The 141,517-nt window shown below is 38.5% G+C and overlaps 3 protein-coding genes across 3 annotated transcripts; all 3 read right to left on the reverse strand.

Moving 5' to 3' along the window:
• Positions 1 to 1,315: 1,315 nt before the first annotated feature.
• On the reverse strand, positions 1,316 to 38,895 carry LOC100485006 (mucin-4). The gene is made up of 31 exons (XM_031902848.1): positions 37,559 to 38,895; positions 33,949 to 34,082; positions 33,564 to 33,728; positions 30,706 to 30,867; positions 30,491 to 30,618; positions 29,619 to 29,704; positions 28,541 to 28,723; positions 24,473 to 24,613; positions 23,415 to 23,534; positions 20,982 to 21,187; positions 20,761 to 20,839; positions 19,347 to 19,520; positions 19,093 to 19,194; positions 17,371 to 17,619; positions 16,816 to 16,953; positions 16,134 to 16,312; positions 15,847 to 16,006; positions 15,408 to 15,506; positions 14,128 to 14,244; positions 13,839 to 13,955; positions 12,722 to 12,838; positions 12,483 to 12,599; positions 11,372 to 11,545; positions 10,586 to 10,659; positions 9,101 to 9,165; positions 8,534 to 8,709; positions 7,311 to 7,470; positions 5,795 to 5,974; positions 5,479 to 5,522; positions 5,065 to 5,177; positions 1,316 to 2,055 (listed from the first exon to the last, which is right to left on the reverse strand). The coding sequence occupies exons 1-31, from the start codon at positions 38,754 to 38,756 to the stop codon at positions 2,020 to 2,022; spliced, it is 5,193 nt and encodes a 1,730-aa protein (XP_031758708.1). The 5' UTR covers positions 38,757 to 38,895; the 3' UTR covers positions 1,316 to 2,019.
• Positions 38,848 to 55,261, reverse strand: LOC116410980 (mucin-like protein). The gene is made up of 16 exons (XM_031902730.1): positions 55,252 to 55,261; positions 54,707 to 54,922; positions 54,219 to 54,335; positions 53,926 to 54,134; positions 52,151 to 52,223; positions 51,586 to 51,753; positions 50,894 to 51,007; positions 50,389 to 50,652; positions 48,535 to 48,681; positions 47,672 to 47,850; positions 46,631 to 46,811; positions 45,468 to 45,593; positions 42,918 to 43,046; positions 42,689 to 42,802; positions 41,512 to 41,752; positions 38,848 to 38,908 (listed from the first exon to the last, which is right to left on the reverse strand). Exons 1-16 carry the CDS (start codon positions 55,259 to 55,261, stop codon positions 38,848 to 38,850), a joined length of 2,349 nt encoding a protein of 782 aa, XP_031758590.1.
• Positions 55,262 to 55,618: 357 nt separating this feature from the next.
• Positions 55,619 to 73,669, reverse strand: LOC116410981 (mucin-4-like). Its single transcript, XM_031902731.1, has 11 exons — positions 69,619 to 73,669; positions 67,261 to 67,374; positions 63,760 to 63,873; positions 62,775 to 62,888; positions 62,559 to 62,681; positions 62,276 to 62,400; positions 61,301 to 61,465; positions 59,737 to 59,901; positions 57,684 to 57,817; positions 56,017 to 56,108; positions 55,619 to 55,863 (listed from the first exon to the last, which is right to left on the reverse strand). Exons 1-11 carry the CDS (start codon positions 73,667 to 73,669, stop codon positions 55,619 to 55,621), a joined length of 5,442 nt encoding a protein of 1,813 aa, XP_031758591.1.
• Between the last annotated feature and the right edge of the window lie 67,848 nt (positions 73,670 to 141,517).

Here is a 141,517-nt window from a genome sequence, read left to right on the forward strand (position 1 = left end):
GTACCTTTACATCCATTCATATTTTAGTGCCACACGTGTGTCTGAACCTCCTAAAGATGTCTGCACCTTAACAACCTGAACAACCTTCTGACATATAGGTCAATGGGAGAAATTTGGGGATTTTTTCCTACCTCCCAAGTTTCTAAAAGTCACTGGAGTCTAAACGCCCTTAAAGTGAGTCTGCTCATATTACTCATACTTTAGTATTGAGCACAGCACCTATTACAGTCTTAATGCATGCCTTGAATTTGTAAGCAGTTATCTCTTTTACAGAGCATTCTGTTATCTCAAGCACAAAATTCTTTGACTTTGAAGTCAGATTATAACCGTAGTAATTAAATGAGATTTATGTTATGGTTATTATGACTGGCTGCCTTTATTGTACTTAGGGTAGTGAAACAGTCTATGATAAATGATCAGCCTTGCATGATGCCTCACATTGTACGCTAGTGCCACCTTGCCTTTGAAAGCCTGCTGCTGATACCATCATGATGCTTTCTATTGTATATCCTAAGAGCATGGTATATTGCCTCTGACATAATGTAGTACATTGCATGATGGAAAACTCCTGCTCTCTGGTTGCCACTTTCACTGTTAAGCAAAATTGTTTATAATTGTTTAGTTAATGTTTAGTTGTGTGTCGGCAAAAGGTAGGAGTAAAAGCAATAACATAGACTGAGATAAACTGATTGAAACTGTGGAAACTGATTTCATTTACATTTATTGGAATATGATAAATATGATTACAAAATGATTTGAACAATCACAAATATATCTCAGTTGCATTGCATAATAATTGCACTTGATAAATTAATACACTATTAATGGTAAAATAGCTCTCCAAAATCATTTACTGTCAGACACAGATATAAAAATATATTATTAATAATTAAAAATAGAAAAAGAGAGCATGAGTCTATAGTACACTACGCATACAAGCGTGTTAGCAAGGATATGTAAACCACCCACAAAAATAATTAGTGAACAGCTTCTTTTAAATCTTTAAATACCTATGCCTGTTGTTTGTTGTTGACTCTTGGCTAACTGAGCATACTCAGTTCTTCTCAACTCAGGTTACTCAACGCAGCCCTCCAGTCTAGCAGCCAATGATAAGATGGCACTGCTGGTTTCCATAGAAATGTGTTTTTTTCCTAATCTTCTTTCCTGAGCTCAGCTTAACCATTACAGTGCTCAATCCAACCACAACTTTTTATCAAAATAAGTTCTGCCTGTGTAAGCCTGCATTCTTCGTTGACCTTTACAGCACACATTTCAGTAAATGTCACTGAAGATGTGTGAGAGATAAAATGGCTGCTGGGTGAAAGCTGTTATTTGTTTTAGGAAAATGTGATGGTACTTGCAAAAGGAGGGGATATATGCAATATAAATGGTATGGTTTGGGTAGGGAAGATGTGGCCAATTTATATACATGGTAGGAAAATGTAGGGTTTACATGTCCTTTAAGTTGCACTGCATCTGTTCTTCAATGTAAACTTGCAAACAGCAAATGAAAAGAAATAGTGATAATGAGACACAAATGAGATCATGCCCAGGACCAGCAGCCCATTGCATTTACTGTCCACCTGGTTAAAAGCAAACATTTTATTGGTTGCTATAGGTTACTGCTCCTGGGCAAACTTAGAGCCTTTTATTACATATGGGGAAGTGCACAATCTGACATGCTATATCAGTGCTGCTTACATTAAGTACTGTTTAGTTTAAGTAATTTTGCATTCTTTTAAAGAAACAGATTCAGGCTGTACAGGCCCAGTGGTCATCATATAAACACCAGCAAACCAAGAAACACCTAAGGAAACTAGGATTCATCTCACAATGGGCAAATGACAACAGCTATTAAACAGTTCTTGTTTATCCATTTTTCATAAGAAGATCGCTCACTTATCATGCAAAAGACATTAAACTGAACCAGTGGAAAATCTGCATGAAGTCACATGGCATCTCAGTTTTAGAAAACCAGCTAAAACATCATTGAAAAAACCAGTTCTTTCCTTTATCGTTCTATTCAGGTTTCGGTTCTGGTCTTTTTAATGTCACCTGCAAAATAAAACAAATAGGAGAGTTCTTTCCTATTGTCAAAACACAGAACTATTGTAATGGGTACAGACTAATAATTCCCCTTGCTAGCAATTCCCGTGGCTTTATAGTGGCAGTAAAATACTGAGTTAAAGGAGAAGGAAAGTCATTTTGGCATTTTACTGCCAATAGATTTACCACATTAGTGCCACCTAGAACATTATATTTATTCTGCTAACAGCATTACCATACCTGAGTAAAGAGCCCTAGAAGCTTTCTCTGTTTGCTTAAAGGAGAAAGAAAGACAAAGTCACTTGGGGGTGCTAAAATGTTAGACACCCCCAAGTGACTTTAATCGCTTACCCCGTACCCCAGGCTGGTGCCCCTGTATGGAGATAACAGCAGTGCTTCCTCCTTCCGGGTTCGCGCAGTAGAGTGAAAAGCTGAACTTAAACATAAAAGTTGTCTTTTTTCTCTACTGCGCATGCGCCGAACATTGGCATTTTCGGAAAGGAAGCAGAAAAGAGGAAGCGCTGCACTCCAGGTACCCCGGGCTGTTTTCTCCGTACAGGGGCACCAGCCCGGGTACGAGGTAAGCAATTAAAGTCACTTGGGGGCACCAAGAGAACTGTGCAGGCTCTGGCCCCATGAATGAAGGATTTTTCTGAGAGAGGAAGTCAGATACCCTAAGAACATATTTACAAAAAAGGAGACAAGAAATCCTGTGTTTCTTTTGATAAAGGCATTACTGTGAGTGCTTATGGCTGTATTTACAGTACAGTGGTACACTGTCAGACCTTTCTGATAAAGCTTTCTTAGTTTCTACCTTTCCTTCTCCTTTAAGTGACTTACAATATAAAGAAATACTTTCTATATAGTGTAGGTCAGTGATGACACTTGCTTTAGAATGTGATGCTAATTTGGGTTCGATCTTCTCAGCCTCACTAAAGTGCTCACTGTAGGGTCCAACCAGTTTATTGTGACTTACAACCAACAATCTCACATGCCACACTGAAATATGCAGAAATTAGTAGCTAAGCTGCTTTTATGACCAACAAGCATTACATACCTGCCCTAAAGCACAGCACCTGTGTCCTCCTACATATACTTTATGCTGGCTGATTAACCAAGGGCATATAAACTTGTTTCTAAATACTGCTGGAAGAGCTCTCCCTTAACTTGAATCAGGAGCATTAGGTATGTGTTTAAGACCTCTTCTGGTATCACTATCTGTCTATTAATCACTTTACTATCTATTAATCAGTAAAGTGCATCTGTTCTCATCCCTACCAAGAACAGCAATTTGTAGTTACATAATAGGGTTTATTCACTAAAGTGCGATAACGCTTATCGCATGCTTTTTTGCATTAAAATTGATGCAAAAATACGTGCGATTCACTAAAGTGTTATCGCATATCGCAAGTCACATATCGCGTGCATTAAATAGCGCGCAACTGAATGTACCGCATTGCGTTAATTCTCGTGCAGAAATAATACTAACGCAAGATTCATTGGTTAATTTTTGATTTGCAAAAATTAACCAATTTTTTTGTGAAACAAAAATTCGCAGAATGTGGGAAAAGTTGCAGTCTCATCAAAAAAAAGTTGCAGTCCCATTAAAAAAAGTTGCAATCACATCAAATGAAAAAAATCATCATGTGGTAGCCGCAATTTATTAATTTTTTGCGGGCCGCGAATTTTTTAAGCAGTTAAAGAAATTTTTCAACAAAGCGTGACAGATTTGCTTATCACTACCCAAATCTCCTTGAGGATATGCAAGTCTCATTTAAGAGTATTCCTCACCATTTATGTCCTTCATTCCTCCTTCTGCCCAGCCCTGTGTTTTATAATTCAAGAGCTCAGAGAATGTGTGTGATGGATTTAAGCATTTGCTAAAACACCCTGTTAAATATCACACTCCAGAAAAATTAGCCTGAGAATGTACTTTGGGCTGAAAGACTGAATGCCTTCCATATCTTACATAGTTACAGTAAGTTGCATAGTTAAAGGCTAAAGTCCATCAAGTTCAACCTCTCCAACCAAACCCCAGTGCACACACATTATATATTATTATATTATTGCTGTATGAGTTCTCATCATGATGTTTTCTTACTTGCAAGGAATTCTTGGCATGCTGGGGAGTTGCTCTCTATGCACCCCATGCCACACTCATTTGTATATGCTAAGAAAAACATCTCCAAGGGCAGGCAAAGACTTTCCATGAGTACAATGCCTACTCCACCAGCTTTGTACATTTTATGCTTTGGCAGCCAAAACAAATTGGGGCAACTGCAGGTTCTTCTCACTGTAAAAGTAAGCTACCAAGTTCTGTCTGGTTTGGCTGAGGTGTATGCTGTTTTAATATGTATATTTAGATTATAAATTGTTACTCCTTATGGGTTCATTACCAGATTCTGAAGGGAAAAGATGAGATTTTTTGGGTACTTTCAGTATAAATTATATCTATAGATGTAGACGATAATTTTAGGCTTTTGACATGATTTTTCCCTTCAGGGTTGAGAAGGGCCCATGTCTGTTTAGCATACTTTCTGTTTATGAGTGCTAAGGTGTTCCTTCTTTGCATATTGCCACAACATGGGAAGCTTCACCTGGTTACCAGGCAGCCAGATTATCCCAACCCCTACACTGCATGAAAAAAGTCTGCCCTTCTGCTTTGAGTCTTTAATTGAGTGTGGTTAATAAAATTGTGTTTGCTTTTTGTGAATGAATTTGTGAAGGCATTTTAGTGCTGATGTAATGTTCTGTAATAAGGGGAAAATAGACAGAGACGTTATTGTGACAATGGTAAATAAGTGGGAGTATGTATATTTTGTTCTTCTTTTTGAGTCTGCTGATGGTTTTTCCAAGACTGATCACTAGAAATGGTTTCATAATAGTTTATACTATGGTTTCCTAGACCAATGGGGGTGGGCAAGGGTTGAATAGAAATATGGTGCTGCATTTTGCAAAGCATATTGTTTTGTTTTGTTTCTAATATTCCTGTCTTGATTTTTCTCAAATCAGTTATACCTCATACAAGTTGTCAATTTTGTTTGGATATGCTTTCCAGCTGACAAGGTGTGGTTCATTTCCGTTTTTTGAGGCTGTTGTTGGTAATGTGGATTCTTTAATAGTAGTAAAGCCTGTGAAAAAAGAAATGTGGAGCTTTATTTATGAGACGCAAATGCTGAATTCATGCTGTATATAGTAAGAATCCATTAAAAATTAAATAATAAAAAACTGAAATTTTTCAGTGCCTTATAATATGTATAATAAATAGAAATATAAATATGAACATACCTTTAGTTATAACAGATTTGACATGAACCTAAGCTATACAAGTGATCTGGGGTGTTCCCAATCTATTACTGCATGACATGATATAAAAATGGTACTTAAAATAAGGCTACTAAATGTGAAAAGAGAGGATGTGCCACTACTTACTGGACAGCGGGGATTTTTTCACTGTTATCTTAGTTGGGAAAATCCTGTAGTGAGAAATATAAGTTCAAAGTAAAATAGACATTTCAGAAATGTTCACTTTTTCCAAATCAAAATCAAATGAGTAGATATATAAAAGCATGAGGCCAATTTACTCTCTTTAATTCTTTAAATGGCATGAGATGGCAAATAATTGTCTGAATTGCTTCTCCTGGCATGCAGGAGGTATCTGAGAGTCAGAATTGGGGCTGGACGGACTTCTTTTTTACCAAATGTTTGGTGACCATGGGGTTATTAAACACAGTATCAAATAACTTACCTTTCAGTGTCATCATAATCTTCTTTCCTACGACAGAAGTAGATAGCCAGTCCAATGCCCAGCATTAAAAGGAAGAGAAATGCCAGAGCTCCAAATAATATACCAAAAAAAGCATTCAGGTTCATAGAGAGATGCTCACACTGACTCCCAGAGACGGTGTATATGCTATATGATGTACAGCTGTAGAAATCAAAAGTAAGATACATATAAAGTCACAAAATCTGTTACATACTCATAGACAATAAGACACACACTTATTCATCCTTACTAACATACACGCACACATATGTCCTTATAGACTCCGGCTCAGATACATGTGATGCACAGCCACACATACACACTAAGGGGGAGATTTACTAATCCACGAACGGTCCAAAGGCGGCTGAATGTGTTTTTTTCGTAATTATTGGTATTTTTGCGACTTTTTTGTATGTTTCGAAAATACGAAAAAAACGCGACGGCGACTAAAAAGTCGCAAAATTTTCGTTTCCAATACGATTTTTTCCCTTTCAGGATTCGGATTCGTGAATTAGTAAATCTCCCCCTTAGACACAAACACTCATATGACTACAGTTTAGAGCTTATTTACTAACATGGGTGCTACCTTGCATAAGTGGTTTGCTTTCATTTTGTAACATGTACAAGACTACACTAATAGCCACATAAGGTTGGCTGAAGAACATGCCTGCTTTCCTGACTTGATCATCCCGATTGCTGTCATTCTTCATGGGGAGCAGGACAATATTTAAACTGCAAATTGTGTTATGACATGTGCACTATACAAGGGAAGCAGCAGCCAAGCAAAATTGTGTGGAAGCCGTGTACTTTTTGCATTAGTAAATAAGGGTGGAATGCAATGATAGTCATTAACAGAATATACATGTGCAATGCAGAAAATAATTCCTTTGTTTAAGCAATCTTTACTTTGAGCAAATTTATAGCTTTTGTGAACCTGGGAAGTATGTAGTGACCCTGTTATTGCAAATGTTATAGTTTGCACCATTGTGCAATGTATGCAATAAAACTTCTTGTGCATGTGGTAATAAAGAATGTTACATTGCAAAATGCAAATTTTTATTTCGATATATGGAGTTGCTGAATGCAGAGAAGCAATGGAAACACTTCTTTCAACATTCTCACCTGGAAAAATAATGGCTAGTGATGAGTGAAATTTTTTGTCAGGCATGGATTTGCAGCGGGAAAAATTTGCTGCTCAAGAAAAAAGAATTGTTGCGTGTGTCAAAAAAATGCGGTCGTCAAAAAAATTGTCATTTTTTTTGACACGCACAACAATTTTTATTTTTTATGCACGTCATTTTTCGTGCTTCGCACATTTGTTTGCACATTTTTTCTAGATTCTGCTAACCTGCAAAAGTAATGAATGGAAGTACCTATTTAACAGTCATACAATGCAAATTTGGAGCCTCTTTTTCTCGCTGTACTGATTATAATACAGTCTGATTGTTTGCATATAATTTTCCTAAAATGATATTAATCCCACTGGATAACTCCTTACCTGCAGATGGTTTGATTAGGCAGCAGTGTACACACGCCATCATTCTGGCAATAACCCACACACTTTGACACACAGCCAAAGCTGCTATTTAACTGGTAGGAATCAGCACTGTATCCGGCAACATTACAGCTGGCATATTTCAGTAGCTGGTCCACAGTCACTGAAAATAGAGGTAGCAATTTTAATTATCAGTTTAACAGTTTACTTTTCCAAAAACACAGTTTTGTGCAGGTAGAACAAACATAGTGCAGGTGTCACTGGTAATTTTAGTGTTTGTTAGTCGGGCTACCATATTTGTAGACAGTATTTAAGATACACTATTTGGCCAGAAATATTTGGGCAGCCCTTCTAAAATCATTTGTTACTAGGTGGAATACTTAAAGGAATACTGTCATGGGAAAACATGTCAAAACACATCAGTTAATAGAGCTTCTCCAGCAGAATCCTGCATTGAAATATGCAAGTTGTGCTGCAAGTTGGAGTCACCCCTCCCAGCAGCCCATCAGCAAAACAATAGGAAGCAAGATAGCAGCTCCCAGTAGTAAGAAATCCAAGTCCGGCTTGGGACTCCTGCAGTTACATGGAAGTAGGAGAAACAATAGATTATCTGAAAGCAGTTCTAATGTGTAGCGCTGGCTCCTTCTGAAAGCTCAGACTCAGGCACAATGGCTGCCTACACACTAATATTACAACTAAAAAAAATTTGAATAACATTTTAAGTAGTAGAGTGAATTATTTGTTATGTAAATAGTGTAATTTAGAAATAAAAAATACACCGTAAAAATCATGACAGAAACCCTTTAAAGCATTGATTAAAAGTATATCATCTTTGTTGCATCTAAAACTGAAGAGGAAAAATGACACCATTATGCAGTGTAAGTAAATCTTCTTATTAAAATGTGTATGTAGTAACTGTATAATGAAGAATGTTACATTGCAAAATGCAAATTTTTATTTATCAGTTTATTCGACATATTAAGTGGCTGAATGCAGAGGAGCAACTGGAACACTTCTCTCCTTTAAAAAATAATGTCCTCCCTCTCTCCCTGTTTTCTTTCTTCTCTATAAATAAAACCGCCAAGATGTATAGATGTATACTATATAGCCAGAAGTATTTGGGCAGCCCTTCTAAAATCATTTGTTATTGGGTGGAATACTTAAAGCATTGATTAAAAGTATATCAGCTTTGTTGCATCTAAAACTAAAGAGGAAAAATTACTTACAGGTTGCACCACTTTGGACGTCCTGATATGTGTAGACTGTACTAGACCGACTAATCCCTTTATTAATGCTAAGTGTAATCTTAACATTATTCACCAAGTCATTATTTAGTTGGTTAATTATTGTTGTGTTTGCAGCATAATCAAACTCAGCTGTGAGCTTTGCCAGAGAATTGTTTCTGTAAAAAATATAAAGTGATTTTAAAATTAGGCAAATACAAGTTAACATGCATAAGCGTGTAAGAAAACACTTTTGAAAAGTGCAGTTGTAGCAAATGAATGGCACTTTGTGCAGCAGCAAGTGAGAATGTTTTTAATGCCTACCTCTATGTAAGATACAACAGAAATCAAGTACAAGTGAAGTGCAAGCCCATACAGGAAAAAAAGAGAAAATTCAATCAAGTATAAGCATTGCTGATTCTCTTTTTATATAGGCCAATGCAAAGCACAGTTTGTTCATTAGTTTCATGTTCCCTGCTAATTCTTAAAGAAACTACAGAGAAACTACAGAAACTACAGAGAAACTACAGAAACTACAGAGAACACAGCAGTGAAAAAGATGATACTCACATGAAAGTGAAATTGGAAAAGCGGCTGAACTGTGCAAAAGAGTCTGTATTTATCAAAATGGCAACCTAAAGGAATGAAAAAGAAAACTTGTGTTAAAGGGGTCCTTCACCCTAAAATGAATCTTTAGCAGGATGTAGACAGCACTATTCTAAGTTAGTGGGTTTTTTTTTTAACGCCCTCTCCTTAAATATTTCCATTTTTCTTCTTCAGCTCAGGCTTGCAATTTCCACTTAATTACCCTAGCAACCAGGTAGCAATTGGGAGGTTAGAATGGGGAAAGAATAGAACAGGGCTTGAAAAGGAACTTGTATTAAACCAATAATATAAAACAATAAAATTGAACTTTTTAGCTGACCGTGAATGCTCCGATAACATTGTACAAAGCAAAGTTCTGTCCAACTTTTAGCATGTGTATAATGGCCCCCTGATCCTGATCGATATATATGTACTATGGTCATTGGTCTGTTTTAGAATTAGGCATGTTGGAAAATGTCATCTGCCAATGTAAGATGTCGGCAAGGTGCCTCATCTGATGAGTAAAGGAGAAAAGGAGCCACAGATCCTCTTCACTTTCTGCTGTTCAAGCCGTTTATGTTGCACAAACAATCAACACAATAGAAATGCGGCCAAACCTTGTGTGGCTACTCATATGTTCTCTGTCGGCCGGAGAGCACTCCAGACCAGCCTGTGCATGACTGCATTTACACTCTATCTGATTTTTGATTGCTGGGGTCAGTAACCCCAACAATCATGTAGTATTTTCAGTTTTAGACTGAAAATGGGCAGACTAAGAACACTACGATGCTAATTTATTCATGTGCAAGCCCTAAAATATGTAAGGTATTAGCTTAAATTCATCTGATTTAAGAAAGGTTACCAGATCTTATAAAAAATCATAAACACATTTATAAAAAATACAAGTTGCTGGGCTGCATATATAGAGAATGAGTGTATTTTTATTAAATGCAATCAGTGTAGCCCTTATAGCTGAATTTTTCTGGGTCCCTGATTATTTACATGACTTAGTAACCTTAGATTTTTATTCCATGTCATATAGCAAACAACAGCTACCCTTAGCTGACAGGGAAACAGTGCATTAATAACTGTATGAATACACAGGATATACCTTTAAAGGGGTAGTCAACCTTAACATTTGGTGTGATGTATACAGTAGAATTCTAAGACAGCAACAAGTCTTTCTTATTTTTTATGGTTTGGGAATATTTGGTTTTGCATTTAGGCTTGGAGTTGTAACGGCTACCTGTATCTGGTCTCTTAATTAGCCTAGTAATCAGGAACAGTTTCAAAGAATGGAAGATGAACAGGAGTGCTGCCAAGCATTACAAATGCAAATTTAAAGTAGAATGAACAAAAAAACTTCCAGGTAAATTAAATACTTTCAGAAACACTTGATTTTCTATTTGGACTACAGTATTTTAAATTGAGTATATGCACAAGGTATTAATTATTAATACAAATACATACCACAGAAAAAGCTATGGACTCATTGGTGGGTCCTCCAGGGTTAAAGGATATATAAATAGTTCTCTTTGGCACACCTGCATGCAGAACATAGCTTATGTATCATTATTCATTCTTACAGATACAAAATATGTTTATCATGTTTATTTTAATAAAATACAGTACCAAAATCTTTAGAATGTTACCACATAATTAGTCTATGCAGCATTGCAGCCTTGCAGATTTAGGTAGACCAGAAGATGAGCACTTACCTTTAATAAAATCACATTATTGCCACTTGTGAAACCGTTGTGTAAGTGCAGTCATTTGTATTGTCCTAACATTATGATTGTGCTATTATGCTATTATGCGTTTGTTCCATTGTAGCACAATCGTTTAGGTTGTGTGTCTTTCTATGCATTCTTATAAAAATGTATAGATGAACATTTGCTGTTTGTGGACTACTGAAATGTTTGTGTAACACACCTGTTATCCCATGTGTTTGTATTGTTTATTTTCTGATTTACACTTATGTCTGTTTTTTCTTTGAAATGAAGTACATATCTTATCCTGGTCCACAAATAATTGTAGCAATATACATGTGTCTCCCCTATCCCTCCAAACGGCATAAATAAAAGTCTGTAAAACCTTTAGCATATGAGTGATACTTGGGCATTTGGTCTGCTGCATTTTTAAATGCTTAAAAACCTCTGAAATTCGCCCCTACTACCTCCCGCCACTGGCAATCTGATAGATGTAATTATGGCAGCACATATAAACAATGTTATCAAAATAAAATATTTCACTTACTTGAGCTTAGCAGTGCAGAAAACGTGTTTTTAGCGTTTTGGCATCTGTCTCCACTAAATGATGGTGTGCAGGTGCAAGTCTGGGCACAGTTACTTCCTACCCATGTGCAGGTTCCAAAATTGTAGCAGTAATCTGATGCACAAGAACCACACGAGCTACACTTTGTGCCATTTCCTAAAAGAATCAACAAATACATTTGTTGCATGTTTATCTCTTTTTTTAACAGTTTTGCACTTGGGAAATCATATTTATTAAGTACAGTCATGGGAACTGTTATCCAGAATGCTTGGGGCCTGGGGTTTTCCACATAAGGGGTCTTTCCATAGTTTGGAATTAAAAATATGACAAAACGTGGCCAGGGCTTTTATTTGTAATGGGCAATATGAACCCTAACCTTCACACTAGATTTATGCTTGAGGTACATTTGTTAGGGTCTCCTTGTAGCTTGAATCACTCTGAGGCAGCCAATGAAGTTTTAGGTATTAAGGGTTTTAATTCATTCAGTATTGCTTTTCATGGCATCTCTTAGATCAGTTTTCCAGGAGTCAACTCCACTTAGCTTTAGTTTTGTGCAATAATTGCAACAGTTTCAACAAAGATCATAGACAAAAACTTCTCATACAGCCACACTTAAGCTAGTCACTCCTAGGCAGAGCATGTTATTAAATGATGGACTGCATGTGCATGGCAATTAAAAAAGTCCCTTGAAGGTCAAAATACTGCCTTCCTGCCTGAATGACTATTCATACAGTATTTAGGTACACATCCTTGGGTATTGTTGCACACAGCATTAGTATCACATGGAGAAGTATTACACTCATTGATATCAGTACAGGAGGCTCCAATGCCTAATTACAATCATTCATGTTAACATGTCATGACATAAGTTTTCCCATGGCGACAACCCACTTTGAACTACCTATGTATTTTGGGCTGAATATTTTGTGTGTGTGTGCACTGACAGGTGGATGCAATTCTTGCCAGTACTGATTGCTACAGGGTTTGCTTAGAGTGCATTGAAGTTTTGTTTTTCCACTGAAAAACCTAAAAAAACAGTCACCTAATGCTAGTTTGTAGTTTGTAGTGTGAATATGTCTTTCATATCACTTACCTGTATATCCACTATTACAAGTGCATGTGTAGCTTCCTGGTGTGTTGGCACACACAGCATTAGTATCACATGGAGAAGTATTACACTCATTGATATCGGTACAGGAAATTCCATTGCCTAATTACAAACATACATGATGATGATGATGATGTCATTACATAAAATTTCTTTAGAATTAAGCATCTACATCAGTTAAATACAACCTAACCGGGAAATAGTGATGCTTTAATATCACTTACCCATAAATCCACTTTTACATGTGCATGTGTAACTTCCTTGGGTATTGTTGCACACAGCATTAGTATCACATGGAGAAGTATTACACTCGTTGATATCGGTACAGGAGATTCCATTGCCTAATTACAATCAAACATGGCATTGGATTAGACATTAAAAATAAACTAAGCTGATGGCATGTCATGACTTCCATTTTTTTTAGAATTCCATCTACATCAGTAAAATAAAACCTAATCTAGAATTTAGCATCTACATCAGTTTAACCCCCAAAAATTTTGGTCTCTATAAAAATATATTGCATAAACAAGCTCATATGTAAAACCCTGCTTTATCTAAATCAGGGATCCCCTAACCTTTTTTACTTGTTAGCCACACTCAGATGTAAAAAGTGTTGGTGAGCCACACATGCATGAAAAATGTTCTTTGGGGGTGCCAAATATGGGCTGTGATTGGCTATTTGGTAGCCCTGTGTTGACTACTAGCTTGCAGGACGCTCTGCTTGAAGGAAAACTGTGTCTATGTGCTTACAAAACTTGCCTTCAAGCCAAGAATGTAAAAATGGCCACCAACTTTGAAGCCACTGGGAGCAACATCAAAAGGTTGGGGGGGTGAGCAACATGTTGCTCATGAGCCACAGGTTGGGGATCACTGCTCTAAATAAACCATTTCCATGAAATATAATTGTTTTGGTAGTATGTGCTATTGGGTACTCCTAAATAGAAAATTGCCATTTTAAGAATTAAGAGCTGCCTCCTGGGATCATAGAATTCATAGTGCACACAAACAAACCAAGGCACACATACATGCTAGGCCCCATCAGCCAATTAATGGACAGAGTTCTGCCTTTAACTTCCACACTTCTTCCTGTTACAGTTAGAGCTGCATTATTTCTGGTCATGTGATCTCTGAGGGAACACACAGCCCATCACTAAATGGTGGATCAAGGGAAAAGATGTAAAAGGGCAGTATTCACTGATATATATAATCCAGTTTTGTGAGATTCTTTAATAGGTCACTTAACATTATATAATCTATATGTTCCTTTAATACAACCTTACTGGGATATAGTCATGCTAGTTTGTTAGTTAGTGGTCAGAAGTCTTCTTTCATATAACTTACCTGTATATCCACTCTTACAGGTGCATGTGTAACTTCCTTGGGTATTGTTGCACACAGCATTAGGATCACATGGAGAATTATTACACTCATTGATATCATTACAGGAGGTTCCATTGCCTAATTACAATCAAACATTGCAATAGATAAGACATTTAAAATAAGCCAATGACATTGTATCATGGCATACATTAATTTTAAAGCCTGAACCTAAAGAACCAGTAATCTAACCAGAATACAACCATGCTAGTTTTTTAGTTTATAGTCAGGATATATCTTCCATATCTCTTACCTGTATATCCACTCTTACATGTGCATGTGTAACTTCCTGGGGTATTGTTGCACACAGCATTAGGATCACATGGAGAAGTATTACACTCGTTGATATCGGTACAGGAGGATCCATTGCCTAATTACAATCATACATAATAATAAAAATAAATTTGTGGGGAAATGGATCATGCATTAAACATACATTTTTCATTTTACCACCTATCAAATTGAAATCCTAATATTAAAAAATCAGAAACAACAATAATGAAAATTACTGCTCCCACACTGGTTTTTATTATACAACTAAATCTTCTTTGAAGCAGAACTTATGGGTTTTATTGTACAGGTATAACATCTGTTATTTAGGAACCCGTTATGCAGAAAGCTCAGAATTACACAAAGGCCATCTCTCATAAATTCCATTTTAATGAAATAATTCAAATTTTAAAAAGTGAATTCCTTTTTCTCTGTTATAATAAAACAGTAGCCTGTGCTTGATCCCAACTAAGATATAAATAATCCTCATTGGGTTTATTTAATGTTTACATTTTTTGTAGGCTTGAGGTATAAAGATCCAAAATATGGACATCTCTTATCCAAAAAAAACAGGTCCTGAGCATTCTTGATAAAAGGTCCCATACTTGTAGTGCATTTGCAGTCATCTGTGTTCAGTCATCTTTTGTTTTCTAAACAAAGCTCCACCTTGGATAAATTATTTGTATACAGGAACTGCACAAAAGCCCTATTAAGGTGGCCATACATGTGGCGATCTGACGATGTTTCGTGCGACCATCGGTTGCACGAAACATCGTCAGATGTGCCACACACCATTCAGGGCTGAATTGGCAGGTAAGGAGGTAGAAACAATAGGATTTCTACCTCCTTCTGCCGATTCAGCTCTGAAGGGAGATTTTGATCAGGCGCCTTCTATGGCGCCCGATCAAAATTTTCCAACTGGTCCGATCGGCGAGTCGGCCGATATCAGCAGGTTCCTGCGATATCGGTCGACTCGCCGACATACCATACACGCACCGAATATCGTACGAAACGAGGTTTCGTACGATATTATCGGTGCGTGTATGGCCACCTTAAGTCTAACAAAAATCAGGCATAGCATCTGCCTGTCAATGCTCACAAAGGGCAAATTTCAGTCCAAAATCATGCAAAACAAATTCTGTCCCATGTGAGCACTGACAGCTAATAAGTTGTTAAACTACAATACATTCTAGTGAAAATCCTAGGATTAGTAGGCCATAGTGTTAAAAAAAATATAAGCCTGCTGTGGAGATGAACACTTACCATAAAAGCCAGTTTTACAGGTACAGTTATAGCCCGGTACAATGTTTGTACATATTGCATTAACAGAGCAGGTGCCATTTTGCAAGCATTCATCTATATCTGATGAAGTAGATAATATACAGGTTAGCAAAATATCATTTGCATCTCCAATTTTGAACAAATGCACAATCATAATAAGGAACTGAGTAGAATTGGAGAAATTACGAACTCTGGCTTGGTTTATGCACTGTTTGACAGAATATATAGATCACCTTTGGTGAGCCACTAACCCAATAGGGACATTAACTACTAAGCCAGAAAGGAAGGAAAGTTATGCACAAGGGCTGAATGTATTCACCAGCTGTTAGGCTAAACAACAATATAGTTCAGCATCAAAATAATTGTTTGTATCCATTTATGTGCATGGGCACTTTTCTTTATGCCTTGTTTAGTTCTTTACCATTGCAGTGTAATCCATCACCAGTAAATCCAGCTGGACAAGATCCACAGCCAGTTGTGTTGCTACATGACACCCCAGGGTAACAACCCTGAACACAGGGGTTGGGTGGAGTTGAGCAGAAAGAGCCAGTGTAATTGGTGGTGCATGTGCAACTTGCTATCTGTTTGTAAAAGAAAACAATGACTCAAAAAAATAAATTTTTTAAAATTAAACATTACATTAAAGAAGTTAATTTGCATTTTTTATTTTGCTCTACATTGTTATAGCTACTAAGTCATCCTACTCACAGAAAGGGATGTGGCATTAACTGTAGTTGACTGAGTGTAGTTGCATTCGCTGGCCAAAAGGCAACTACAAACAACAAACTTGAGATCCAAAGCAGAGGAGTAGTTCTTTGAATCAGTAGCTGTAAGTTGTAAGGTGAATCCTTGGGTGCTTGTTGGAGTCCAGATCAGAAGTCCATTAGCTAAATAAAAAGAAATAGCTATAAATATGACAATAGGAACAGGCAGAGAAATGCAATATATCATCATAGCACTCATCACTGCCATCCATTCGGCCTGCAAAACTCATGCATTCTCACATACAGTAACTTCTATAATTATCTGTTGTGTATTTGTACAGGTATGGAAACCATTATCCAGAATGCTTGGGACCTGGAGTTTTCCGGATATGGGATCTTTCCGTAATGTGGATCTCCATAATTAAGTCTTAAGTCTACTAAAAGATTATTTAAACATTAAATAAACCCAATAGGCTTGTTTTGCTTCCTATAAGGATGAATTTTATCTTAATTAGGATCAAGTACAAGGTACTGTTTTATTATTACAGAGAAAAAGGAAATCATTTTTAAAAATTAGAATTATTTGCTTATAATGGAGTCAATGGGAGATGGCCTTCCCGTAATTTGGAACTTTCTGGATAACGGGTTTCTAGATAACAGATCCTATACCTGCACCAGAGACTTACAGCTTATGTTCACATCCTGATATGGGACAGCTGCAGCAAAAGTGACTCCTGTACCATTGGAAGTGTATTGTACAGTGACTGCTTGTTTCATGAAAGCCTGGATGGTATCGTTTCCAAATATAAAAGGTGGTACGGCACCTGAAATACACAAGAAATGGAAGTCACGCATGAAAGGTGAATCATATGAAATACTGTTCAGTGGTCACCAAGGCTCACAAACTAACAGTGGGTAAATTTGTACTAGTGCATTTACCATAGGCTTGTGTAAAAGTCATTATAGTGTTAATTCTAATACATCATTGGGCTGTGCTAATTTTGCCTAAATGATGTATTTGATCTAATGGTCTTTCAAAAAAATGACTCGTAAACTAGACAGATTCCTAAAGGGGGTATTCTATTTCAGAAGCAGTAAAAAACATGTTATTAATCAGATTAAGAAAGTTAATCTACTGTTTTTTTATTCTAACCATCACCTTGTTGCTACACAGTAAGATATTGTATTCAGTAATTCATAATTTTGGTACTGCTTATGGATTGTACTGTAACAGCACTCACTCAAGATAGTCTTGGTGTCCTGGAACTGAACAGAGGCTTGCTGCGCTGATAAAGCTAAATTCGTATCATTGGTAGTCAGCCCATCATAGATACATTCTGTATTGCCTGCGCACAGACTTGTTAGTTTAACATAGTTGCTGGAATACTGTTTTATTAGGTCACTCAAGAAGACAGGTTCAAATGTGCTTGCACTTCTTTGAATTGCTCTTGATTGGAAGAGGGAGAATAGGTTCATTCCACTGACTGTCCCTTTTATAAAAGGAAAAAAAAAAACAACAAATAAGAGGGGAAAAGAAATAATATATGTAGGAGTAAGAAGTTGAAACATATTGACTAAATAATGAATGAAGAGAATATGATTTGCTGTGGCACAGAAAACATTAAACAAAAAATAAAAACAAAAGTTAAAGAAACACAGTCATCCTGTAATACTATTTAAAATTAAATAGTATTTAATTAAATCTAATTTACTTTTTTAGTGATGTTTTATGTAACTTAAAGGGGTTGTTAACCTTTGAATTAACTTTGTACAGAGTGCTATTCTGAAACAATCTGTAATTGGTCTTCATTTTTTATTATTTGTGTTTTTTAATTTTTAGCTTTATCTTTAGCAATTCTCCTGTTTATAATTTTAGCAGCTATATAATTGCTAGGGTACAATTTACCCTGGCAAGCAGGCAGCGGTTTAAATGAGAAACTATAATATGAATGGGAGTGGGTCTGAATAGAAAGATAAGTAATAAAAAGTAACTATAACAAATTGTAGCGTCAAAGAACAATTGTTGTTTGACTGCCGCAGTCAGTGACCAACTCTGAAAGTTGGAAAGAGTCAGAAGAGGAAAGCAAATAATTAAAAACTGATAAAAAAACAAAATGAAGACCAATTGAAATGTTTTTAAGAACTGGCCATTCTATAACATACTAAATGTAAATGAAATGGTACTATGGCACATGTAGCATTTAAATTGCTGCTACTTTGTAGGTAGTGGTTGCATAAGGTAACTCTTCCATGATGGCCATTGAAATTGCCAAGAAATCTTTGGTCCCCGGCTGGTATGTGCAATGATCTGCTCGCTTCTTTACTACTTCCTGTTTCCATAAGTGTAAGCTATCTATGGCATTTCCTGTAGCTAACAAAAAATAATTTGCAACTGGTTTTCATTTTTTGTGGCTTTTCAGTTCAGCATTTTCAGCATCAGTTTCAGCATTTTGTTTCTCAGCATTCCATTTTGGAATTTTAGCAGCTATATGTTAGCTCGGACCTTGTTTACCTTAGCAACCAAGCAGTGGCTTGAATGAGAGATTGAAATATAAATAGGTGAGGGCCTGAATAGAAAGATAAGGAGTAAAACAGCCTAACAGAGCAGTAGTGTTTTTGCTGCCGGGATCAGTGACCCCCATTTGAAAGTTGGAAAGGTGTAGAAGAAAAAGGCAAATAATCAAAACTATAACAAATAAATAATAGAGACCAATTGCAAAGTTGCTAGGAATATGACATTCTATAACATACTAAAAGTTAAGTTAAAGGTGAACCAACTCTTTAAGCTAATGTTGACTCTACATACCTAACATGACAATGTTTTCAACTACAAACACAAATTATAATGAATTTAGCATATTACTATATGGTAATTAAGCAGTATAATGTTGTATTATATGATGGAATACATTTTTGCTCTTCAAAGTTTTCCACTGTATCGATTCATATGATGTTAAACCTACATGTCAGTCCATAGTTATAGATGTCTTGTTCAGAGCTGTTTGTGCTGATCACGGTTCCATTTGGCATTTGCAAATCATCAGCCGTATCTGAGTTCCAGACTCCTGTAAGGAGAGATGACAAAAGGGGCCAGTGTGCATAACACATTAAAGAGGTTTCCAAACAAATCCGAACATTTATTCAGGGTTAAGAAATACAAATGGGAAATATTTTAAGAAATGAAGCTGATGTAGTATCTTGTGATTTAGTTACCCACCCAATAAGCCTTGGGATTTCCCAAAGAATTGTGTTGGAAGGTTGGTAATAGCATTCATGATTCCAGAGTAGGCTGACACTGACACAGAAATCAGACCTCCAAAGGTTGCTGTAATAGAATTATTCTTCACCAAGAAAACATCTGAGTTGGAATTATTGATTAATGCTTCCATATCTAAGATTCAAATATGAAAAAATAAATAAAACAATAGACAAAAACAGAGGACTTTGACGCTCAAACAAGGTCATGGCACAAAGCAAATTGGAGTGTACAACCCTCTGCTAATCTCTTACCTACTGTATAACCAAATGGTGATAGTGAGGCCAGTACTTCTAAAAAATAAACCAGTGCTGCCTCCCCAAGATATTAAAGACCATATTTTAAATTAGGAAACTTTGTGGTGATACACTAATCAAGCTAAATTGCATGCTGTTTGAGATTAAAATAAAGGGCCAGATTAAATTCATTGAGAAAAAGCTGTGGTTAAAAGATATATTTTTCTCATTGATTTGAATTTAAGTTAAAGTGTTAACTGTCTATTCATAACAGCAGATATTAAAGGGGATCTAAACCCAAAATATGAACTTAAGTAAATGGACTGAGTGGCCCTTTGAGCACTTTTGCAATTTACATAGGTTTTATATCTTTAATAGTTTTTTTGATAGTAGTAATTTTACAGGGTAATGCATAATAATATACAGTCTTACATTTTCCCACATCTAGTAACAAATCAACAACAATCAGATGTCTTTTTCAAACAGCTGAAATGCTACCTTCTGATTGGTAGCTATGGATTACTAGACAAGTAGCAAATGTAAGATCACTTGTTACATTACCCCCAAATAGACTGCTAATTCCAAACTTGTCACTATTAAAAAGAGCTGTTGAGAAAAACACCTGGTATTACCAGTCTAAAACTGCTAACATATTAGAAACCCCTACAAATAGACAATTACAATTTGCAAAAGCCATTTGAGAAGTGTTATAAATATGTTACATTTATTCTTTTTTTAACATTGATCCCCTTCAACTAGGCAAACTTTGCCTAGCCTTTAAAAGGGATGTAAAACCAAAAACAACATTTTACCTATTGAAAGACTCTATAATTCAGAGATAGTTTCCAGTACAAATGTTAATTTAAATAAAAAATATTCAGTTATTTTACCAAACTAAAAGTTATTTCAGATGCAATTGAAAGTAGTGTTTGTCTCTTTACTTTCTCCTGGTTCCTGCACTGTTGGATTTGCAAACCCCCCCACTGCATACTTTCCCCCCAAATGCAGGAGCATGTCTACTATGTATTGCATTTTAATTGTCACTGTTAGTGCAGCCCTTTTATCTAGAGTTTCTACATGCACCCTTAAATTTTCATTTAGCCCTAATACAATTTAATTCTGTCACTGTAGACACATACCATCAGAAAAGCTGAATAAGACAAGTTGATTGTTCACGTAAGTTGTGATGTTACCATCAGTTTCAAGATACCACTGAGCCTGCACAACAGTCAGAGAATATCAGTTAATATTACAGATTAATCTATTATGTGTAGTCACTCTCACATTTTAGTACCGTTATTATTATTATTATTATTATTAATATAATGGTGCAATGCTTTAATAATGAGTCACCACTTACTGTAACAGTGGTAGTACCAGATGTGTATTGTACAGCAAATGCTTTAAAGTTAGTGGCCATGGCACTGCCAGTCTGCTCTGTTCGTCCTTGGAGAATAAAGGAGGTGTCGGTGTCTGTAGCATTTAGCAGGATGAAATCTCCCAGTCCATTGAAGGTGTAGCTGAATCCATCGAGAGTTGATATATGTGGATCTCCAAACATCCAAGCTATTGAATAAAAAAAACTGTTCTTAGCTATGTTCTTATGTTCTTAGCTATGTTCTTATAATATCAAACTCATATCACATCATATCACTCTACAACTGTATATATTGAGAGTTGTGGGTATATAAACTATGTAGACATTACACTCTTGGCACATTGAACTTTATTTTCGGATGATTTATTTAAATGAACAAAGGGGTCTAAGCAGTTATTATTTATTATTTTTTTATACATTATATTTAGTTTTTTACTATTTGTATAAATTATTGATTCTAAAGTAGACTGGCTAGTCACTAATTAATTATGTATGTTTATAATATGAAGTAAAAGGTGTCTGAATTTCACATAGTTGTTTATTTGGATACTGTTCCCCTGAGAGAATATATATTTTGTTGGTTTGAGTCACCAGCAAGTGGAATTCAGCTTGATATAATACTGTAAGTTGGTATTCTTTTAGTATACTTATAATACCAGGGACAGCTCTTCAGGTTTTTGCAATTTCAAATACAAATGTCACTTAAAATAAAAACATTTTGGGTGATTTTTTAAGGGAGTGAAGATAACATAAACTTAAAAAAATAATATTAACACCAAACATTTATGCACATTTTGGCTCCCAAAATGTACAGACTGTATTGCAGAGGTCAGTGCAATCTTATTACCGTATATACGCGAGTATAAGCCGAGTTTTTCAGCCCCAAAAATGTGCTGAAAGAGTGACCCTCGGCTTATTCTCGAGTATATGGATATGATTGTGTGGCATCCGTTGCGCCGTTGCATGTGCTTGGCCACACCCGCATTGAGGAGACGGTGCAGATCGGCAGTCACACGCACCCCCTCCCGTGGACGGACTTACATACGAACGCGCGATGTGTGGCATCCGTTGCATGTGCTTGGCAAACCCGCATGCTTTTTCATGGTACAGGATACAGGGAGGAGAAGGTTCAGATCGGCAGTCACGAGAAGGTGCAGATTGGCAGTCATGAGAAGGTGCAGATCGGCAGTCGCGCGCACCCCCCCACCCCCTTTGGATGGACTTACATACACGTATACAAACGTGGAAGGCTGTCCACGGGGGGGGGTACGCGCGACTGCCGATCTGCACCTTCCCGTGACTTCCGATCTGCACCTTCTCGCGACTGCCAATCTGAACCTTCTCCTGTACCAGGAAAAAGCATGCGGGTTTGCCAAGCACATGCAACGGATGCCACACATCGCGCGTTCGTATGCGGGGGGGGGTAGGTTGGCACACAAAGGATGTCAGAGAATACATATGCTCAGTCGCGCTACTTGAGTACATATGCTGACAGGGGACACAGAGAAAAATGATTCCTGTATTGGGGTTTAGTTAGTCATCTTTGCTAAATGCAGGTAGTTGCCGGCAATTTCTAAGGTAGTTATCAAGTACAGATTACAGCAAAGTTTCTTAAAATACTGTATGGGGCCAGATCCAAAAATGAGTCCAATGCTGTTGGATCAAAAATACTTTCAATGCAGCCAAATTTCCTTCTACAATTATACTAAAATGAAGGAAACATATTTTAAAGGAATCATGTCATTTTACATCTAGAGTCGCTGAGCGGACTTCTAAAATGACTCTAGATATGAACTAAATTACAGATTTTGCCCTGACTGAAAATGAAATGTATTTCAACATGGTATCAGCAAATGTGGAAGTCAGAGGGTTCACAGCTACTTTTCATCTGCTAAGATTTGCTTGACTGTCATCTGACTAAATATGCATTGATGATCTTTATCATCCATGTAAATTATGAAATTAGACTATATCTGACCAGATGATTGACTGGATAACAGACAAGTCCGCTTTTGCATGACCCTCTTAATTCTGATGTCTGAGGAGATTGATTTAAGAGCGAGTGGAATTTGGACAGGAATGTTCTGACACTGAATCCCTAGGGATACATTTAGGCCTTATCTTACTTAACCCTTCTGGTGAAAGTTTACAGCCAGTACAAAGTCATAGAAATGATTCTCAGAACATATATAAGCATTTTAAATGCTTGAACTGTAATTGTGAAGGTTGCCTTCTCAAACTTGCCTGAAAAAAAAAACACAACTTAGCAGTAGCAGCTGCATTTCCCACCCTAGGCTTATACTTGAGTCAATACATTTTTCCAGTTTTCTTAGGTAAAATTAGGTACCTCGGCTTATATTCAGATCGGCTTATACTCGAGTATATACGGTAATAACAATTTAAATGATAACTCACCAGGGAATAGAGGCCTGTAGCTCCTGCAACTGATAAGTGGTCTCTTCTGCATATACATTAAACAGAACTGCGGGTCATCCACCTGATTGCAGCAAGTGTCATAAGCCCAGAGCTCAGGGTCTATAAAACATTTATGATTAATGTTGCATGAATCCTGTGTTAAAAAGTGAACAAAAAGTGTTTCTGTATTTCAACAGTACTTTAAGTTGAAAAAATACCCACTATCAATATTGTTTATGAAGGTAATGTTAACATTGCCCTACTTTAAAGAAAGGTATGGAAGGTTGAAAGCAGGCTGATACTGCTGGAGAGCCTGAGGAATGAAGCCTTGGTGAAGGAGAAGGCAAGTATATGAGGTATGAAGAACACCATAGTGGAAGTTATGGAAAGATACCCCATAAGAGCTTATTGATATTGATAGGATAGCACCTGTTATGGTATGCCTTATGTTAGATGGTAAGGTGTGTGAGATTAATAGTGTGGTTAGTGTGAGAAGTCCTGAGCTCCACCAAGAAGGGATATTGCGTATATAGTTCCCCAGACATTTAAATACATGTTTACTAAAATCAGTGCCTTGTAGTTATCAACTTGATGTTGTGTTTTTTTAATGCCCTTTAGAATTCCTGATGTCCTGGTTTCTACAAGTTCTGTGAGGCACATACACTAACAATGGGTCCATTTCCCTAGTACAGTAGGGCATAGCAAGATTTCCTTTCACAACTCTACCTGTAGTCCATTTATATTCACTCATTTTTTAATTTTTGCTATTGGTTACTGTACTGGGAGAAATTTGCCAAATGTTAGTAAATTAATCTCACAGTGCTGCCACTATTATTACATTCTAAAGTACTGGAAAAACTGTTGAGGATAGATACAGTATCTATAGAATGCTGATCCCTTTATTGGATAAGCTGAAAAGTATTGCATAGAGTTAATAGCAGATATTTATATATTCTATCAAAATGGAAATTTCTGTGGCAAAAAAATGCATTTTACTAGCATGTTATAAGTAACAGTGTTGAGTACTCCTAAGGGGTACCAAGAATCTTATGCCTTACCTGTCCCCACGGAACTGAAAATCCACTTCTTTTCTTGGAAACCTTCTATAAACTGATTTTTCCTGTAGTATAAACACCTTATACCAGCATTAGATGAACTGGGAAAAGAAGTACGAAGCATTGTGATGCTACCAGACTGACCTGTAAAAGACAAACCAGAAACACAGTTACTTTATTCGGTACATTTCTATACCAAGATAGATTAATACATAAAGGAAATTTCTGAATGCAGAATTTCATAGTGAATCCAAGCCTGGCAAAAACAATTTGCACATCACTATACACAAGTCATTGTGCTGGTCTCTATGTACACTGTAGCCTTAGCCACTCAAGGTGCTGGTGAAGTCTAATATCCAGCATCCACAGCCAAGGGCTTTTCCCTAGACTCACTCCATGTCAGTACTTACCAGGATAGCCCCACCTACCTGCTCCCATCAAAAGGACCCTCCCCAAATCTTTAAAAGGCCAACCCCACTGACCTACTGGCAGGTATTTGTCCCTCTGCTTTTGCTCCAACTGGAAGCAAAATTAGTTTTTAACATTAGGAAAGCATTGGAGCTGCCCATAAGGCATTCAAGGGACAAAGATTTCTGGTCCATGGGAGTTTTTTGTTCCCCAGCACATTACCTCATAACTTGGAGTGTTCTGGGTTCCAGCTCCTGGATCAGGTAGGTCACTGCTGTGCAAAGTTTGGTAGCCATGTCTGCCTGTGTTTCAGTGGCATTCCTGCATTGCCAATGTAGCATTTGGTGGCAAGTGCTTGTCCCCCCATCCATGTACCATCCTGGCATGCCCAAAAGGTGTCTAGTGGCAATGGTATATGTGACCCCTACATCTTTTTATTTTTATGGCTGGACGAGGGAGGTGGCAGTTAGCTTACAGATGGACAGTAAGAAGGTATAATCAGTTAGGGGCTTGAACTTTACTGTCTCCTGTTACTTTTTCTTTGTTCCCAATGCAGGGAATATATGGTTCTTTCATTGGAGGAAAGGTTTATGGATAGCTGCCTCCCTCAAAAGACTTTCCTAAGGCTGAGTTATTATAAAAAGTTTTTTCTAAAAGCCTTTCAACTAGAAATGGCTGCAGACTTGGGCCCTTGCAGGAGGCATTTACACCAATTATCCAATTTGCCTCAGCAGTTGCTTTTGGCTACTTGTCTGTACAGACACCAGGTAATTCTACTGGCTGTGCTGGAGGTGGTTCTGCCCACTCTCTAACTAAGCAGCCCAGAATGCTGTTCCAGGAGCCTCAGGAAAGTGCTGCTGTTAATATTGAGCTTCTGAGGCCTGTCTTCCTGGCATATGAACCTAGTGTCCTAGTTTCAAGGGCTGGATTACGACCTGATTTTAGACCTGAGCTGTGAACCTTTCACTGCTGGGGATCAGGGGGGCAAGTGTTAGCATACTGGCTAATTTTTTCCTGGTGCCCAGAGATGACATCACATATGTATGCACACTTTAGGAAGTGACGTCACATATGTATGCACACTTTAGGAAGTGACGTCACATACACAAAATCACAAAATCACAGCCAAAGCTGAAAAATTCTACCTTCAAATTATGTCAGCAAATGCTTACTGCGCATGCACGCCCAAAATTTGCAGCAGGACTTGCAGGAAAATGCTGCTGGGGGACTGGAGACTGGGGTAGAGCCACCAAAATCTGGTAACTCCTGAACAAATAGGGGAGGGTTGACAGCTCTGTAATAAGCAGCAGATAAGATATGTGTTCCTATTCAGTTCTGCTGAGCTCTAGCTAATTGTTTGCTCACCTAAAACGAGTAGAACTAATGGATATAGAAAAACTAATGGCTATAGGTAACTGAACTTGCAGGCAATGTGTTCTATGCTGCCCTGTAGCATGTTGGGCTCTAGCTAATTGTTTGCTCACCTGAATCCAATAGCCCTAATGTGTATAGGTGAGTGGACTTACAGGCAACATCTTCCTATTCTGACTTGCCGTGTGCTGAGTTTTGGTTAATTGCTTTTTGAATCTGGTAGCCTCAATGGTTATAAGTAACTGGGCTTGCATGTAGTGATGAGCGAATCTGTCCCGTTTTGTCCCGTGCAAAATTTACAAAACGGCGAAAAATTTGCGAAATGTGGCTACATTTTTTACACAACCTTGACTTTTTGCGCACTCTGCAATTTTTTTGTTGCGGTGAATGTTTGCGGCAGTTTTGTGGAAATTCCCCAATGCCAAAATGCAGAATGCCATGCCCATCACTACTTGTAGGCAATGTGTTCCTATTCTATTCTTCAGTCTTCTGTGCTCTGGCTATTTGCACTCCTGGAACCAACAGTCCTAATCAAGGTAGGTCACTGGGCTGGAAGGATGTGAGGCACTGATATATGCTTGCTGTAAGCAGAAATTAATCTCAGCTATTTATTGCATATTGTGTGATTTTGGGGCTGGGCTGTATTTACTTCTAATAAAACTAGGCATCACTAGGCAGCTGTGTCTACTTTTTGCAGGTATTTATTGTTCATGCCTCATGTGTATCTCATAGTGCCCTGTATGCCTTGTGGAAATACCCAAAGGGTCATAACTATACAAGGCCTGTTTTAGGGTTTATAGGTGCCTTGTGATCTGCACTGACACTAGGCATACAGGTGATGTATGCCTCCTGGTGAGTAAGTATTTCACACTTTCCAGGGTGTCACATTTAACAATATACAGCTAAATGTTTTCCTCATTCTGTGGCTTGCTATTACCTTTCTCATTCTGCAGAATAGAGTTTATACTGTAGGATTATTCTTATCCTTGTCCTATTCTGGAACTTCCACCTGGAGTCGTTTTTGTTATGTTCACTTATAGAAATTGCATGTTTGTGGGCTCTCTCCTTGGAATCAGAGCATTTCTTACTACAGGTTTCTAAAAGAGCCTATTACTCTCCCATTGGTAAAGAGAAGCTTTGCTACATCCTGGTGATTACTGACATGGAATGAGTCTAGGGAAAGGAAACATTGTTTAATACTTACATTTTAGGAATGTGGAATGGTGAGTTAATAAGTTTACTGCATGTAGACAAAAGTGCAAGTTGCATGTGCAAATCTTTTCAAAGCAGCAAAGACTTGGAGGCAAATTCACTAAAACTCTAGCATTTCTCATGTTTTTCTTTTAAAAAATTTGAATAAACCCACTTTCATGAATGTCTGATATTTACATAAAAGTCTGCAGAAAAGTCCCAAAAACTGTGACTTTCAAATTGCAGCACAAAAGCCAGTGTCAAAAATCCAAAATCCTCTAAAGTTTTAAAGAAAGAATGATCTTCCAGGGAAGAGAAGGGACTTCTGCCATGGACTTATTGACTCTACGTGATCTTGGCAGGTTTTATCTGTGAATTGTTGGATTCAGATTTTTAGCCATTTTGACGCATAGTAAATCTCGAACAATTAAAGACTTTTTTTTCTGCAACTAAAAATCTCCTTAGAGGCCTATTTATCAAAATTTTAATTTGTGAATATACTCCTGGAATATGCTTAAGAACCACAAACAGTCTGTATTTATTAAAGAAAAAGCCAAGAAGTCACCAGAAAAAACTGGGCAAGTAAAAGCTGGCGAGGTTCAATAGATGTCAATGAATTGTCTCTAACAACTTTATTAAAGCATTTTTTTAGCCCCATTGAAAATGAATCGAACAATGTTATTCTAGCCAGCGTGAGACTATTTTTCGTAGACAAATTGCACACTTATATATAATATTCAGTTGTGTTTTTTCTTAAATAAGCTAGTATTGGAGAAGAAAATCACACAAGTTTTTTTTCCACAATCTCGAATTTTGATAAATTTGCCCCTAATCTTAAAACAGCAAACATTAAATTGGGTAACAAGTGCAATGCAGGCAGAAAAACATGGTGTTTTGCTCCAGTGGAGAGAGCGAGATAGAAGAGACGTAATGAATTAGCTTGGGTGAGTTGTTTTTTGGAAAATAAATAAAATGTCAAGCAGTGAGGGGCTTGTTACAATTGCTAAGTACTTTGTTTCGTTGTGACTTACCCTTGATACTTAATTCACTTTGGCTGTGATTATTAACTGTGGAAGAGAAGTTTAAAGAGCAGTTTCCTACCTGCTTTTGTTGGTCTGAATCTAAAATCAGAGAGTCCCTGTTGGTATAAACAGGGACAGGATAGTAAGTTAGAATTCCACTGTGAGGGATCAGGCTCAGAAGTGACCCAGTTTAGGCACGTCATGCGATTGTTATCCACAGCATTACTGTTCAGGGTGTATATCCAGAGACCTCGAACATCCGCTAAAAGGAATACAGAACACTTATTCACTAAATAAACAGAGTCTAAAAACAGGAAAGGCACAAACATTAAATATGAACAGATAGGGCACAAAACTAAAAGAGGATAGGAATATTGCCTTTTAGTAGCAGGTGTCAAACTGTCTCTATATGACCCCCTAGATATTATGAGCCACTTTGATAGAAAAATATGATATCCTGCAAAGTAATAACCAATACCAACCAATATGTATCTGTTGTTTAAAAGCAGACATCTGATTGATCTTCCAGTCTCAAACTCTGAGCCTTTTGCGTGAACATAAAACCCAGCTATGGCCACAGTTTGGTCAGGATGCTCATGCTGAGGTGCGGGTACCTGTTTGTACCTGTTACCTGAAATATTTTCTCTTGATCCAAGATTTCTCTCAGTAATAGTAATAGATCTAAGACTAACAGGTTGCAATGCCTTAACATTTTCCTTCTGAATTGTGCTGTTATACCAGAATTGTATGACATGCACAAACTATAAGAACATAAATTACATTAATGCACCTAATGTTAATATTATAAAAGAATGAATAACTTGCTGGCCCGGCCCAGCCCAGCTAGCTATTCCTACACTGACACCACACTGACACAATTCCATGCCTTCTGAACTGCTCAGCATGGCTAGCATTAGTAAGCGTATTATAACACCCATGAAGACTTAGAAAGACTCCTCATTCAAGTCTAAATGAGTATATTTTGACCACTGCCACACTCTTTTTTACCATTTCCTTAGATCTGGAAGGTGAGCTTCAGTAGATACAAACAAAACACTTTTACTCACAACTGTCAATTTCCATTAGATAAACAGAAATAAAGAAAGGAATTGATTACAGGTAGTGAATGTAGTAATCCTTTGGGCAGTACACTGTACCTGCATTATATCCTTGAAACATATTTGGTCGGTACTTCTTAGAAGGCGGGCGGTTCATCTGGTCATCATTTTTAAAGAAATTTCCACTAAATGGAGGGGGAAAATGAGAAATGTTTTTTTTTTACCTGCATTAGAATTCTCTGTGAATTTGCCACTATTATATGTATGTATAAGAAGTAAAAACTAGTTGGGTTCCATGACTGCAACCTTACACAAAGCTCATTTTTTGTGCAAGCCTGTACATTTTAGGACTAGTATTGAACTTTATTGCACATTCATAGCCACAGCTGCAACTAATGACCTCAACTGATGGCATATTGCTACAGTGGTCTCAAATATGTACAGGTATGAACTTGTTATCCAGAATGCTCAGGACCTGGGGTTTTCTGGATAAGGGGTCTGTAATTTGGATCTCAATACTTTAAGTCTAATAAAAAATCATTTAAACATTAAATATACGCAATAAAATATTGCCTCCAATAAAGCTTTAATATATCTTAGTTTGGATTAAGCACAATGTACTGTTTAATAATTACAGAGAAAATGGAATTGTGTTTTACAATTTTGAATCATTTGATTAAAATGGAGTCTATGAAAGATGCCCTTCCCTAAATTTGGAGATTTCTGGGTAATGGGTTTCCAGATAATGGATCCCACACCCTGTAGATGCAACAGAAGTTATGATGCTGTGGCATTCAGAAGTATATAAGAGAGTTCCTGGTCTTGACAGAGCTATTAACCCTTTTTAATTATTAATTTGCATTTTCTTTCTTTATATATACATGCTGTTCCAATAAATCATTAGAACTGATTTGGATAGTTAGCAGATGAGATATATAATTAAAAAAAGAGAGAAATGCTGCATAGGTTACCTGGAATATCCAATGACAAGGTTGGATGCACGATTGGTTACATCCCAGTTCATTTCACCATCTTTGTATAGCATTAGGACGTATGATACATAACCATCTGTTGTGAGTACAGCTTGGTATGTATTTGTCTATATAAAATAGAAAAACGTATGAGTACTGTTACCCACAAACAGTCACATTCACTCTGCTGGTAAACTGGAACTGATACTGCTTACCTGAGTATCATCTGATTTTGCTGGGTATGCAGGGGCTTTTTCCCATGTAATCTTCATGGTCCACTCAGCGGCATATGTGCTGTTTACATATTTTTTAACCATATTTTCCACATCTTGGAATACATTGTTGCTGTTAGTGCTGGTACTGCTCTTTGTATATACCTATTGATTTAATATGATAAAACCAGCACAAAACCAATTAGTAGAGATGTCAATCAGAAGTAAATGGGCTCTACTACTGCTAGACTGATTTCATTGCCATTGCCATCAGGTGCTTTACCATTCTTAAAGGCCCCCATACACTGGCAGATCCGCTCGCTTGGCGATGTCACCAAGCGAGCGGATCTTCTCCTGATATCCCCCACCTACAGGTGGGTGATATTGGGAGAATCCAGGGTATTTTGTTCCTTTGGCCCTGGGACCAAACGATCGAATTATAATGACGGGCATAGGTAAAGTTGGTCCAGGGACCGCATAAACGAGCCGGTGCGGCCCCCGATCCGACTAGATTTTCTAACCTGCCCAATTCAGGCCAGATATCGGTCGGGCAGGCCCTTTGGAAGGCTGATTAGCTGCTGAATCGGTCCAAGAGACCAATATCGGCAGCTACTATCGGCCGTGTATGGGGACCTTTACACATAACTTGCTATCTTTCATGGAATCATCAAGCACATTTACAAATATAGCTCCATTGTATGTGGGTTTTCTTGAAATATAAGCTATGCCGTCTTATAATGACCAAACTAAACACACCAGTGTGCAGTACATATATAACCTATTCAGAATTATATCCTATTTTCTGCTTCCTTATGATTGACGAGCCTTAAAGGAGAAGGAAAGGTAAAAACTAAGTAAGCTTTATCAGAAAGGTCTATGTAAATACAGCCATAAGCACTCACAGAAACGCTGCACTGACTTTTCTGAAAAAAGATTAGTTGTGTCTGTAATTCCTGTGCCAGAGACATGCAGCTATCTGTTCTCTGCTCTTTCCTGCTCCCCCCTCCATCAAGAATGCTAAGAAATCGCTCCCCCCCTCAGGAATGTGGATCTGAGCCAATCAGCAGGAAGCTGACTCATAGGGGCACATTTACTAACCCACGAATCCAAATTGGAAAAATTCCGATTGGAAAACGAACATTTTGCGACTTTTTCGTATTTTTTGCGATTTTTTCGGCGCCTTTACGACTTTTCGGAAATTGTCGCGACTTTTTCGTTACCAATACGATTTGCACGAAAAAACGCGAGTTTTTCTTAGCCATTCCGAAAGTTGCGCAAAATCTGCCGATTTTTTTCGTAGCGTTAAAACTTAAAAGGCGCGACTTTTCACGCAAGTTTTAACGCTACGAAAAAATCGCAACATTTTGCGCAACTTTCGGAATGGCTACGAAAAAGGCGCGACTTTTCGCGCAAGTTTTAACGCTACGAAATAATCACCAGATTTTGCGCAACTTTCGGAATGGCAACGAAAAAGTTGCAACAATTTTCTGAAAAAATCGCAAAATACCGATCATTACGAAAAAAACGCAATCGGACGCATTCGGCCCGTTCGTGGGTTAGTAAATGTGCCCCATAGTCTTACTAACTGAGCATGTTCAGTTTGGTCTGCAAGTCTGTGCAGGAGTGAGGCATTATGGGAACTTTCTTTACACAGCTCAGCGGTTTTTCTTCCTGTTTGGCTTCAGATCTTCTGAACAGGTGAAATATGGGGAGACTTAAGGGCACTATTGAGACAACTGAAGGTATGCCTGCAGCTTGAGATTAACTCTTTACTAGCTTTTCCTTCTCCTTTAAAGGAATTGTTCAGTGAACAAATGAAACTAGGTAAATAGATAGGCTGTGCAAAATAAAAAAATGTTTTTAATATGGTTAGATAGCTAAAAATGTCATCTATAAAGGCTGGAGTGAATGGATGTCTAACATAATAGCCAAAGCTCTACTTCCTTCTTCGCAGCTCTCTAACTGAAGTCAGTAACCAATCAGTGATATGAAGGGGGGGGGGGCATATGGGACAATTTTTTTCTTTTGAATCTGACCTGCATGCTTAGGCTCAAAAGTAAACAGTTATCTCCTATGTGCCCCCCCAAGTTCCTCACTAAGAGCTGCAAAAAAGGAAGTAGTGTTATGGCTATTACATCCGCCCACTACAGTCTTTATAGATTATATTTTTGGTTAACTAGAAACATTTTTAATTTCCTACACCCTATCTATTTAATAGTTTTATTTTTACACTGAACTGTTCCTTTAAACAGTGTGCTTTGTGCAAAGTGCAGATCTATATGAATGAGATGCAAAGAAGGGGCAAACTAAGTGTATGACTATGTCCTGACAGTGAAAGGCACAAAAGATTTGGGGGCCAGGTTCTTTGCACTTATACCTTGCTCCAATGATATATCCCTCTCATATCTATGCCAAGCAGCATATTCCATGGGAGTTGTTAATGGCAATTTTACTATTTTTCTTTCCAGTTGGATCATTGCCCAATACTTTCCTATTTTAGTAACCTCTGTTTGCGTGGACATTAGGGCATTCCTATTATTTTGCCACGTGTCTTATCATTCATTATCCTGTTCCTGTTTCATACTTCCTGTCTCAGCTGAGAGCAAGTATGGAGCAGGCCAGTCTTACCGGCCAGGTTATAAAATATGTACCAGTCTCACTGGTTCATCTGTACTAACACAGCAGAATATTTAAACCACTGCTATCCAAGCAGTTTATCACACCTATAATATTGTAATATTCTATACATTTGATTTTCCATACTATTTATGTGCATAATGCATATTTTGAAATTAAACAGCAAAGAGTAAAAGAACAGAGTAAAACAGACAAGAGTAATAAGCCACTCCACAGAATACAACCTGATAATATGTTGTTCCAACATTTTTTGAAAAATCGGCATCATCCCAAAACACAGCAATCATGGCTACTGGATAGTTGGAAGTAAATCCACCAACTGGTGGGTTAGTGTAATTAAAGATGTCATTTTGCGATGCTGGGAAGATGATCTGACCATTGTCTGTGTACTACAAGAAAAAAAATTAGCACTGAAGATCGTTTAAGCAAGGATAGACATGTATAGCTATATTATATATGTATACAGTATACACTTATATATATACTTATATATACTTAGTAAACAAAATATGAATCGCATCGATCAGGACTTATAACAAAATTGTAGTTTATTAAGTGTAGAAACAGAGAACTAATACTATATATATATATATATATATATATACTTACATATAAAGAATCATGCAGCATGCCGCCAAAGGGAAAGCCCATTTGTGGCTGAATCAGCGGGGAGGTAAAATCGGTGCTTCTGACAACAAATGGTGTGTCACCATATATTGTACTATAGTTAAAGAGGGTAACAGCTGAAACACAAATAAGGAAATGCTGTGAGACAAATATTTACATTTTGACAGCAAAATGGGGGAAATGTAATAAAAGTTGTTAATAGAAAAAATAAGCGCAGGGGAGCAATGTTACCTCTGTGAGAGCTACTTTTCCTTTGCATATACAGGTATAGCAACCAGTTTCAAAAAACCTGAAATAGCCAAATTATGGGAAGACCATCTCTCATGCGAGCAGATTCATCAAAGTGTGAAATTAGAGCTCACCACAGCAAAATTCCACAGCTCTCTATTCATTTCTATGGGTTTTTAGAGGCGCAATTATCAAATGACAAATCCTCTATCCCATAGAAATGAATAGAGAGCAGTGGAATTTTGCTATGTTGAGCTCTAATTTCACACTTTGATAAAGCTGCCCCATAAATTACATTTACAAATTACTTCTGTTTTCTCTGTAATAATAAAACAGTACCCTGTACTTGATAGTAACGAAGTTGCATGAATCCATATTGCAGGCAAAACAATTCTATTGGGTCTATTTAATCTCTAAATGTATTTTATTAGACTTAAAGGGGAACTTCGGCTTTCAAACCAAAATTTGCTAAAGAGCCTAACACAACACAGAAATGCCCAATAAACCTATTATTGTAATCTGTTCCTTCAAAAAGTATAAATAAAAACCCTTTTTATATGCTAAAATCCAGCAAAAAAACAGTTCTTCTCTTTCTGCATCATTTTAAATCCTGGCACGGTAGGAGGGACTAAAATATTGATGTTAGAAATTGTAACAACTTCTCCACAGCGTACAGACAACATGTATGAACTACATAACCCACAATGCATTGCACTGCGATCTTCCTTTCCTTATTGAATTGTGGGATTTAGAGGCTGCAGACTAAAGGCTGAGAATAGTCGACTACTCTTACATTTTTTTTGAGTCTCAAAGTAGGCAGATCAGCAGGAGAACAGGGGGCATTAAAAATAATGAAAAATATATTTTTTTTAATTGATGTATATTGCAAATTTGCTTGAAATTATGTTTAATTTTCAAAAAGCTTAAAGATGTGTTTGGGTGAAGTTAATCTTTAAGATATGGTGATTCAAATTATTGGAAAACCCTGACTCCAGAAAACCCCAGGTCCCAAGCTTTCCAGATAATAGATCCCTTACCTTTTTATATACATAAATAGGGGTCATAAATGACCCCTATAGTGCTGCTGGGAAATACTGGCTTAAAAAAGAGCATATTAGGAAGAAAATGTTATGTTTTTGCCACTATTCTGCTTCTGCTGTATATTTTCTAGTACATAAATGCTACAATATGCCAGTAATATGATTCTAACTTAGTTTCATTTGAACAAGAGTCCAAAAGTTAGCAGAAAAATAGCTCATTGCAAGAAAGCCTAATACCTGCCATATACTGTAAGGGGCACATTTACTAACCCACAAATCCGAATCCGAATTGGAAAAATTCAGATTGGAAAACGAACATTTTGCGACTTTTTCGTATTTTTTGCGATTTTTTCGGCGCCTTTACGACTTTTCGGAAATTGTCGCGACTTTTTCGTTACCAATACGATTTGCGCAAAAAAACGCGAGTTTTTCGTAGCCATTACGACTTGCGTGAAAAAACGCAAAATCTGGCGATTTTTTTGTAGCGTTAAAACTTGCGCGAAAAGTCGCGCCTTTTTTCGTAGCCATTCCGAAAGTTGCGCAAAATCTGGCGATTTTTTTCGTAGCGTTAAAACTTAAAAGGCGCGACTTTTCGCGCAAGTTTTAACGCTACGAAAAAATCGCAACATTTTGCGCAACTTTCGGAATGGCTACGAAAAAGGCGAAACTTTTCGCGCAAGTTTTAACGCTACGAAAAAATCGCCAGATTTTGCGCAACATTCGGAATGGCAACGAAAAAGTCGCGACAATTTTCCGAAAAATCGCAAAATACCGATCATTACGAAAAAAACGCAATCGGACGCATTCGGCCCGTTCGTGGATTAGTAAATGTGCCCCTAAGTGATACACCTGAGGGATTCATTGCATGACTATGACCCAACCACATGCTTGCCTTAAAGGAATAGTAAAAAAAAACAATGAAAATGCCTTAAAGTAATAAAAATATAATGCTCTATTGCCCTTCACTGTTTACTTCAGAAATACCACTATAGTTTAAATCAGTGATCACCAACCAGTGGCTTGTGAGCAACATGTTGCTCCCCAACTCCTTGGATGTTGCTCCCAGTGGCCTCCAAACAGGTTCTTATTTTTGAATTCTTGGAGGAAAGTTTTGATTGCATAAAACCAGGTGTGCTGCCAAACTAAACCTCCTGTAGGCTGCCAGTTCTCTTAGCGGCTACCAAATGGCCAATCCCAGTCCTTATTTGGCAAGCCCCAGAAACTTTTTTGCTCCCCGAATCTTTTTGCATTTTAATGTGGCTCATGGGGAAAAAAAAGGTTGGGGATCTCTGGTTTAGATAAATCAGCTGCTGTGTAGCCATGGGGGTAGCCATTCAATCTGAAATAGTGCTAAGGCTCATGGAAAGATTTGTCACCCGTGGTTAAATCTGTGCTACCATGGGCAGCTTGGGAAAATGAAGCACCATGTTTTCTCACTGGTACCTTACTTTATTACTTTAATCTCCACGTGTGCCATTAGCCTAAATGGTACAGGTTACATAGCAGATAAACTGTGTAGAATACAAATAGTTTACATTCCTGTGTAAGAACAAATGCACTACAGTGTTTATCTTCTATTTAATCTGTGCCATTTAGCCCTATTTCAACTTGAATAGATGATTTGAGGGCAGGTAGCAGGGCTGAGGTTTAGTTTGTATTACAAGTGACAGGGCACTCATATTTAATGTGAATTTTACATGAAACATGTAAAGCATACTGCTCTGTATTGTGTATTGGACACAAGGTGCAAAGTAGAGTCACATTTGTAACAATGGCATTCCATGGGCAAACCCTTCTGGTTAAATGGATACTGCCATGATTTTTATGGTATACTTTTTATTTCCAAATTACACTGTTTACATAGTAAATAATTTACTCTACCATTTCAAATGTTATTCTTGAACCAACAATGCATTTTTAGTTGTAATATTGGTGTTTAGGCAGCCATCTCAGTGCATTGTGCCTGAGTCTGAGCTTTCAGAGGGAGCCATGACTACACATTAGAACTGCTTTCAGGTAACCTATTGTGTTTCTCCTACTCCCGTGTAACTGGAGGAGTCCCAAGCCGGACTTGGATTTCTTACTGTTGTGTGCTATTCTGATATCTACCACTTTTAGCGATACAGGTGTCAGGGAGCTGCTATCTTGCTACCTTTCCATTGTTCTGTTCATTGGCTGCTGGTGGGGGGAAAGGGAGGGGGTGATATCACTCCAACTTGCAGCTCAGCAGTAAAGTGTGACTGAAGTTTGTCAGGCACAACTGTGCAGAGGCTTTGAATGCTGCACCACCTTTCATAAATTTTTCTCTATTTCACATTACTTACGTTTAAGCATGCCACCATTTGCAGCAGATGTTTTGGTAGAGGTCGCTGTGGTTGTTGTAGTTGCAGAAGTTGTTGTTGCAGCAGCAGTAGTGGTTTGTGGTTTGGTAGTAGTTGTAGTAATTGCTACAACTGTTGTACTTTGAGATTGTGGCAGTGGAGTAGTAAAATTGGTGTTGATAGAGGGAATCTGACTTGTTGCAGTCGTATTATATACAAAGGTTGTTAAATTAATTGTACTTTGAGGTTGTGGTAGTGGAGTAGTAAAATTCGTAGTGTTCATGGAGGGAATCTGACTTGTCGAAAGGATCATATTTCCAGATGTTGTTGCAGTCATATTATTTACAAGTGTTGTTTGATTCATTGTACTTTGAGATTGTGGCAGTGGAGTAGTAAAATTTGTAGTGTTGATAGTGGGAATCTGACTTGTCGAAAGGATCATATTTCCGGATGCTGTTGCAGTCGTATTATATACAAGTGTTGTTTGATTCATTGTACTTTGAGATTGTGGCAGTGGAGTAGTAAAATTTGTAGTGTTGATAGTGGAAATCTGACTTGTCGAAAGGATCATATTTCCGGATGCTGTTGCAGTCGTATTATATACAAGTGTTGTTTGATTCATTGTACTTTGAGATTGTGGCAGTGGAGTAGTAAAATTCGTAGTGTTGATAGTGGGAATCTGACTTGTCGAAAGGATCATATTTCCGGATGCTGTTGCAGTCGTATTATATACAAGTGTTGTTTGATTCATTGTACTTTGAGATTGTGGCAGTGGAGTAGTAAAATTCGTAGTGTTGATAGTGGGAATCTGACTTGTCGAAAGGATCATATTTCCGGATGCTGTTGCAGTCGTATTATATACAAATGTTGTTTGATTCATTGTACTTTGAGATAGTGGCAGTGGAGTAGTAAAATTCGTAGTGTTGATAGAGGGAATCTGACTTGTCCCACTGATTATAATTTCAGATGTTGTTGCAGTCATATTATATACAAATGTTGCTTGATTCACTGTACTTTGAGATTGTGGCAGTTGAGTAGTAAAATTGATGGTGTTGAAAAGAGGCTCTGTACTGGTTACATTAGTCGAATCTACAAATGTTACAAATGTTGAGTTATATACAAATGTCTGATTTATGGTGCTTGAATGCTGAGGTTGAGAAGGGACAATAGTGGCATTGATAGAAAATCCTGGAGTGGTCATAAAAGCACTGATATTGCTTACAGATGTTGTTTGAGTTATAGACTGTGATGCTAAAGAAAAACCATTGCTACCATTTGTTACCGGTACTGTACTAGCCACAGCTGTCACATTTCCGAGGCTTGTTGTAGGTGGGTTTGTTGTAGTTTCTATTGCTGGAACAAAATGCAATATACATGTTAGCAATAAATAACATATATATGTTTATGCAATACTTATATAGTAAACAGTAGTATTTTCGTAATTTTAGAATCACAGTTGAGTTCATAGCCCTGCAGTGCATAACATTTGAAAGACTGATTTTAAATCTTTATGATAATGTACACAGGTTCCACAAGGTGACCAGTTAAAATCCCTCATGCAGCAAAAAAGAGTCACACCCCCTTAAAAAGGCACTACGTTTGTGCAGATGCAATAAACAATAGCAATCAATAAAAATATTTGTTTTTAAACAGGTGACCTGTAAAAGCTGCTGATCAGTTGCTATGAGTTACTGGACCTGGGCAAACTTAGTAGGGAGTGTTAACGAGTGCAAGGTGCAATAAATTGGTACAGTCGTCATGTTTTGCACTTTGATCCCTGCACTGCACATAAGCAAATAATGCTGGTCTTTGAGCTCCAAAACTAAGTGCAAAGATCTGTGTTGAGATGATTATAAGTCTGTTTGGAAGCACTGTATTCATGAGTGGCGGGGAGGAGGTAAGTTGATGTATTTCCTACTGTCCCCTACTTTGTGTGTCATTCAGAGTTTAGCCAGACCCCAAACAAAAGTGGTCTTTGAATGAGCGCTAAGGGGCATGCTTTTGCCCTTCTGTCCAGGATCATAAAAATTGACCCCTTATGTATTTTATGACATAGCATCAAAAGTCTCAAATTTTGCCATTCTATGATCAGCTGGACCAGACAAGCTGATATGTATACTATGGAAGAAGAAGCTTATGCAGTGTAGGGTCAGAAGGGCTCATACTTGCATATGAGGGGACATCCATAAATATTTATATTCATAGCATTGCAGCAATAAATTTGTATTTTTTGGGGTATCCAAATATATATGTGCTATGAAACTGAGTGCATCTACCTGCATCAATGCTTTATACAAGCATGTGTGCTAAGTGCAAAATCAACATTGTACCCATTTGCACACTGTCTTCCTAATAGTAAATTATGTTTTGGATCTTTTATATGAAGAAAATGTTCAGTCTCTGTGAATAAATTAATGGTTTTCCAGTACACTGAGAGACATTAGTCTTGCACTCATCAGTATCTGTAGAGAAGACGAAGTAACATGTTGAGTGGATATATAGTTTCTCAGTAATACCTGAACGACTTGTTGAAAAAAAAGCATTATTTTTGTTTGTGGTTTTATTATATTGTAATTAAACAGTATTTTGATATTTAATAGTATGTTATGATAGCATCCCTCGGGCAAGGACATGAACTAGGGGTAGGCAACAGAAGAAGTGTCCATTGCCTCCCCCCCCCAACACCACCATTGCGCTTCAGGCATGTGCCCCTCCTGCCTACCCTTAGTTCCAGCTCTTGCATGGAACATATTGTTAAACCAGGGACAAGCAAATATATTTATAAAAAGATATAACAATACTTGCCTGCACACTGTTTCCCATCACCAGTGTATCCTGACACACAAAAGCAATTGTAGGACCCTATAGTATTTATGCACTGAGAATATGATCCGCAGTCATTCTGATAATTTGCACACTCATCTATATCTGTGCAATTATCTCCACTGTAGCCAGTTTTACAATAACAGCTGTATGATCCAATAGTGTTAGTACAGATCGAATTCAGGGAACATGTGTTGTTTATCTCACATTCATTTATATCTGCAACACAGAAAATGTCAGGTTAAGCAAATTGGTAAAGATTACAAGTCAACTAGGATAGACAACAATTCTGTAGTACTTAGGAACATATGTTGCTTTAAACCCTGTGATTTTTTTGTTCAGTTTTCAGAATCCACAGGGTTCATGTCAAATAAACTTTGTCTTTCACAGTATATATATATATATATATATATATATATACTGTATTTCAGTCCTTGCTCCCATGCTATTGTGTCTAAATGATTGAGTGAGTCTGAGCTTACAAGGAGGATGTCCGTGCAGACCGTAGCACAGGTGTGCTGATCGTCAATAAAGGAGCTTACACTGAGTAGCGGTATTATGTCTGCTTCAAGTCACACTTGCCACTTGTTCACAGGACAAGCCCAGAGAGAGTGCCTTATACAAGCATGTGTGCTAAGTGCAAAATCAACATTGTACCCATTTGCACACTGTCTTCCTAATAGTAAATTATGTTTTGGATCTTTTATATGAAGAAAATGTTCATTCTCTGTGAATAAATTAATGGTTTTCCAGTACACTGAGAGACATTAGTCTTGCACTCATCAGTATCTGTAGAGAAGACAAAGTAACTCTAACATGTTGAGTGGATATATAGTTTCTCAGTAATACCTGAACGACTTGTTGAAAAAAAAGGATTATTTTTGTTTGTGGTTTTACTATATTGTAATTAAACAGTATTTTGATATTTAATAGTATGTTATGATAGCACCCCTCAGGCAAGGACATGAACTAGGGGTAGGCAACAGAAGAAGTGTCCATTGCCTCCCCCCCCAACACCACCATTGCGCTTCAGGCATGTGCCCCTCCTGCCTACCCTTAGTTCCAGCTCTTGCATGGAACATATTGTTAAACCAGGGACAAGCAAATATATTTATAAAAAGATATAACAATACTTGCCTGCACACTGTTTCCCATCACCAGTGTATCCTGACACACAAAAGCAATTGTAGGACCCTATAGTATTTATGCACTGAGAATATGATCCGCAGTCATTCTGATAATTTGCACACTCATCTATATCTGTGCAATTATCTCCACTGTAGCCAGTTTTACAATAACAGCTGTATGATCCAATAGTGTTAGTACAGATCGAATTCAGGGAACATGTGTTGTTTATCTCACATTCATTTATATCTGCAACACAGAAAAAGTCAGGTTAAGCACATTGGTAAAGATTACAAGTCAACTAGGATAGACAACAATTCTGTAGTACTTAGGAACATATGTTGCTTTAAACCCTGTGATTTTTTTGTTCAGTTTTCTGCCTCTTGGTAAATTCAGAATCCATTTCCATCCTTGCTCCCATGCTATTGTGTCTAAATGATCGAGTGAGTCTGAGCTCACAAGGAGGATGTCCGAGCAGACCGTAGCACAGGTGTGCTGATCGTCAATAAAGGAGCTTACACTGAGTAGCGGTACTATGTCTACTTCAAGTCATACTTGCCACTTGTTTACAGGACAAGCCCAGAGAGAGTGCCTCAGGAGGCAGCTGCACGGGGGTCCTACTCGAGGTGCAAACAAGATGGCGAGCGCAGTGTCATTTGGCGCTGTGGGTGATGCGAAAAGTTGGGAATTTCAGGCTGGTAGCATTTCGTTTTAAGAAATCCAGCTTTATACCAACCACCCAGCACAACAGTTTTTATACCGACCATTACGAAGGCCCACCTCCCAGAAGTTTGTTTATTGACTTAATGTGTGGTGATCCAAATAATAGCAACCAAAGCATTCCTGATAATAGATGCCATACCTGTATTAGAATATAAATGAAACCCAGGAATGTAAGCTGCAAAAATATTCTATTCGAATCATGATGCTTGTGTCAGTAAGCTTTGTTCTGACTTGTTTTAATTTGTTTTTATCCTCTCCAGTTAATCTTCTTTGCTATTATATTCTACCCATGAGTATTTTATTGCTGTATAAATGTCATTCTGTTCTGTTTCAGTTTGATGAAGTTATGTTAGTAATCTTACTAATGTCGAAAGTTACAGTAGTTACCTTAACAACCCTCTAAAACACATCTCTTAAGCATCAAAAAAAGTTTTACAGTTACTGGGTGTACCTTCACCTTACCTGTACAATTGTTCCCACTATATCCTGGCAGACAGTTGCATAAGTATGAGCCAGCAGTGTTGCTACAAGTAGACGTATTTGGACAAATAGACACATTCGTGCATTCATTGATATCTGAAAAAATAGGTCCAGTCATTTTAAAACTTCTATTTGGAAACAAAGAAATTGAAAAAGAGAGGGAAGAGGTACAGAAAAACAGAAGGTAGAACTAATGAATTATAGTACTTACCAACACACAGTAGAGTAGGGTTTCCTTGATACCCCTGCATACACTGGCATGAGTAGCTTCCAGGGGTATTAATACACACTGTATTGTTAGCACAAGGATATATAGTAGAATTGCTACATTCATCAATATCTAATTGGAGTCAAGAAAATATAGATTTGACTTAATATTTAGCAAAATGAGAGATACAGTGGTCCGAACAAATTAATTAGTAAACATATCCTAAATGCTTTTTTAATGTGTTATAATTTAAGAAAATCAACTTAAAGGAGAAGGAAAGGCAAAGTCACTTGGGGGTGCCTAACATTTTGGCACCCCCAAGTGACTTTGCCTTTCCTTCTGACTTAAATCACCTACCTTTTACCCCGGGTTGGTGCCCATGTTCTGAGAGAACAGCACTGGCCCGGGGTAGCTGCAGCGCTTCCTGCTTCGCTCGCATGTGTAGTAGAGTGAAATAGCCTAGCTTTAACAGAGAAGTCGGCTTTTCACTCTAATGCGCATGCGCCGGTCCCGGGAATTTGCCGGCAAAACGAAGCAGGAAGGAGGAAGCGCTCGCTACAGGTACCCCAGGCTGGTGCGGTAAGCGATTAAAGTCACTTGGGGGTGCCTAACATTTTAACACCCCCAAGTGACTTAGCCTTTCCTTCTCCTTTAAGGATATTTTCAGGTTTTAGTTATTCATAGGCATGGATTTGCGGCGAATTTGCACATTTCACCATTGGCGGATTGTTTCGCAAAAGGGGCAACAAAATTCACTGTGGTAAAATTCACCACACAACAAAAAATTGTCGCCTGTGTCAAAAAAATTGATTTACGTGTCAGGCGTCAAAAGAAATTGTCGCGCGACTGGCAGTTGTATTTGACATGCGTCATTTTCACCGTTTGGCAAATTTTTTGCCAGATTCGCTCATCACTGGTTATTCAGCTTACAGTTTACATTTATGTGTACTGATATGATAAAGTAGGCATTCCTGCTAGAAGGTATAATCCAAGTAAAGGTGCTGATAGTAAGGTTAATATCCTACTGGAGGATCCACCAGATTTGAGACTCTAACCCCCCATATGCAATAGAAGGCCTTAGGTTTGCCCACATCCAGTTGCCCATAGCAATCAATAAAATGTTTTGGGTTTTTTTTTACAGGTGACCTGTAATTGCTACCTGTTGGTTGGTTGGTTAGGTTTAGGATATGGAACCTGAGCAAACTAGTTTGCTACTGGGCTAATAATCCAAAGCAACCAATAAAAGGAATGATCTTATTGGTAGTTATGGTTTGCTGCATCTGGGCAAACTTAGAATATTTTATTACATATGGGGGATAGTCTTTTGTTACATAACCATGCAAGTATCAGAAATAGAGGTATTGAAAGTATATCTTTGTAAAGTGTGAAGATGGTTCCCTCTTCAACGCTCATGCACAGGTGTCCAGTGTTGCTGGTGTTGTACTTTCATTGTCTGTAGCACTCACACATGCTTGTGTCACGACGGATGCAACTTGCGTCAAGTTGGCGCACAATGCTCCGAGACCTCACTTTCTTGCAAAGTAATTGTTGCCTGCCAGCGTGATAATGAGCCCTTTCCCTTCTATTGAACTTGTTGTTGAACCCTGCCTGTTTCCTGGATTTGCTATTTTCCGACTGCCTATTGACTTCCTATCTGACTGTTTATGAACCTTGCTGCCTGCCTCTGACCTTCAGCCTGTCCCTGACACTGATTTGTCTTACGTCTTTGGTACCTCGATGGAACTGCCTGCCATATTGTTGCAGCAATTCTGACACTTTTCCATGTGGCAAGTCCTGTTACACCCTCCATTGTGAGAGGTTCAGGAGAGGCTTTATCTCATTTTACTCCAAAAGCCATGAGTAACCTGAATACTAAATGAGCTCTCAATTGCCATAAAACATCCAGGAAACTTGAAACCATACCATAATTCAGAAAGAATGGCAGGCAAGCATTGCATTTTTACCATACAGCCCAGCAAGTATATCCTCTGTAGTGATGTAGCGAACATCGCCGAAAATGTTCGCGAACCCGTTCGCGGACTTTCGCCAAAACTCGCGAATATTCGCGAACTTTCCGAACCCCATAGACTTCAATGGGAAGGCGAACTTTAAAACCTAGAAAAGCCATTTCTGGCCAGAAAACTGATTTTAAAGTTGTTTAAAGGGTGCCACGACCTGGACAGTGGCATGCAGGAGGGGGATCAAGGGCAAAAACTTCTCTGAAAAATACCTTGTAAAAAAAACGCCAAAAAAAACGCCAAAAATAACGCCAAAAAATAACGCCAAAAAAAAACCGCAAGCTATTCCTATGTATATGCATAGGCGATAAAACGAAGCGAAAAAACGCGGCGGAAACAAAAAGGCGAAAAAATGCGGCGCCAAAGAAAAACACGGCGAACCCAAAGTGGCGAACATCGGCAAAAGTCCGCGAATTTGCACGAACGCGAACACCCGATGTTCGCGCGAATTAGTTCGCCGGCGAACAGTTGGCTACATCTGTAATCCTCTGGCTGCAGATTATCTTGGCTGTTCTCAGAGAGGAAAATAATTTACCTTCACACTTGGAGCTGTTGGTTTGATTCACTTGGTAACCTTCCATACAGCTGCAGCTGTACCGTTCTGGGATATTGTTACATATCTGTTCACAACTTGATATGTTAAGATAACATTCATCAATGTCTGAAATAAAAATATAGTTTTAATAAGAATAACTTTTATTCAGGCACCAACTAGGTTTTGAAGTATTTTATTGGGTAAAAATCCCTAAGATAAAGATTCTGCCAAATTGTAGCGGGTGTTCTAGTTTTTGAGATATTAGTAGTTTATAAGTGTGGTTTCTCAACCCAGCTTCCCCCCCCCACACACACACACACACCCACACTGCATATACCTTAGCTGTGCTGTGAGGAGTTCTTTGCTGATTTTGGGGCATACTTATTAACATTGGAGACAAACATCACCAGTGATGTTGCTCATAGCAACCAATCAGATATTTGCTTCTGTTTTCTAACTTGTAGGTAACCATTCAAATCTAATTGCTGATTGGTTGCTATGGGCAATATCACCGGTTATGTGTTGTCTCCAGTGTTAATAAATGTGCCCCTCTGAGTATTTTAGACATTTAAAAAAAGCAAAAAAATTAATACAAATATTTTTGAGACATGTTTACTAAACTTCTAGTTTATTGATGTTTGAGACCATTGCCCTTTAAGAATTGCCTGCATATGGTGAGTAGGGGGAAGGAAAGCGGATGACTACATGCCTCCTCAAACACCATGCATAAATGCTACATTGCCAAATGTATTGATGGGATTATTTATTTGTTACTTTTTATTACTAATCTTTCTATTCAGACTCTCTCGATTCATCTTCCAGTCTCTCATTTAGACCCTAGCATTCAAATAGCTGTTGAAATGCCAAATTGGACAGCTGTTGAACAAAGAGGTGAATTACTCAAAAACCATAAAAAAATGAAGAGCAATTGCAAATTCTTAGAACATAGCTGTCTGCATCAGACTAAATTAAATTTAAAGGTGAACCAACCATTTAATAAGAAATTATATAAGCAAGAAGTAATTATATGTGTTTTTCAACTTGTGTTAATAACCTGTTATAAGCTTTCCCACTTAGATCCTCCCTTTAAAATATGTTTCTTAATGGACAGATTTGAAAGTTATACATTATTATACAGTACATGCAGGATTCCGTGTCCTTACCAGCACATTGTATTCCATCTCCAGTCATGCCATTAGGGCATGCATCACATGTAAATCCTACACCAGGAGCTTTTGTATCATTACAGCTATTGTTTACATAGCATTTATTTTCTATGCAGCCATCAAAATCTTCATTACAGTACATTCCAGTCCATGCAGCAGAGCAGTTACATCCAGCCATCTAAAACATAGAGAAATATTTTGCTTTTAAAGGAAACTGTGGCATTTCTGTAAGAACTACACCAAAATCAATACAAGTAAAGACTTTTGTCTTCGTTGATAAAGTGCAAATAACGTTCTTATGATCCAGCAGGTGAAGAGCAATGTTGAACCCATGGCATGTCCAAGTTTTTTAGCAACAATGCAGCATTTTCACTTTATTCCATCGCTGGTGTCATGCCTGATTCATTTGCGCTGAAAATTTTCTGCTTCTGGTTGACATCAATTCTGGCGTGAGATTGATACAAGTGCCACATTCTTTAAGCTGTAGCAATTGATTCAGGCTGCTTGGAGTTACTGTCTCAATTAGTGATGAGTGATTTTTTTTAATGAGAAATTGTGCATTTTGCCATTGGCAAATTTTTTCGTGAAACTGAAGCAAAAAAAATTAAAAAATCAAAAATTTGGCGAGTGAGGAAAAAGTCACGGGAAGTAAAAAAATAAAAGTCATGATTGTGTCAAAATAGTCGCTCAGTAGCAACATTTCACAAATTTTTTGGCAAAGCGAAATGAGACAGATTCACTCATCACTAACGTCGATAGACACAACCGTGCAAAAATCAAATTAGGAGGCAGGAGAAAAGCATCAGCACCAAGTGCAACTATACAGGAGTAAATGCACCTTTATAGGCATGTACCTTTAATGAATGGGATTTTTCATGCAACTGTAACTAAGGCCAAGAGTAACTATAGTGCAGTAAGAAAATGACTCCTATTGTGTAAAATTTGAAATTCAGCAAATGTGACTTGCAGATTTAGAAATTCTTATAAGTTTGATTGATATTATTTAAAAAATGGAAACATCTTGTGAGTTCTGCTTACCTTGAAGTTCATATAATTTGATAGAGTAATTGTCTGGTCATAGAGGCAGCTGCTGTTGTTTGAGCAGTTACACAGCACAAGTGTCAGGGCTAAATCAGTGACTGCTTTTGAATCATTTGCTTGGATAGTGATGTTAATCGGGTCTGAGCTTTTCGGATTCCACGTTAGCAGACCATTAGCTATGCAGTAGAACAATAAATTAAAAAATAATAAATAATCTGTATTCTGATGATCAGATTTCTAGGATTTTTGGCTTTTGCAGAAATGTCATGAAGATATAACGTGTATGCACCGAATTTAGGATTCTGTTCAAGACTCTGATTACCAGAACTTTTTGCAGGTACAGTGTATTGGAACTCCTATTGCAGTATAAAAGATCAGAGCAAATCCTTTTACTCGTGGGGCTGCTTTGTTCTGTAGCTGCATTAAGAGTGCCAAGAATGGGACAATCTTTTAGGGTTTAGGTTCAGAATCAGTTCAACCGACCACATAGGACGTGGTGGGATAACTTTTTTTATTATTTAAGACCTTTTAATTCATTAAAGTCATATCCTTCAAACAACTGAATCTTATGTTCAGAGATGATGCAATTGTTGTATTTATCTCAAATATGAATATGAAAATGAGGGTTCTCTCTAATTCTCTCTAATCTTTGTGAGGATTCAGTATTTGTCAAAATCCAAGAAATATGCATGAAAGTACTTTTCAGGTATCTACAGACAAAGCAGGGTTTTCATGAAATCTCTGTCTGTATCATAATTTATACAGTATTTAGACTTGATAGAGGAGAATAATACAAAAAGAAAGATATTTCTTATTTTGTATCAAAGAAAGCACAAGTCACTATAATAGGTGTTTCTTACGTGTGATATTGACATCCGCGGAATTTGTCAGCACAGAGAACACCACTGGGTCATTGTTCTGATCTGTTGCTGTGTAGCTCACTGTCACTTGCGTGTTCAGAGCTGCTTTAATTGTGCTTGGCCCAGTTATATTTGGAGGAAAGTTATCTAAGAAGAACAATATTGACAATTTCAATCTACTTATACATAGCCAGGCTACGATACATAGAATTGCAAATAATGGGTCAGATTCAATTCGACCAAAAAAAAAAACCCCCAAAAAAACTCCTAATATCACATTTTTCCATAAGCTTCTACTGAGTTTGCATGACACAAACAGTGAGATAAGTTTTCTTCCCATTGAATTAAATCTGGCGCAAAATGTGAGTGTGGTGAACCCTTTCTTGTTTTAAGATGTCTTTAGTAACACAACCCAGGCAAAGATAGGAAGAAGAAAGCACTTACAGCATTTCATGTACTAGTGGCCCAAGTGCAGTAAGTGTTTGGACTACATTCAAATGGAGCAAACTTTGTGTTGTCATTCAAAAAAGTCTCATAATTCATATGGTGCAAAACATGTCAAGCATATTCAAAAAAGATATCAGTAAAGGTATGGAATCCGTTATCCGGAAACCCATTATCCAGAAAGCTCCGAATTTCAGAAAGCCTGTCTCCCATAGACTCCATTTTAATCAAATAATTCAGATTTTTTAAATTGATTTCCTTTTTCTCTGTAATAATAAAACGGGACCTTGTATTTGATCCCAACTAAGATATAATTAATCCTTATTGAATGCAAAACAATCCTATTGGGTTTATTAATGCTTTACTGATTTTTTTAGTAGACACATTTACTAATCCACGAACGTCCGAAAAGCGTCCGAATGCTTTTTTTTCGTAATGATCGGTACTTTGCGACTTTTTCACGAATTGTCGCGACTTTTTCGAGCTCTCAATACGAAAGTTGCGACAAGTCGTAATGGCTATGAAAAAGTTGTGACAATTCACGAAAGTTATAAAGGCAATGAAAAAGTTGCGACAATTTATGGGAAAGTCGTAACGGCGATGAAAAAATCGCACAAAATACGAAAAAGTCGCAAAATGTTCGTTTTCCAATCCAAATTTTTCTAATTTGGATTCAGATTCGTGGATTAGTAAATCAGCCCCTTAGGGTATGCAGATCCAAAATACCGAAAGACCCCTTATCCAGAATACCCTTGGTCCCAAGCATTCTGAATAACAGGTCCTATACCTGTACTAAAAAAACTTATAGGGTAGAGTAAGAAACATAAACAATGTAATATAATAAAAATAAAATAATCAATATATTATAACAAATGTGAAAAACTGTAAAAAGTATTTGAAACTTCCTGTTAAGTGTAATTACAATTCATCAACAATGATATATAAATAAATGCTCTCTGTAAGGAATTTTTTATTTAATCTGATTTACTTTTGAATATTGGGACAAAATGTGAGTTTAGATCTTAATACATTAAAGCTCACCCACATTCTATTTATTCCTAGGGGATTTTGAGAAGAGTATTTACTAAATGGCAAGATCTAACTTTCAGCCATTAATAAATATGGAAAAATATGGATTTTTCAGAGGTATATTTATTAATGGGTGGGTTAGAACTCACCATTTAGTAAATATGCTTCTAAAAATCCCATAGGACTGACAAGAACATGGCTGCATTTTAAGCTCTTGTATTAAGCTCTAAACCTGCATTTTGATGAACCTGCCCCTTAGAGTGGGATGGACCTCATGTGTGTGCAGTATAATCTGCTCAATTAAAGCAAATGATAAGCTTAATAGATACAATGTATGAGAACGCCTATTACAGTACAAAACATCAAAGCAAATCATCTTACTCATGGTGCTGCTTTGTTCTATAGCTGCATTCAGCGTGCCAAGAGTGGCTTGCCCCAGGGCAAAATTGCCAGTGCTCAGAATGTCAAATATGCATTCATTATTCCCTTTGCAAGTTGAGTTTGCACTGTTGATAAGGGTTTCGTTTGTAGTCAAAAGTAACTCATCATAAAACAGAGGCACAAAGCTGTTATTGTTGTAGGTGTACCAAGATTCATTATTTGTAGAGTTATAGGTAAAGATGCTGTTCTGCGGAGTGGTTTTCCCTGGGGAAGACAAAAGAATGCAATCTATAAATGAATGACCTTATACTATAGGCTTCAGAAACTTGGTAAAGTGCAATATTTTACTTTCAAGCTTTTCCATATTTCAAGGTTTACTTTCAGATATAGCAAATGTTTTTTTTCCAATTATTTTAAAGCGGGTTCTTTTATACTAAGGCATAGGCTCAAGCTAATTTATCAAATCAAATAATAAAGCAAAATTATCAGTCAAAAATACACATACATGTCATTCCCATGTCAAAGATCAGAGATTCATTGGGGAGTTTCACTCCATTGTAGCTCAGAACTGTTCCATTTGAATACTTTAAGTCATCTGTCTTATCCCCGTTGAAGACACCTAAAAGTGGAAAATTAATATGTATAGAATAAGACATAATGATTGTTCTGAATTCAACTGATTTTATTAGCCAATCTTCACTCTACCTACTGAGATAGCAAATGAAGTAACAACCAGTGCCCTGTTGATTTTTTTTAGATGTCATCAGTTTGGCCCTATTTCTTGGGTAGTCTAATGGTTTGGTCATGAACATAATGTCCAACATGGTGCAGTTTAATTGCTCATCTGAATGTTTGGCTTGCAGATTAAAGCATCAGAAAGCTCAATGATCAGTCCATGTGGACAGATTTGTAATTGATTAAAGCATGGTAAACATGGTGTTAGAGCATATTTTACGCCAGTGTTGCTGGCAAGTTTTATAGCTGGCAACATGGCACAGGAGTTTTGATTCCAAGTCTGTTACTTTACCTGATTTAAAAAAAGGATGTACTTCGAGATCTAAAGTTAATAGGATGCACTATAGGCAACTTTTGTGCTAAATGGATGTATTTTGTTTGCCTAGGGAATCATTACAGTGTAATGACAGCATTAAAATAATGCATAACAAATTTTATGGTTCTGCTTGAAAAAAGTCTTACCCAGAAGTCCTTCTGTTTTGTTTTGATATGAAGCATCCAATGTTGTAACAAAGCTCAAGGCTCCGAGTTTAGCAGTTACTGACAGAGAGATGCCTCCTTCAAAATTGGCATTAACTTCACCCTCAGATGTAATTTCTAGCGTGGCCTTACTGAGTGCGGTGACATTTCCTTTACCAAAAGAATATAGCAAATATTACAGTGCTTTACATAACAATTTCTAATATATTTCCTTGATTTTCAGCTTTATGTATGGGCAATAATGAATACCTCACGTTATTACAGCCAACAGTATAGGAATACCCTGTGTACACAATCATAAGGGCCAATTAATCCTATACTGTCTTTCATTTACTAAATTCTTAAAGCCATTGTGGGTTTCAAGTAAATATTATTTCATTGTTTGAAATGCATTGTGATCACTATGGATGACACTACAGGTCCCTTGACAAGGACTCTTAATTGAATGAACCTTTTGGATAGAGTTTTTTATTTTCTCCATTGTATCATGTATAGATAGACAGCTATTAGTGACCTACAGGAGAAGCAGAGCAAATATTTAACTTACCAGCAGACAAGGGGATTACAGATCCGTTAATCATAACAATTGTCATATTCTCATTAGACAGTTGCCACTCAATCTGAAAAAAAGGAGAGATGATTTGCCAAACAGTATTTAAAGTAGTTTACACAGCTTATTTGGGTGCTGCACATTAAGCAGTGTGACTGCAAATTGAAGAGTTCCATAATCAAATGCTGCATTTTGCCACTAGTTTAAACAGCAGTCATGTTATAAGATGGAAAAAGGGAGTGTTCATGTGAAACTTGCTGCTAAGTCACTTGAAAATGTTACTTAATGAGAAACTTGCCCCACATATACCCCACACATAGTTTGTGTTATATAGAGATACAGAGATGTCCTGTTAAAATGGTTATTTGGCAAGCCAACACGTAATAGGTGTATAATGAAAAATTAATTGTGCGTTACATTTGACTAGATAAGATTTATAAGTCTTACTATCAGCTCTCCTCCAGCCAAGACTAAAGGCTCATTTATTTCTGCAAGGGCAGTTCTGGTCCCCATAGCCAGTTGCCATAAAACCACTTCTTCTGCTTTCAAATTGATCGCTGCTGTGCCTATTGGCACAAGGGAACCCTGGAGCTACCACCACCTCCTAACCAGGCAGCAGCTCCAGGGTTCCCTTGGTGCCCAACGTCAATAGGTGCAGCACACTTGCACCTAAAGTATTGGACGCTGAACACCAAAATGACCCCAGACAGAATTTGGGCATTTGAGTCCAATTTAAGATAAATTACATATGCAGTTGCTTTAATTTTGGCAAATTGGGAGCAATAGTGGTAGGACAACTTCATCACCCTCATGTGACCACAATGCCATTGTAATCCCGGGGGAAAAACTGCTTTGCAAGAAAAAATTGCAAATTGCACTTTGCTCACTTCACTTGCTTATTTATGGGTCTGTTCAATAGTCAGAGGTTCAGAGAATAGGAAGAGTACAGCTTTTAATAGCAATTAAATAACTTTAGTTTAATGTAGATTACAAATTTGCTGAGGATGATATTTTATTTATTGCACGCACAAAAAAAAAATATTTGGTGTGTGGGGCTAGCAAACCTTTTGAGAGTTTGATCTCCAGACGACCACTGGCCTTTTATCCATCATTAGAAGAGATTTCTACCCAACCACCAATGCAACTTTCCAGTGTACTTAAACTAAGACTATTCAATGGTTTTAAAGTGATTTGTAAATATAATTTCTATTATAAACAGTATTTGTTTACATTAGTCACACTACTAGTTCTGACACCTGAAGCACTCCTGCTGGCTAAAAGACTTGGAGAGGAACGTCTGCTACATTGTTTCCAGAGTCAGAAGCAGAGAACTGAAAGAAAAATACTGTTGTCAGTTACAATTACATTTACAAAGAACTTTCACACCACTGAAATTTTTTTATCAATGTATATTACAAAGTTGCCTAAAATAACATATTCTTTTTAAACTACAAACAATTTTTTGGCAGACATCCCCTTTAAATTTTAATATGAATAATTTAGGGTTTTTATGTGTTTTTATTAAAAACTTCACAAGAAAGAATTAACATAACTCATACCGACATGCCGGCCAATAATTACAACTTAAAACCAAAATTCACCCCCCCAGTCCACTGGCCAAATGTCCCAATGAAGAACCTGACATATAATTTAGGATCCAGGAGGATGCTAAAATATAACACAAGAACAACAAGATTTATTATGAGTTAGAGAGTGTAATATACACATCATATACCAATATACATAGTTATTTTTCTTCATTCAGACATTACCGTAGTCACATTGCTTATATCTGCGGCCAGTGCCACAAAATTAGTTGCTTGGGATGTTGCATTAGTCCCTGCTCTGGCTGTGCGTCCCTGGAGCGTGAAAATTGTACCATTATCATCCATAACATTAACCAATGTAAATTCACCCAAACCATTGAAGGTATACTGCACTCCATCCAGTGTGTTAATATGAGGGTCCCCAAAGAAAAATCCTTAAAGAAAAGCAGAGAAAAGGCTATTGTTTTCCAGACACTGATATAACATGTTACATTTAGCCAATTTATTCTAATGTTTACCGATCTTCGGTGGGATGTATCCATAGCAGGAATCCCGGGGCCTTTTTAATGAATACAGGTAGCAAAGATAGGGAGAACCAGAATTACAACAGTTTTCATAAGGATCAACTTCATTCACTGCAAGAGAAACAATAAAAAATAGCATTTAGTTAACTCAAAACTAGCAAAGCTTCAATATGCCTCTGAAATACAAGAAGCTTATTGCTAGCATTTCTATATAGGATGTCCTATTTCCATATACTGTATACCTCAGATACCTTACATCCATGTGTGTGTGTATAAGAGATAATGCACTTTCAGCAGAAAAATGTTCCTGGCAGTAAGGAAAGTATTGTTAAATGAAGAAAATATCAAACCGCTGGCAATCTTTTGTAGTCTCCCAGTGTGATATTTGATAATTCAGTCCCTAAGTTTTTAACATTGCCACAATGTTGGAAGTAAATAAAGGTATAAAGAGATATGATTGGGGATTGTTGGATTAATAATACCTTGGTACTGATTGGTTAATTGAGGCAAGGTTGTTTTCCAAAATATCTGTGAGAGTTGAGGATCCGACCACCACAGCCAGTAGTTAACCGATGTCCATGGGGTTGGCAAAAATCTTTCTTTCTCTCCATATATAAGTGATCCTGATGAATAGTAGTAACATCTTGTGCCTCCACCATATATACTAGGAAATGAGCTCTGGTATGTAAAAGAATTATCTGTGGGAACAGGTTGAAAGTTGAAAGTGATGCTTAGCTGGTAAAAATGCACTCACACAAATTAAACCCCAGCAGCTGAAAGCAACATTTTCCATGCCGCCATTGCTGCACAACCTTCTTAGCATCTTCAGTTAGCCAGCTGATATTACTATATTCCTCACTAAATAGGATTTGAAATGTAATATCCGTTAGGTTGCTATTCCACCTCTACCTTATATGCTATATAATCAAGGTCTGTTACAGCACTAAATTATATTTTAATGCAACTGAAATCAGATGATTATAATACATAACAGTAGCTTTTGAGGTAATCCACTTTTGAAGCTTACTCAAGGTCATTTATCAACATTGCATGTAGTAACCCATGGCAAATTGTTCCATTCATTATTCTACAACTTTGTTTAAAAAAGCCAAACACTGATTGGTTGCTATGGGTTACTGCCCATGGGCAAATTTTCCCAGTGTATATTAAGCAAAATATGCATTTCTCTGCAAGTACCAAGTACCCACCATAACATTTTCTTGCACCTGTTTGGGTGAAACTTCTGCACCGCTTTGTGAGAATTATAGTTTATATCATCCACATCCACTGTGTTATTAAGTGTGGTATAATGAACACTATGCCACTGTGTGCAGCAAGAAAGGGAATGTTGGGTACTGTCAAAAATTTCCCATCACATGCAAACTAGCCCAACACTACAACAAAAACATTATAAGAGAATGACCTGAGCTTTTCCTTGGAAACCTATATGACTGCAGATTAGAGGACGACGTATATGATGAATCAAAGGTGGCCTGCAACCAAGAGCAGGGACAGGGAGGGGTATAGTAAGACCAGTATGGATATGGCTCATTGTAATACCAGCTCAGACACTGCTGCCAGGAGTTTTTGGTGTTTGCTGTATTCTTATCAAGTCTATACGCCCAGTAACCAGTTCTATCTGTAGTAAGTAAGCAAAACCATAAAGAATTAATATTTAAGAAATATAAAATCATTTCATATGATAGATATTAAGAACAGATGTATAATTTTCTTCAAACATACATGTGCCATGCAAGGCTGCACCTACACCACTGCATTATATTCTACTTACTTGTGTTCAATCCTTTGTATTGATCAGGAGTGTAAATGTTCTGTAGATCACCTGAATATATTGTCTGAGGGTCATTAAATGTTGCAGTATTGCTAAATGCAGGAAAACCCAAATGGAACATTTTAAAAAAAGAAAGAAAGGGGAATACAAATTATCACCAATATTTTCCCATAATAGACAAAAATTCTATAACTCTGTAATCTTTTGGATTTGTTAATTAAATAAAAAGACACACTGTATGTAATACCTTCCTTAAGATTGGCAGCATCCCCTAAGCTATTCCTGTGCCATGAAAGGCACTCAAGGAAGAGGCATATAAAGGGATGCCTATGTCCTGCCCTTGTTCTGCCCCTTTTTATGTAGCTCTGCACTGAAACACCAGCACAAGACAAGCTAAATAGACACAAAACTGAGCATGCATTAACACTATTCATAAATGTTTGTCCATACATGTTCCTAACATACTGCAGCAGCACCAGTGTGATCATCCAACCTATTCTAATGAATTAAACAGTAGTGTATGCATTGAAAAAAACCCTGAAATTACCACCAGCATGGATATCTACACTAGTAGCAATGCATCAAACCCTAGTGCCACACACCAGAAGTGATGCTGCACAAATCACATATCCTGTGAATACTGATTCTGAACAATTTGACAAATGAGAGGCAATTTGCATCCTTATTGGTGCTTTGCATGCAAGTTTCCTGTGCCACAATTATACTGGAACGCTGTAAAAAATGCTGCATCATGGGTAGGAATATGCCCATTTACAACCAGAAATTGCACAGTGTATTAGGCACAAGCAACATACAAAGATGTTCCTAGAAGGGGCATCTCCTCAGAGTTGGTGTGGGTACCATCTCCTTTTTATCCAAGTGGCTTTTGTCAAGCTTCTGCTTACATTATGTAATGAGCCATTACAGAGTTTATTATTAGTAAACTTTTCTCACCTGGCAAGACATTTAAGCCTTTTATAAAATCAAATGCATCTGTGCCTGTTTCTATATCTGAAGTGTCATTTTGTCTTATCTTAAAGGCTCCCCTTGTGTCCTGCACAGTGATCGTTTCTGTTTTAGGGCAGTTTTCCCTAGGAGTTCTACAGCTCAGTGGACAGGGGACAAAACTCTTAAAAAACCCGCTCTAAGTTTGAATGGTAATTACATGAAAGCTTGGGCTCACTTTCTTGACAGGTAATTATCGTTCAAAAAAAAGTGGTTGGTATTTCTGGGCAATAATCACCAATCAAGAAAGTACACTGGTGCTTTTAGGCTATTGGGGGATGAATGGGGGTGGGGTGATTTTGAGCATTTTGTCCCCTACCCACAGAGCAACAAAAGCCTGGTTGACAAATTACTTGAATCACCCTATGTGCCATTTGCCCTTAAGCACTGACCTTCTACACCTTTTATCAGCTTGGTCCTTCAGTTATTTGACACAAGTGATATCACTAAGCATCAATTATAACCAATGACATCACTAAGCACTACTTATATTTTTACAGGTAATTCATGACTATTCAGTATAATTGCATTAGTATGGTATATATTATGGACTGTTATTTAATCTATTTCTTTAGTATGCTTTATTAAATACCTTTAACAAGAATAAGTAATATAATAGTATTTTAATACATATTTCAATTTATAGCATAACACGCAAATACCTGAAGTATCCCATTTTGGGAAGGTAAGTTGTAGGTAGTTCATCATATCTCCAGTTCATTCCTCCATCATCATAGCTCATAAGGCAGAAGGAATATACCCCATTGGTGACTAACACAGCCTGATATGTATTTGACTGAAAAAAACATTGTTTTTATAAAACATATAACCCTTGATCACTGTAAATTAGCATTTTTGCAAAAACTTTTTAAAATGTAGAGAATAAATATTCTTTTTAAAGGAGAAGGAAAGGCTTATAAAGAGTTAATCTCAAGCTGCAGGCATACCTTCAGCTCTCTCAATAGTGCCCTTAAGTCTCCCCATATTTCTCCCGTTCAGATGATCAGAAGCCAAACAGGAAGAAAAAACGCTGAGCTCTGTAAAGAAAGTTCCCATAATGCCTCGCTCCTGCACCGAGACCCAGACCGGTGTACATGCTCAGTTAGTTAGACTATGGGGCTGATTTACTAAGACACGAATTCCGACCGAATTGGAAAAATTCCGATTGGAAAACGAACATTTTGCGATTTTTTCGTATTTTTTGCGATTTTTTTCGGCGCCTTTACGACTTTTCGGAAATTATCGCGACTTTTTCGTTACCAATACGATTAGCGCGAAAAAACGCGAGTTTTTCGTAGCCATTCCGAAAGTTGCGATTTTTTCGTAGCGTTAAAACTTGCGCAAAAAGTTGCAATTTTTTCGTAGTGTTAAAACTTGCGCAAAACGTTGCGCCTTTTAAGTTTTAACGCTACGAAAAAAGCGCAACTTTTCGCGCAAGTTTTAACGCTACGAAAAAATCGCAACTTTCGGAATGGCTACGAAAAACTCGCGTTTTTCCGCAAAAATCGTATTGGTAACGAAAAGTCGCGATAATTTTCCGAAAAAATCGCAAAATACCGATCATTACGAAAAAAACGCAATCGGGCGCATTCGGCCCGTTCGTGAGTAAGTAAATGGGCCCCTATGAGTCAGCTTCCTGCTGATTGGCTCAGATCCACATTCCTAAAGTGTGGGAGTGAGTTCTTAGCCTTTTTGGGGGAGGGGGGAGCATGAGAGGGGTGAGAGCTGCGTGTCTCTGGCAGAGGAAAACGGACACAAGAAATCTTTTGACAGAGCAGTCAGTGCAGTGTTTCTGTGAGTGCTTATGGCTGTATTTACATAAAGCTTTCTGGATAACGGGTTTCCGGATAAGGGATCCCATACCTGTATTTCTTTTACCCCCAAATGCTAGAAACACACTCACCTAATCTGCAGCAAGCAGATATATTTTGAACTGGGGACTAACAAATGTAATGAACATTTCTGGTTCACATGGATTTAGCAAAAAGCAGGGACAGACTGGCCTACTAGTATACCAGGGAATCTCCTGGTGGACCCCTCTGCAGGGTAATTCCCCTCAGTAAATGAAGAGTAAAGTTAAGAGTAAATGAACTAAGCCAGTGTTGGTGTCTTAAAACGTATGGATTCCAGGAAAAGTTACTCATTTTATTAATGTACTGTAATAGATTGAAAACAGTTTAGAATCCAAAAAATAATTTCCAGTAGTGATGAGCAAATTATTCGGCAGGCATGGATTCGCAGCGAATCTCCTCATTTCTCCATTGGCGAATTGTTTCGCGAAACTTCTGTGAAAATTTGCAGCAGAAAAATTTGTCGCGCAAAAATTGTTTTGTCGCGCGTCAAAAAAGGTTGTGGTTGCGTCAAATTGGGCGTGTTTGCGTCAAAAAAGCGTGGCCGACAAAAAAATAGCCGCTTGCAACAAAAAAATAGCCACGGGCAACAAAAAAATCGCACGACAAATGCGTTTCGCAAATTTTTCACCATTTCGCTAATTTTCTTGCTGTTTTGCGAATTTTATGGTGAAGTAGTTAATGCAGCAGAAACAAGATGGGAGGTTTTCTTTCTAACCATAAGTACACAGTTACATTTACAAAAAAATCTTATTTATAAACATACAGTAAAAAGATATTCACAGAATAGTGTGAACTTTATCCACCACCCCAATTTATATTTCATAATGTGAAAGTCTTACTGGATTGCTTTTTGAAAACTTACTTCGCTCGATTTAAAGTAATAATATGGAAAAGGCAGAACCTGCTCCCACGTGATTTTGATTGCCCAGAGGGCTGTAATATTCAGAGTGAAATAGCTGTAGATCTCATTTTCAAGTTGTGTTTTAAACTGAATATCTGAAGTTGGTGACATTTGGAAGTCATACGTCTAGGAGAAAAAGAATGAATAATATAATAAAATAGTTTTACCCACTACTTTATATAAAAATATATATATATCAGTTTTTGCAAGCCCCTTCTATGCTTTCTGTCGAGAAATAATATGCCACTATGTACATGCAAACTAAGCATCAATGATGGTGATAACTGATTGCACTGGGTTTCATTAGCCTGCAAACTCAGAAGCACCCTAGTACTGTTACCTTCTTTTACTATCTAGTGGTGGTTAGAAATTCAATAAATAGTGACAGTCTGTGGCATCTTACAGCAGCCCCTTTGTCATTTGCCAGAACCTAAACATTGCCAGTCAGTATTTAATTATTGTCCTCCCTGTGTGTAATTTTGTATATTGTAAGATTGTACATTGCTGCGTAGCCTTGTAGCATTTTATAAATAAAGTTATACATACATACATACAATAAAATATCTAAAAAGAAATCCTTTAAGGGCTGTGACACACGGGGAGATTAGTCGCCGCGCAACAAATCTCCCTTGTCGCGGGAGACTAATCTCCCCAAAATGCCATCCCACCGGCCATCACTGCCCATTTCCCCGGCGAGAATGTAAATTGCTGGTGGGATGGCATACGCGGCGATTTGCTGAAGTTGCCTTGAGAGGAGATTTCAGCGCCGCGTATGCCATCCCACCAGCGGGGGGGGGGGGTGAGGTTTCAGTACTGTGGAGAGGAGGCCTAGCTTGAAAACCAGGCAGGGTGGATGCTTGTTTGGTATGTCCTGCCTTCATATCCTGTCTTTCATATCTATGACATTATAGAAAGAGGAATGTTTTGATTATGTGTTCCTATTTTGATAACCCTGTTATGAACTAAGTAAGCCCTGACTAGTAATAAGTAGGATGAACCTGTGGTTTGGGTGGGTTTGGGCCAAGGTGAGCCCCATGTGTGGGCTCTGGCAGGTCAAACTTCAAGCAGATCCCCCTTCTGGTGGTGATGAAAACGTGCCGACACCCCTATAATGGTAGATCTCACCCATGTATGAGTCATCAGAGGGGAGCCAGAATGGGTTTGAGTCATAAAGTACAAACATACTTTGGTCTTAGTTGGATGTGAAATAGGAAGAAGCAAGTTATGGTCAGTTTTGGTAAAAAATTTCTGACCCTGACATCACTAGCCCTAAATCCAGTGAACCCACGTTTAGGAAAACAGCACCAGAAATCTACAGCTGCTAATGAAAATGCCTTTGTTTACATGCCTAACTTATCCTGCCTTCTTCTATACAGCAGGGAGTTAGAAGTATGTATTATTGCTGGATTCAAAGAATAGTCACATGTACAAGAGTAAATACATGAATGAGTGCATGGTTCCTGCACTTTGTTTGTGCTGTAAAGCAGCATGCATCATAAAATCCTTAGAATATGAACAGTTTTACCTGATAATATAATTCTCCCAATTGTCTCATATCAGCATCTGCCCAAAAAGCAGCAATCATTGGTGGTAAGTATGCATTATATGGACTAAAACTAATAGGATAGTTGAATGTGTACATGGGGTCATAGAAATTACGCTGGAACATTATAACCCCATCATCTGTGAACTGCAAAAAGAAAGAAAAGGATCAGTTAAATATAGTTATGTTTTGTTGTATATTAAAAAAAACACTCTATTGCCACAAATAAATCAATTGTGATTGATTTGTTTTTTGCTCATAAAATCTGGGGCAAACTTATTAAAAATCAAACTATCAAAATTACTTGCATGATTCCCAGCCATTTCTACAACATATAAAATCTGACAGGCCAGTTTGAATCAATCACAATCAATATTTAATTTTTTCAGAGATCCAATATCTCAGACTCTAAAAAAAAACTGGTCTGAGATATGAGGGTTTTTCTCCAATTATTTTGTTTAATATCAATACTCAGCAGTTTCCGAGCTAATCAGTGTGAATTAGACCAGTTCAATATGATTTGTCCTGAAAAGATCTAGTTTGTTTGAGTTTATTATTTTCAGTTATTATGGACCCACTTAGCTCATCACCACTAAAAAGAATCAGTGAAACTAATTTACAAACATAGGTCCTACATAGCTCAGGCGCAGTTGCCAGTAGCAGCCAATTAGGTCTTTGTTTTCATTTTCTAACTTGTAGCAGACTGTTAAAAAGTACTATTGGTTGCCATTCACAACTGTGCTTATGCAGCTGAGCACCTATATTCATAAATCATCATCAAAGTTTTTCCTTTCCTATATACATTTCATGTCAAGCCTATTTGTATGCTCAAAACTGTGATATGTTACAAGCAATTTTTTTCCAAATGTATAATTAATAATAAAATGTATTCTAAATTTTATCTTTATAATGTATAATCTTGTTGTACATTATGCTCTTGTTGCCAGGACTACTTACATATAAACTGCTGTAGAACGAGGATCCAAAGGGAAAGCGTATGGGAACATTGATTAATGGAGACGTATAGTCTTTTAACCGTTGGGTTATTCTAATATCCCCACTGTAGTTAAACAGGCGAATCTCTAGAAAAAACAGCAACGAGGTAGTTATGCTTGAGGGAAAAGGGCGCTCAGATTGCTAAGGCAATGAAAGTGGGAAACATGAATTGATTCCATACTTTTAGATACCGTTACAGTGTTGGTGTTATAACAATATAGTATATGACCCAGTGTTATCTTACCTCTGCAGGTTAATCCATCACCTCTGTATCCAGCTCTACATGTACATGTATACGATCCTGGAGTGTTTGTACAGTTGGCGTTTACACTGCACTTATCAAGCTGCTGAGCGCACTCATCCACATCTGAAAATCAAAATACATATGTTTAGCCCTATTTGTCCAACACTAATTTATATTAATAAAATATACCCCCTAACACATTATAAATAAAAGTACCAGTATTACAGGTCGTTCCCTGCCAATTCCCTGGACAATAACAACTGAAACCATTAATTATGTCAGTGCAAATTCCACCATTTTTGCATGGGTTACTGATGCATTCATCAATTTCTGTAATAAAAAAGCAGAATTAAAAAAAAAAAAATCAGTTAGAGGCTAGTACACAATGATGTTTTTGTAACCACTTCCAAAAAAACATTTGCAAATGTTTAGTATGTGAATTTTTGTATCCGCATCATCGATTCTATAATATGAAATGGCTTCACCATGAGCAGTAAGGAGGTGCTGATACAGACACATTATAATGTAATACACTTATAGTTATTTAAAGGGTTATCTATCTGTCTTCTCTTAATGTAGTGATATATGTGGAAAGTGGTGCTTAAAGGACATGTCAACCCCAAAAATAATGTTTTGCCTAATAAAAGGAAACATAATTCTAAGCAACTTTCCAATATGAATTTATTAAAAAATGTCAGTGTTTTAAAAGTTATTTGTAAATGTAGTTGCTATAGAAAGCAGCATTTGCTGAACTCCTGGTTGTTACTTTTTAAACAAAGCAAAGGTCAGTCTCCTCCAGCAAAACAGGTCTGTCAGTCTGCTGCCTTGTGTTACATTGTTTAAAATGCCAGAGCCACCAAAGCAGAGAGTAGAGAAGGACAAACACTGTTTCTAATAGCAATTATATATACAAATAACTCAAAAACCATTGCAAATGTGTTATGAATGTATATTGCAAAGTGGTTTTAATTTTTTTCTTTTATTAGGCAAAAAAATTATATTTTGGGTTGACTTGTCCTTTAGGGCAATTTTAGTTTTTTTCAGTTCTAAATAAATGCTGTGAGTACAAAATAATTTTAAAGTTAGACTATAACACAGGAAGGGCAGGAGATAGATGGCATAGTGGTTCCTTAGTCATCCCTCTAGTTTGTAAGCCTTCAGACTTTGCTAGCCAGGACCACTGGGGGTTCATATTACTCACCAATTTCGCAGAATCTTCCCATGTAACCAGGCTTACAAGTACAATTAAAAGCATTGGGCAAAGCATTGCAGACAGCTCCATTTTGGCAAGGGTTACTTAGACATTGATTTATTTCTAAAAATATGAGGAAATATAGGACAGTTATTTAAGTGAATATACAGATGCACTCAGCTCAGGACAATACACCAAAACTGCATAAAACCTTTTTCATTGATTGAAGCACCTCTATGGAATACTCTGCCATGCATGGCATTAGGAAAGCCCCCACACTAACTTTTTCTCAAAGTTGCTTAAAAATCAGCTTCTAGAGCAGGGGTCCCCAACCTTTTTGAACCATGAGCCACATTTAAATGTTAAAAGCATTGGAGAGCGACAGAAGCATTTAAATAAGGTCAATAAGCCCCAATAAGGGTTGTGAGTATTTGTTAGCCCCTATGTGGACTGGCAGCCTATTGGAGTTTCTGTTTGGCAGTACACATAGTTTGTATGCAACCAAAACTTGCTTCCAAGCCAGGAATTCAAAAATAAGCACCTGCTTTGCGGCCGCTAGGAGTATCATCCAAGGGGTTGGTGAACAACATGTTGACCCCGAGCCACTGGTTGGAGATCACTGTTCTAGCGGAAGTACTTAACTAGTCTTCCTCTGCAGTAACAAAGCCTTGACCTATGCACTTGTTACACTCCCCTTTTTTGTTCTGTCTGAACAATATAATATATATATTATAAGTCTTAGGTTTTAGAAATGTTTGTATGTCTACTTTAAAGAGCTTTTGTAAAAAGAAGTAAAGAAAGAAATCAGTTAAACCTGTACAGTATACCTTATGCGAAATAGTGGGCACTGAACATTATTTATCAGTAGTGATGAGCATGTCACACAGAAGTCTATGGGCGTTTTTCTAGGTGACTTTGCTGAGCATAATACATTGGGGTCTATTCTTGTTTTCTCAACACTTTTTTCAAGGTGAATATTTTTGTGGTGAAATTTGTCATCGATTTTGCAAAAATATTCACCAATGGTGAAATGTGGAATTTTACTGCAAATCTATACGTGTGAAAAATTTTGCTCATCACTATTTATCAGTTATCACAAGAGATAATACAGGGTGGGTATCATCCAAAGTGAAAATGATTAAATCAGGCTAATTAATTTCAGAGAAAATTATAGCTTGACCATTAGTTAAGACTGAATTGAGAATTCCTAAATAAATATGAACATTTTTTATAACTAACATTTAAACCACATAATGTAACAATTGACTGTTATGCAAAAAGATGGGTACATTTTTCTCCAATCCAGTAAGTATAGCAATGGAACAAAACAGTTACATTATCTGGAATAGTGCAGTAAAACATTTCATAAACATAACCCCTTGTATGCCACAGTTCAGAACATTTCCTCTTACCTTGACTACAGTTTAATCCACTATATCCAGGCTGGCAGGTGCAGGTGTAACTACCCAAGGTATTCGTACATGTACCACCATTTTCACATGGATTGGAATGACATTCATTTACATCTGAAGCATGAAAACAAATAAGAGACTTTTGATAATTGTGTATGTAAAAGATATGCACAGGCCAGTGGTATCACTAGCACAGTTGTTACAAATATAATGCTAGAACACCAAAAGATGGAAATGTAATATAAATGTCACAGTTAGGGAGTTAAAATATTAAAATGGGGAATACTAGGTTGGTACATATAAAAATGTAATTCTTTTTTCTTTTGCTTTTTAAACTGGGACTATGTAATAAAAGACATCGCCATTTACCTAGGTGCAGTAAACCATAGCAACCAATCACATAATCAGTAGCACCTTATAAATGCCAATTTTCAAGTACAAATTATTCTACCTCTAGAATTAGGCACAATGATTTGCACCTAACACAATGGGCAATGTCGAGCATGATTTCATAATTATTCCACAAGCACTAGACTAGAAGGAGCTCATGAGGGTGTAAGGAGCATAAGAAGACCTGTACTGAACACCTGCTCAAGGCACTTGTGAAAAACAAGGCTTATCCAGGAATCTAGAAGGGTTCCATGTTGGATTATTATTGTAAGTAGAAGGCTCCCATGTGTTCCAGAATGCTGTAGTCTGCACTTTGAGCCAAAAGCCTAGAATGCTCTTACAATGCACCATAAATAATTGAAAGTGTATGCCAGTCTTTAGAACACCAGAGCTTGATCATACTGTAGATAGTGTGGATGTGTATTTTTGTATGTCACTGAAGCAGAAAAGATCTGGAAATTTCTCAGACTTTAGTAAATTTTCAAAGCTGCGTGGACGGATTACCCCTATGCTTATTAAAGAAATTCTGAGCAGTCGATTGATCAAACATTGTTTTTACAGACCTTGTTTATTTTATTGTTTTACCTTCTGTGCAGGTTGCTCCTGTCCAGCCTTTTTGACACACACACATATAGGAGCCTACTGTGTTCACGCAGATACTCTTCGAGCTGCATGCATTAGACCCTGCACATTCATCCACATCTGAATTAAAACAAAATTCAACATCATGAAAACATCAATTGAGGTAAAAAAATTAATTTGTTATCAAATTGAAGGCCCAGTAACTCCTATAAATCAAAATGCTCTCAAAGCATTTACATAAGGCCAGATTTAATTAAATTAAAATGTAAAATAAGTATCACCTAATTTTAAATTTGTCTATGGGCCAGACTCAGGTTTTTTTCATGAAATTGCATCTGGCCCATGGGTGAAATTTATCTTACAAAAACTTAATAGAAGTTTAAAAGCATTAAGGTGGCCATACACGGGCCGACTATAGCTGCCGATATCGGTCCCTTGGACCGATTCGGCAGCTAATCGGCCCGTGTATGGGGAGAGCAGAGCGGCCTGGCCGACCGATATCTGGCCTGAAATTGGCCAGATCTCGATCGGCCAGGTTAGAAAATCTGGTCGGATCGGGGACCGCATCGGCTCATTGATGCGGTCCCGGATCCGACTGCCCCATTGCCGCCCACATAATCCGAGCCAAGCGAGCGGATCTGCTCGTGTATGGCCACCTTTAGAAGCATTGGAATTGGCCTAGGGCCAGAATCAATTTAACGAAAAAAACATATCCCCTGACTCAGTTCTAATTTTCCCTGTAGATTTAATTATATTATTATTGAGTTTTCATGAGCTAACCATGAAATCAGTTTTTACATTGAATTGAACCTAGGCAGTAGGTGCTGATTCAAATTGATGACAAAAACTTTATGTCATGGTTTATCACTTGAAACTCTATTGAAATCTATTGGAAAATAGATTCTGGCATTTGGGGATATGTAATAAATATATCTAAAGCTCTGTTGACTGTAATCGGAAAGATAGTTCTTTTTTAGGCAGCATAAAAAAACACACCAAAGCTAATAGTAAATGCATAACTGCCCATTTTTTTCACAAAGTAAAATGATTGGTTACTAGGGTGGTTGATGTGACATTTCATAAACATAACCCCTTGTATGCCACAGTTCAGAACATTTCCACTTACCTTGACTACAGTTTAAACCACTATACCCAGGCTGGCAGGTGCAGGTGTAACTACCCAAGGTATTTGTACATGTACCACCATTTTCACATGGATTGGAAAGACATCCATTTACATCTAAAGCATGAAAACAAAAAGGAGACTTTTATTAATTGTGTATGTAAAAGATATGCACAGGCCAGTGGTATCACTAGCACAGTTGTTACAAATATAATGCTAGACCACCAAAAGATGGAAATGTAATATAAATGTCACAGTTAGGGAGTTAAAATATTAAAATGGGGAATACTAGGTTGGTAAATATAAAAATGTAATTCTTTTTTCTTTTTGCTGTCACTTTTTTGCTCAGTAAAGAGGTCAGAGACTACAAATTAAACTGGGACTATGTAATAAAAGACATTGCCATTTGCCTAGGTGCAGTAAACCATAGCAACCAATCACATAATCAGTAGCAACTTATAAATGTCAATTTTCAAGTGCAAATTATTCTACCTCTGGAATTAGGCACAAGGATTTGCACCTAACACAATGGGCAATGTCGAGCATGATTTCATAATTATTCCACAAGCACTAGAAGGAGCTCATGAGGGTGTAAGGAGCATAAGAAGACCTGTACTGAACACCTGCTCAAGGCACTTGTGAAAAACAAGGCTTATCCAGGAATCTAGAGGGGTAAACACTCATGAAGCCACAACCAGGCCAAAGTAAAGGGAAAGTGAAGTTTGTTACAGGAACATGTTATAAGGCTTATACTATACTACTTATAATTTTAGGAGGCATTATCACAAAGTAACTTTTGCCATAAAACCTATAAGGCTTTTTGTAGACTTCACTTTTTCCTTGCTCCACCTGACTGTGGCTTTCATGTGCACCTACAGATGTAAACACACCTGGATGATCTGTTCTTTATGATTTATGAAGGTCTGGGGCATGAAGACCTTGACATTTTACATAAGGTCAGATTTAAAATCATTTTACATAAGGCCAGGTTTAATTAAATTGAATGAGAAATGAGAATCTCCTAATTTTACATTTTGTCTATGGGCCAGACTCAGGTTTTTTTCATGAAATTGCATCTGGCCCATGGGTGAAATTTATCTCACAAAAACTTAATAGAAGTTTAGAAGCATTAGAAGCATTGGAATTGGCCTAGGGCTAGAATCAATTTAATGAAAAATACATATCCCCTGACTCAGTTCTAATTTCCCTGTAGATTTATTGATATTATTATTGAGTTTTCATGAGCTAACCATGAAATCAGTTTTTACATTGAATTGAACCTAGGCAGTAGGTGCTGATTCAAATTGATGACAAAAACTTTATGTTATGGTTTATCACTTAAGAACTCTATTGAAATCTATAGGAAAATAGAAAAAATATAATTTTTTTTGTATTCAAACTCAATCGTACGTTGATGAATGTGCCCCTTTATGTAATAACATTTACTAAGGGTCACATTCATCAATGTACAATTGAGTCAGAATACAAAAAATTTGTATTTTTTCTAAGTTTTAGAACTGTGCGTATTTTCTGTGTTTTTCTCATTAATTTGCATGACTTTTTCATACTTTGCGATAATTTGCGCAACAATTTGTGTAACAAAAATGTATTTGTCGCAATGAGTACGAAAGTTTCGGATTCATTCAAGCTTCTGTATCCTGACTTTCTTTGGGCCAGGTTGGAGCTGCAGAGTGCCATTGAGTCCTATGGAAGGCTTCCAGGATCAAAGTCAGAAAGGTTTCTACTTTCATTTACTTTCTAGGCTAAATATTTACCTAATATCATAATGTGCTTGTACAGATAGAGCCTATGTAATAGTTCAGCTCAAAAAAAAGCAAAAAACACAAAACACCCTTTGCCAGAGTAGGTGGGATGGCATACGAGGCGGCGCGATTTGGCGAAGTTGGGGAAGTTTCCTCTCAAGGCAACTTGCGACTTCGGCAAATCGTGCCGCCGTGTATGCCATTTAGGGGAGATTAGTTGCCCCCGATAAGGGAGATTTGACGCGCAGCGACTAATCTCCCCGTGTGTCACAGCCCTTAGGCAAAGATGCTAACTGGTTGATAAACACAATAAATTGTGTAATAGCAAAACCACCCAAATAAAAGTTTAGAAAGGTGTTAAAATGTTTACAGTAATATTATTAAGGTGATTACCTTCCATTTGTCAAGATATTGGAACTATAATTATGACATATTTGGAGGGTTTGACTTCTTAGCACAGCATAAAGCCCCACAGGACTTAATGAGTAATAATAGATAACTAGCATGTAATTTATGCACAATGAGAATGATAAAAAGGAGACTATTAGTTTATCAAAATCAAAAAGAATCTGTCAATGCAAGTATATATCATACTTACTTGTATTACTGAATGCAGTTGTCAAATTAACAGTATTTGAAGATGGTGCTATGCTTGTGAAAGTATTGACTGTAGAAATTACCGGAGGCAGGAATGAAGTAAGTGAAGTGTAGTTTGCTGTTCTGTTAGTAGTACTCTGCTGAGCAATTGTTAGTGCTGTGTTTCTAGCACTAGTAGGTTTCACAGATTGAACTGAAACTGTTAAATTAGTTGTTGTTGTGCTGAGCACATTGCCATTTTGTGAGGTGATACGAGATGCTGTCCCGGAGTTGATTGTAGTAGTTACGGTTGAACTAGGTCTAGGTGCTATATTAGAAATTGTCACATCAGTAGATTGTACTTCAGGGGTAATATGAGGAGAAGTAGATATGTCATTTGCTGTACTGAAATTAGGCTGTTTACTTGAGCTTGACACAGCACCTAAAGATGATGCCACATTTGAACTAATGGGAGCTGATGTTACTAAAGTTGTGTATACACCTGGTGTTGCCCTAGAGCTTATGTCAGCTGGAGAGATGTTATTAGCTGTGCTTTGATTTGGAAAAGGACTCGAGATCATCCAGGAAGTGTTTTGTCCTCCAGTTGTGGTTATATTAGCTAAAACATTTGTGCTGCTTAGACCTGTGATATGGTCAGGTAATGCACTGGCACTTGATATTTTTTCTGTTATGATATTTGCTGGAGTAGATCTTGATTCGATTGGAGAAACATAATTTGTTGTTCCTAATTCAGGTGATGGACTAGCAATACTCACCCTGATAGAGTTTATTCCAGTTAATGTAGAGCTGTAATGAGGAACTGATATTACTGCATTTGTACTTCCTTCACTAGATGGGCTATCACTGCTTATACCTGTAGGGCTTACTCCCATGGGGAAGAAATGTGTTGCTGAAGAGCTGCCATCAGGAGCAGATGTTGCTTTTATTGTGCTTAATTCAGGTGGTGGGCTAGCGATGCTTATATCTGTAGGGCTTACTCCAGTGGGGATGAAATGTGTTGCTGAAGAGCTGCCATCAGGAGCAGATATCGCTTTCATTGTGCTTAATTCAGGTGGTGGGCTAGCGATGCTTATATCTGTAGGGCTTACTCCAGTGGGAATAAAATGTGTTGCTGAAGAGCTGCCATCAGGAGCAGATATTGCTTTCATTGTGCTTAATTCAGGTGGTGGGCTAGCGATGCTTATATCTGTAGGTCTCACTCCAGTGGGAATAAAATGTGTTGCTGAAGAGCTGCCATCAGGAGCAGATATTGCTTTCATTGTGGTTAATTCAGGTGGTGGGCTAGCGATGCTTATATCTGTAGGGCTTACTCCAGTGGTCATGAAATGTGTTGCTGAAGGGCTGCCATCAGGAGCAGATGTTGCTTTTATTGTGCTTAATTCAGGTGGTGGGCTAGCAATGCTTATATCTGTAGGGCTTACTCCAGTGGGGATGAAATGTGTTGCTGAAGAGCTGCCATCAGGAGCAGATATTGCTTTCATTGTGCTTAATTCAGGTGGTGGGCTAGCGATGCTTATATCTGTAGGTCTCACTCCAGTGGGGATGAAATGTGTTTCTGAAGAGCTGCCATCAGGAGCAGATGTTGCTTTTATTGTGCTTAATTCAGGTGGTGGGCTAGCGATGCTTATATCTGTAGGGCTTACTCCCATGGGGAAGAAATGTGTTGCTGAAGAGCTGCCATCAGGAGCAGATGTTGCTTTTATTGTGCTTAATTCAGGTGGTGGGCTAGCGATGCTTATATCTGTAGGGCTTACTCCCATGGGGAAGAAATGTGTTGCTGAAGAGCTGCCATCAGGAGCAGATGTTGCTTTTATTGTGCTTAATTCAGGTGGTGGGCTAGCGATGCTTATATCTGTAGGGCTTACTCCAGTGGGAATAAAATGTGTTGCTGAAGAGCTGCCATCAGGAGCAGATGTTGCTTTTATTGTGCTTAATTCAGGTGGTGGGCTAGCGATGCTTATATCTGTAGGGCTTACTCCAGTGGGAATAAAATGTGTTGCTGAAGAGCTGCCATCAGGAGCAGATATTGCTTTCATTGTGCTTAATTCAGGTGGTGGGCTAGCGATGCTTATATCTGTAGGTCTCACTCCAGTGGGGATGAAATGTGTTGCTGAAGAGCTGCCATCAGGAGCAGATGTTGCTTTTATTGTGCCTAATTCAGGTGGTGGGCTAGCGATGCTTATATCTGTAGGTCTCACTCCAGTGGGGATGAAATGTGTTGCTGAAGAGCTGCCATCAGGAGCAGATGTTGCTTTTATTGTGCCTAATTCAGGTGGTGGGCTAGCGATGCTTATATCTGTAGGGCTTACTCCCATGGGGAAGAAATGTGTTGCTGAAGAGCTGCCATCAGGAGCAGATGTTGCTTTTATTGTGCTTAATTCAGGTGGTGGGCTAGCGATGCTTATATCTGTAGGGCTTACTCCCATGGGGAAGAAATGTGTTGCTGAAGAGCTGCCATCAGGAGCAGATGTTGCTTTTATTGTGCTTAATTCAGGTGGTGGGCTAGCGATGCTTATATCTGTAGGGCTTACTCCAGTGGGAATAAAATGTGTTGCTGAAGAGCTGCCATCAGGAGCAGATATTGCTTTCATTGTGCTTAATTCAGGTGGTGGGCTAGCGATGCTTATATCTGTAGGTCTCACTCCAGTGGGGATGAAATGTGTTGCTGAAGAGCTGCCATCAGGAGCAGATATTGCTTTCATTGTGCTTAATTCAGGTGGTGGGTTAGCGATGCTTATATCTGTAGGGCTTACTCCAGTGGTCATGAAATGTGTTGCTGAAGGGCTGCCATCAGGAGCAGATGTTGCTTTTATTGTGCTTAATTCAGGTGGTGGGCTAGCAATGCTTATATCTGTAGGGCTTAATCCAGTGGGAATAAAATGTGTTGCTGAAGAGCTGCCATCAGGAGCAGATCTTGCTTTCATTGTGCTTAATTCAGGTGATGAACTAGCAATGTTTATATCTGTAGGGCTTACTCCAGTGGGGTTGAAATATATTGCTGAAGAGCTGCCATCAGAAGGTGATATACCATTAAATGTATTTATTTCAGGCAATAAACTAACATTGCTTATGCTTGTGGAGCTTTCTTCAGTAGTAGTGATATCAGCAATGTCACTGGTAATGTCCTCAGTGGTTAATATTGCTTTTATTGTGCTTAATTCCGGTGATGGGTTAGTAATGCTTATACCTGTAGGGCTTATTTCAGTGCTGATTAAATTTGTTACTGTGATGCTGTCACCAGAACCTGATATAGTATTAAATGTATTTATTTCAGGCAATGAACTAACATCGCTTATGCTTGTGGAGCTTTCTTCAGTAGTAGTGATATCAGCAATGTCACTGGTAATGTCCTCAGTGGTTAATATTGCTTTTATTGTGCTTAATTCCGGTGATGGGTTAGTAATGCTTATACCTGTAGGGCTTATTTCAGTGCTGATTAAATTTGTTACTGTGATGCTGTCACCAGAACCTGATATAGTATTAAATGTATTTATTTCAGGCAATGAACTAACATCGCTTATGCTTGTGGAGCTTTCTTCAGTAGTAGTGATATCAGCAATGTCACTGGTAATGTCCTCAGTGGTTAATATTGCTTTTATTGTGCTTAATTCCGGTGATGGGTTAGTAATGCTTATACCTGTAGGGCTTATTTCAGTGCTGATTACATTTGTTACTGTGATGCTGTCACCAGAACCTGATATACTATTAAATGTATTTATTTCAGGCAATGAACTAACATCGCTTATGCTTGTGGAGCTTTCTTCAGTAGTAGTGATATCAGCAATGTCACTGGTAATGTCCTCAGTGGTTAATATTACTCCAGGACTGCTTACTGTTGGTATGGCACTGGAGTTTTCATTAGTTGGAGAGCTTTCATCTGTTGTGCTTTCTACAGTGGATGCTGCTACAACTCCACTTCCTTCTATTGGGATACTCAGTTCTATTGGGCTTACAGTGGAGTTGATTTCAGGAGAATCTGTGTCTGATGTAGTCGCTGTACTTGAGCTGTTCTCATCGTCGCACACAACATTGTGAAATTCTAGATAAATCATAAACACATTAAAGTGACCTGCTCTCAGCTTACTTGTTATCATTTATTAAAGCATCTTTTAAAAATATGCACCAAATATATGAAAGACAAAGAAATTCCATAACCAGGTTCCATCTTTACCCGCCCCTGAAAAAAATAATGATAATGCCAATAATTGGTAAGTGATAAAAAGTTATCATAGTAGACTGTTCCTGGATGTAATTAAGACATTGCACACTTGAAAATTAAGCCTTATAGTTAATTGGACTGGCCTGTCGCAAGGAATGATCAGTGGACAGAGGCCCTAGGCAGCCCCATCAGGCCCTATTTTTACACTTTCTTATTTTACACCATTAATCTATATGATCTCTATAGCATTTCCTACTGCCAACATCTAAATGGTGTGAGATTGAGCACTGGATGTCAGATTCTCTGATTGTCCCTAGAAAGTACAGTCTGACACTGCATGAATGCCTTAAAGGGAACCTGTCACCCAGACATAAAAATCTGTATAATAAAAGCGTATTCCACATTGAACATGAAACCCAATTTTTTTGTCCATTAAACCATCCCCTACTTGTAATAATGGTATTTAAAAATCTCAGCTGTCAATCATATATATTGCCTGCCTCACCTCTATGTCTCAGGCATAAAGGTCGGGCAGGCAATTACTTCCAGTTTTCATTCAAAACTTCCTAGATTTCACTGCACTCCCTTCCAATCCTTCTACTTCTTTGCCACCTATAACTGAATGGCCAGTGCATGGTCACCTGGTCCCTCCTTCTGGTGTATAACCAAGATTTTGAGATAATTATGGAAAGCTTGTCTTAAGAACAGCGTTCACAAAATGGTGCCGGTCTGATGGCGTTATGTCAAGACTGAAGGAAACAAGATTTGAATAATTTATATAGTGTAAGTAATTTTTTTTTTTGTTGAGTATCTCAATAGGAAAGGATGTGGAATTATTTCTTAGGGTGACAGGTCCACTTTAAAAAGAGTCCATGACCCACCCTCTAACAGGGAGCTACTGCAACAAACAGACCCAGTGATGGCAAAACACAAGCATTTTATGGCATTTTATGATGCACACCCAAGGCACATCACTGTCCTTGTTTTCTGCAGAGACAAAAACGTCAAACCCTATTTTTTGGGTACTTAATATGCACAATGAAAATGTTCTTTTACAAAAAACAAGAAAACTCCATTATCTGGGGGCCCCAGGATAGAACGAGGCAGTAGTTGAGGGTACGGGGCCATGACAAGGCTAGGAAAAAGGCCCGGGAGAATGTTGGGTGCTAGGGATTATGGGAAATGTAGTGCAGTGGGGGGATTGGCTAAGGGGAGGAAGGATAGCATAAGTGGGGAGGAGCCTAGAGGAAAGGTGCCATTTTGTTTCAACAGCTCCCACCCTCCATATTTAAGGAGAAAAGGGGGGTAACAAAGACAATATGGATGAGAGGACCATTGTCACAGCCGAGGATTCCATAGCCAAAGGAGATTCAGGCGGAAGGTTAGGCCTGAGGCCTATGGATTACAGCCATAGGTCAGTGGTCAGGGAACTGATTGCGGTGGGGGCAGCTATAGCTTCCACAAAGCAGCCTTCAGCGGCTTATTGTTATTTTACCAGGAGACTAAGTTATGTTACTTAATGACATTAATATGTTATTGTTAAATGGGGTTGTGTGTAATAATGGTAAATGTGATACTGTTGCACATAAACGGGCTGCGGCCTTTTCTATCCACAAAAGGTTGTTGTGTGAGTGTATTTGATAGGACCAAAAGGGGTAAAAGTTTAAGAGTGAAGGGTTGTTTATGGAGGGCCACAAATTTGACACTGCACTTGTCATGTTCATGTCCTAAATGTGGGGTTTGGCTGTCTGGCCTGTCTTTAAAGGTGAATGCCCCCCTTAAAATTGCATTTACAATTGTTATGATAGAGTAGAATAGAAGTAGAATATCATTTGCTGTGCAGGTTAAAGAATAAATACCATGATAATAAATATCTTGCTATAAATAAAAGTGAAACGTAAATGCTAACATACAGAAATCAAAGGAGAAATATAATATATATATATATATACTGTATATATATACCATCGTAATGGAAGGCCACTCTCCTAAAAATAAAAAATTGCCTGGGTGCCCAGTGTGAATAAAGGTCTTAGATACAGACCGAAACGTTGGCCTGTCCTGTATAACAAAAGCAATTTTTTTAAATGATTCCCGGTGTGCACCAATATTCACTAGATTTTTTATTTTTAATGCTTAATTGGTAGCACCTGGGTCTTTTGACCATGCTTAGGAGTGCTGAATCTATGTATGTTATATATATATATATATATATATATATATATATAAAATCAGGAAAAAACAGGTAAAACAGGTGCACTCCAGGAACCTTTATTTTTAAAGGTTCCTGGAGCGCACCTGTTTTTTCCTGATTTTCTGGGTAACCTTGCATAAACTGGTAGCACCCAGGTCATTCGTTCTGTTGATGTGCTGAAAACCTATGGATTGTATATATATATATATATATACAATATATATATATAATATATATTGCATGTACATGTATAAATAATAGACCAACAATTTTTTGAACCACAAGACCCTTGGTGCTGGCTGTGTTTTGTTCTATATATATTGAATTCCATGCACAAGGGCGGCTACATAGTAGCAGGTTTGGAGTGAGGTGCTGTACTTTTGACCAACATTTTAAGTGATAACGTGTTAAATTTTAAATATAACTAGAACTAGTAGGATCACGAAAAACACATATGTAATGAATGAAGGATTTTTAACATATTTAACAGATATTTTGTATATGAACAAAACAGATTCTCCAGATTATTCTCCAGATTATTCTTGAGTTAACTTTTTGAAGTAGCAGTTAATATTCCTATACCTGTTCCTGCTGTGTGCATTGACATGCTGCTGCGCTTCAAACAAAAGATAAAGAGAAACGCTAAAAGCTGGACCATTAGCTTAGTGGCTTATACAAAGTACAGCACAGATGCAGAAATATGAAAGATTATACATTAACTGTGCCATGTGCCCTTCGACATCTTCTGGGTTTGCATTTATCCAAACCATAAACATTTTTCCTTAACAGCAAAAGTAAAAACATGAAAACTTGACTATGATTTTCCTTTTTAGAACCTAACATTGCAATGCATGGGAGCATCATCATTTAATTTGCTTATTGCATTAAGTATTGCTGCCAGTTGGTAATATAATTATTGTTCTTCAGCTGGTGTATTTTTCAGTGATACCTGAGGATTTCACCTTTCTGCCCCAAAAACCTTACAACCCATACATAAAATGCATTTATTCCTCTCTTTCATCAACAGCTAAAATAATCATACTCAGCATCTTCTCATAGAACATGTTCGCATATTAGAAATAACTCCATCCAGAAATAAAGACTGACAGATAACAGTGTACAAGTGTTCAGGTGATTTAGCTCATGAGTCTAGTGCAGAAAATAGATATACAAATATATGCAGATATAGATATACAAAAAAACCATCCATTTCTATGTTTTCATATAATGCACACAGCAATAATAAAGACACAGTGTCAGTGGTGCCCAAAGAATGCTTACTACTGTACCATTTTGTAACCATGTTCTAGCTATGGTTTTAACCAGTACTTGGTAATATCATATACCATATGTGGACCCACTTAACATCTAGAATCTAATAATTACTATCAGTATCTATAAAAAGATTTTAAAGACACAGTGCCAGTGGTGCCCAAAGAAATCCTCAATACTGTACCATATTGTAACCATGTTCTGGCTATGGTTTTAACCAGGTTACTTGGCAATATAATATACCATATAAATTAATTATAATAAATAAATACTTAATTATTACAAATTATAATTAATAATTTCTTACTTAGCATATAGAATCTACTAATGACTATCAGTATCTAAAAATAGATACAATAGACACACTGCCAGTGGTGCCCAAAGATCCTGGGCACCTGATACTGTATCTTTTTGTAACCATTTTGTAGCTATGGTTTTAACCAGATTACTTGGTAATATCATTTACTATATACTGACCCACTTAACATTTAGAATCTACTAATGACTAACAGTATCTTTTTATTTGCTGCTGTGCTGTTTTGGATGGTCTCCATCAATAGCATTTACCATTACCATATGTGACGAATTAGATGTTGAAAAAACACACTCTTACCTAAATGTAAAATTATAGAAAGAACCCAGAATCTGAAAAGTACAGAATTCCAGCCGATGGTTTTTCCCATTCTTTCTGTTGTATGGTAAGTCCCTGTCTGTCAGAACATTGCTGGAGGACGACGTCCTTGCTGACACACAGCCAAAAGTCTGATGCTGTCTGCCTCCAGGTAGCTACAAATGAAAGTAGGAGCTGGACAAAATCCACTTTCCTGCCCCCTTCACTCCTTAAACATGCTGTATACAGGTCATTCACTCAGCATCATATACATGCGTAATCCTTCACTGCACTTATAAGGATGAGCAGTACATCAAGAACAATATATGTCTGGAATGTAACATTGTATATATTGCAAGGCACAATGCAATGGACATCAGAGATGTACCTGTCTGGGTAGTATTTTTTTCCTGTGCTGATGGATATTTTGCTACCAGTATTCCTGTTACGAAATGAAAAATTGCTTTAAAAGCTATTAAACACAAACTAAATACAATCTATGAAATACAAATGGATTGCCCTTATTCATCGAGCAACAGGTCATGTGTTGAATCATTCAATGTAACTTTAAAATGATACTGGCACGAAAAAAACTACTTTTCAAAATATACATAAAAAAAGTTACCTATAGGTCATGTTGATCTTTTTTTGCTGCTAGGGCTGCTTTTGTAAGTAATTGTTACTTGAAATCCCAAAACCTGACTGTTTTGCCAACCTGACTGTTCCTTCTCAGTTATAGCTTCTAATGCTAATGGCCTCCTGCTGCACAAATATGGCTGCCCCCTCATAGAGGAACATGGGGGATCAGATAGGGAATGTAAAAGCATTGGGCAAATACTTTTAAGGCAAAATTCTAAAGCTCATGCAAAGACAGTGTAATGATATATTTGAAAAAACTGTTTAATTTCAGGTGTCAGTATCTCTTTAAGTGCCTGTTTACAGTGTAAACAGCGCACTAAACCTATGCACCATCTTGTTTACCAGTTGGTTTGCTTAAAAATAGGATAGAATTGTTTCTTGGTTTATCTCTAAAATATTGTATGTAATGTATCTTTTCAATAAAGAGGTCATTGACATTTAATGGTTTTGAATACAAAATAGAAGGGATGAATGGGCATTCCCTGATCCTTAATGAATTAATGAATGGGCATTCCCTGATCCTCTGTTTCACAGGTCATTTAGTATCTATGCAAGTGTATGTCTTTTCAAAAACAGGAGCTTTTCATTACAAAGTTGTGATCATAAAATTGGTAAGTCCCTTAATGTTGGTTTTATGCTTTTAAAAAGATGTTTTAGTCTGGGTGGTCTCTTTTCTGTAAAAGCCAATGCTTTGGTCTTGGCTTTGGTCTCCAAAACCTCAGTCAGGAAACACTTTTCCCAAAAAATTCTACTCTGACTGAAGGGAAATAGATGGTGGTTTACCAATATTATGATCAGGAATTTGCAACTATTTTTGAAAATACATGCACTTGCACAAATACTAAATGACTTATGAAACAGGGGACAGAGGCATGTGCATTTTTAATCTTTTCTCCTTTGTGTAGTAGTAGCTAATTTGGCCAGATTAGTCACACTTCCATTGTACTTCCATTGTATATTTTACATAGGCTTGGTTTGCCCCACAACCCTTCCCCCCTTTTTGTATTTTAATAGTTTTGTCCATTTTTTATTTGTTGGATTTGATGAGCTTCACTTGTTTACAGTATTTGTAGTGTACAGTATAACTGATAACAAGATAGGGAAAGATAGTCCCTGTTCTTTTCTACTTGCCATACTGTTATACAAAATACCATTAAAATAACATTAACAGGAGACCTGTTGTGTAAAAAACAATATTGTGCCAATGAATTATACTCTAATCTAAATACATAAGGAATTTGCTTTAAAAAATAGTGTTTTGGGCTAATTTATTGAAAGTTTCTATATAACCCTACTAACCCCGCCCATCTGTTCTACTTCCTGCTGCCTCCTTTCCCAGGCTGTGCAGGGGGGCACCACTCTGCACACTGCACTGTAGGATAGGAACCAATCAGCAGCCTGTCTTTGCTTGTGTGAATGCATGGCTGTGATTGGCTATCCCCTTCCTGCTGTGTTTTTTTCATTTATCCAATGTCTTCTTTACACCAACACACATCTATGTCAAATATCTCAGATTCTTGAAAAGATTATTGAATAACTTTGAACACCTCAAATATAACAAATGCACTTTTTATATGTATTTTTATTATTCTTACTAGTATACTGGGTTTTGAAAAACCTCTGCCCTAAGTACCTTGAATGTTATTTGTACAACAACTTGAGAATTTAGGATATAGAGGAAAACCAGGTAACCCTCACACCCAATCTCTTTAAATATTGTGTTGCTTTAGGGTAATACCAACATACAATAGCATCTGCACTAGCTTTTGTGAAGCTTTCTTTTGTTTAATGCATTGTTTATATTTCTCAGAAAAAACTAAACTGTATGCAGTCTAACGACTTCTGGCTTTCAGACGGACTTTACTTAAAGGAAAACTATACCCCCCAGAATGAATACTTACCCAACAGATAGTTTATATTATGCTAAGTGACCTATTAAAGTATTCCAAACTGGAATATATATATACTGTATACCACTAAATATTGCCTTTTACATTTACATTTGGGGGTAAAGTTTTCCCTTAAAGTGATTTAACTGCTCTATTGCAGCACATACAGTATGAATATGTGTTAATCCTTACACATATATGGAAACTATACCCCCAAACAATGTAGGTCTCTATAAAAATATATTGCATAAACTAGCTCATATGTAAAATGCTGCTTCATCTAAATAAACCAATTTTATAAAAATATACTTTTTTAGTAAGGTAAAAACTGTTGGTTAAGCATTTATTCCGGAGGTATAGTTTTCCTTTAAAGGGGATCTAAACCCAGAAAATGACCTGATCTACAATCTGCATTCATTTTCTGTTTTTAGTCTTTTTGAATTTTTAGACTGCTAATACTAATGGTGCTATTACTACTACTACTACTAATAATAATACTATTATTGTTGCTATTAAAATAATACTAATAAAAATACTAATAATGCAAATCCGAGTGAGTCAGAAACCCAAGTGTTAGCTGAATACAGGAATGCGTAGAAAGTGGGGTCACTAAGATAGCATTTACTAACATTTTATTTTTTTTCCAGATTTGTATTTTTTGTGCCAAAATACATTTTTGACACAGAAAAAAATCTATTTTCATGCTTCATTATGCAATAAAACCACAGCATATCCAAAAACAAAAATAAGCTATCTAAAACATGTTGAAATCATATAGCAGGTGTCCTTCACAACTAGAACAGTGGTTCTCAACCTTCTTATACAGTTGGTGACCCCCAACCATAAAATTATTCCTAAGACCATCAGAAATATGTGTTCCCCGACCCACTGGTTGAGAACCGCTGAACTAGAAGATCTCTCTTTGTGTTTTAGAGGTGTTGGGGGTTTTTCTACGCTTGTATTTGTGCAGCAATATGGTAAATGGGTCTCCCCTATTCTGGGCCTTCAAAAAGAGCTGTTAAAACAAATCTTTCTAGAAATATAACACTGTCTAAAACTGGTAATATCTCAGAAATGTTACTCCAGTTTGTTTTTTTGGGTAATTAATACATAGGTATCCCTTGCAATATGTTCATACATCATCGATGTTGTATTTCATATCTGGTATGTCCAATATTATTCATGTATCTATTTGCAGCTACAATATTATTTGTTGACGTTCAGGTTCCAAAAAGATGCATTAAATGGGCTAAGGTATTAATTTAATACTGCTGCCTGTAGGGATTATTATGAGTATAAACATTTTTAAGGCCAATTGTGTCACATTTGATGATTTGATCACTAGAAGAACAACTCTAATCTATACCACATGTTCAGGATTTGGCCTTTCTTATATCTATCTTACAAACATAGTGAGAATTAACACTGTATTATGAAATACCAGTCATGCAAAAAGTAAACAGTCTGCTCTTTATGAAGCATTAAAAACCTGAGCATAAAGGGACTGTAGTGGATCAGGTGCTTTAGATCAGCACTTCATTGAGAAAGGCTTTATAGCTGAAACATGGGGTTTTGGGCCACCTGCTTGCTCTATTGTACGTAAACTAATGCTGGTGTGTTTCATATGGGGTGCTGTTTGTCCCAAGTGTTTTGTTTAGTTTTTAATATTCAGCTGAACTTAAAGGGATGGTTAACCTTTAAATGAATTCTAAACTTCAGTTCTAAACTACTTTTCAATTGGACTTCTTTATTTATTTTTATAGTTTATGAATGATTTACCTTCTTCTTCTGACTCTCTTTTCAACTTTCAAATGGGTGTCACTGAACCCACCAGCCAATAAACTTTTGCTTTGGGAGGCTACAATTTTATTATTATTGTTAATTTCATTTATTGTTTACTATTCCTCTTCTACTCATATGCCTGACTCTTATTCCAACCACTACCTGGTTGCTAAGGTAACTGAAACCCTAGCAACCAGATAGTTGCTGAAATTCCAAACTTGATAGTTGCTGAACAAAAAGTGAAATCATTACAAACTACAAATAATAAAAAACTAAGACCAATTGCAAGCTGTCTCAGAATAGCACTCTCTACATGAACCACATTTAAATGGAAAAGGTTTTGGGAAGCAACACAAGCATGAAAAAGGTTCCTGGGGGTGAAAATAAGAGCTATAATTGGCTACTTAATAGCCCCTATGTGGACTGGCACCCTGCAGAAGGCTCTGTTTGGCATTATTATTTAAAAATAAGCACTTACTTTGAGGCCACAGGGAGCAACATCCATGGGGTTAGTGAGCAACATGTTGCTCACGATACTAAATGTTAACTCAAAGGTGAACAACCCCTTTATTATTACTAAAATTGCTTTATGTATAGTAATTTTTTTTTTATGTAAGTGATTTTTTCCCCATTAATGGTAAAATTTCCACATTTTGCCATCAGTGAATTTTTGCAAAACTGCACTAAGCAAAGATTTTTGCAACAAAAAGAATGCAAAATGGAAATCCCTTCCATGTTGCATCAGACTTTATGGCAACCTCTCTGCCATTAAATGTTCTCTTAAAACACATTTGAGAAGCTGTAGCCCAGTATTCATTCAGTATACACTACATGCCATTTCCACCTGATAATTTCAGTGAAACGTGTCACTTTGTTGACTCCTGATATTATTTTTTTTATTTTTTAACTTTTTTTATTGGTGAAGCAATGTTAAAAGTAAAACAGTTACGATTACATGGAAAAATATGTAGAATAAGGAAAACAAAACACAAGCGTCATATCTCATGTCATACAATGGTTTTAAATTGCTTCACCAGTTATACAGAAAAAAAACAAGAAAATTCAAGAAAAACAGGAAAGAGAAAACAGAAAAATTTGGATAGATCATTAACTTCAATTTGTTCTGAACAGTGAAAAGAAAAAGATAAGGAAAGAAGAAAGAAAGACACTGCAACATAAAAGAATGTTTCAAAGGTACCAGGAGAAAAAGAAAATGAACATAAAGAAAGAAATAAGTACCAACTACGCTATCACAACTTTGTTTCTTTCTAAACAGTCCCAAAGTCAGGTTCTAGATGTAAACTTTACTCATTTGTATCATGGATATTGTAATTAAGAGAGATCTGTTGATATGATTGAAAGGAGTCCTTCTGCATATTTACCAGTGTTCCAAAAATCCCATTTAGCATGGTATGCAGGAGGTGGTTATTCCTGGCATTATAGTATTCCATGGTACTGTTACTGTTAATTAACGATGTTATGTCCCTTAAAATTGAAGTGACTGTTGATTTCCAATTTCTTGCAATCAATAACCTAGATGCTGCTAAGATATGTACTATAAAGCATTTTTTGTTCCAAGTAAGATGCTCTAAATTCATGTTCAAGAGAACAGTTCTGGGTAATTTATTGAGAGTTGTTTGGGATAATTCTGTACCAGAAGTACCAGAACTCGGAGATCTTAGGACAGTGCCACCATATGTGGGTAAAAGTTCCAATTTGGTTACAGTTTCTGTAGCCAGGAAAATTCTATACATTTTTTGCAGGGGTCATGTACCATCTGTACATTAACTTCACACTGGATTCAAGAAGTCATTTTTGATCTGTTGATAAAGTTTTTAACTTTTCTAATGAATGGGTTTTTAAGTAGCTTGATGGTTGCAAGTAGGAGAAGAAAGTTGAATGGAACTTTACATTTCTTCCTTAGGTAAGTGAAGGGCTGAAATACTGATTTTTGAAAAAAATCGGAAAAAGTGGTAATATTTAATTGTTTCCATGGGGTTACATTCAGATTGTCAATTAGTTTATGAAACCCAAGTAGAGGAAAAAGAGGGTTAAGACCATTCTTTAACCGATCTGCATGCTGGTATAGGTCCCAAACTTTGATTGAAGCTATTGGAAGGTAAGTAGGCTTTATGCACAGTTTTTAACTGGAGGGTATCCAAATCGTAGAGGTTATAGGGAGATCCAGATGAGGTATAACTGAAAGTTCTTGTATTGTCCATTGAGGGGGTTTTCCATGTCAAAAAATCTTTGTAGAAAATTGTGATGTCAAGCTCGATAGTCCTTCTTAAAGTTAGGAAGGGCTAGTTCTCCTTTATTTTTCAATTTTGTCATACTATTATACGAGATTCTAGGTTTATCTTTTTACTAAATAAATTTAAATAGTAGCCCTTGTAGTGATAAAAAAAAATTGTCGGGAATGGAAATTGGAATAGTTCTAAATAAGTATAAGATTTTCAGTAACAAATTATTCTTAATTGCTACTAAACGACCAAGCCATGAAATATCCTTATACATCCATTCCTGTGTACATTTTTGGAATAGTGGAAGTATGGGATTAAAATTTTCTTTAAACAATCTTTTAATAGAGAAACTTAAGTGCATACCCAGATATTTAATGGAAGACTGCTGCCATTCAAAATTATAAGAGGATTTCAGATGTAACAAAGTATTGTTTGGAATCCAGATAGGCAATGCTTCTGTTTTTGTCGTATTTATTTTATACTGTATTAAGAAACTGAGAAGAATTGTTGGAGTGTTTGGAATAATGCTGGTAAAGACTTAGTGGGGTCAGTAATTGTAATGATAACATCATCAGCAAATAATGAAGTTTTGCAGACATGGGACCCAATTGTGTATCCTTAAATTATTGGGGATTTCCATATTGTTTCAACTAATGGTTCCAAAATATTAGAGGGGAAAGTGGACAATCTTGTCTAGTACCATTGGTTAAGAAGAACTAAAACCATTTCTGTATATCTTGGCTGATGGTTTGGTATAAAGTTAAGACATTGTCCAGAAAAAAACAAATTTGATTAATACTGCTTTAATAAAGGGCCATGCTATTCTATCGAAGGCTTTTTCAGCATCTCAGAATAGAAACAAACAGGGTATTTTATGAGAGTTAGCATGCAGAGCAATATTAATTAATTTTCTAGTACTGTCCAGAGCTTGTCCAGTAGGAACAAAACCTACTTGATGTTTTGTAAGAGATAGTATTAGATTTAGTCTAGTAGACTCTGAATTTAGTAAGGAGATTGGTCTATAATTAGTTACATAATTGGGGTCTTTCCCTGATTTTGGAATAGTAGTGATAGTTGCCTGGAATAGTTCATGTCTAGAAGAGGGGTTAGAGCTTAAAATATTAAATAATTGGATTAAAAAGGGGGAAATGCTATGTACTAGTTTTTTGTAGAAATTGTTATCTGGTCCTGGGGCTTTGTTGTTTTTCAATATTTTAATTGCTTGCAAAACTTCATCTGCTGTAATAGGTTGATTTAATTGATCTTGGTGATGTTGGGATATAGTTGTCAGAGATAGCGAAGCCAAAAAAATATCAATACTTGCTTGTGATGGTTGGGGGTATTTGGGTCATTACTAAGGTTGCAAAGGTTTGAATAATAACTGGCAAATTCTTGTGCAATTTGGTTTGGGTTCGGCAACGTTTTACCATTGATAGTCTTAATACAGTCTATTCTGGTTTTAGCCTTTGCCTCTAAGTTTATTAGTCAGCAGTTTTCCACTTTTATTATCATCTGAATAGTATTTTTGTTTCAACATCAACATTTGATGGGCAATTTTTTCAGAATTTATGTCATTTCTTTTTAGTTTTAGCATTGTCACCTTTTGGGCATTAGCCTCATTGGGTTTCTTCTTTAATTGGGATATTTCATTTGTTAATTGGGAGTGTGGTTCAGATAACTTTTATTTTTTATTTTTTAAATCAGAAGTCAGGGAAATAATATGACCCCTTATAAAAGCTTTGTATGTGCACCGCAATAAGTCAGAACTGTAGTCAGTTATTGGGTTAAAGGATTTAAAGTCCTCTATGAGTTTAATTAATTGATCCAGATTTTTTGGGGCAGATAAGATTGAATTATTTAGTTTCCATTGATTGAATGTTATAATCCCTTAGCTAAATTTAGTACATAATACTTGGCCTTTAGGGATTTGAAATTTGTCTAAGTAAGGGTCTGGAGCTATATTAAAGTCACCTATTATTTGTCTATAATCCATTAGAAAATCTGTTAGTTTTTAAAGCTTTATTCACAAATTTAACCTGATGGATGTTTAAAGCATATACATTAAGAATGGAATACTTTTTTGAGTACATCTCAAAGTTTAACAATAAAAACCTGCCATGTGGATCTTAATGTCTCCTTTACAGATAAAGGTATGGTGTTTTTTTATCATGATGGCAATTTTTCGACGGGTGCATTAGCATGGAAAACCTCTGTGTAATAAGGAGAAATATAGCGTTTACACAGCAATAGTAGTACTATTTAATAGTGTGCTTTATAGATTTTGACTTTCCTTGTCCTTTAAAGGAGAAGGAAAGGTAAAAGCTAAGTAAGCTTTATCAGAATGGTCTATGTAAATAAAGCCATAAGCACTCACAGATAAGCTGCACTGAGTCCTCTATCAAGAGAAACACAGGATTTCTTGTCTCCTTTTTTGTAAACATGTTCTTAGGGTATCTGACTTCCTCTCTCAGAAAAATCCTTCAATCCTGGGGCCAGAGGCTGCCCAGCTCTCTCCTCTCTCCTGTTCCCCCTTACCATAAGAACTCATAAAACACCCTCCCCCTCCCTTAGGAATGTGTAATCTGAGCTATTAAGGCTAGACTGCAAGCAGGAAGCTATGAAGACCAAGCTAAAATGGCAGATGCAATCTTACACAGACAGAGAAAGATTCTAAGGCTCAGGTATGGTAAAGCTTTCTGCAGAATAAATATAGGGAAGGAAAGTCATTTTGGCATTGTACTGCCAATAGATTTGCCACATTAGTGCCACCTAGAACATTATATTTATTCAACAGAAGGCCCTAGAAGCTCCCTCCGATTGCAGCTGCCATTTTAGCTTCCTGCTGCAGTTATAGCTGTTTGAAGTTCACATCACACATTCCTAAGGGTGGGGGGAGTGAGTTCTTATGCATTCTTATGGGAGGGGGAGCAGGAGAAGTGAGGGGGAGAAGGAAAGAGGAGAAAACTGAGCAGAATCATGCCCCAAACCTGAAGGTGCCATAAACGAGAAGAAGTCTGATACTGAAGAACATGTTCACAAAAAAGGAATTCACTAAAAATGTTGATATACAATTCACTATGCTTGGTCAGCTCTTAAGCACTAAGTAGCTTTGTTTATGAAGTTTTAATTATTATTGAACTTCCTTCTTCCTTGGAGATGCTTTTTAAAATAAAGTATGCATGTTTTTTTTCTGCCATTTCATTTTTTTTTAGGTTTTTCAAAAACAAGACGTACAGCTATGTTTATTAAAAAGAAAAAAAGAAGAAATATAGAAAACCATTACGTCAATATCCAATGGAAATGGTCAAGCTGTACTATAAACATGATGCAAACCATTCAATAAAGGTGATAATAAAGATGATTTAGTATATCAGCTGTACAAAATAAATAACTTTTAATTAACTTGCTGCTTGACTCAATTGTTCTTGTCTAGAGAGATAAAATATATGTCTAAATAATCTGATCTTAAATAAATTGAAACAAATTAACTGTATATTAACCCTCACCATTGCAATTATGTGGAAAGGAGGGACAATTCAAGTCCAATGTGTTGATTGTGCTTGTGGGCCCAACATTCCCAAATTCATTTATCATGAGTACCAGACAGAACAGATGTCAGTTTTCATTTATCATTATATTAATTATGTGTGCTTTCAGTTACAGATTGAAAGAAAGACTAAATGGGTCACTTGATAACAATTCAATAAGTAAATGCTAAGTCCCTACTCTTTTTGGTTTTGTAAAGAGTAGCAGTAAAAATAAGCCCAGTAAGAGATTTTTGTTAATGATTTAGGTAATATAGTTAACCTCATTAATCTGCCCCAGCCACGATATTTTTTATTTGTTATATTGGAAGCCTTTATTTTCCTCCACATTGGAGTATATTTGGAGCATAGTTCCATTTATAAAGAGCAGATGTGCGGTGTAAGGTTAATACATAAATATTTCAAGTTGGTTTTTCCAAGTATATTCAAATTTAAGTTGAAAAAGTTTAACCTTACATGCTGGTAGGTTAAGGCTCGGTGCTCCATATTTTGCAATATTAACCAAAATCATGGAGATCTTTTCAAACTGATCTAGCAAATCTGTTCAATGTGGTAAAGAAGTGAGGGGTTTTATATGTGTAAGTACAAAAAGTAAAGGAAGAAGGGAAGGGGCATTTTTTAACTGCAAGGGGACATATAAAGTGATTTTATGTAGAAAGACAAACCCTCTTTTTCTAAGACAGCAGTATATGAATATACCTTTTATATAACTAATATTGTTGGGTTATATTCAGGATAGTAGTCTATTTTAACTCTTACACTTTAAATGCATTAGATATATGGACTTCCAGTAGTTGCATTAGATCAAGGAAAAAAGGTTTTTCTCCTCAAATTGAATCCACCTTTAAGTTTTCATGTGATAAACCATCAAATAATGTTTTTTTAAGGAATAAAATCTGGCCCTATATGCCATGTTGATAACTAGAAAGAGCAACCACCAAATTAATAGAAAAATACATACATGAAAGTGAAACTATTAGTGCAAGCATGTAATGGTAGTCCAATGGAGAAACAGCCTAGCATTGTATAATATACATAAAAGATTCAGACTGACCCTCTGAACATTACAGAAGCCCTATTTAGATATCCATGAGCCAAATTATTCTTCAGTGCAACATGTCAAAAGGAAGCAGCTAATCCCTCCTTCTACAGTTTAGAAAGTGAAGTCAGCTGCAGGCCAGGTAGTGGAATCCATGTGTGCTTGCTTAATATTTTGTTGGTCAAACACAAAGGTAATTCCAAAAGTCATATCACAAATGTAAAATCTATAACTTCAGTAGTGATGAACGAATCTGTCCCATTTCCCTTCGCTGAAAAATTAGCAAAAACGATAGGAAAATTCTCAAAAAGGGGAAAAATTCGCAAAACGCGCTTGTCACTGACTCTTTCTGCTACTGAATGGCATTGCTTCCTTAAGTTAAGTTTATTTTCAGCAAGTACCCCCAGGTACTTCTCTTAATGATTTGCCTAGCTTAGTCCCATTAGGGGCATGGCATAAGTCGCTGCACATTAGTACAGTAATTATAGTATATAAGATATATTTTATATACTAGCCATATTCATGTATAGGGTTCAGTTTAAGGCTAGCAGAAAGCTGGAGACTCTTTTTGGCTTAAGAGTTCCAGTCTGTAGATCGAGAAGCCTCCTTTTTGCAGAATATGCTGCTTCCAGTAATTCCTGTGTTCCTCAAAACATGTTTTTCCTGTAGACATTTGTCCTGTAATTTTTAACAAACCAGATGGCAGTCCCTATTCCTTCCTTCCCAGCATTCAGTGGCAAGTGCCACTGCAACAAGTCATAATTAGAAGCCACCTCCAGCACCGGTAGCATAACTGTAAAGTTGCACACTAATTATTCTGCCTTTAGCATAAAAGGAAAACAGGTGACAACCATCACACCAACACTGGTATATTGCTATTGTCCAAGGATGACATTGCAGAATAAAATAATGTAAGAACAATTATACACTATGAACATGTGATTATCAAAAACCTGTGAAGAAACCTGTGAAGTGGCTGTTTTAAAAGCCAAAATACTTTTCAGTCCTTGGAATAGATTTTGTGAAACGGAGGTTTAACTGCAATGTTACTGAACTCTTTGTACATGGTGAACTTTAGTCATTAATTCATGATGAGCGAATTTTTTCGGCAGGCATAGATTCGCATGAGAATTTCCGCATTTCGCCATTGGCGAATAGTTGCCCATGAAAAAAAAGGCGCAGGCGACGAAATGTTGCGTGGGCGACAAAAACATGACAGATTCGCTCATCACTAATGATGAACTTTAGTCCGATATTCTTTTTAATGGTTTCTCACTAATCTGCTTATTTTCATTTTCCATTTAGAAAAGGAGCCCTAAAGGGGTTAGGCCATTAAAAATTGATTTTCTAAGAAATGGGGTTTTAATATTAAAATACTGTGGATCATTTACATACACTCTGCCTGGTCTGGTTGTGCTCTGCATCTAACCATTGCCAGCACACACATGGCAGCCCTGTACATACCCCATGTCATTGAGAGGTAAATACAGGGCTTCATTCGGGCCTGGCCCGTCAGCATTGCCTAACTTGTGTTCTATTTCGGAGTGAGGCAACCAGCAGCATTTACAGGTTTCATGAAGCAATGAATAAGGGGATTTACTACTATGCATTCATTCTTAGGTGGATTTATGAGTATATATACATGATTTGATTTAGGGTTTGTGTACCGGTACACAATAGTATATACAAATGCATGTTGAGGTGTGTTCAATAAATGTCAAGTCTGTTTCCATCACAGATATTTGCAAAGATTGTTCTAGAAATCCAGACTATGCGGTGGATGACTCTACACTTCTCCACTGAGACAGAGGAGGCAATTTTACCTGGTAAATACAGTAGCTTTTATTATCCTCCACTACAGATGTTATAGGCTTTTTATTTTTATATGGTTGTGTGCCAGTTTTTGTGTGTAATTGAATAGTTTATGCCTAACAGCAATTTGCACCTGCAGTCTAAGGCCGGTGTATGCAGATAGTCAATGGACATCCACATGCAAGCCCCATTACAAATGTATCATAAGTAAGGAGCAGATGCAAGGCGTATCCACAGTACCCTCTGCCACAAAACACTGTGCAACATGCACTAAACAAGGTGTATAATGTATGGTGTGCCCCTAAATGCTCTGGCACTAGCACCTACCCATATGTAAATGAGCCATTAAAGATATACATATATCCTGTAAAACATATGGTTACCAACAGTGTTTAGTGAAATCACTAACTGCTTGTGCCACTGCCATTGTGCCTACTCCCACCATGCTCTGCAACAATTTAAGTTGAAAGCATGTGCAGTACAAAATCACCAAATAAGTTCTATAGTATGCATCCAAGTTGGCCCACGGTAACAAATTAGTGATTATATCCAGTAGGCGGGGGGGGGGTCTACTGATATCCTGTGATTTTACCTTTCATTTGCCTAATTTAATTTATAAGGCCGGGTACAGTACTGCATACATTCATTACCCTTAGCATTCTGCTGCTTCCATTGGTCTTTGCCATGTATCACATGCTAACTTTGCAATTCCAAATATGACACATTTTTGTAAATGTTCTTTTTTATAGCAACAAGTAATGGGCGTGTCACCAAAGAAGTAATGAAAGCATTCCACGTTTGTTCTGCTGCTCCTGAGGTAAAAAAAAAATCACTCAGCTTGAACTGAAAGAAATTGATTACTTGCTCCATAGAAATCTATTAAATGGATTTTTCTTTCCTATATAGGCAGCAGCAACTAATTTCCCTGCGTTATAAACATTAAACCCATGTTCCTTATCTCCATTCAGCTTACCTTTCAGATGCACTTAAGCATGTTGTCCAAAATATTTGATAACATTATTATATTACTATCTTAATGCCTCCTATGAAGTTTTTTCTCTTTATGCTTAGAGTTAGGAAGGCACTGCTGCCATCATCTTGTCAGATTCTGCTTTCTCTTGCCTGAGTGATCCTTTTTTAAACCTAACAAAAATCTAAATGTCTGCAAAGAGGGAAAAAAATATGTAGGGTTCCCATCAAGAAACATCTTTAAGTCTAGGAGAAATGACTAAAATATTTAAAATGTTATTCCCTTTTGGCCCTCAACATATAAGATTCTGCTTAGCCCTTCCTCATGTCTTCAACCTTTTATCAAAGGCATCTGAATAAAGGAAGTATAAAAAGACACTAGAGTGTAGAACATTCATCTGTGGTTGTGGTTTGTGTTTTGGCAGCTAGACAGAGAAGGCAAAGTTTGTACACCAGGAATCAAAGAAACAGATGAAACCCATTTATTTCCATCCAGTAGGAAAAAAGCATTCTTTTCATATTTTACAGATGCAAAATGCCTTCCACAGAGCCAAACAGGAAACTGATTTTAATCAAAGGAAGCCATCTGATCAGCGCCGGATTTCTAAATGACGCGCCCCGAGGCCGCCCCCATTCGGCGCCCCCTAACCGCCCCCTAACCGCCGTGCGAGCGTGCATGCGCAAACCACCTCCTCCTCCCCTGCCGCCACGCTAACGCGCATGCGCCAAAGTTAAAACTCCTATACGGAGCAGTGGGGAGAGGTCCCCATTGCTCCGTATGGGAGCAAAATTTTAAAATTTGCGTGCGGCGGGGCTGCATGCCGCCCCTATGTTTATGCCGCCCTAGGCCCGGGCCTTTGTGCCCTCGCCACAAATCCGGGCCTGCATCTGATATCTGGTGCCCATGGAATAAAAAGGTAAAGGCTTAGCTTTTTCTTCTACACTGTTGCATATAGTGCCAAACAGGAATCATCTTACAGTCTTGGAGCTTTATGAGTAAACCTGCTGTTTAAAATGTCTAAACCTGAAATCAGGTAGTGAACTGAATGTTTACCCTTTCATTGTCTGCCATTGTTTTGCCTTAAAGTACATCTGAGAAGACTATTTGATTTGATTTTTGCTTGCTACATAATAAAGATCCAGGTTATTTGGCATTAGGCAAATATTTGACAACTGACAGGGCAGCAAACTTCAGTGGGCTCTGCAGGGTTATATACTTACTGGTACAGTTTTCATTGCAAGCAGTAGAGAAATGTAATTGGTTCTGAGGATGATATGGAAGGATGGCAGGTATATAATACTCAATTAATATCCTATAAATGATATAATTATAAATGTTACTTAATGCCTTCAGTTATAATCAGTGCTTAGTGATGTCATTTCTGTCATGTATCACTCGTGTGTATTATAATTAATAAAGTTCCCCCTGTGGATATTAGAGGATACTAGGATATTATACATCACCTCGGAGTTCCATGACCTTTATAAAAGCATTCGGCCTCAGGCCTCATGTCTTTATAAGGTCATGGAATTCCTCAATGACTTATATCATCCTTCTAACAGGGGGTACATTATTCCCTTTATACATGCACAGAGTAGGATGCAGTTTACAGCAAATGCACATATTTTGCATATATATGTTTATACATAAATCAGTTTAACAGTACTCTTTTACCATAGAAAATCCTGTGGTTTTTTTTTCTTTAACAGTTTCTCTAACCTTCCTTTCCTGAGACTGAAAACATGATTATTATTAGTTTTTACATAAAGCAAACAGCGCTTGCATTATTATAAATCATTTGCTGCCCCAGTGGAGCTTCCAATATAAGGTTCACATGTGAGGGTCATTTATAAACTTTTCAGAGAGCATATTTATTCACATATGGTTGATTTATGCATTTTTCCCATAAATGGTAAAAATGGCACAGCTGTATGGTTCTTGTGTGCAAATATAGATACATTTTTTTTTTTTGTTTAGCTACTTTATTTTTCTGCCATCACATTTGTGTCATAACTCAAGCTCAGAGTGTGCATATAAATATTCACAATTTTAAATGTACCATGTTTATAAAGTTTAAAAAGGACAATTTATACAAGAGTTTATAAATGACCCCCATTGGAAATTTAATAAGAAACTGATAAAACTGTGTGTATTTTTGTGGATTGAAGAAGGAGAAAACCCACCTAAGCATGGGGAGAACACACAATAGAATCCTGTCGGGAATCAAACCTACTGTAGGACCCCTCTGCTGCAAGGTAATAATGTTTACAATTACAACACTGTGCTGTCCATGAATGGCTACAACTTTCTGTAAAACCTACTTTAACTACAATACTTTTTTATACAATATTTTATTTATTTTTTTTTGTTTAAAAATTATGTTGCGTTGAGTACCACATTGCCCTAGGATACCTTCACAATCTGAAACATTTTTCTCACAGTTTTGGTGTCAAGGTACTCAACAAGCTGAAGGTGGTAACAAGACTGGCCACATGGAGGAGTGGCAGAAGTGCTATAGCAGAAAACACTTCTAAACAGCAGGACCTAAGGACACAGAAATCAGTAGTGGAGACAGACCGGGATCAGAGGCAGCTGGAATGCAAGGTCAGGTCACAAGCCGAGGTCAGAAGTAGGCAGCGTCAGGTTACAAGTCGAATCAAACCCAGAACAGTCCAAGAAAAGTTCAGTGCCATGCTGGAAAGCTATGATCACTTTGCAAAGCTCACAAATTCTGAAGACTAATTCAAAAAAATTGCGCATGCGCAACAAAACGTGCGCGCACAGAACATGCCACACAAACACTCCTCTCACAGTTTGAGGAGTTTTGGTGTCAAGGTACTCACAGGCTGCTGAGTCAAGATGAGGTGAAACCTCTTTTGCACCTCCCACCCTAGCAATTAAGATTTAGGATGTCAGAAGAATAGTTCACAGATGCTTCTCTGATCTTGAAGAAAAGGTCAGATTGTAAGAGAAGACAGAAATGTCATGCTTTGAGAATAGTTTCCTCCTAAGTCTTTTCAAAGGAAATATCCATCGAAAGATAAGACTATGGGGCTGATTTATTAAAGTCACTTTAATGAATAGGCCCCAAAGTGTCAGCCTTCCCATTCTGGAATGCTGGAAAAGAACAAAGTCCACATGGCTTGGCAAGGCTGTCTCTTAGCAATTTTTAATTGCTCCAAGTTCTTGGTCAGAATAGAGAAGAATTGATGTAAAGCTTTTTCTAAGAGATGCCCCTAATCCCTTGAATGCTCATTCAATAGAGATCTCTCACATCATATTTGTGTTCAGAGGAAGAGAACTTTGTTAGAGAAGAAAGCTGTTAGATGAATTTGAATAGTGAAAGCACCTATAGTATCCTCAGAAGCATCTACTTTGAGTATAAACGGTTGAGAAGGGTCTGCCTTAAATAATATGGGAGCTAAAGTATTTTTTAAAATCGTCAAAGGCCATTTGAACATTAGGAATCCAAACAAATTTCTTAGAAGAACTGATAAGACTGGTAATAAATTAAAGTTCTTGCTTTGAGGTTGGTAGGGACAGGCCTTCAAGGGCAGCAGATATTGTACGCATATTCATGGCAATCCTTCCAGAAGAGATACCAAATGCCAAAAATTTGATAGAATTTCTCGAGTTTGGCAAAAGGTCTGTGGGTTTGAAACCTGGAAAGTGTCTTTTTAAGAACTTGATGCTCTTCCAAAGGAAAAGAGAAAACTAAAATGTCATCCTAACAGACAACTAAGAGAAGATCCAAATAGCCCCTAAAAATATAATTCACAAAAGTGCTGGAAAGTTGTGGAGCACTACAAAGACAATACAGCGTTACAAGGTACTTAAAATGTGCATATCTACACACCGCAAAGATCCAATTTGAAGAATACAGAAGCATGGTATGATCAGGGATTAAGAACATGTAAATCACTTACACGCAAAAAAAATAATCAGTGAACAGCCTCTTTAAAATCTTTAAATACCTGACACTCTGGTTGTTAAATGGTTAGTAGTAAGGCTGCAGCAGCCATTTAATCACTTAGGATTCCTCCTCTAACCCACTTGGCCCCCTTCCTCAGGAAGTTTGCTTTGGCTATTGGATACTAGGCATGCTCAAATCTTCTCAACTCAGTTTACTAAACATGCCCCCAGTCTAGCAGCCATTGAAGAGATGGCATTACTGGTTCCCATAGAAACTCTGCTCTAGCTGTCTGCTCCTATTTTTTTTTAATCCAAGCAGTACTTTTTAACAAAATAAGTTCTGCCTGTGTAAGCCGGCATTATTGATTTCATAAACTTTACAGTACACGTGCTGTTTTTAGATGTACATGTCATTGATGATGTATACGAGGGAAAATGACTGCCAGGTGAAAGCTGCTATTTGTTTTAAGAAAATGTAATGTTGCTGCTGAATGGAGGTCATATATGCAGTATAAATGATGCCATTTGGATGGGGGAGATCTATCTGGATTGACTTCAATTAAGGCTTCAAGAGAGTCAGGCACCTCCACAAGAGCCAATTCATCAAGGTTATGGAAAAACCAACATGTAATTGAAGTTTCAATACATCATCATTTCAATAGGTGTCAACTACATATTTACGAAAATCATACATACAGTAGTCCTCCATAGGATGATGACCTTGCTATAGACACTTTAGAGTCGCTTCTGCTGTTGAAGAGCTTTTGGTATTATCGTAGAGAGGAGCCATAGCCTGAAAGAATGCTTGTGAATCATTCAAAGGTAGACCCAACAGGCCAGGATCACAGGCAGGCAGGTGGAATGCAAGGTCAGGTCACAGGTAGAGGTCAGAGGCAGGCAGGGGAGAAGCAAGGTCTGGTCACAGGTAGTGGTTGGAGGCAGTAGAGGAGAAGCAAGGTCTGGTCATAGGTCAAGGTCGGAGGTAGACAGGGGAGAAGCAAGGTAAGGTCACACATAGAGGTTGGAGGCAGACAGGGGAGAGGCAAGGTCTGGTCACAGATAGAGGTTGGAGGCAGACAGGTGAGAAGCAAGGTCTGGTCACACATAGAGGTTGGAGGCAGACAGGGGAGAAGCAAGGTCTGGTCACAGATAGAGGTTGGAGGCAGACGGGTGAGAAGCAAGGTCTGGTCACAAGTAGAGGTTGGAGGCAGGCAGGGGAGAAGCAAGGTCTGGTCATAGGTCAAGGTTGAAGACAGACAGGGGAGAAGCAAGGTCTGGTCATAGGTCAAGGTTGAAGACAGACAGGGGAGAAGCAAGGTCTGGTCACATATAGAGGTCAGAGGCACATTTTGTTTATTTAGAAAGGATTGTTTCCTAAAATACATGTTCCACACCCTACAGGGTCTTGTGATTGAGATCAGCATTGATAAAAATATATTCACTATAATTCAGAAGATTTCACAGTTGCTTTTTCCACTTTCATACATTTCCTTGTACATTTGGATTATTTACCCTTCAAGTTCAGTCTCACCTCAAAAAAGCACCCGAGGTCAGAAATTGTACACATGATTACATTTAGTAAGATTAGAATATAAAAGCATAACATTTCAATTGATTTTGTTCTTTTAATAAAACCCCAAATGAATTAAAAATACTTTCTCTTTCTTCCTTTTTTCCCTTTCTTATTATCTTCTGGCTTTCTTTCTTAGCTCCTTAACTAGCACCAAGAAATCTTGTCACAGAGAAAAGCTATTAGTAATAACACTGTTATTTTAGTTACATACACAAAGACACCGGTCTGTAAGGCAAGAATGGGCACTTTGTTTTTCCCTGCAACACATTCTTTTCCTTTTAAAGGTCAAGTCTGTCCAAATAACACGCTTGTTTGCAGCAAAGAGAAACCAGTCATGCACATATTTCCAGTTCATGTGTTATGTTACTTGTTGATTTAGCCCAAATATTTTTTGTTCCTTTTTTATGAAATAAAATAAAACCATAGCAACTGATACGGCCTTGACATTTCACCAGTGTGGTAATAAGTCTTTGTTTTAAAAGCACTTTGTATTAAGCCTAGTACAGAGAAAATAGATTAGCCATCATAGTTTCATGGTTTCTTTCTATACATACTAAAAGATTAGTTTAGGAAGGCTTTTTTTCCATCCAGGCTGCTTGGTATGATGAAACAGTGGACCACCAGGCCATGCTATATTCTTGTAAGGAGATTATGAGAGTGACAAGAGAGCTGTGGAAGGTGATAAAGAAAGGTGTAGGTGTAATGGTGAAAGAGATCATGACAACTGGGGTTAGCCCAAAGCATGATTACATGCTGACACATATTTAAAGAATCTAGAGAAACCCCTTCTTTGCTATTGCCATATTAGATCACTGGAAAATAAAAAGGAAGATGTAGGACCCTACACTCTTTTGTGCTTGCACCCAGAGCCATTGTGTTAGCCACACAGAGCTGTTTTGGCACAAATCTGTTCAAGTATGCAGTTCTGTGCCAAAATCCCCTGTGGGTGCCTGCTCCCAGGACAATACGATGGCTCAGGCACATCAAGAAAGCTTTTAGTAGCATGGGGCAGATTCTTGGCCTGTGTTTATCCATTTAGAATCCACCATGTGTAGTATTAGCCTAAACCTAATCCTAAATGCCAGGCCAGCCATTTGAGTAAGCTTGCATAGGGCTCATTAGAACAGACCTAAGTTCTTCCAAGCTTGCAAAATGATCTTGCCCAGCCAATAGCCATACTGATTTCAATGAAGCATTTGCTGGCAGTGGCAGGTACACTTTCAAAGAGGCAACACGCCCTTGTGCTTTCTCACTTATTGAATTATTTAGAACAAGATTATGCATTAAAAGGTCACCCCATGTTAAAGATTATTAAGATAAAAGCAAATTAAAATTATTTCAAAATGTGTTAAACAATAACTATGTTTTTTACAACATTGACTATAATTTGAAATAAGTAATGGCATCCCTTTAAATGGTTTAGTGATGTTTGTATTGGTTCGTATGAAAATAAGCAGCCAAATGAGAGCTAGACATACCTAATGAATACATTTTGCTTTATACATTTTTATTTGCTTCTAATGCCTTCATTATTCCATTTACCTAGCAATAAACATGAATTCTCTTTACTATTAATTGTATTTATTCCTACAGTGAGAAGCCAGATATATCAGTCTAGTCAACAGGACCATAAACACCCTGTACCGGCTTTGCATAGTAAGTGAACTGACACTATGTGCAAAGCGGTGTATGTGGAGTACTAGTCTTGAAATGGTGTAACTTACAAAGGGTTTGCAATTTCATTCTGTCCAGAAATGGAGTGGGCAGAGAAAAAGACATCAGGAGCAAATTATGTCAGGCTAGGGCTATAATGCTGCAGTCCAGATTTCAGACCTCTGAAACTCAAACAGGCTGTTTTGAACCAGTCAGTCCATGTAAAAAATGATTCAGTTCGAAACCAGACAGGTGAAAACCCTACTTATACATAGGGTTGCTATTCCAGCATCTTCTAGAAAGTTCCAAATTACATGAAAGACATCACCCATTTGAAACAAATAATTAAAATCTTTTTGCAATAATTTTTTTTTTCTGGGTAATAATAAAACCTTGTAGCCTGTAGCTAAGCAGCATGAATCCAATAGGTGGCCAAACACATCTAATGAGTTTATTTAAGGTTTTTTTTATGGAGCCTTAAAGTATGTTGATCTAAAGTGCAGAAAAAAAAAACCCAAGTGGGAAAATCCCAGGTCCCAACCATTCCAGAAAATAGATCTGTATTTGTTTAATACTGTACTGTTCAAGGACCACTGAAAAGCTTTAGTTTGGGGTCCACTCATTTTGATCACGCTGGGGGTCCCATGTTTTCTAGACTACACAGAGCCCATTCATCTCTAACTTTTGTACCGCATAGAAAAACAATAAAACACTAATACAATTGAAACATGTAATACAAAAGCAGATTGGTTCATTTACCTGGTGAGAATCTGTGTCACTACATATGGTGATTAAATGGAAAGGGCTCAGCTGGGCTGTGGGAAAGAATAGTTGCTGTAATATCCTGAAAGTGGCCAAGCACTTTGTGATATGGGTCTTTTAAGGAACTCAGATTAAACAATTAAGAACATGCATGGGGAAATGGTGGTCATAGAGATGTTGTTAACTGCATCTTACAGCACCCAACAGTCCGTATACAAAATCCAGCTAGAAGGGCTGCACTAAAGGGCTAAATGTTGTATAAAATACATTTGTATCCCTTACCTCGTTGTTATTAGAAATGCCCCTGGATTATTAAATGCTCAGTTATCCTTATTTTATAAACTAGTAAGTAACTGAGTATGTAAAAGATTCAGTGATCACAAGCTGACATTTTCAGCACTGCTGAGGATTTAGACTTTAGTGCCATCTATCTGCTGATTTCTGCTTTAGCATTTTCTATAATGGTATGGGGCATAGTCAAAGGAATTACCACTTAAATTTCCCTAAAAAATACACCAAAAAGCCCATACAAGTGAAACAGATGCAGGTATTTTGTCTTTTTGACCTTTGATAAATATGTTACTACGTGTGGGCAGCTGGGTAGGATCACGGCCACAGGACTATTTTTATCAAAAAGCACAACAGATCTTACACAGATCACTGAAGGCAAATTCTGTCAATCTCTAATTTTATGGGGTTCTTTAGGGGTATATTTATCACAGTATGAAAGATATCACCCTTTGATATATGTGTCCAGGGCCAGAGCTAGGGGTAGGCAGAAGATGGACCTGCCTAGGACGCAATGGTGGGGCACTAGGCACACACTTCTTCTGCCTACCCCTAGTCCAGATTTTCATCCCACCTCTGGCGCTCGTCACCTCCCGATCTTCCCCTCTCCACAGTGTCACAGTGTGTGCGATTGTTCATTTGCTCGCATGTGGGGGTGCCCGGATGGTTTGGCCCACCTCCTTCTGTGTCCCTACTACAATAGAGAGTGGCTGAATTTCCCTCTGGTGATCTGTGGCGAGTTCTGTTTTACTTTTTGATAAATATGCCCCAAAAAGTAAACACATAGGGTGAATTATAATGTGATTTAGTCTAGGTCCTTCACAGTTATTTTGATTACTGTATATACTCGAGTATAAGCCTATTTTTTCAGCACCCAAAATGTGCTGAAAAAGTCACCGTCGGCTTATACTCGAGTCGGGTGCCATGGGTCCCTCCAGACTAGCACCCTCTCTCCTTTGTGTGCAAATTAAGCCACCTGCAACCAGACCCTCCAGTGCCTGTTGTTTTTGTTGACCCTCTTCTCCACTTACAGAGCTAGTTTACTGTTTTTCTTTGAAATAAATATTTAAAAACATATACCCCACTGATGCCTCAATTAATGTAATTTTATTGGTATTTATTTTGATTATTGAAACTTAGCAATAGCAGCTGCATTTCCCACCCTAGGCTTATACTCGAGTCGATACGTTTTTCCAGTTTTCTTAGGTAAAATTAGGTACCTCGGCTTATACTCGAGTATATACGGTACATTTTGAGTACATTTTAATTCTGTGGCAATAGGCCAGTATATGTATATATTAATTATACAACAGCTGGATTTCAAAACATGATCAAAAATAAAATGATGATCACTATATTGATCATATTGATCAGTTGATCATATTCTTTTGTAATAAAAGTGCATAAGATTTACAGAGAGGTTATTTTTAGATGGTGACACATATTTACCCTCAAACAGGGCCGGAACTAGGGGTAGGCAGAGTAGGTGCCTGCCTAGGGTGCAATCACTTGGGGGCGCAGTCGGCGCACATTAAAGGGGAAATGAATTTTTTTTTTTTGTAGTTGTAGCTGGCGCCACCCAAACCCCCCTCTGGCATGATTAGCTTCCCAGGAACCGAGCGCACCGCCACCCCACCCTCCCCTATGCTTACCTCTGCGCCACCTGCGCATGCGTATTGGGAAGTGGCGCGCATGCCCCCCTACGCATGCGTGTCATTCACAAGGCGCCAGAAGGACAGAAGGCGCTGGGGTGCGGCGGCGTTCGCTTGTGCTGTCGAGACCTGGGCTGGCTGAGTTCGCAGGACTGCTGGCCTTGGCTGACTGGGACCTGGGAGTGGATTTTGCTGAGACACTGCTGCTGCTGACACAGGTACAGATGGGGGCAATATGAGGGATTGGCTGCTGGCACAGGTACAGATGGGGGCAATATGAGGGGCTGGGCTGCTGGCACAGGAACAGATGGGGGCAATATGAGGGGTGGCTGGGCTGCTGGCACAGGTACAGATGGGGGGCAATATGTTGGGTGCTGCTGGCACAGGTACAGATGGGGGCAATATGTTGGGTGCTGCTGGCACAGGTACAGATGGGGGGAAATATGTTGGGTGCTGCTGGTACAGATGGGGGGCAATATGTTGGTTGCTGCTGGCACAGGTACAGATGGGGGCAATATGTTGGGTGGCAATATGATGGCTGTTGGCACTGGTACATGGGAGCAATTGGGGGGCTTATTTTATGTGGCATGATGATGGCAGCCAGTGTCGGACTGGCCAGGATACCAGGAAAACTCCCGGGGGCCCAGGTGTCAGTGGGCCCTCCTGCTCCTGACCATTTGGCCTGTTTCTTGGTCATTACCTATTTCTGAATGGGAAGAGAGAGGAGAAATGGAAGAATAGATGCTAGCATGTAAATAAAAGAGACTGGGAGCATAAAGAGGTTGGGTGAGGAAAGGAGGCAAAATAGTTTGGAGAGTGACCCTATGGTCTAAGGTTCTCTGTGGGGCAATACATGTAACTTGTTGTGACTGGGGGGTGGGGGTGGTTTCTGCTGTGCTGGAACTGATTAGGGTTATGTGTGCTGTGATTATTAGGTTTTAATTTTGGGCTGATGTGCTGCCTGTGACTGTTTTGTGTGATTTATTATAAAAAATTATAAAATATAATAATTTAAAATGCAAAAAAAAGAGATTAAAAAAAACTGATACCGTTATCAGGTGGGAAATTGTAATGGGGGGGCGCTAATTGAAGTCCTTGCCTAGGGTGCCAAAATACCTTGGCCCGGCCCTGCCCTTAAACCACTGTTTAAAAGAAGTTTTTGTAAGCAATTCCTAAAGACCAACCTTGGCTTCTGGTTTGCACAAAGGAATCTTGACATTCTTTTTAACCTTTCTTTTACACATTTAAGCTGGGTTTCTTTGAACTTTAAAGAAAACAGGAAATTATTGTGAATTTGTTGTAAGTTTATAAGATGCTTCCCTCTAATACAAAACTGCAAAGGAAATGAAGCATTTGACTGAAAAGCAGTAGTATTGTGAATGCAACACTAGCTAGAGTTTGTACAGTTGGGTTGTGTAATTTCAGTAACAAATCCAATGATTAGGCAAGATTCCTATTGCCTAAACACATTAATGGGCTCATAAAGGTATGTTGAAAGCACCTCTCCAGGAAGAACAACTTGTACAGACCTGCTGTATGCTTATAAATGTATATCAGCTTCAGCCATCATCATGTTAAACCTTCATTTTCTGCACAATGTAAGCATCAAATAATTACCCTTAAGCCTTTTGAGGCAATGCTACTATTTACTTAAACACTTTACTTAAAAATCCCAAACAATGGATTTATGTGAACTTAGAGTTCTGGACAGTTAACATTTATTTTCTATTTTTAGAGGTTTATAAATTGGTTTATGAATTTTTATACCAGGCTTTTAGCTCAGCATCTCTCTGAAGGGGTCATTTACAACTGCAAGTGCAATGAGCAAAGTGCAGTTTTGAGTTTTTTCCCCACAATGCAGTGTATTTTCCCAAAATTCCAGTATTGTTGCACATGTCAGGGGCCATTTCTCTGACACAACTGCAGTTCCCATACAGAAATAGGGAATGGCCATGAAATAGGCTAAATAGTAAGAAGCAAGAGGGCCCACCGGGCGTTTTCCTGGTATCCTGGTGGGCCAGTCCAACACTGAGGGGCAGGAAGGACTGAGTGCAAGGAGCACATTTTTCTGCAGGTACCTTTAATGAGTGGGGTACCTGTGCTTGCAGTTATAAATGACCCCTTGAAAGTCATTAACCATAGGGATAACTAAGTGCATGGAAGACAGTTAGGATTAATGATATTATTAATATTTATTAGCAATAAAACATATAAAGTGACAACATATTCCACAGCACTGTACAATAGACAGTTATCTACAACAAACATACTGTAGATTGCATACAAAATACAACCAGTAACTGATACAAAAAGTAAAGAGGGCTCTGCTCTAAAGAGCTGGCAATTGCTGACATTCTGACCTTCACAGAGAGCTAAAAATCTCAGAAACCACTAAAACCAGCAAATTAATGTAAGTGATCAGTGAAACTTTACATCAATTCTTGTTTTGGGTTTAGATTCCCTTTACTGGTATGAGCCACATCTAGAGTAATGAAATGAACAGTACAGGTTCCCTGCGTGGGGAAATCTCCTGCACCATAAAAGGGGTAATGCTTGGAATCACAAGTAATTGAGTAAGACTGCTCCCAAGCAATACAGGATTAGTTGGGGAAAGGATGGAAAGAATAGCTGGGACATGATAGTTGAGAAAAAGAGGCATGTAGGAGTGACAGAGAGAGAGGGAGTAAGAATATAAGGAGAAGGGGAGAAAAGAATCAGGAAAAATGTAGGACGGTAAAAGTGTGAGGCAGGAGAGAAACTTGAAGCAGATTGGGATAGCAAGAAAAGGTTGTTTGGGAGAAAATAGAAATTTGGAAGAGAAGAAACTAATATAGGAAAAGAGAATTGGGTGTTAATCAAGAGGCAATTTGGTAAGTTAAAAAACAAATGGAAAATACAAGCCAAATGGGAATTTAAAGGGATGAGCTGAAAATGGGCTTCTCTTGGTGAGCAAAAATAGCAATGGGTATAGGGAAGACCTAAACATGAAATGTGAATATTGATACAATATAGGGAATCCGTTTCAATTCATGCAATCTGAATAGCTTGGCTGTAGGCTACTGTATATATAAAATTCTGGACATGGGATCAGGAAGATAAATGCGATCAGTCCTGATCAATCCTGAAAATAAGCACTATTCTTCCATGTGTGAAAAGAGTAAAGCCTTTCAGTAAGATACAGAAACAGATTTAAAACCCATAAATAACGCTTTAAGCATTTTAATAGGGGATTCTTAAATAGTGGTTAAAAACAGATAAGTGGCATGTGCCCATCAATCCTGCAGGTAAGTTTTACATTCAGTGTGACAAAATCCAAGGCTTAAAATTAACCTTTTTTCTGAACTCTATGAGGCATGTTTAGAATCATAGGGATAGCCTGTTGCCTAGGGATTCAAGGTTAACAATTACAAACAGATTACTATTTGTGCAAGTCTAATGCAAAACCTGAAATACCAGAGCTAAGCCTTCTATTTAACTGACATTCTTATAAAGATATTGTGTCAAAGAGAACATTTCATTGTAGGCATATAATACATTTAAAGAGAGCTAATGCTTCCTATTTATGAGGCTTTAAACAATGCCTATAAAAAGGGCTGTTGGCCCAAAGACTGTGGTCGGTTAATCAATAAAACTAAGATGCAGTGTAGGTCTGCTTTTCAGGTATCCTCCATTATGCTGATATTTATTGGCTTTAAATGATTGTGCTGTTGAACAAAAACTTAAACGAGAGTTGCTGAGTGCAAAAATGATTGTTCAGTAAAGTAGTTGATGAGATTGGCTAGCCTATGAGGAACTCCCGTGTATATTCCCTAATGAGGGGCTGGACCCATAAAAAGAGAGCACAAGTATATAAAGATAAAATTTAAATGGCAGTGGGGTGAATAATAATTTAGGTTTCTGGGTATTTTGAGAACATTGTGACGTATGACATGATTCTGTGGATGTGTAATATTGTTATCAAACCTCTGGCATGTTTTAGGTTTCAGCAGAGCACAAAGTCACAGCTCCCTGTATGTGCTAAGCCACCTCGCTCAGACTGACCTGCTAAGGGATAAACCCTCCTGCTTAGATGGCTGAGACTAGTCAGACCCAGGAAGTCAGTTGTGGCATCTCAATCTTGTTTGCGGAAGGCCCTAACTTCCTAAACCCAACCCTCTAAACCTTTATCTTGAATTAGCAATATAAATGTTATTTTCCTGCCTTGTGTTGCACCTTAAACGAAAAAAGAATTTAAAGGCCTTATACCACATCGTCAGTATGGAGTTTCTATTGGTTTACTCTCTCTGTGGAAAAGTTTCCTAATAAGTAAAAAAACTGGATGCTAAATCCCATCCAAATCCTGTGAAGACACTGCTCCTAAACCAGCCTCTGATGCATTTGTCTGGAGAATAGAGATATTTGTGAAACCTGGCCCTCTCAAAACAAGAGACATATGTGATGTTACAGACAGATGTGATCAAAAGTCCCTTAACGTTCTCCTAACCTTAACTGGGGAACATTTCTTTGTCTGAAAGCTGCTACTGCTCACTACTGCGGCTAGCATCTTCAGACTGCATCACTTCCAGACCACCAATATCCACGGGGTCAAAAAACAGCATTAGTGTCTGATTAATTGGCACAAGTCAGCAGCGTCTAATAACACATTTACTGTGGGAACCCTGGAATTACCCCCACGTTGAGGGTAAAGTTAGTTCAAGGGTTCCCCAGCATTAAGAGATACTCTTGTGCACTATCCATCAGAGTAGACTGGGTAGACACATAGGAGCTCTGTACATCTATGCAGAAATCCAAGGTACATGTTTGGCAGAAAGTACCTTAATGAGTAGCATCAGTTTGTGCACAAGCTTTCCTTCATTGTGGTTAGACCTTATTCCAGTGGTTATCCACAAAGGGCTGCTTCAGGTCCATGCTCCTACATAGGGGGAAAATAAACCTTCTTAGAACCATACAAATCCTCTATAGAGAGATTATAATAGAAAAGTCTAAATGATTTGAAAAAATATATGCAGTTCTTCCTATCAGTTTATACACTTATCTCCATAAGTTTTATTGGGTACATAAAAAGATTCTGCTAAGTGGTCCAGTAGCTTTTATCCTCTTTACTTATTGGCTTGTGTAACAAGTAGGGATGCATCAAATCCACAAATTTGGGATTTGGCCAAACCCTGAATTGTTTGTGAAAGATTTGTCTGAATATGAAATCGAATCTAAATCCTAATTAGGGCCAAAGAGGATCGCATGAACAGCACGCAGTAAAAAAAATTTAAATTTTCGTTTTTATGTGCCAAAAAAGTCACGTGTGTTAAGGATGAATCTGGTTCACCCACAAGCATGGATTTGACCGAATCCCAATGAAAAGGCTGAATCTTGGCCAAATCCCTAATCGAATCCTGGATTTGGTGCATCCATAAAAACAAGGACCTAAAGGTGTCCTGTGTGGGGTGAGATGTGTTAATTTTGGTTGCAGACTAACTCATGTACAGTTCCCATTAAGGGCTCAAGGGCTAATCAGCTATACTGGAAAATTAGGTTTTCATGGACTTTAGATGCCCTCTTTCAATGGACATGGGCTGAATTAAAATGAATGCTGTTTGGCTGTTTTTTTATGAACCAAAAAGCGTGTAGCAGAACACAATGATCTTTGTTAGGGACAGGGAATGTACACAACTATGCAAGCCACAAATAAGATATTCAGCTCTGCAATTTAAAAGGGGTTGCTCACCTTCCAAAACACTATTTTCAGTCCAGAAATAAAGGCTTTTTAATTGCTTTCTGTTCTTAATTTTTGGCAAAAAAAAATCGAAGTTTAAATGTTTTTCTAATATAGAAACCTAAAGAGAGACACCACAATTATCCATCTTTTTATAGACTTAAATAAGTGCTACCTTCTCAACTGGGGTCTTTAAGCTTCTCTAGTTTTCCCATTAAGTCAAAGCGGCCTTCAAAAGTGAGTTTATGTGATCACTATTTTGGAGCCATGGCACAATGCAACAAATATAAAAGGAAAACAAGAAAACCATGGAAGTTAATTCATTTCATTACATTATTATAATAAATAATATATAGGACTACATGCTAAACTCACTGTAATTAGCACCCCTGTATACTAAGATGTGTAAGGCTATTTAAGTGATTTAGATAGCAAATGACTTTCAGAGAACTTTATCAACCTTATGAGCTATATACTTCAGTTATATATGATACACAGCATACAATAGTTCCCGTCGAGAAAATGATGCATGAAAAGTGCCCTCTTGGTGGTATGCACAAAATGTGAAAAGTTGTTGAGATGCTAGCACTTCAGTCAAACCAAGAGCTATTAAAGGAAACTTATAGCCCCAGAAAGAATACTTTACTAACAGTTTATACCATATTAAATGACCTTTTAAAGGATCTTACCAAACTAGAATGATGTAACCTAACTTGTCTGTGTACCTTGAACTGTACAAAGCAAGGAGGTGGCTCATAATTTTAAAAAAGGCTTTACCAAGGATTACCCAATGGCACATACTGCTAAAAATAGCATACCACTAGGAAAATGGCCCCCACACCCATCCAACAGCCCCCCACCCCCGCTGCCCTCCCAACCCCCTCCCCTGAGCGCACGTACAGTATAGTTACTTTCAGGTGCACTGTGGGAGGGAGAACAGCAGCTACCTGGAGCTCCAGGGATTGGGTCTGGCCCTGTCTGACCCTGGACAAAAGTCTTTAACAAAAGATCAGGATTAAGTACACAGTGAGAACTCACAGACAGCAAAAGGACCTAGCATTGCATGTTCCTAGGGCACAATGGTGAGAGGGCACCAGGCATGTACCTCTTCTGAACTCCCTTAGGCTGGATTCTTCTAATTGTACTCATTTGAGTACAATTGCAAACACAAACAAGCACATATGCATAAACAGATGCATGCACAACCGGGTGGCCAACCAGGTTGCCCAAGTTGCCTGGCCAGCTTGTCTGGCACTGCCTACCTCCAGCAAGGTGACCTAACAGTGTATGTAAGCCTGTAGCTTTAAAGGACAATGAAAGGTTAATATAAATTAAAATTAAGTCTAAAGGCATTCTTTTTAAGTACTTACTGCATATCTAAATTCCCAGATCCCTGCTTGCTTCTCTGAGATATGGTGCTGGCAGCCTACAGCAGTGTGAAGACTACAGTGACATCACTGAAATCTCTCTCCCCTTCCTGTAGGTGCCAGCGGCACCCTTCCCATTCTCTGAGCATGTGTGTAACTTGATCCTGTCTCCTGTTCTGAGCTACACATGCCCACCAGCCAATCAGAAGCGGATCTGGCAGAGGGGAGGGGGGGAGGGAATGAAACACATGTGCAGTATGAAGCAAGGAGGGAAAGGAAGGGAGAATACCTTTTTAGCGATGGCTGCCTGTTTAGAAATTTTGAAGAAAGTGTGACTGAGTAAATATTTGATTGGGTGAGCCAAAAGTGTGGCCTTTTTACTAAACAATAGGAGGACTATTGGGCAGTATGCTTTTTTAATTTTGACTTGCATTCTCCTTTAACTGCTGCCATGACATAATTTATAATGCTGGATACTATTTGGAACCCTTCAGTGGTGCCCTGTGCAGAGAGTACAATACCCTGGATAGACTGAGGTTTCATTACAGAAGTGATACAGTTACAGCTATACAGGAAAGTTACTGTAGCTGTTCTAGGTTTATAGCCTTTATGTTACACTCAAATATTGGTTATTGGAAAATCTTACAATGTCCTGTGAGATCCCTACTTACAGTATATGAGTGCTGACTTCTATTCCACAATGTGCTCTGAGATCAATTCCAGAATATGTTCCAGAAGATGTTGAGTATCATTTCTAGACAGCATGATATTTTTTTTGTGAATACCAGTTTTCTGATACCAATATGCAAACAATAAAATAGATGTGCTTTGTTTAGAGGCCAGATTAGTTGCACTTGTACAATGTACATACAGAGCTACTAGTAGCAGCTACTTGGATAAAAGACAGTTGAACACAGCAGAGCTTATAACAACCAGGCTACAATAAATACCAGGTGCTTCAAAGAAAAGATTTTAACATGTACAGGATGGAATGAGACGGCATTCCAATGTACAGCATTAGCATTCTCATTTTAGGTGTTACTAGTTCTTTAAATGTACTCAGATACCTCAGAGAAAGAAAAACTTCAAAGGTTATTTTAACACAATGTTTATTTTACTTCACTTGAAACGGTTTTGTTTCCTTGACAAGTTTTCTTTTCCCGAAAGACAGAATTTCGCAATGTGTTTCGTGTTCAATATCTCACTCACACAATGTACAAAATGTGCAGCTTGTTATTATAACATATAAAAGGGCAAGAATTAAATACAGTACAAGAGTGACACATAGTTAAATAGTTACATAGGGTTGAAAAAAGTCCATCAAGTTCAACCCATCCAAGTAAATCCAGCACCCATAACCCACACCTACCAATCTATACACTCACATACATAAACTATATATACAACCACTAATACTAACTGTAGATATTAGTATCACAATAGCCTTGGATATTCTGATTGTTCAAAAACTCATCTAGGCCCCTCTTAAAGGCATTAACAGAATCTGCCATTACCACATCACTAGGAAGGGCATTCCACAGCCTCACTGCCCTCACCGTGAAAAACCGCCTACGCTGCTTCAAATGGAAGCTCCGTTCCTCTAATCTAAAGGGGTGACCTCTGGTGCGCTGATTGTTTTTATGGGAAAAAAGAACATCCCCCATCTGCCTATAATCCCCTCTAATGTACTTGTACAGAGTAATCATGTCCCCTCTCAAGCGCCTCTTTTCCAGAGAAAACAACCCCAACCTCGACAGTCTCACCTCATAGCTTAAATCTTCCATCCCCTTTACCAGTTTAGTTGCACGTCTCTGCACTCTCTCCAGCTCATTAATATCCTTCTTAAGGACTGGAGCCCAAAACTGCACTGCATACTCAAGGTGAGGCCTTACCAGGGACCTATAAAGGGGCAAAATTATGTTCTCATCCCTTGAGTCAATGCCCTTTTTTATACAAGACAGCACTTTATTTGCTTTAGTAGCCACAGAATGACACTGCCTGGAATTAGACAACTTGTTATCTACAAAAACCCCTAGATCCTTCTCCATTAAGGATACCCCCAACACACTACCATTCAGTAGATAGTTCGCGTTTATGTTATTTCTACCAAAGTGCATAACTTTGCACTTATCAACATTGAACCTCATTTTCCAGTTTGCTGCCCAGTTTTCCAATTTTGTCAAATCGCTCTGCAAAGTGGCAGCATTCTGCATGGAACTTATAGTTTTGCACAATTTTGTGTCATCAGCAAAAATAGAAACAGTACTCTCTATGCCCACCTCCAGGTCATTAATAAACAAGTTAAAAAGCAAAGGACCAAGGACTGACCCCTGCGGTACTCCACTAACCACACTGGTCCAATTAGAAAATGTTCCATTTACCACCACTCTTTGTACTCTATCCTTCAGCCAGTTCTCTATCCAATTACAAATATTATGTTCTAAGCCAATATTCCTTAATTTGATCATTAACCTTCTGTGAGGTACTGTATCAAACGCTTTAGCAAAGTCCAAGCAGATCGAGGTTCCTACTCACCTCCTCATAAAAGGCGACTAAATTAGTCTGGCAAGATCTGTTACGCATAAAACCATGCTGGTACAAACTTATAGTATTGTGAACTGCAATGTATTCAAGTACCCTATCCCTTATTACCCCTTCCAAAAGTTTTCCTACTACTGATGTCAGACTAACAGGCCTATAGTTTTCCGGCTGAGAACGGGATCCCTTTTTAAATAACGGCACCACATTAGCAATCCGCCAGTCTCTCGGCACCATGCCAGACCTCAATGAATCCTGAAAAATTAAGTGAAGAGGTTTGGCAATCACAGCGCTCAGCTCATTTAATACCCTGGGAGGAATCCCATCCGGCCCTGGACCTTTGTTTTCCTTTACATGTTCAAGTCTCTTTTGAATTTCCTCCCGAGTGACCCATGCGCCAGTAGCTAAATTACTAGAACTGGGCATATTACAAGGGAAGCCTTCATTATCTGGCTCCTCAGATGTATAGACAGATGAAAAATAAGAGTTCAAAATTTCAGCTTTTTCCCCGTTCTCATTAACCAACTTACCCCCCCGTGATAATAAGGTTCCCACCCCTCCTTGCTTAATTTTTTTACTATTCACATAATTAAAAAATAATTTTGGATTCTTTTTACTCCTAGCTGCAATATCCCTTTCCATTTCTATTTTAGCTTGCCTGATAGCTTTTTTGCATGCTTTATTTGCTTCCTTGTACCTGATGAAAGTTTCCGCTGTCCCAACTAACTTGAATGCTTTAAAAGTACGTTTTTTCTTACCAACCTCGACCCTAACTCTTTTATTCAGCCATAAAGGTTTTGCTTTGCGATGCCTCTCCTTGCTTACAAGGGGGATATACTGTTGTGTATACCTGCAAAGCAATGTTTTAAAGATGTTCCATTTTTCTTCTGTGTCTAACCCCATGAAAAGCCTTTCCCAGTTGACACATTGCAGAGATGCCCTTATACTGGCAAAGTCTGCACGTCTAAAATCAAGCGTTTAGTTACTCCCTTATAGAGCTGTCTCTGCAGCATTATCTCAAAGGAGACCATGTTGTGATCACTGTTCCCCAAATGCTCACCCACACAAATGTTAGAGATGAGTTCATTATTATTAGATATCACCAGGTCCAAAATAGAGTCAATCCTAGTAGGTTCTAGAACCGCCTGAAATAAAAAGTTGTCATTTAGCATGTTTACAAACCTACTAGCTTTTTCTGACTTAGCCACCCCATTACTCCAGTCAATGCCCGGATAATTAAAGTCCCCCATAATAACAACTTGACCCAATTTTGAAGCCTCCTCCATTTGCAACAGTAGCCGGGTCTCATCCCCCTCATCTATACGGGGTGGTTTATAGCATACACCAATGATCATTTTCTTTGTGACCTTCAGCCCGACTGAAATTTCTACCCAAACAGATTCAACGTTTTCATTGGTAATGTCTTTATTACATGGCTTTAAATCTGACTTTACATAAAGACAAACCCCTCCACCCTTTTTAATCACTCTGTCCCTCCTAAAAAGTGTATAACCATTTAAATTCACAGCCCAGTCGCATTTATCATCCCACCAGGTCTCAGTGATACCAATTAAATCATAATTTTCAATACATGCAATAGCTTGCAGCTCCCCTAATTTACCCGACAAGCTTCGCGCATTAGCCAGCATGCAGCTGAGATTTCTACTTCTCCCTCTGATGTTTACATTAGCTAACAGAGAGTTAGAGCTAAGGCAAATATTAGACTGTTTTCCTTGTAACGGAAGCTCCGAACCCTGGCACCAGGAAGACAGCAAACTGTCCGGTTGAAGCAATCCGCTAGACAGATTACCCTGTCCACTTTCCTAATGATTGAATCCCCTATAACCACCATCTGTTTAGGCCTAGCTCTGCTCTCCTCCCCACCACTACTAGAGAAACTGGTCTCCCGGCTGTTAGAGAGATCAGCCTCACATTTTTAGGACCTACTCTTCTGTTAAGACTGCAGCAAAGTTACATATTTGTATACAGTTACACAACTCAATCAATGGGATATTTAATCGGTACTGTATAAAACTGACCTTTTATGGAGAATCTCACACATGATGTGTCCATAACTTTCATTTTAATGAAGAGAAGCTTATGTAGTATAAAATACACTAACATTGGCAGAGCCCTTCTTTTAAATTTAGTATAATATAACATTTGTTTTGGACAAAGTGGTTTTTCAGAAATCTTCTCACAATGATGTCTCTTGTAGCTCTGTATGATTGGACTGATATCATCTGAACCTGCACCATGTCCTGTAGGACAAATGGTTTCCCTACAGACATATATAGGTTTTTTTTTTTGCACTTAAACAAGTAATTGAAGTTATTAAGCTTATACCATCTAATAACCTTTAACTAGACAAAGAGCTAATCATATGTTTTACATGATTTTTATTGTTTGTCTTGATTTTCATTATGACCATAAGTACATGTTCATACTTTGCTGCCCAAGACTTTAAAATTGAGGTAACAGTGTTGGATTATGAGTGTAGTTTACAAAAATTAAAGAAGTTTTGCCTAGTATGGAAATAACCACAGAGGCAAATATACCTAAACATTTTAAGATAAAAAGTACTCTGAAAGACAGCACACAGGACTGTATCCATGTGCTTTGGATAAAACACCAGGGTCATTTCAAATGTTTTGCAAGTAGTTCTCATTTCTGAATTCCTGGCTTGGAGGCAAGTTTTAGTTGCATAAAAACTATGTGCACTGCCAATCAGAGCCTCCTGTAGGCTGCAGTCCACATAGGGGCTACCAATAAACCAATCACAGCCCATATTTGGCACCCCATAAACTTTTGTAATGCTCGTGTTGCTCCCCAGCTCTTTTTATAATTGAATGTGGTCATGAGTATCAAAGGTTGGGGATCCCTGCTTCATGGCCTTAAGGTAGCTTGGTGTTACCCATCATCTAAAACAGATCTTATTATCAATGTGAGAAAATACAGTACATGCCTCCTATGCCTGGGCTACCAGATATGGAAACAAGCACAAAATAGAAACACATGCAAACAATAGCACAGTTGAAATTTGCTGCATTTACGCAATAAGCCCAAACCCAAGGTATTGCTGGACCTTTTACTTTTTAAACATTGCAGCAGATTTAAAGACAGTTTGAACAGCTGGTAATTGCATAGGTAAAGATGGATACGGTGTTCCTATTTTAATTATGTGTATGTCTGTTGCCAGCTTTTATTTTCTAAATATTCTTATTTGCAAGGGATAGTCCCATTGTACGGGTATTGGACCTGTTATCCAGAATGCTCGTGACCTGGGGTTTTCCAGATAAGGGATCTTCCTGTAATATGAATCTCCATAACTTAAGTGTGCTAAAAATTATTTTAATATTGAATAAACCCAATAGGATTGTTTTGCCTCCAATAAGGATTAATTATATCTTAGTTGGGATCAAGTACAAGGTACTGTTTTATTGTTACAGAGAAAAAGGAAATCACTTTAAAAATTAGAATTATTTTCTTACAATGGAGTCTATTGGAGATAGCCTTTCCGTAATTCAGAACTTTCTGGATAACGGGTGTCCAGATAAGGGATCCCATACCTGTACTTTTAATGTTCTGGGAATATTAAGCATTTTGAACGATCCCTTTACTTTTCCTACATTTTTTCTATATTAATCTTATCACCTTTACAGTGAAATTCTTTACTGTTTTAAGTTCAGGACACATGTTTTTTCTCCACCAGCATATTCATCCAGCAGAGAAGCAACTAAATCCAAACTGTACATCACAGATAAAACCCAACTCAACTATACTTCCCAGTGGTCCCCTATCTGCAGGACAGTCCCAAATCATTGAAGGAGGAGTTTTCTGTGATCCACTGTTCTATCACAGAAGTCAGAAATCTTTCCATTGTGGATGTTTATGAACTGATGATGGATTGTTAGTCTAGGGAGCCCATTCATTAAAGCACGAATTTGCACGTTTGGAAAAAATTCAGAGTAACTACAATAATTTCTGATGTGCGAAAATTGTGCGAAAATTCCTTTCTTGGTTGTACGAAAATATTGTGGTTGTGATCTGAAAGTCACAAAATTTTTGGATCCAAATGATCGTAAAAGGCGCGAAGACCTTTCTGGCTTTGAAACTTCAATGCATGATTTTGGAAGCCTTCCATAGGACTCACTGGCACTCTGCAGATTCAACCTGGCCAAAAGATAGTCACGATACCAAAGCTTGAATGAATTCCGAAATGGCCGTAGTCTTTGCGAAAAATACAACTTTTTCGTCGAAGTCAACGAAAAACCACAAAAAAGTCATGCGATTTTAACGATATTATTGGGGTCATTACGAAAAGTTCAAAAACTAGAAAAAATACAATTTTTTTCTGAAAAAAAAAATTGTGCTTTCATGAATGGGCCCCTAAATCTATGTTGCTGCCAACTGCTACCATTTATCTATTCTAATAGGTAGACAATCATCTGGTCATCTGATTTTGTTTTCTTTGGAGCTTCACTATCTGTTGTCCATATGTATCCCATGATGGAACAATGAAGGTACTTGTGCTATACTTGTGCTAGAAGAATGTGGTGAAACTTGATTGGGTAATTGACTTCTACCGCCTGTACAACTTGGTGCTTGTGACCACTTCATTGTATTTTGATACAAGTATATTTATTGGTGTTTTAATAGTTTACACTATTGTCACCTGGTTCATTTCATAATGTTAGAATTATATAGAGAAGTACCCTTTTGACCCCTCATTGGATTAGCTGCCCATGTGAAAGTGGGATCTAACTTTTCTCCTGCTTTTTGGATCTTTTAAAACTTTATAAAATTATTTATGAGCACAATGTACTTTTCCCATGTTGTTTTTTTTTTTCTTACTATGCAGTGATAAGTTGTACTACTGCAATTGTTGGTGTGGTGCCTAAACAGTGCTTATTACCTTGCACCAATTACCTTGCATCAGGCACAAGTGGGCATAACAGCACTGTTGCCATAGCACTGCACACAGAGTTAATAATGCACCGTTCACTTGAGGCAATTTATGAGTGCCTATTGACACTACCAGCTAGTAGTACACCAAAAAATACCAACAAATCTAGGCTGGCAGCAATTGAAGATTTCCCTTGTATCAGAACATGAACTTTAATGTAAATTATCAGAGCAGGTTGGACAGATGTATTGGCCCTCCTTACAAATACTCACCCATGTATAGTAACAAGTGCCTTGGTGGCGGTGCTTGTGCTATTTTGTATTAATTTTAGCACATTGCTCCTGCATTTGTTAATAAGGCTTTATGAACCACAAACAATGCACTTTGTGCATCTTGCTCATAAATCATGCATAAGAATGTAACCCAACTGGACGCAGACAATGGGAAATACCAATTCTTGGGAACAGTAAATTCCTAAAACACCTATTTACTTGTTTGTGTGCATGCCTCTCTGGCTAATATTCTGCAGAAATGTGCATGTTTCTGAAATAAGTGATTATACATAACCATTGATGTAGTGAGACTAAACTCAGTGCCTGCCATGCTAATAAAATATACCAAGCAATTCAGCTTCCTGAGGGCACCAAGCCTTATATATAATATAGTATTCAATGTAAGCCACCGCTGTCTGAAGAATATTATGTACAACACACAGATGTATAACTAAATACTTTAATATGGTAACAAAGCCTGCAATATATATATATATATATATATATATATATATATATATATATATATATATATATATATACAAAATTCATGGGGAAGGCACTCACGATAAAGAAGAGTCAAAAAAGAGTTTATTATGTCATTTTGCTATGTACCATACATAATAGATAGTATATATCATGCGCTGTGATTTATTTCGTTTAGGAGTTCATTTGTTATCTTTGCTATACTCAATGTAGCACACTTTGTACTAGGTATATTTATGCATTGTTAATTGTTTGATTTTTTATCGATGTGAGTTTTTGTTTACCCTCACTTACGTTACGCCCACGTCATTAGTTTGTTTCCCGCCACTTGTTGTATTTAGGTTCACTCCACTGTTAGTTTGTAACTTTGAGAAAGGCTGGAACGCCAGCCGAAACGTCAGTCTTTGTTATAATCTGCAAATAAATCATTTTTTGCTTCATAAGTCCTGTGTGGAGCGGCCTGTTCGTTCAAATTTCTATAGATATATATATATACATCTATAATAAAAATATATATTCAGAGTAGGCAGCGAGAGGTACAGCAGTGCTCTATGCATGCCATAGTCAATGATTGGTATTCGTTATATAGAAAATGCCGCTTTAAGTCTACAACCACCCACCTTCCTCCTTTTCATGGTTACATAGTTTAAGTATGCATTTAGTAATAACATAAGGGAACAGTGGGTGGATTTGTTGAGGTAATTGTGGTTTTCCATTGTGTGAAAAAGAAACAGCCAAATATAATAGACCATTTAACCTGCAGGTGAGGTAGTACAATGTGATTCATTCTGACAATCACTTGTACATTGTCTCTGTAATTTACTGAAATATGAGCATGTACAACAGGTTTTGTACTTTGCCCTACTGCCAGCTATGTAGCAAGTAAACGGGGACCTGAAAAAACTAAAAAAAAATGGTAAAATAAGGATAATGGCAAACAAGGTGTTTTTCTCCGTATAAGAACAAAACCCCAGAAAAAAAACGATCCTAGCCACCATGTGTGTAATGACAGGAATAAGATTCCACCTCCTCCTGTCATTTCAAACACACAGAGTACATATTGGAGCCAAAATTCTGTCACTACAAGCATGGGGCGACAACTAAAAAGAATGTGAAATTTGTTATACCCCCATAATGAATACTTAACCAGCTTGTTGATATTATATTAAGTGGCCTATTAAAGAACCTCAGTATCAGCAATGTTTCTAGACCTGGTGGCTTTCCTGATGGTGGCGGCTTTCCCGATGCCGTCACCCCTCTGCCCCGCACTTACCTTTCCTGCCCAGAGGGGGCCTGGTGGGGCTAGTGCAGAGAGCGCAATTGCACTAAGAAGAGACTGAATTTCTAATTTAAAAAATGGAAATTCAGCTCTTTAAGTTACCAGGAGTGGTTTATTGCTACCCCTGGTAACTTGCAGGGCGAGTTTCTCAACTTGCTTCATGGCAGCAGTACCCCCCCACAATATATATTTAAAATGAAATATTCATCAGTAAATATTGCCCTTTTACATCCTTTCCCTTGAACCATCATTTAGTGATGGGCTGTGTGTTCCCTTAGAGATCACATGACCAGAAATAATGCTGCTCTAACTGTAACAGGAAAATGTGTGGAAGCAAAAGGCAGAACTCTGTCTATTAACTGGCTGATTGGGCCTAGCATGTATGTGTGCCATTGGTTTGTTGGAGTGCACCGTGAATAGTATGATCCCAGGGGGCGGCATTTTGTACTTAAGATGGCAATTTTCTATTAAGATTACCCAATGAAACATACTACTGAAAAAGTACATTTTCATAAAAATACTTTATTAAGATGAAGCAGGGTTTTACATATCAGCTGTTTTATGCTATATATTATTATAGAGACCTACATTATTCGAGTGTATAGTTTACCTTTAATTGATCCTGCTATACAGTTGAGTATTCAAAGTGACACACAACCCTTTGCACTTCATTCTAAGACTGCCATGAACTGCTCCTAAGGGCTGTTTTGTATCTATGTATTGCACCTTACCATTACCATTGCATCTCCCCTGTTTATAGTGACATGTTTACATGGGGTTTTGAGCAAGTGGAGCGGGGGGTTCTGGGGATTTTTCTTTTTGTGTTAAAACCTAGGGTGGTACAGACTGCCTGGATTCAGAAACTAGCTCATATTTTCTTATAATCTATGAATTAACCTGTAGTAAACACAAGAGGACTGTATGTCACAGTGTGTGCATTTAGTGTGTGCCCCCACTGTTCCTTTTAGTGCTTTCAAGGCTTTACACTTATCTACAACTTAACCTCCAATAGTATTTTCTCTATGCAAGATCACAGGTATTATTTCTTGAGGAACTGATATTAATGCCTTTATGAAAAAGAGCTAGTTCAAAACAAACTGTCTTTTTTGTAATCTCCCCCCACCCAAGAAAGGCAAATAATTAATATAGTTTGTACTATTGCACTGCACTGGTAAAAGTTGTGTTTTTGCTTTAGGAACCCTACAATAGTTTATATAAACAAAGCTGTTATGTAGCCATGGTGTATCTATTCAAATTGAAAAAAAGAGAAAAGGAACAGGTGCACGGGTTACAAAGCAGATTACAGTTAAACTGTGTAAATTCCCATTGTATTCTATAGAGTTTATCTGTTATGTAACCTGTGCCTTATCTCCATTTTTACAGCTTGACTGGCTGCTGTGCCTTTAAGGGCTCTGGCACACGGGGAGATTAGTTTGGAGAGTAGTAGTCAGCACCAAGCCTTGTGATTAGTTAGAAGTAGTGCAGGTTCCCCAATGGCCACTTTCCATCGGCATATCCTGGTACAGAAGAACAGAATCAGCACCTCTTGTCTTTGTAGATTAAAATGCCTTTATTGCAAAGTTTTTTGGGGCAAACAACAACAGCAGCAACGTTTCAGGTCACATAAGACCTTTTATCAAGCTAATTGCCCACGACAAATCTCCCTGTTCACAGGCGACTAATCTCCCCGAATTGCCATCCCACCGGTGACAATGTAAGTCGCCGGTGGGATGGCACGCGCTGCGCAGGCAATTTCAGCAAATCGGCGAAAATGCCTCGCGAGGCAACTTGCCGAGGCGATTTGCCGAAATTGCCTGCACAGGGCGTGCCATCCCACCGGCGACTTACATTGTCGCCGGTGGGATGGCAATTCTGGGAGATTAGTTGCCCGCGAACAGGGAGATTTGTTGCGGGCGACTAATCTCCCCGTGTGCCAGAGCCCTAAAAGGCCCAAAAATAATTTGACCACAGAAAACCATGACACATTCTGATAAATCCAAAATGCTTTATTATGTATTTTACATTAAACTACCAAACTACTAAGCTTTGCTAAATTGTGCCCTTGTTAACAATGTTTTTAAATTGCACATACGGCAACTTTTCTCCTACACATCCTTAGGTACAAAGATAACATATATAAATTTTACTTCCTAATATGCATAGAATTAACAAAGCATGTAACGTGTACAGACCCCAAAATGAAGTAAATAAAACCATACTAAGAATGTTAAGAAACCACAGTAATGTAACCCATGGAAATTACATATATTAAGAAAATATATGGTTTTCTAGGCAGTACTAAAACCAGCCACGCTTAAAGCGATTGTGTCATGATTTTTTTCTAAATTACACTACTTACATTGCAAATAATTCACTGTACCATTTAATGGTATGTCAAACCAGATTGTTGCATAATTGCATGGACGGACCAAGCTGACTGGGTGCCCTAGGAAACCCATTCGGCCACCTTGCCCCTGCACCTTCCTCCTCCCCCCACTCTCGTGTGCTTTGGCGCGCATGCGCAGTTTGGGGGGGGCGCGATGCGATGGGTCATTGCCCCACTGCGTAAAGACAAGCAGCGGGGGGCAATGACAAAGGGGCGCAAACTAGAGGGGTAGGCAGGAGAGGCTCCTGTCTGGCACCCCCAATCGTTGTGCCCTAGGCAGTTGCCTCTTCTGCCTACCCCTAGTTCCAGCCCTGCATAACTGTCATTTCTACAGTTTCTTTACGTGCACAGATCCACATAAAAGTTTCATTTTTAGCATTCTTGTGATAGTTTTACATTTGCAAGAAACACAGAGTTGTGAATTCTCATTTGATCCTACAGGTGGGCCTCTAGCCAGCCACATGTTTTGTGATTGCTTCACATTTCATTCACTGCAAACAGAATAATGCATGTCCCTCTTCTCAAATTAGCTGTGCAGAAGGCAGAGACTCAAACGTGGTCCAATTAAAGACGAACATACATGCAGAAATTTAGGTCAAAAGAAAATGCGCATTGAGTATGTTGTTTTGGTTAAGGGAAGAAATGCAAGGGCTAATTTACAACTATAGATGCTAAACTCATCAAGTATAATTGCTATTAGAAACCTATCAGCAGTTAGTTTTCAACAGTCAGCAACAATTTTCCCTATCAAAAGCAAAGACCTGTTTGGTTGCTAACAGCAACTGCACTTGGGCAGTTTAGCAACTATCCCCATATGTAACATAACCCCACTAGTTTGTAACATAGCCCTTGCATGTTTTTGTCCCTCAACCAAGACGGTGTGTATGGATATCAATGTGTTTTTGAACACTAAAAATGCTCTGCCATAGGGCAGACTGTAAATACAGGGGCCTGATGTGGTCTCTGTCTGCTCCATGCTAATCCCAAGCAGTGATGTATCCATGGGGGTGACTACATATCTCTGTAGGCAGGGTTCAAAGTGCAAAAAATGGGATATAGCTTTCTAGTTTGAAAATGAGCCCTGTGGTCTGAAGGGAGGGAAGGGTACTAAAGGGTACTAAGTTTGCCCAGGTGGGGTAATGCATAGCAACCAATCCTCAGGTCACCTGTTTAAAAGTAGACATCTTATTGGTTGCTAATTGTTACTGCTTCTGGGCAAACTTACCTCCATAAGTAAAAAGTTAGCCTAGTAGCCTATAGGAACCAATGAGATGTTTGCATTTGAACAGGTGACTCCTGGGTAATCTTAGGGGCTTATTTATACGCTGTGAAAAACAAAATTGCCGAAAACATGGTGTAAAAAACTGGGTTAAATAAATGGGAAATTTAGCAAGGTGTATTTTCATGCCTTTTTACTTGGTGAAGCCTGTCAATGTGTGGCAAATTTTGTCACCGTTTTTTTACACTGCATAATAATCTGCCCCTTAGTACCTTTTATTACATATAGGGGTTAAAGTTTTAACGGAAGTGTAATTAAGTATAGCTTTACAGACTATTTGATGGAGCATAGCAAAATATGCTTTTTAGAAAGTAAAGCAATACAATTTTTATGAAAAGATGTTAAGAAGGCAGTTTCATTGTCCATAAAAGATACCAGTTATTACTTTTTACAAGGTTGAAAAGCAGAGTCCTTTGACACTCAAAACAGCCAGCAAAATTACTTTACTGAGCTTTTCAGCTTTGTTGTACATGAAAAGTGAAGCAGTGAAGCAATTAAAGGAACTGAGGAGGCCAGCTTAGTGTGTGTAAAAGCACCAGAATAATTCATTTAAAGGAAATAGCTCCATTACTTTTTTCCTCATCAACATCCTTTGGGATGTTGGGTTGGTTAAAAATTTATAAAGGGAAGCCCCAAACTCCACAGATATAAGAAGCCAAGAACTAGCCCTCTCCTCACTCCAACCTCAGTGCTGTAGGGTAGTGATAATATGGCTGATGAGGGTACAAAAAAGGTACAAAAATGTGGAGGCATGGTATGTGCCATTCTTGCTATAATGAAAAAATAAGCCCCACCAACGCTGCTATAAGGCCCAATTTACTTACAATCCTGTTATCATACCCATTTTAAAAATATATATTTTTTTTAATTTTTTAATGCTTATTTAACATGTAGGCTCCTATAAAGGGCTGTTGTTCATGTTAATGGCTAGAGCAGGTTATAGAATACATGAGGGTTGATTCACTAAGGTGCGTTAAAACGAGCGCTATTTATAGCATGCAGTAAAAATTTTATTGCATCTTATTTTCCGCGTCTTGCGTTAATTTAGACGCAATGCTGTTTGCGTTATTTAAGTCGTGAAGACTATTTTCGTGCGGTATTTGACACAAAGCGCACAAATTGTCACCGCGTGCAAAAAAAACGCACGCCATATTACCCATACACGCCATTACTTTCGGAAAACTACTGTTCTGAAAATGACCATTTCCCTGCAAACTGGAGGCTGCATCACTCTAGGGCCAACACATACTTGAAAAAATCCCACTGCAAATTCCATATTGTGTTGCCAAAAGCTCATGAACTGTACTTTTCTATAATTACTATAAAGCCTGCCCCAAGTAGGTGTTAATTTTCGCACAGACTAATGTGTCTAAGTGTTTGTGAATCATACGTAAGTATTATTCGCGCGCTAATTCACGCAACACGTGAAAATTAACCCATTCGGTTGCACGCTATTTAACGCACGTGATATGTGACTTAACGCATGTGATAATACTTTACCAAATCGTGCGGGGTTTTTTTTCCGCGTCAATTTTAACGCAAAAAAGCATGCAATAACGCTTGTCGACCTTTAGTGAATCAACCCTATGTTATTTTTCTTAAGTATTATTCCAGTGTTGTCTTTTAAGATTCAAATAAGGAATGCTTAAAAATGAACCTCCCTGAGCCCCATGAATATAGTACTGCCTTCCTTTGGTAGCACTGTATTAAGACACATGGGTAGTGACACATAGGAGTCCATTACCGATCCCCTAGCCTGCGTATTATTCAGCATTGGCACTAGGCTCAAGCACTTTCTATAATTTAGTTTGATGTATGCAAGTTTGCACTTGTTTTTGTACTTAGAAAATAGTGAATAAGGTCCTTTCCTACACTTTTCTATATCTCTGTCCAATCCTGCTTCTCAGTTGTCCCCATTCAGTCAGTGTGGGCCCTGATCCCTTATACAGTATGTCTTCAGGAAAGCCAAGGTTTTCCAAGTACGTGGGATGAATGAACCCATAGCTCAACATGTGCTTTCAATCATTTAGTTATAGGGGCACACAATATACACGTGTGCAACATTATTCCCTTCACTTCAGCTGATTTTTTAGAAAATACTTAATCATAACCATTACAGCATAATAAAAATGTTTAGTTATGGCTCCTTAAACAAAACATATATTTTTTGCAAAAGTAATTTTCAGTAAGCAATGCTTTCAAGCCTTGACCTGGGCTATTTGTATGGGTTATAAGCTAGCGGTGGATTGTTTGCATAAGTAAGGTGCTAAATATGTTGGTTTGACAGGAGCTATGAGAAGACACATTCTGAGAAAGGCGGTAGAACCTGTCCAGTGGCTAGAGAGGAAACCGGTTGTGTTTGAAAGGAATCTCCAGGCACCTCAGGACTTCATGATGCCACAACAAAGGCTAGAACGGCTTTCCTAACAACTAGATTAACTGCACTCAGTGATGTCACCAATAATGAAAACAAAAAAAATGCCAATATGCATGATTCCAACATTGCATGCATAACTCCCTATCTGCGGGGCCTTGCCAAAGTATTCAGATCTTTAATTCTCCCTTTTTACTGAATAGCAAATTTTACAATTACATTTTGTTTTGTGTGATAAATTTATTTCAAAGCACTAAAAACCAAATTGTTTATTATTGTGACATTATTTTATAGGGGAAAAAAATAAAGTATTTTGTAGAGACAACTATTGCAGCTTTGGGTATGTACCAACTCTGCACACTGCAATGGGTTAGGGTATATTCTTTTTAGGCAGGTTTTCTCCAGGTACCGTATATACTCAAGTATAAGCTGATCCAAATATAAGCCGAGGTACTTAATTTTACCTAAGAAAACTGGAAAAACTTATTGACTCGAGTATAAGCCTAGGGTGGGAAATGCAGCAGCTACTGCTAAATTTCAATAATCCAATAATTAATAAAGGACACTCAACGTGACCCCCTGTGAACTCTTCATAAATATAAAATGTTGGCAGCTGCAGATTAGGGAAAGGTGATCAGGTGGATGGAGCCTAAAATAATTTTACTCACTCCCATCTGGAAGGCTGTGCCTGATGCCTAGAACTTCTGATAAGCAGCTACTGTGAGCAAGGATAAATCATAAACGTAGAACACAGGCAGGCACTCCGGTAATGTAGGTGAAGAAAAGCACTTGTTCACGAGGAATTATAGTAAAATCACAAAACTTTTATTAAGCTAACACATGATACAGAGAGCCTAACGCATTTCGTACCTCACGGTACTTAATCATAGGCTCTGTGAGCAAGGCACTGTGAGCAAGGCACTGAATCTCCTACCAATCAGAGCAGTGTTTTCAGCTGCTGCTTGTCAGAAGTTCTAGGTAAAGATCCTTTAGAATAACAGGCTTCTGGATGGGGTGAGAAAAGTTTGCCTCATAGTTTTCATTGTTTTCCCTTTTATTTTTTTAAACTGTCAGGCAAGTTTGGGGAGGCTTAAGAATCTGTAATGGGCGGAATGCACACTCTAGACTGATGGAATGAAACCACTGAGGGCACTACCTTCTTCCTGGCTATATATTCTCAGCCCACCAGCCAGGTCCTCTAAGAGTGAGGAACTGATTACCTCAGCCATCCTGCTTTGTGCCATCCTGCCATCCTGCTCTGTGTGCTCTCATCGAAGCTGCCATACTAAGTAGAAAGGTGCGTGCGCACACGCGAACAGTTGCATGTGCCCGCGACCACAACTCATAGAGCTACTTAGTAGTAGATACTTGTCACAGCTACTAAACACCATAAAATACCCTGCCATAGACAATACTGAGAATTGCTTCTGTTAAAACACACGTTAAGACAAAGGTCAGTAAATTACCAGTATTGTCTATTTTTGGAACTTGACAAGTAGCTGCTACTAGTAGCTCCATGTATCTTCACCCTAAAGGGGCGCTGCTACTGTGAGGAAGTTGAGAAATTTGTCTCAGATGGCAGTGGCCCACAAGTTACCAGGAGTTTGTGGTGACTTTAAGAGCCAGTTCTAATTTTTAAATCAGAATTTCGGCTTTTCTAGTGCAAATAGTGCAATTGTCCTCTCCAAAAAAGTGATGTGGCCCCCCCTCACCCTGCGTCAAAGCCGCAGAAGGTAAATGCAAAGGGCAGCATTAGAAAGACTGCGTCAGGGTTGCCAGGGCCTAGAAATGCCTGTGTCAGTCTAAGCCCTGATCTCAGTCCAGCTCAGGATTTGTGACATTATTTGAAACAGAGGACACTCAAGTGTTAACTATTCAGAACATTTGGCCCAGGAAGAACAGGCCAAAATCACTTCTATAAGGTAAGCCTAAACAAAGCCACCAGGAGAACAAAATGCAGTGCTTGCTGCTAAAGGTGCTTTATCCACACAACATGTTTTGAACAACAAAGGCCCTTTATCAAGTGTTTTTTGTTTTTTATTTTTGTTTTTTACACTCTGGTGGAGGTGTACACCAAGATTGAGAGCTGAATCATTAACCCTTGGCAGCACAGTTACCTTTACTGATTCACTCCTATAAAGTGTACGTGCTTGGCCCAAAAGAAAGCAATTATACATTTGATAGCTCTGCAAGATAGAAGAAGTGTGAAGACTGAATACATAATAAATATAAAACATTGTTTTTGTTTTTTTAAAAAAATCTCACAGAAAACAAAGTGTTAATATAGGATTTATTATTCAGGATATTGAAAGAATCAAGGGTCTAAATACTTTGGCTCTGTATGCTTAGTAAAAAGAAACTGCATTTTTCCTGTCAGTCTTTACTGACTACAGGTGTGATGACTGATATAATCTGTTTTTTACAATCTTATAATCGTTGCAAAGCTCTCTGTGGGTCATTTGTAGGTAAAGACGAGTGAGTAGTTAGGTGCTGCCTGCCTCCGAAAAGTTTAAAGGTAAAATAGGCAAAACTAAGAAGCAGGAAAGACGAAGATACAGAAAAGGGTAGGAAGGGATAATGGACTACATTCTCTATTTTCAGACCCAACACTAGGTGCAAAAACACAACTGAGCCTTAGGGGCACATTTACTATGGCTCGAATGGTCGGATTGCGTCCGAATCCGTATTTTTCGTAATCATCGGTAATTTTGCGATTTTTTCGGCGCTTTCGTATCGTTTTGCGGAGCCGTTACGACTTTATCGTATTTTACGACTTTTTCGTATTCGTTACGACTTTTTCGTATTTGTTACGAATTTTTCGTATTTATTACGACTTTTTCGTATTTTTTACGACTTTTTCGGAAACATTTCACGATAAATTCGCAAACATGCGAAAATACGGAATTCATAAACGCTTTTGGGTTACGATTTTTTCGGGCTACAGTCGGATTTTACATCCAACTGTAACCCGAAAAAATCGTAACCAAAGCCTTCAATAGCCGAAATTTTCGTGTTGAAGGCGAAAATAATCCAAAAAGTGAATAACCATTGTCAGCCTGTCCTTTTACTACTTTCAAGGGGAAATTAAACCAAATAGGGATTTTCAATCATACATGGCTTTCAAGGGGAAATTAAAGCAACTGTGTCTCATACCACATGGCACTTATTTATATATATATTTATTGTATTTATTTATTATATCACTTGTCCTCCCTGTGTGTAATTTTGTTTTCTGTAAGATTGTACAGCGCTGCGTACCCTTGTGGCGCTTTATAAATAAAGTTATACATACATACAAATAGGGATTTTCAATCATACATGGCTTTCAAATTGAGTAGTTTCAAGTTTCAAGTTGAGTAGTTTGTGTGTGATTTGTGTTTAGAGCAAAATATAGTCATTTACAGGCTGCCCTAACCTTTTCAGATAAACAAACAGGAAAGAGTTAAAGACTGCACAGCTTGCTCGTTAAAGGCTGCCAAAGGTATAAAACCCCTAGAACTCACTTCAGTTTGCCTAAACATGGAACATGATGTTATTGCTCCAGCACTGCTGGCAGCTTTAGAGGTTTTAGAGGGGGCAGGGGCTGATCAGCAGGAGCCCCCAGTTCATTTGCCACTTGCTAGGATCAGACAGCCTTGTCGATTTTGGAGAGGTGTCCCTTCCCTTCAGGCGGATGTACCGCCTGAGCCGTGCCACCATTTTGCAGGTATTTGATTTGGTTAGGCAGGAGCTAGATCCTGTGACGGCATGGTCTCAGGCCCTGCCTGGGATAAGCAAACTGCTTGCAGTTTTGCATTTCCTGGGCAGTGGCAGTTTCCAGCAGGTCTCCGCACGCCTTGTCGGTATGAGCCAGCCCACCTTCAGCAGGATACTGAGGCAAGTGCTGAGGGCACTTCTACCGCACTCGCAAAGGCTCATTTCCTTTCCCTCAACTGAGGCAGAGTGGACAAGGGTAAAGCAAGACTTTTACCTCATTGGCCATTTTCCAAATTGCCTGGGAGCCATTGATTGCACAGCCGCAGGGCTGGCTGGTGGGTAAGTACTTTTTTACCATTTTTTTACCTCAACTTTCACAACTATTAATTAATTGGTCATGCCGACACACACCCATTAGTCCTCTGTGCATACAATTGGCCTAATATAATGTGCAGTAGAATTTCACTATGTAATCATGTCAGTTCTTGATAGTACCAAAATGTATCTCCAAATTAACACCACTTTACTTGCCCTTGTTTTACTAAGCATCTTGGGAATGGTAGTTTTAGAAAGCATTTCTTTGAACTTGTGTGTTTCTGATGGACTAATTAACTCCTCACACCTGAGCATGTGTAATAGCTGGGATTTGCTAAATGGGAGGCAGTCTTGGAATCTATCACATGCATGTGTATGTAACTTTTCAATCAAGGGGTGGATGTGCTTCCACTCATATTTTTTCCTTTGTTCTAGGAGACGCAGGATATGGGGTTCTGTCTTGGCTGATGACCCCTGTTCGTTTTCCCCGCACACCTGCCCAACGTAGGTACAACTGTGCCCATCGGAAGACGCGCAATGTGATTGAGCACCTGTTTGGGGTGCTCATGTCGCGCTTCCGATGCCTCTCAGTCACTGGTGGAGCTCTTCTTTATTCCCCCATTAAGGTTTCAGGGATCATTGTTGTCTGCGCCATGTTGCACAATGTTGCAATGGATCATGGCCTACGCGCACACATCAATTATGCTCTGGAACCTGAGATTGAGGGGTATGTTGGCAGGCGCATGGATAACCAACCACAGGGGAGAAGCGTGCGTGATCAGCTGATTGCCTCACACTTTAGTTGTAAGCTGAGCATATCATTCACTTGATAATATACCTCATTAAATGTGTTTAACTTGCCCTTGCAACTGTGTTAACCAGAAGAAAATGAATGATGACAACAAAAATGTGTATGTTTAGTTACTGGTTTGTTTTTGTAGTAAATTCTGGCACTGTATGAACATAAGTGACTTTGGCCAGTGCAGAAACAACTGTGATTGATTGGTGTTAGGCCTTGATATAGAGCAGGGGTCCCCAACCTTTTATACCTGTGAGCCACATTCAAATGGAAAAAGTATTGGGGAGCAACACAAGCATGGAAGCTATAATTGGCTATTTGGTAGCCTCTATGTGGACTGGCAGCCTACAGAAGGCTCTGTTTGGCTTTACACTGGGTTTTATTCAACCAAAACTTGCCTCCAAGCCAGAAATTCAAAAATGGGCACCTACTTTGAGGCCCCTGGGAGCAACATTCAAGGGGTTGGGGAGCAACATGTTGTTCACGAACCACTGGTTGGGGATCACTGATATAGAGGGATCTTATTACAGTGTTGAGGTAGAGCACACACAATGAATGGCCATTATCATGCTTATGATGAGTTTGTTCACATTTTCAGTGCAATGTCTCTTTAAATGTAATCATATCTTTTCCTTTCTTAATTATAAAGAGCCCGCTGATTGTGATGTGCTGGTGTGCCCCTAGCAGTATAGGCCTTCCCGGGACACCTTCTGGTGTAAGTAAACACGCTTACAAACAAAAATCAGTCATGTTAAAATAGTCAACCATTTAAAGGACAAGTCAACCCCAGTCAATTTAATTGTGTTTTCCATTAGGGTTAAATGAAGTTTGGGGTTCACTTGTCCTTAAATTATTAGCATTACTAAGTAATTCTACTTTCAGGTTTGTGGGATCTACTGTGTTGTGTGCCTACCCCTACTGGAATCCTTTGGTGCTTTTGAATGTTGCTCGTGAAATGCTAAAACCTCATTTCTGTTGCTTGGACCTGTCACTGCTGTTACCAACCATCTGGGAGACGGACCTGCTATGGAGAAGTACCAGGCATTGTGCCCTTTGCTGCTAAGTGCCACTTTCAGGTGACTACCACTTACTCTGCTTTAAGAAACAATATTACTGCTTGTTACAGAATAATATGTTCACTTTCAGGCCAAAAAAAAACAAAACACAAAATGCATTCTGAATGATAAGACCAACTAGACATCCTGCCAGGATCCATGGGACTGCCCCAGATGCTGCCCTAATCCCTATCAAGTTGACCACCTCTTATGCTTGGATTAAGCGCTCTTGTAAAGGGACCCACAAATACTGAGTAAGGGACTGTTTAAACAGAAATTAAATGGTGTTCAAGGTTCAAAAAAGCAATTTTTTTGGCTTAACTGAATCATTGTTATTTTAGGAAATTTCCCTCACTTGCTCACAGTGGGAGAAGACTGCACGCTGCTGAGACTGCTGTTTGCTGCTGAGACTCAGAAGGATGCGACTCTTGGCTAGCTGTGTGAAATCCCATTGCCTGTGTTCCCTCCAATCAATGGCCCCTTACTGACTGGAGCAATAACTTCACCTTTACACCTTCCTGCCTTTTACAACTAAATTGATCTAGAAAATGATGATGCAAAATAAAGTAAAGAAAAGCCATTTTGAATGTCTCTTTAATGACAGTCATAATAAATATGAAATCAATACTTTACAAACATCCAACAAAGTGTATAGATGTTTTTTTTTTTTTTAAAAACAAAACATGTGAACATTTCCACAAGAAATATAAAGTTACTGTAGGCCTGGGGGGCATTAGAAACCCAGCAATGCTTGACCCGTAAAGGACAAAGGCTAAAAAAAAGTGCAAAGCACTTATTGCATTACACTTGTTGCGCCCCTACAGCCAGGCAATAAGAAACATTAACAAAAATAAAAGACATGATAAACAATATTTAACATTTATCACTTGTAAACATATCTGTTTCTTTGGAAAAGCAGTCAGATACATGAGGTAAGTGCTGGCCTCTTGTCTTAGGCCCTTGCATAGTAGTACAACATTCAATTACCCTTGTAGGCATTAGTGACTTGCATTTTGGAAAGCTGCCCTCTATAAACAATATATTACGGAGGAGGAGGAGGAGGAGAACATTTACCAGGCTGCTCTCTTGACATTGGCTTTTGACAGCCACGCAGCATTAGTGCATAGTAGTACAACATTCAATTACCCTTGTAGGCATTAGTGACTTGCATTTTGGAAAGCAAAGGGAGAGGAGGACTTGGAAAGCTGCCCTCTATAAACAATATATTACGGAGGAGGAGGAGGAGAACATTTACCAGGCTGCTCTCTTGACATTGGCTTTTGACAGCCACGCAGCATTAGTGCATAGTAGTACAACATTCAATTACCCTTGTAGGCATTAGTGACTTGCATTTTGGAAAGCAAAGGGAGAGGAGGACTTGGAAAGCTGCCCTCTATAAACAATATATTACGGAGGAGGAGGAGGAGAACATTTACCAGGCTGCTCTCTTGACATTGGCTTTTGACAGCCACGCAGCATTAGTGCATAGTAGTACAACATTCAATTACCCTTGTAGGCATTAGTGATTTGCATTTTGGAAAGCAAAGGGAGAGGAGGACTTGGAAAGCTGCCCTCTATAAACAATATATTACGGAGGAGGAGGAGGAGGAGGAGAACATTTACCAGGCTGCTCTCTTGACATTGGCTTTTGACAGCCACGCAGCATTAGTGCATAGTAGTACAACATTCAATTACCCTTGTAGGCATTAGTGATTTGCATTTTGGAAAGCAAAGGGAGAGGAGGACTTGGAAAGCTGCCCTCTATAAACAATATATTACGGAGGAGGAGGAGGAGAACATTTACCAGGCTGCTCTCTTGACATTGGCTTTTGACAGCCACGCAGCATTAGTGCATAGTAGTACAACATTCAATTACCCTTGTAGGCATTAGTGACTTGCATTTTGGAAAGCAAAGGGAAAGGAGGACTTGGAAAGCTGCCTTCCGTAAACAATATACCGGCAGGAGACTGCATATAAACCATACTTTCAATAAACTGCATAGTAACGACATACACAACCTGAAAAGCATATAGTTGTTTCTTTTGCACATTAGACTGCACAGCAGAGAATGAAGACTTTAAAGAGATACCCCTTTTTAGTCAGTCATACAACATAGGAGAAGGAGGCACGTTTCTTTGGTATGTCGGTACAACACAAATGTCTTTTTTTTTTTTTTTTTTTTTAAGGATGTTAGAATTGCATTAGTGTGTGTTTAAGTAGGCCAATTCACAGGCATGGCCACATTGTATTTGGGGAAATGCCCAATATTCATGTTAGAGCATATGCACTTTGATGTTCCAAGTGCTTCCCAGATGGTATTAAGGAGGGTGCCACAAGATGTTATCGTGGCACAAACTCTCAATGGGCAAACATAGATGTTAGAGAAAATGCACTTTGATGTTATAAGTGCTTCCCAGATGGTATTGGGGAGGGCACCACCAGATATTTTTATGGTGCCCCTCAGTGAGGAAAATTCGGCTTTGGTGAAGGAATATTGAGAACAATGGGACTACTTGTTTGGTGCTTAGTCCTGTCAGCTCATGTAGCGGATCGTGTGAGTCCTGAAGAGATGCATAAAAAAGTTCATGGCCAGAGAGCAAGTTGGTGTAGAGGTCTGGCTCAAAAAGGCTGCAAGGCGAAAGTAGGGACTCAGATAGGAGACCTACTTGCGCCTTTTGCTAGGCCCACAGTCAGGGTCAGACCCTCTTCTGCGGCCTCTCCCACGCCCCCTTGCCCTAGGCTGAGGACTTGGAGGCGGTGGTTGAGGTGCAAAAGAGGGCCCAGGCAGTGACCCTTCAGCAGACCCGGCAGAGGCAGAGGCAGGCGCATGCAGTACCTGCCCCAGAACTGCCAGCAGAGCATTCCGGAACCTTTCTTCGCTGGATAGCCGCTCCCGGTGCTGAGCTGCCAGCTCCTGGCGCTGAGCTGCCTGCTCTTGGCGGAGGGCCTGTAGCTCGGCCCTCACCCCAGCCACTTCTACCCTCAAGGCGGCCTGCTCGCCAATCATACGAGCCAACAGCCGCCTTTGAGAGAGAAAGTGGCTGCGCTGGTTGCCAAGAGCAGGCCTGAGAGCGGCTACCACGACCTGGGACGCCCGTGGATTCCTCACTGAACCTTCCGCAGATGGATGTTCCAGTCCTTGTCCTCGGTCCTGGCCACTCCCCCCGGCAGCAGCAACATTCGCAGCAGCATCTAGGATAAGAGTATAAACAAATAAGTAAATCATGTATTTGAATTTAAAAAAACGTTTATTCAGAGAAGAGCATTTTCAATAACATGGTGCAGATTGATAAAAATTTGACATTTTTTTTACAGAAAAAAACACCCACATTCTGTTCATTCTAAACAGATTGAAAAAAAAAAGAAAAAAAAAAAAAAAAAAGTTTAGTTAGCAATAACTCACCCTTATGCTTAGAAAATGACCATAGGAATGAATAGAACATCACTGAGTTTTTATGTATGAAGTTGTAGCCTCACATTTTTAAACATCTGCCCCTTAAAGGGGTCCAATTGTCAATTCATGATTAAAAAGTCACCTATATTGTTGAAATATATGTGAATCCAAACCAACGGCTACTGCAATAGCCGCAATAATTAGAAAGCATTATCCTACATGTACTCCAAAAAAGCATGGTTATCAAATATTCTTTTCAAACTGCATTCAGGATTGAGAAGAGTGGGCGTGCCTTACTATCTACTATGTCATGTGAATACCCACAGCTGCCCCCCCCATGCTGAGTTAGAGAAGTCAGACTGGCATGTCTGTAAAAGGGGCGACTCACCTTTAACATACTTTTGCAGTTTTTAAATGGGGGTCACTGACCCCACCAGTAAAAATTACCTTTTATTAATAATGAAATTATTACCTTTTATTAATAATTACATTTAAAAGGGAATCATTTAAACAGTGCCGATTTTCTAGACATACTATAAACAGAAACATAAGAAGTTATTTCTCCAGCTGCAAGGCCACCCGCACCAGGAGGGTAGGCCAGTGTTGGCGGGGGGATTTTTGGGTTTAAATTTTTTTGGGACACAACCACAGTGTGGGCTCTATTAGCTCTATTGACCCACACCTTCAGTGGGGGAAACAATATAGGGGTTATAGACGCCTTTAAGAATCACAAACTGGGGGCAACACAAGCCAAGGCCCTGGCCTTGTTAGAACCATAACACCCCATTACCACCTCTGTTAATGCAACTCTTCACTTATTTAGCTATGTCTATGAAGCCCTCAAAGCTGCCACTGCTAGCCCTGGCACTAAGCACTCAGCTTTTTGTAATATTTTGCCAACACCAGAGGGTGCAAGTGCAAGAGAGGTTACTTACGCCTGGGGGGTGACACAGGTGGCGGGGACAAGGACTGGCGGGAAGGTCCAGCTTGGTGTTCTGAAAAATATAAATAGTGCATAGACATAAGAATACATTGCAGAAAATGCAAAATTGCCAGTTTGGTGAACCAACTAGCCAAATAATATTTACCTGGCGTCCCAGGGTCCCGTTCATCTGCTCCACTGACATCCTGGGGCTGGTCCTCTGCCTCTGGCGGCGTCTGCTGCCGGGTCTGTTGCCTCTCCTGGACTGTGGGCCTTTGGCGCTGCGCTTGAGCTACAAGTTCACAGAAAGCAAAAAAAAAAAAATGCTGAACAAGTTTTGACCCCAAACTACAAAGCCACACAAACATTCTGGATTTAGCAGAGATTCAAAAACAAGACAAAAACCATTCAAAAACTACAGATAAATCACTTGTCATCATTAAAATGAGGCCTAACAGCTGCAGTTCATGGAATGTATTTGAGGGGCATGTGGGGAAACTGGGGTACTATTAAGACTTTCATGTGGAACCCAAGCTGCAAATGAACAAATATTTGGTAAACATGAAATAAAGGGTTTCTTGAAAATAAGCCTCACTCAGGTTATACTGGGGTCCGGTTTGGCAGTTTTTTTTGTTGGCAAAACCAGTCAGTTCTAAAACCAGCCAAAGACTAGGCTAAAGCCACTTTGAAAGTAGCACAAAAATAGGCCAATATAAACAATGAAAAAAAAAAAAAAAAAACATTATATACACACACACACACATATATATATCTATCTATAGATCTCTAGATATATCTGTTGATATACGGGAAACATGTCTTTTTAAAGCGTACAATCACTAGCAATGTCCTGCGCCCCCCCCCCCCTTTCCAGTTACTGGGATGGCTGATAATTCCCTGCCCTCTGTGCCCAGTCCAGCTGGGAACTCACTACAGAAATAGATTCACAATGTTGCATTGACCCCAGACATGATATACATATGGGTGTGTTGAACTACAACTCTCAGCAGCCCCAATATATCCAGAGTTATAGCCTAAGGATCAACTGCAGAACTGCCCCACATCCCAGTAGAAAGTAACAGTACAGTCACATACCCTATAGAGCAGGGAGTAGCACTGCCCCACATCCCAGTAGAAAGTAACAGTACAATCACATACCCTATAGAGCAGGGAGTAGAACTGCCCCACATCCCAGTAGAAAGTAACAGTACAATCACATACCCTATAGAGCAGGGAGCAGGGGGTAGAACTGCCCCACATCCCAGTAGAAAGTGACAGTACAATCACATACCCTATAGAGCAGGGGGTAGAACTGCCCCACATCCCAGTAGAAAGTAACAGTACAATCACATACCCTATAGAGCAGGGGGTAGAACTGCCCCACATCCCAGTAGAAAGTAACGGTACAATCACATACCCTATAGAGCAGGGAGCAGGGGGTAGAACTGCCCCACATCCCAGTAGAAAGTAACAGTACAATCACATACCCTATAGAGCAGGGGGTAGAACAGACAGGTTCAGGCTGAAAGCTAAAAACTACATTACCCAGCATGCAGCGTGCCAGGCACACTAGGGGAAAAAAATGTGACTATTTTCCAAACTACAAACCCGGCAAAGCTCCAAAAAATACAGCAAAACTGTACCTTAGCGGCTTTGTACTTTGGAAAACCCCAAGGGCTTTAAATTAGTAGCCCAGTTTGGAGGACAAACTGCCAACCCTGAACATAATTATATTACAGCTCTGTATTACTGTTGCGCTCAGACTCTAGCAATGTTAAAGGGTCAGTGACCCCCATTTAAAAGCTGCATAGTTAGAGGGCAGCAAATTATATTTTGTAGTTTGTGAATTATTTGGTTTCTTCTAACTGTGCAGCTGTGGTTTACCTTGAAGTTAATTTTTATTATGTTATACAATGGCTAATTCTAAGCAACTTTTCAATTGGTCTTCATTATTTATTTAATGTAGTTTTTGAATAATGACGACCAATTGCAAAGTTGCTTAGAATTAGCCATTGTATAACAATGTCAGTTTTTGCTCTACAGTTCTCCAGTTTGGAGTTTCAGCAGCCAACTGGTTGCTAGGGTTCAAATTACCTTAGCAACCAGGGAGTGGTTTGAATGAGAGACAGCAATATGAACAGGAGAGGACTTGTGGCTTCACAAAGCAATAGTTTTCTGCTTGCTGGGTTCAGTGACCCCCCTGAAAGCTACAAGGAGTTAGAAGAATAGTGCAAATCATTTAAAAAAAAAAAAAAATAATAATGACGACCAATTGAAAAGTTGCTTAGAATTAGCCATTCTATAACATAATCAAAGTTAGCTTCAAGGTGAACCACCCCTTTAAATAGGTGCCTTCAGCGTGAAATAAGTGCTTTAAAATAAAAAAAAAAAAACACTTACGTCTCCTATCTGTGTCCACGTATTCGCCAGGCAGCCCTCCGAATACCTCTACACCAGCTCGATCCAGAAGGCGGCGTTCGTAGGGCTTGAATTGGCTGGAAAGAACAGGCCCTACACCCGCCTTCTGGGCCCGTGCTCTCTGGGCCATGAACCTCTTCTTCATGCATCTCTTCAGGTCGCTGAAGCGTTTGTACACCGTGTTGTGGTCACGGTGCACTCCGCTTACAGCGCTCACGCGATCCGCTACCTGCTGCCACAGGTCCCTTCTTCTGGCAGCAGTGAGCTGACAGGATTGCGCACCAAAAATATAGTCCCATTGTCTCAAAACTTCCTCCACCATCGCCGAATTTTCCTCACTGGAAAAGCGGGGGCCTTTGGAGCTGGGCCCTGCCTCCTCCTCTTCTTCCTCCTCCTCCTCCACCACCACCACCGGCTGGCGGCTCCTCCTTCCCACAGGGGGTTGCTGCCCCCCCTCCTCCTCCTCCACCACCACCACCTGGCGGCTCCTCCTTCCCACAGGGGGTTGCTGGCCCTCCTCCATACCCACCCCCCTGCCCTGGCCAGCCCTAACTAAACTCCCCCCCCCCTGCCCTCTAGCTGCCCCCCCCTCCCTACCTACCTCCCCCCTCCCTCTCCCTGCCCCCCCCACACTAACTGCCCCCCCTCTCCCTCTACCTGCCCCCCCCTCCCTACCTACCTCCCCCCTCCCTCTACCTGCCCCCCCCACACTAACTGCCCCCCCTCTCCCTGCACCCCCCACACTAACTGCCCCCCCTCTCCCTCTACCTGCCCCCCCCTCCCTACCTACCTCCCCCCTCCCTCTACCTGCCCCCCCTCTCCCTGCCCCCCCCACACTAACTGCCCCCCCTCTCCCCCCCTGCACCCCCCCTTCCTCTGACTGCCCCCCCCCTGCACTAGCCCAGGCCTCTTGGGCCTCCTCTCCCTCCCCCACCCAAGGGTCTTGTGCCCTTACCCTTACCCTTACCCCCCATCTACTTCCCTCCCCATGGGGCTCAGGACTTGCCTGAGTTTCAGCCACCTCCTCCACCTCCTCTTGGCCTAACTCAGGCAAGTCCTGGGCCCCCCCACCCAAACCCTCCTCCTCCCCAACTATCTCCTCACTCAGCCCAAGCATTCCCTCCCACTCCTCCTCCTCCTCCCTACCCCTGCTGTGGGCCATGGCAGCCAAAAAAGGTTTTTTTTTTTTTTTTGTTCAGCAGCTCTCAAGTATGCCTCCTCTCCCTTTGCTTTCCAACAACGCAGTGAAGAAAGAAAATGGCCACTGGAGCACTTCCTGTTAACTCACAAGAGAAATTGGCGCCAAATGCTTGTAAAATGGTCGCTGGAGAACTTCCTGTACGAATATTTCGTGACTTTCGGAACGTCAATACGAATTTATCGTGACTTTCGGAAGGCTGTTTCCGCCGTGTACGATCATCCGATACGAATATTTCGTGACTTTCGGAACGTCAATATGAATTTATCGTGACTTTCGGAAGGCTGTTTCCGCCGTGTACGATCGTCCGATACGAATATTTCGTGACTTTCGGAACGTCAATACGAATTTATCGTGACTTTCGGAAGGCTGTGTCCGCCGTGTACGATCGTCCGATACGAATATTTCGTGACTTTCGGAACGTCAATACGAATTTATCGTGACTTTCGGAGGCTGTTTCCGCCGGTACGAGCGTCCGAATATTTCGTGACTTTCGGAACGTCTATACGATAATTACGCAAAATTACCGATCATTACGAAAAAGTCGTAAACTTTCGTGTCCAATCCGAATTTTTTCCATTCGGACTCGGATTCGACCCATAGTAAATGTGCCCCTTAGGGTCGCCACCTCTATGGTTTTTACATGGGTTGCCAGTTCAGAAAGGCCTGTGCAGGAAACTCTGCAAATATAAGGCTGAAATACACCAATCCCTTTCTGATACATCATAGCCACACCCCTTTATGCCATCATTTCAACCTAAGGGTCCCATTTACTAAAGGTTGTGGGGGTTTTTTTTTAATAAAAAGTTGTAATTTTTTTTTGTGTCGAAACTGCAACAAATTCGAAAGCAAAAATACGCCATTTAAAAGCTGTCAAGGTCATGTAGAAGTTAATGGCAGCTGTCCTTGTTTCCAAGTAAAAGATCTTCCTGCTTTGTGGTTTTAGAGGTTTTTGAAATTTTTAAGATGTTCCATTCCTTGAAAAATGTGTGGCTTTCATGTTTTATCCATGTTTTTTTAAAAGGCTGTTTTAATAAATAACTTGGCATTTGTGGTTTTAGATAAAATGAGTTTAACTGAGGTTTTAACCTTTTTACTGCCAACGACGTATGAGATACGTCATGGCAGTAAAAGGCTTTAACTTTAACTACGGATGACAGCCCCCTGGGCAACGAGCCAGGGGGGCTGTCATATCAGCCCTGCGACGCGATCATCGCAGGACCCCCCTATAAGCAGCAGACGCGATCACATCACGTCTGCTGCTTTGCCCAACTTCCTCCTTCCTGCTCCCCCCCACCAAGCGCCGGCCCCCTCCAGGACGCCGACTCCAGGATGCAGCAAGAGGACAAGGACTGCGATCGGTGCTTCAGGACAGGGAAGGGTGTTATTATTTGCACTTACATACATTTACACACACTTACATACATTTACACACACTTAGTTTTTTTGTTTTGTTTTGTTTTGTTTTTCATTTTGCACACTTGTATACACTTATATACACTCATATACACACTTACACTGTAACGTTAGGAGGGAACCAGTGTGCGACCGCTGTATGCAAAATCTGACTCTTACAGTATAGCAGGAACTCCCAGCCCTTTCCGGTCTTCACCGACGCCCTTTTGGGGCCCCGGAACTTTCTGCTGCGGTCCAAGCTGGGGTCCTGCAAACTTTCAGAGTTCAGACAAAATACGAGGTACTGGCAAGGCAAAGGCAGAAACGTAGTTGGGGTACAGGCAAAGGTCGAGGCTGGCAGCAATATTCGTAATGGGGGTGCAGGCAAAGGTCGAGGCAGGTAGCAAGAATCGTAGTCAGGGTACAGGCAAAGGTCAAAACCGGAAACAACAATCAAAACGCTTGAGCAGGTACTGATAATAACCAGAAGCCAGCTTGGGCAATGAAACACTGAAGGAATGGGTTTAAATAGCAGAATTGGGTGCCAAAACAAAAGGAACCAGAAGAACTAGAAAACCTGCACAAAGATGGCGCCTAAGGCTTCAGGGCGCACGACTGCGCATGTCCGCGCGTCATCGCGCATGCGCAGTAACGCCGCGCCGTCCCTGCCGAACCCGGAAGTGTGGGCCCTTACTAGAGCGCGTCTGCCGGCTGGCGCGAACTAAGGTAGGAGAACGCGCCGGACCGGCAGAGCGCCTTACATACACACTGTCACACAACTTTTACACATGTACACACATGTATACACAAACACTTTTTTTTCGTTTTACCACTTTGTTTTTAGTTTCTTTTACCTAAAAACTGTTTATTTTGACAGCGTGACTATTGGATCAGATATTCTGACCGCTAATTACACTGTCGTGTGATCTTATTTTTGTTTCGCTTATTAGCACAATTTATTGCATTTTTTATCCCTGTATAAGTGTTCCTGATCTGTTTTTAGCGTAGCTTTGCCAGGTGTAACTTTGGTGTACAAAAATAACTTTGCCTATTTTGAATTCACCAGAATGTGTACTTTACAAAAATATATGGTTTTCTGGGGGTCTCTGTATAGTTTGGGGGTGTTATGGCACATAATACGCTGTCAGGGGGCTCTGTATGCAAAGGCTGATTTGGCAGGTGAGAAATCCATATGCACCATTTTCATTTTGGGTTCAGTACATACCGCAGACTTTGGTAAATATATGCATATGGGGCACCAAAATGCACATCACTAGGAAGATCATTCCCAACCTCACTGCCCTCACCTTGAAAAACCACCTACGCTGCTTCAAATGAAAGTTCCATTCCTGTAATCTTAAGGGGGGGCCTCTGGTGCGCTGATTGTTTTTATTGGAAAAAAGAACATCCCCCATCTGCCTATAACCCCCTCTAATGTACTTGTACAGAGTAATCATGTTCCCTCGCAAGTGCCTCTTTTCCAGAGAGAACAACCCCAACCTCGACAGTCTAACCTCATAGCTTAAATCTTCCATCCCCTTTACCAGTTTAGTTGCACGTCACTGCACTCTCTCCAGCTCATTAATATCCTTCTTAAGGACTGGAGCCCAAAACTGCACTGCATACTCAAGGTGAGGCCTTACCAGGGGCCTATAAAGAGGCAAAATTATGTTTTCACCCCTTGAGTCAATGTCCTTTTTTATACAAGACAGCACTTTATTTGCTTTAGTAGCCACATAATGACACTGCCTGGAATTAGACAACTTGTTATCTACAAAAACCCCTAGATCCTTCTCCATTAAGGATACCCCCAACACACTACCATTCAGTGTATAACATTTATATCATTTCTGCCAAAGTGCATAACTTTGCACTTGTCCACATTGAACCTCATTTTCCAGTTTGCTGCCCAGTTTTACAATTTTGTCAAATCGCTCTGCAAAGCGGCAGCATCCTGGATGGAACTTATAGTTTTGCATAAATTAGTATCGGCAGCAAAAATAGAAACAGTACTCTCTATGCCCACCTCCAGGTCATTAATAAACAAGTTAAAAAGCAAAGGACCAAGGACTGACCCCTGCGGTACTCCACTAACCACACTGGTCCAATTAGAAAAT

The sequence above is a fragment of the Xenopus tropicalis genome, chromosome 5, assembly GCF_000004195.4.
Source record: "Xenopus tropicalis strain Nigerian chromosome 5, UCB_Xtro_10.0, whole genome shotgun sequence".
In the NCBI taxonomy this organism is placed as follows: domain Eukaryota; kingdom Metazoa; phylum Chordata; class Amphibia; order Anura; family Pipidae; genus Xenopus; species Xenopus tropicalis.

Excerpts from the sequence above, each read along its gene's own strand:
- LOC100485006 (XM_031902848.1), bottom strand. The coding sequence starts at position 38,756 with ATGACCACTCCAGGATTTTCTATCAATGCCACTATTGTCCCTTCTCAA. Across the intron at positions 16,313-16,815 it reads TCAGGATGTGAACATAAGCT|CTAATGGACTTCTGATCTGG; the intron begins GTAAGTCTCTGG and ends CTTTTTATTTAG. Across the intron at positions 12,600-12,721 it reads ATGTAAAAGTGGATTTATGG|GCAATGGAATTTCCTGTACC; the intron begins GTAAGTGATATT and ends GTTTGTAATTAG.
- LOC116410980 (XM_031902730.1), bottom strand. Across the intron at positions 46,812-47,671 it reads CAAATTATATGAACTTCAAG|ATGGCTGGATGTAACTGCTC; the intron begins GTAAGCAGAACT and ends TCTATGTTTTAG. Across the intron at positions 43,047-45,467 it reads CAACAGCTCCAAGTGTGAAG|ATATTGATGAATGTAGCAAT; the intron begins GTAAATTATTTT and ends GACTCCAATTAG.
- LOC116410981 (XM_031902731.1), bottom strand. The coding sequence starts at position 73,669 with ATGATTTATCTAGAATTTCACAATGTTGTGTGCGACGATGAGAACAGC. Across the intron at positions 57,818-59,736 it reads ATTACTTTAAATCGAGCGAA|TCAAATACATATCAGGCTGT; the intron begins GTAAGTTTTCAA and ends TGTTTTTTTCAG. Across the intron at positions 55,864-56,016 it reads ATACAAAGGATTGAACACAA|ATAGAACTGGTTACTGGGCG; the intron begins GTAAGTAGAATA and ends TACTTACTACAG.